Raw genomic sequence first — 144,179 nt, forward strand, 5'->3', positions numbered from 1 at the left:
AAATTACATTAGGGGCTCCTGCACAGCACTTGCCAAAATCTGTAGTCATGGACTGAACTGCATATTTCTTAATTTTTTGTTAATTTCCCCCTCTAGATTGGAAGTTCCTAGGGCAGGGATATTTTCTCCTGTGATCATGCCTCTAGGGCTCATCCCAGAGCATGGCGTAGGAATTGTACTGGAACATTTGTTGGGTGAGTGAATTCATGAATAGAATGCATATGTGAAAGCTAGTAAGCAGTGGGTAAAGGAAGCTTCCAAAAGGAGAATGAAATTACAAAGACCCAAAAATGTAAGGGGCAACCCACAGAGTGAGAGAAAATATTTGCAAATCATATATCTGATAGGGGATTAATATCCAGAGTATATAAAGAACCCCTAAAACTCAACAACAAAAAAACAAACAACCCAATTCAAATATAGACAAAGGATATGAATAGACATTCTCCAAATGAGATATACAAATGGCCAATAAGCACATGAAAAAAAATGCTCAATGTCTCTAATCATTAGGGAAATGCAAATCAAAACCACAGTGAGATACTGCTTCACACTTTTTAGGACAGCTACTGTCAAAAAACAAAAACAAAGCCAGAAAATAGCAAGTGTTGGTGATGATGAGGAAAGACTTGGAAGCCGCGTGAATTGCTGGGAGGAATGTAAAATAGTTAAGGTACATATCTAGGAATGGAATTGCTAAATCATATGGTAATTCTATCTTTAACTTTTTGAAGAACTGCCAAAATGTTTTCCATACAGGCTGAAAGAATGGAAAACAGGAAATCAAACAGATAGTTGCACACCAAAGTTCAAAGCAGCACTATTTACAATAGCTAAAAGGTGGAACCAACCCATTAATGAATTAATGGGTAAGCAAAATGTATTATATACATACAACAGAATGTTATTCAGCTTTAAAAGGAAGGAAACTGAGGACATGGATAGACCTTGAAAACATTATGTTAAATAAACCATACACAAAAGGACAATTATTGTATGAGTCCACTTATATCAGGTACTAGAATAGGCAAATTCCTAGAGACAGATAGTAGAATAGAGGTTACCAGGGTCTGGGGGAGCAGGACTGGGGAGTTAAGTGTTTAAATGGTACAGAGTTTCAGTTGGGGAAGATGAAAAAGTTCTAGAGATGGAGAGTGGAAATATTTGCACAACATTGTAAATGTACTTACCACTGAACTGTACGCTTAAAAATGGTCAAAATGGGGCTTCCCTGGTGGCGCAGTGGTTAAGAATCTGCCTGCCAATGCCGGGGACACGGGTTTGATCCCTCCTCCAGAAAGATCCCACATGCCGCGGAGCAACTAAGCCCGCGTGCCACAACTACTGAACCCACATGTCACAACTACTGAAGCCCGCGCGCCTAGAGCCCATGCTCCTCAACAAGAAAAGCCACTGCAATGAGAAGCCCGCGCACCTCAACAAAGAGTAGCCCCCGCTCGACGCAACTAGAGAAAGCCCACGCGCAGCAACGAAGACCCAACAGATCCAAAAATAAATAAATAAAACATTTTATAAGGTAAGTAATGACATTAGTCATCAGTACATTTTGAACACATGGCCGAAGGATTCAACCACAGTGAGTGTCCAGCTGAAGCTTTGGGAAATCAGGGCCAGTACCTTGAAGGTTCAAAACCAATGGTTCTCACATTCTGCCTAAAGGAGATGGCGCTGAGAGAACAGAAGAGGGCGTGTTAGGATCCCCTTTCCAGGCCACCCCAGCAGCTGAACTCACTCCATCAGGAGCGCCAGCCCCTCCCCTCAGCTGCGACGCTGGGCTGGCTGTGGGGACACCTTTGTTTTTCTATCGCACTTAGGAAAAGTACATATCAGAATTCACACTGAGCGGTTTAAATGGTTTCGGAGCCCTCACCAGGCGTCGGAGGAGCTCTTATTTAAGACAACCATGATTATGTAGCTGAAAGGGCCGAGCCATGCTGCACCGGGTTGGGATGGCTTTGGGACTCTGTACCCAGGTTCTAACCACTGAACCACCGTTGCTATGCTTCCAGTCTCCAGCTTCAAAGTGGGGTTCACCGGTCCTCAGCACGATCCGGAGGCAGCTGATGCAGCGGTGCTAGGATGATGGGAGGAAACTCACATTCAAACGTTCTCAATCCTTACTACTCAGAAAATTCTAAAGTTTTATAGCTACAAGTAATGTGTTCAGCATTAAAACAATTTAAAATACAGAGAAGAGTGAGTTCCCTGGCAGTCCAGGGCTTAAGAAGCCGCGCTTCCACTGCAGGGCACAGGGGCCCAATCCCTGGCTGGGGAACTAAGATCCCGCGAGTGGTGTATGGCCAAAAAAAAAAAAAAAAAAAAAAGAAGAAAGAAAAAGAAGAAAGAGAAAATACAGAGAAGAAAAAAAAATTTTTTTATATATGTATAAGATTATACATATATCTTTTCCATATATGTATTTTTCTTTATGCATGTGTGTAATTATATTTCCAGGAAGCTGAGCCATACTGTATTACTGCTTCATAATAATGCATAATAATTATTGTTTCATTGTTTTGTTTTTACTCAACAAATATTGTAAACATCTTTCCAAAAATATAATTCTAGTCACCATTTTTAAAAACTGCAAAGTATTGCATTATATAGATCAGTTTTTCTCAACTTTTTTTTCCTATGATTGTCACCCAAAGGAACCTTTTCAGACAATTTTTTTCCTAATTCTCCCCCATGTGAAATGTTAATAGCATAGATATACTGTATATCTTTTTAGGTACTGTGGCTAAAAACCATTGTAATAGCCTAGATGTATTCACTCTTCTCCCCACAATCAAGAACCAATTTTGCCTCTTTGGGAGGCTATATTGACCCCGGTGACAATGCATGATAAAGTTGTACTATAATTTATTCAATACACCAGTAGACATTTAAGTTGCTTTTAAAATTTACCTATTTCACGCTGTGATGAACATTCTTACAAATTTAAATCTGTGCAAAAGTAGATGTGGAATGTATGGGTCCAAGGTAATGCATATTTTTAAGACCTTGAATATACATTGCCAGTAGCCCTCTAGTGTACCGATTTACAGTCCAATGGGCATGGCACTTCCCTGCATTCTTTCCAGCTCTATTATGACTCTTTCTAGTGGTCATTACTTTTTTTGTGGCAGAGCCACGTGGCTTGTTGGATCTTTGTTCCCTAGTTGTGGTGTGCAGGCTTAGCTGCCCCGTGGCATGTGGGACCTTAGTTCCCTGACCAGGGATCAAACCCGCGTCCCCTGCATTGGAAGGCGGATTCTTTACCACTGGACCACCAGGGATGTCCCGAGGTCATCAATTTTAAGACACACCATGTTTTATGTACCACTTATAAAAAAATTCCGCCAATTAAACTAGGACGCGCCACTGGTTCTTAAGGCACATCCCTATTTCGAGAGGTTAAACTGAAAAAAATGTGCTTTATAATTGGTGAAAAAGATAATGAATAAATGTGCTTCATCTCTGTATAGGAAAGGGCTTGCTAAGCTTAAAGACAAACTCAAAGTATCCATGGCTTTGACTTCACCAAAATGAAAAACCTCTGTATGTCTAAACATTAAAAACAACAACAATTAAAAGGTAATCAAACAGAAAAATGTTTGGGGCAATTATGGCCAAGGTAATAGTCTTAATAAAGACCAAAAGAGCACTGGAGAAAGAAGCTGAACTGACAATTTATATGAGGGAATCAGCATTAATTGTATATAATTTATTCTATTTTACTAATAATCAAACATGCAAATTAGAGATATGGTTTTTCTCAGTATTAAATTAGCAAAGATTAGAGGAAAGGAAAATTTCAATGCCAGCACAACAAAGGGATACGGAGCCCTCACCTGCTGCTGAGAGTGTTGTCAAGTGCGATAACCTTTTACTATAAGTAGCCCTAAAAATATTCAGATTCTTTCATTTAATAATTTTACTCCTAGAAATCTATCCTGAGGAAATGATCTAATATTTCTATGATGATTATACATTACATCTACTTATTATGGAAGAAAATCCTAGAAAACTTTAGGAAAAATAAACATCTTAGGTACTTCCCTGGCGGTCCAGTGGTTAGGACTCTGCGCTTTCACTGCTGAGGGCACGGGTTCGATCCCTGGTCGGGGAACTAAGATCCCGCGAGCCAGGCTGCCAAAAAACAAACAAATCTTAGAAGTGTAGCCGTGTTGTTAAAAGGCGAAAACATGATATACTGTGTATCTTTTTAGGGTTTTTTTTGGCCGCGCAGCTTGCGGGATCTTAGTTCCAGGACCAGGGATTCAACCCAGGCCACGGCAGCGAAAGCGCCAAGTCCTAACCACTGGACTACAAGGGAATTCCCGAAAACATGATTTTATAATGCACTACCAAGGGGATCAGGGCTTTTCCCTCATCTAATCAGAAACTAGTGTTCTTAGGTCATTTTTTTTTTTTTGCCCTTGCCCTGCGGTTTCCGGAATCCTAGTTCCCTGAACAGGGATGGAACCCAGGCCCTCGGCGTGGCGTCCCAACCACTGGACCGCCAGGGAACTCCCTTCTTAAGTCATTTAATTAGACCAGAGCTCTCAAATGCTGTAACCTATTAAGAAACCTTGAGAGATATCCTAGTGATGTCCTGGAGAGATAGCACCCAAGAGCAAAAACTGTTCTTGGTTTTGAATCACTCAGAGATAGACCTTCAATCTGCAAGACTTGGGAATCCCACATCTTGGTGACTTCAGCCGAAATGCCCTCTATTTCCTCTAGCTCTTTTTGCAATTGAGAGCAAGGAGCATCATTCACCATGCTTGACCCGTCTGAGTCCCCTTCACACCCAGCAACAGAGTTTTCCTTTTCAAACAGGTCCTATTGCGCCCTGCTGAAGACCTGCCAAAGCCTTCTCGTGTGCTTGGAGTTATCACCCTTGCCAAGGCCTAAATGGCCTTTCAGGATCGGGCCTCGCCTACCTCTGGGACCTTATCTTGGATCATCTTCTCCCTGTTCCATTGATGTCCTCTCCAGTTTTCTCAAACCTGTTAAAACCGGATACGACCTCCAGACCATTGTAGGGGCGAAAACGTGCTTTACTTGCATCTTCCCGTGGTGGCACTCAGAGAGGCCTTCGCTGTGGCACCCCTGTGTTTATTGCATGTGGCCGAGGTGGGGAGGACAGCCGGCATCACACAAGGGGAGGACTGGAAGGCTACGGGAATGGTCCCAGTTTCCGCAGTGCTGCCGGAAATCACGAACATCACTAGTCTCGGGCCATATGCGCCCATGGGGTGACCCTGGAGTCTTGCCGAACTGAACGCCTCCACCTGGGGAATGGACATAACGGTATCTACTTAGCTTTGGGAAAATTAAGGGGGAACCTGCTCGGGAGAGCGAAGTCCGTCGTGCACCGGCGGCTCACCCTGCGCTCACGAGGCGCGACGGGACGCGCATCCGGCGCCCCCCTCTCGTGCGAGCACCCAGCCGGCCGACCCCGGGGCGAGGCAGCGGGGGTCGTAGGGTGGGAGTTCGTTAGGGCAAAAGCGGGGTACGGGACTGGGGTCCGGGCCCCAGGCCCAACGGCGGCAGGTAAGGGGCAGTGGCGGCACGAAGGACTTGTACATGCTCCCGGCGCCGCGGGGGTGGCTTCGGGTGCAGGAAGTATGCAGTCCCGCAGCCCCCAGTTTGTCACGGGATGGCTCTAGGGAGAAAAGGAGTATAGGCGGCACGAGGGAGGGGAGCGCTTGTACTTTCAGGTCAGCTAGGACTGCGGATAATAGGCTAGGGACACCTCATCACAACCCAGAGCCCGGTACGGTTCCTGTAGGGAACTAATTGCCGCCATACCCCTCCCCCTTCTGGCGGGTAAGTCGAGCGAACGGTTTGAAGGAAGACGCATGCGCATGGAACTCAAACCGCTAAGGCTCGAATAATCGCGGCAAGGCGCAGGCGCAAAAAAGCCCGGCGGGTTTAAGGAGGTGGGCGGGGCTGACCCAAATACGCATGCGTCTAATAATTTACTGGTGGGAGGTGGGCCGGCTCATAATATTACGCATGCGCCCGAGCTCTGTGTGACGCAAGGGGGCGGTGCGGGCACCTAGCTGCGCGTGCGCAGAGCTTGTTCAAAGGGCCTTATTTAGGTTGCGCAGGCGCCTGCTAGCCATTTCTTCGCAGCCGCGCCGAAGTTGTGTTTGCAGGTGAGTGTTTGGTGTTCCGTATTTACCACCTAGCGGCCCCCGACGATGCCAGTTTTGCGAGGATTGCTTGTCCCAAGGTCTCTGTAGAGGCTGCGGGGGCTTTAGTAAGATGCGGGCTGCCGTTAGACACCAGGAATGGTTCGCCGAGTCGTGGCAGGGCCGCTGAGGCCTGCAGGCCGCGCCGACTCTATTGTGTGAGATGTCTGAGGAGGCGGAGCGGAAGCGGTCGCCGCCATTTCCTTGCCTCCACGCTGGCGCTAGGCCGGGTGCCCCCTCGGCTTGGGGCACTGGTACCTGGTGCGCAGAGCGGCTTCGGGGACCCGGCCGCTGGCCAACTGGGCGTTCGGTGTTGGAGTCGTCTGGGTCGGAACGTCCGCACGGGCTCGATCTATACGGAGGCGCCGCGGGCCGGCAGGGCGTTTCGAGATTGGAGGGCTGACTAATTTTAACATTTCTTAGGTCTGATCCTCATATTCGTCTTGCAGGCTGTTTCGACGCCAGGACCCCGTAAGAGACGATGATGTTGGGCACCGAAGGCGGGGAGGGATTCGTGGTGAAGGTCCGGGGCTTGCCTTGGTCTTGTTCGGCCGACGAAGTGCAGCGGTTTTTTTCTGGTGAGTCTGAAGCGGAGGCGGGAGTTCAGCCCGGGCTTCAGGGCGGGCGGGGAGGCGGCGGCGGCGGCGGGGTGGGGGGTGGGGTGGGGGCCGAGCCCAGGGCGCCCCCTGGTGGGGCGCGGGCGGCAGCGGTTCCCGCTGTCCTGCTCGCGCCTGGCCGGCCGCTGTTACGCAATGGAAATTGCGAAAGCCCCGCCCGCCCGGCCCTCTTGGGGGAATGCGGCCCCTCTGGCGGATTTTTTTTTTTTTTTTAAGTACTAGTCATTCTGTGGATGTCTTTTAGAAAGGATAAATGGGGAAAGATGGGATTTCCCCTTCAATCTTGAGAACTTTGCCCAGCAGCTGAACAAATATAATAACACCTTTCCAGTTTTGGCGTTTATTTGAAAAGGGGCATTCTACTTTGGAAAGATAAAATGTCATTTCTTAATTTCAGACAATTTCCCTCATCAAGATTTTGTAACTGAAGAGTTATTTCTCATAGTTCTTGATCTGGCTCACTTTACAGTTGAGGACACTGAAGCCCAGGAAAGTTTTCTTGCCTATGTAGTTTTTTCCCCAGTATGTAGGTTTCCTGAATAATGTCTGCCAAATGTTCTTGTTCTCATTATTAGTGTAAGATTAGATTGAAAGATACATTTGGGAGAAATTTACAGGTTTTGGAAGGATATTTGTAGTATTGACTTACTATCTGAATTTAGCGTGTGTAACGGAAAACGACCTGTAAAACAAGAACCAAGTACACTGGAAGCCACCTTGCAGTGGGCAAGACTGGGTTTGGCTTCAGCTGTGCAACTTGGAGCATTTTAGCTTGGTAACATTGATCCCCTTTCAGGTGAGTATTGGCCCTGCAATTCGGATTCGAGCAAGAAATTGTAATGTTGCTGCTAGTAAGGTAAAACTGTCAGATACCCCAAATCAAAACTCCAAACTACATTTATTCAGACAATGCCATAAAATCACAAGGTCCAGACTTAAAAGTTTACTGAGGAGTTATAAAAAGGATGATTAATGGACACTTGAATAGTGAGGATTTGGAGATAACTTCATTAAGAAAGTGCTTTGAATACTGGATTTTCTTGATGGATTGGGAATATATCTAGGGAATAAGAAAGTTTGGTCATGAGAGGAAAACTGCTTAATTACTGAAAGAGACACCCTAGGAGTTAGTAATACCTTGCTCATTTTAGGCTTTGCAAATGTCTGCTTTGTAGTGGGGTTGTGTATAGGCATTTCATCACCCAGAGGTGGTTTTTAGTTTTAAATTCTGTATTAACAGTTGTTTTCTTTCCAGACTGCAAAATTCAAAATGGGGCTCAAGGTATTCGTTTCATCTACACCAGAGAAGGCAGACCGAGTGGCGAGGCTTTTGTTGAACTTGAATCAGAAGATGAAGTCAAATTGGCCCTGAAAAAAGACAGAGAAACTATGGGACACAGATATGTTGAAGGTTTGATTTACATTGCCCTAGTAACAGTAAATAAAACATTAAACAAATAGAAATCTATCTTACCCCTTCTGAATTTTAGGTATTTGACCGCATGGAAATGGTCATCTAAGAGTTTATGGCAGCTCTACCTAGATTATCTAAAGACCCAGGAAGTCTGAACTTGGTTTTCTAACTTTCCAAAGTTGACTAATTCTAAGCACCTCTTTCAGTATTCAAGTCAAACAACGTTGAAATGGATTGGGTGTTGAAGCATACTGGTCCAAATAGTCCTGACACGGCCAATGATGGCTTTGTACGGCTTAGAGGACTCCCCTTTGGATGTAGCAAGGAAGAAATTGTTCAGTTCTTCTCAGGTATGTAGTCCTGTTTGTTGCTGAGCAGTTCTGGCTAGCCTCTGGCAACATGTGATTGAATAGACCTTAAGTTGAGTAGCTTAGATATTTAAACAGGTTGTGAGTATATGCAGATGAATTAATGTTTTCTTCCTCCTGGAGACCTTCAAATAATTTAAGCCCATCTTAAAGGTGGATTAATTAAGTACTTCCAAAATGCTAACTGCCTATATTTAGTATTGTAGTTCAGAGTAGATCTTTGAGGATTGTCCTCAACAACTTAACTACTTTCCTCACATTGCTGTACAGCTAAGTACTTCAAGTTAAAGGTAAGATCCCTTAACATTAGATTAATATGTTAGGTTGTTATAATTTATGGCAAGTGTCTATATTGTAAGAGACACTGGGTCATGGGACCAGAAATTCTCTAATCATCTCATTCTGTTTATACAAAAAAAAAACTTACGGAAACAATTGGTTTAGCCAGGGAATTAAACTTACTGAAAGTCAATCTAATATAAGTAAGTGTAGGTTGAATGTAGTCTTAGTATCTGAAGTACAGAAAGTGTTTTGAAATTGTTTTGGGCCTAAAGTATTTGAATGTTTAGCAGAATGTTAGAGTATATATTTTAAATACTGTTGCTTAATATTCATGTTGTGATAAACTGGAATTAACAAGAAATCCTTTCATGGTTTAGTATGTGTTAAAATCTTGACTTAACTAGATACATACCAAGTCCTAATATTTTGCCAGAATTTTTGCAATCAAGTCTGTTTTTATTGTTTTTGTCTAAATTGGTGAGAATTGAATGCTATCTGTCAACATCGTTAAATATGAACATAATTTCATATCTTCTAGGAAAGTGCTTTAAGTCCTTTTTGTAAGCTTGGGAATGTTTCCACGGAAAGGATTTTTCATAGACGGAATTTCCAGAAGTGAATCTTACTACTATTAGAGCATAAGAGTGCATGATTGTGCTGTGTTAGATCAGTTGTTTGTTGAAAGCTTAGATTGTATGTTTGTCAATTATATGACTAAACAATGTTTCAATTTGTATATTAAATGTTTAAATATGTAATTTCTTAAAACTGAAGTTCCACTAACTTTAAAACATTGCAATATGAAATGAGGTAAAAGGTGTATCTTGAATTTAGTAAAACTGTTGTCTTTAATGCTTGAAAATTTGTTAAATTCTTGTATAATTTTCAACATTAAGTTGCATAGATAAATAAGTGTTCTTAATTGTTGAATTCTTAATGCATCCTGTGTTCAGCAAGTTTTTTCTTACATACCATGTCATGGGGTGTGTTAAGAATTGAGTTAATAGTTTCTTATAATGGAACTTCATATTACTGCAATGAATTTTTAAAGAGTACTTGTTGAAAGCATACCGTTCACCTAAAGTTAAAATTCTGGTGTATTTAAAGCTATAAGAAGAATCATTTCTGGGCTTGTGATGTTAATATTGCCCCCCTACTGGGGTTATTTGTCCTTGGGTTGAAGGGTTGGAAATCGTGCCAAATGGGATAACATTGCCGGTGGACTTCCAGGGGAGGAGTACGGGGGAGGCCTTCGTGCAGTTTGCTTCACAGGAAATAGCTGAAAAGGCTCTAAAGAAACACAAGGAAAGAATAGGGCACAGGTGGGGATGGATGGTTGGTTGGATTTGTCACTTTTCTTATGGTAAACAATTAAATCCATATTCTCTCTGCTTAGAATCAAGGAAGAAAATCTGATTCCTAGTCCCAATTATTTGATGTTTTGCCACAGTTTTCAAACTTTTCCTATGTCAAAGTCCCATAGTGCTTTCAGATTAAATTTTAGGTTTTGAAATTGTCCCCAGTTAATTTGGTCTGCTTTACAATTTTGTAGGATTCCTCATTAACCCCAGTCACTGGAGTTGAGAGACTATGGTTTTAAAAATGTTAATGCAAACCTGGCTTTAGCTGTAATAATTCCACCTAGTATATTAATATTACCATAAGAAAATGTGATACTTTCTGATCTTGTTTTTAAAGTTGAAATGCAACAAACTTTCTTGCTGTATAAATGTTTTCTGCATATGTATTAATAAGCATAGCTTTCAAGAAATTGTCACAAAAGGTTTTATTCTCTTTGCTTGTGACTATTTTTCATTGAAGCATGCGCTTACCTATGCTGATTCCTACTAAAAGCATAGGCTGGGGTATTTATTGGCAGAAGGAAATGTGTAGTGTGGGCTAGACTGTTGGTGGAGACTGGCTTTTTAGCTCACTTGCTATACATGATGCCAATGGTTTTATTAAGACATGAAATGTTGAAAGTTGAGTGGAATTCTTTCCCTCCTAAGACATTTATTTACAGTACTCCTCTCTACCCCTAAGGTTGGGCTCTCTGCCTCAGAGGAGTGAATTTTTTTTCTATAAAGTTTACATTAAATCTTAAAATTGAGTGAATTTCTGGTCATTGCCTATACAAATATAAGAAATCTGGCTTTAAATATTAGTCAGTTTCATGGCTATGACTACATTGTTTTCTTGTGTAACTGAATACCTGTATGAAATGAACTAATGTTTTCTCTCCCTTCCCCACTCCCTTTCCTCATGAACAATGCTTTAGGTATATCGAAATCTTTAAGAGCAGTCGAGCTGAAGTTAGAACTCACTATGATCCACCACGAAAACTTATGGCCATGCAGCGGCCAGGTCCCTATGACAGACCTGGGGCTGGCAGAGGGTATAACAGCATTGGAAGAGGAGCTGGCTTTGAAAGGATGAGGCGTGGTGCTTATGGTGGAGGTATGTGTATTGCGCAGGTGTCACGAGGTCTGTTCTTTATGTGACTTTTCATTTAGTGATTGTACTTCTTGCCTTTCAGGTTATGGAGGCTATGATGATTATAATGGCTATAATGATGGCTATGGATTTGGGTCAGATAGATTTGGAAGAGGTAAGGTAAGAATTGAATTTCTCATCTGAGGGATACTTAACTCTTGTTCATCTAGACCTCAATTATTGTTTTTCAGGAATGTCAGATCACAGATACGGGGATGGTGGCTCTACTTTCCAGAGCACAACAGGACACTGTGTACACATGCGGGGATTACCTTACAGAGCTACTGAGAACGACATTTATAATGTAAGTGTAGGATAAATTCATAAGTTGTATATTTCAGTATAACAGTAAAAACATGGTTCTTATTCTACTTAAGTGAAGCAGCATGTTAAAATTTTGTTTTCTGTAACAGTATTTGACTTGATTCTCTGAAATACCTTATATTTAGTTTTTTTCACCACTCAACCCTGTGAGAGTACATATTGAAATTGGTCCCGATGGCAGAGTAACTGGTGAAGCAGATGTCGAGTTTGCAACTCATGAAGATGCTGTGGCAGCTATGTCAAAAGACAAAGCAAATATGCGTAAGTGTGATTTAAGGATCTTCAGGTCTCTTTATAGGTAGTTGTGTGACTAATGATTATGATAAAGGAATAGTAAGGATGAGAAAAATCTGTAATTCAATAATAGGGTTCTATGGGATGTTTAAAAAGTGCGTGGATTTTTAAAGTTAGTATGATTAAAAAGAATTTGTGATAAGAACACTGACTAAGGTATATGCTTAATTGACAAACTTAAAGCAATTTAGATGAATAAGATTGCTTTTTGAAACTTGCATGAAGTAAATCAGCTGAAAGAAGCAGCTAGAATTTTTTTTTTTTTACTAAAAGTATTTATAGTTCACAGATCTACTTGAACTAAAAGTGCTTATCCTTTTATTTCACCAACAAACATTTTCAACTTTTTTTTCTCATTTCAGAACACAGATATGTAGAACTCTTCTTGAATTCTACAGCAGGAGCAAGCGGTGGTGCTTACGGTAGCCAAATGCTAGGAGGCATGGGTTTGTGTAAATATCACTTTAGTGTCTTTTTTTTTAAGCTAACCTTGTATGCCTTTTCTCTCATTTCAGAACACAGATATGTAGAACTCTTCTTGAATTCTACAGCAGGAGCAAGCGGTGGTGCTTATGGTAGCCAAATGATGGGAGGCATGGGCTTGTGTAAATATCGTTAGTTTTTTTAAAAACCAAAACATTTATATCTATATAAGTCAATTATATAAGTTAAGTTAATTTATATGTAAGGAGTTTAGCATAATTTAGGCAAAGAAAAGTTTTGATTTGAATAGTATATGTGCCTTAAATCCTTGTGAGTTAAATAAAACTGTTAGATAACAAATTAGTTTGAAGTACTTTTGGGGGAGGGGACTACAGAAAGAAACTAGTTGAATTGTATATGAAGTATAAATCTATAAAGTAATATTTAGCAAAAAGCACAGGATCAAAATAAATTTTGGGGCATAATCAGGTGTTTAGTGATACCTGTGTATTGACCTACCCTTAATATATCGAATTATGGGGGAAAGTCCCACTAAATCCAGTTAAGCATTTTCATAAGGTCTTGTCAAAATGCCTCTACTTACGGAAACGTGGATTCAGTACTGCTGATGTGTATGCTGTTGGCCTTGTGGTTTATAACTGTTTGACTAGCTCAAATGATGGATAGAAAGGTAGTCTGGTCATAGACAATAGGCAGAAGGAGGCACAGAGGGTTATATATAGTGATGTAAGATCAAGACTGGAAAATAATAGATTTAGAATTACAAGCCCGGTACCACCAGGTACCACATTACATAAGGAACAAGGTTCTAATGTTCTCTTAACTTAACAGCAAACCAGTCCAGTTATGGCGGCCCAGCCAGCCAGCAGCTGAGTGGTGGTTATGGAGGCGGCTATGGTGGCCAGAGCAGCATGAGTGGATATGGTAAGTGTGTTTTTTTATATACTTGAATAAGTTTCAGGCAGGTTTCTTTAGTTGGGAATATTCAGGCTCCTTTATGGTGAAATTGGGTTATTAAATGTATGCTCTTGATCCTAATATAACTGTTCAAATAGCTTAACTTTCAGAATCAATCATTGGGAGGGGGAAGTATTGTATGAATTCAAAATAGTCATTATTGCAACTTTGAATAATGTTGAGCCAGAAAACATCTGCCTCCATTTGTTAAAACATTAAATAAAATTGTTCACTTTTTCTGTCTTTTTGTTAGCAATAAATCCATTTTAGATGGAGGGAGAATTTTAAATAATAGAATGGTGGTTGGGTTTAGGACCGTATTTACTAGTCAGTTAACCTAGGATTGGTTTTATTAATTAATTTTTTCAATTGGTCTAAAGAATGGTGATTTTGGTATTATAGTCTTACCCTACAAAATCCTTTTGCAGACCAAGTTTTACAGGAAAACTCCAGTGATTTTCAATCAAACATTGCATAGGTAAATATTTTCTCAAAAAGTATAATTTAAAATTCCCAATAGCAAATACTGATATGTTGTAGTAACACTTTCTATAGCAGTCAATGGCTCTGATTTAACTCCATGGAGGCTGCCATTTTGGGCACAGTGAGTTGCCTTTAGTCCAACTTCGTCGTCTCACTTCCTGCCCGCCATGAATAGGAAAAGCAAGAGATTGCCCCTGTGCTCCCTATTCATACATGCCATTCGATGGACACATTGTGAATGTTTATGGTAAATTTTTTTTTTAAAATGCTTTGTTTAGCTTTAAAAACAACATGAAGTAATTTTGCAATTTTTGAAAAACACTAGTTTTCCTTTAAACTTAATTTTCCACGTTGATCCTGAAGCATCCAATTAAATGGTAGCACAAGAGTCTGGCAAGTTGGTACTGCAGAGAAAAGGGGTTAATTGAGACTTGTTTGGCGTCGGGAGTCCCTTTTCCCAAACATGCTTCTCGCCACTTGGACAGCAGCCATTTGTACTCGTATACTTTTTAAACTTTTTCTTGGAATGCTATATTTTAGTTGACTGATAATCTGATACTTACCCTGACTTGTCAAATTGATCTCTTTGCAGGCAGCCAAGGAGCAGTGAACAGCAGCTACTACAGTAGTGGAAGCCGAGCATCTATGGGAGTGAACGGAATGGGAGGGATGTCTAGCATGTCCAGTATGAGTGGTGGATGGGGAATGTAATTGATCCTGATCACTGACTCCTGGTCAGCATTTTTTAAAAGAAAAACAAAACTTAAGTTTTAACAGTTTTGCAATACAAGCTTGTGATTTATGCTTACTCTAAGTGGAAATCAGGATTGTTTTAAAGACTTAAGGTTCAGTATTTTTGAACACAAACATTCATTTAGGATGTAACTAGGTTGAGTAATCTATTACTGTTAAATAATTTTCAGCTTTTCTCACATTAGTTATATTGTAGGATGTACTTAAGCAGTAGGTGTATTTAGGTTAAAGCAGTTGAATTATGTTAAATGTTGCTTACACCACATTACATTGAACACTGTTGGATGCATTGTTGAAAGACATGCTTTTTTGTAAAACTCAATATAGCTGTGTCTACAATTAAAAGTGAAACATTTGGCATGTTTGTTAATTCTAGTTTCATTTAATAACCTCTATGGCACGTAAGTTTAAGCTTTCTTTTTAAGTTAATGGGGAAAATTTGAGACGCAATACCAGTACTTTAGGATTTTGGTCTTGGTGTTCGTATGAAATTCTGAGGCCTTGATTTAAATCTTTTCATTGTATTGTGATTTTCCTTTTAGGTGTATTGCGCTAAGTGAAACTTGTTGAATAAATCTTCCTTTTAAAAACCGCACTTTGTCTTGTCTGTGCTTCAGTGTCATGTGGACTGTTTCTTGGTGATCTATTCCTGCCTGGGGCATAGGTGAACAGTGGCCCACGTCTCTGGCTGTGGCAGACAGGCTCGGCAGTTGTGGCCGCTTTGTAGATGTCTTCAGATCTCTCTTCCCTGCAGTGCAACTGAAGGTAAATGTAGCTCTGGGGCCCTGTGGAAGGACTTGTGTGTCTGGCCTGGCTGCACAGGATCTGATCTGAATTGCCTTTTGACTTGCTAAGCACTTGCGCAGAGCCAGGGGGAGGCAGAGGTCTCGCCGCATGCTGCGCATGTCCGTGGAGGTCTTTGAGCATGGCCGAGGAAGCGCCAGAGGCAACGGCTGGCTGACCAGAGCTGCCCTTCCCAGTCTGGTGGCATCTCTCGAATTTTGCTTATATGGGGTATCTTCTAGAAGGAGCTAGCTCATAGAGGACTTTCACATTGAGGTTTCAACCTTTATTTTTGCCTCATTCCTCAAGATCAAGTCTACTTAAGAGTGACATTATTCCATTTATTTACAAAGCTGAAGTAGAATACCAAGTTGTACTTCAGGAGAACAAATGATTCGTTTAAATCAGTAATTGAAACCATTATCGTAGGTGAGAACTCAGACATTTGCTAGGAAAGTAGTAAGCAGTTCTTACAAGTGTAGTTCTAGGTTTCCCTTCAGATACTTAACACTAGTTTGGGAATTGCCACTCATTCATCATCCCTCTAATAGAAAAAGTTCGCTGTATTGAGGTTAGAATTAAGAATCGGAGCTGTGAATATAGGCTTGTGCTGTTTGAAGCCACGTGTACATTTTTACTTGCTGTGACTGCTGAAGGTTTCCTCTTGGGTGAGGTGAGTATGGTGAGTATACTCTGAAAAACTGCTTGGAATGATAGTCGTTAATTTACAGACTGTAGATGGCAGCATTGTGGAAGGTATGCATGAAGGGCCCTGCAGTCTGCCTGCCCTGCCACACGCTCTCTGAAGGCTGGGTGCATACCTTCAGTTGGGTTGGGGATACCGAAGTGTTGTACTTGATAATTTTCTGGGGAGGCACTGTTGAACATTGGTGTTCAGCTGCTGCCCCTGAGATCTTACTGAGTTACTCCATGTCTGGGGAATTGGACACAAGGAGGGTTCCTTCCCCTGGTCCTCTAGTTTTTCAAAAGGAACATCTTTGTTGAAAACCATGCCTTATTGGAGGAAGAAAAGGGACTAGAATTAGAAACTTGAAAGAACTCTAGAAACATTGTGGTTATTTGGAACCTTGTGAAAATCTGCAGTTTGGAATGAATGCAGCTTTGGAGCTGGGCACACAGTTTTGGAGGCTGGCCATACAGATTCGTGTTTTTCTTTAAGGTGTTAGGAAAAACCCGAGTGAACTTTCTGGCCAACCCAAACATATAAGGGAACAACTTTTGGGCTTTGGTGACAGGTGCTTTCTCTGTGCTTGTTGGACTTAACAGCCCAACTTGGCTTTGGCTCAACTGGGCAGAGCAGCCTGCACCCCAGGACACAGCAGGCTCAGGTCTTCACCTTGAATGCAGCCGCCCTCACCGAGGGCCTCTAGTCCTGAAATGGGGGTTGCTCTGGGCATCCTGTGAAGCTGACACAGCTCCTTCATTTTCTGCACCAGAATGAAAAATAAATGATTTTATTGCAGGGCTAATGATGGGTATTCACAAGAGTGTGAAACAGCAAATTTCTTGACTATGAAAAATAAATGATTTTATTGCAGGGCTAATGATGGATATTCACAAGGGTGTGAAATAGCAGATTTCTTGACTGTGAAGCAGGGAAGGCATGCTGGGGTGGCGGGGAGGGAAGGGAATTGACTACTCGCTACACTAGTGGGTCTGCTGCAAAATAGGTTAATTCTTTGGAAACTGAAAAATGACAATAGCAAAATCATGAAGTTATATCTGAACCAAAACCAGTGGTGTCAAGGGAGAAGAATTTCAATCCAGAGGAGCTGAATCCATACAATTTGGAAATGAGAGGAGCGCAGCTTCTGGTCCCGCGTGCTGTGTTCTAGAGTGTCAGCAGCCCAGGCGAGGATCTTGTTCTCCTGGGAAACTAACCTCCCAAGCCCCTGGCCACCTCGAGACCGAAAGAGTTTGGCACTGCTCTGAGGCCGCCCACGCCCATGAAGACAGGCTGGCAACTGGTCCAGAAAGCAGGCCCTGCTGATGCCCCCACCTTAGGAGCCGGTGGAGGAGGAGCAGCGCTGAAGGAGCAGGGTGTGGCAGCTGTCGCACACACGTACTGGCTTGGGGTAGGAGGGCAGGGCCAGCTCATTACTGGAGCACGTGTTGCAGAAGATGTGGCCACAGTTTCGGCAGTGGTGCTAGAGGATGGAAAAGAGCTCACGCTCAGAACACGCTGAGCTGCCTGGGTCTGCACACCCGCTCTAGTTTATCAACCTTTAAAAGTTTAATGCTTTAAAATCCCTCCCTCATGTATCAGTGAGGCATGTACCAATTTGGAAGGGGTTCTTGTAGACCTCTTGTTTCTACATTTATGTTCCTGTAAAATCCATGGAGTTTTGGAGGGGTGAGTTAAGGTTCTTTTTCTTTGTGTTTTATTGGACTTGACAGCTCTTAACTGAGTTGGTAGTCTGTGCTACTTAAAGAGCCCGGGTTCATTCTCTGCAATTGCTACATTCCATGGTGGTGACCCAAGGTTTCTTTAGCCAGCCCCTCCTGAGAAGGGCATCTTGCTTTTGTAAACGGCTGCCATGAACCTTGGGCACATGGCAGACACCAAGACAAGGACCTGTGTGTCCCCTGCTCTTCCAGGTTCTATACATCACTTCTGCCAACTGCCCCCCACTCCCACAGTCAGGCTAGACAATGGACCTTGAACTGGGCCATTCAGTGTGGGGAGCCTTAGTAAAGGCTCTGTATTTTGTGTGAGATCTATATCCTGCCCCACTGGTCAATAAAGGCCCTGTCAACCCTGGACCAAAGGCTGGGCCCAAGACCTTCTGTTCCCGGAACCTGAAGGCAGGCTACACAGGCATTCATCCGGCGCAAGTGCCCTGCCCAGATTGCCAGTTACCTTTTGGTGCCACCTGGATGCCTGTCCTGAGACTTATTGCCCATAGGTTCCCCATAGATTCTGTTTTTGCCTAACTTAGATTTTGGTTCTATTGCTCCCAAAGAATTTTCAGTTGATGTACACACTTAGACCATTTCTGCAAACAAGCAGCCCCAACTCCCAAATCATTGAGAGGACTGTGATGGAGACAAGGCCTGTAACTTACTGGCTGGGGTCCCTGAAAGGGGGCAGGCTGGAAGGTCGTCTGCATGGGCCAGCAGACCAGTGAGCATGAACACAATGCAGTGGGCCTAGTCCCACAGGCCTGTTCCAGAACCAGAGGAAGGAGAGCCCAGGCAGGGCACGAACTCAGCCCCTGGGCGAGCGAGTGGAGGGCAGCCCCACATACCTTTCTCCGGGAAATGGAAAACTCCTTTTCACACTGCTTACAGTGCGTGGCTTCATCGTCTTTCAGCCAAGTATGGCCCTGAGGAGGAAAGAACACCACAGAATCCCACTTTACGGCTTGGCTCCCGATGAACCTTTAGCTGTGTTCATCCTTCAACCCAGCATCCACTGTCCCTTCCTAATAGCACCTGGTTTGCTTTTGCGGGACTGCCTCTTCTCCACTAGAAGTGGCCTCACAGGACTGTCCCCCACCCTGACCACAGTTGGAGCTCATGTGCTGCAGCCTGCCTGCCCTCTGGCTTCCTGTTCTCTACAGGTTGCCCCCAGTCCTCAAGCCAGATTCTCCAGCCTTCCGTTAACCTGAGACTCACCCACCCCGTTTCAATAAATGCCCTGTGGCTGAGGTAACCAGAATCAGGATCTGGTTAACTCCAACCCTGGCTGAGACATCATCCAAAGTGCCTCCTGAACTGGCAGGAGGAAGAAGGGCAAACCCTGTCAGCCAGACCAGAAAATCCGTGACAACAGTCCCCACCGTGAGACAGAAGGCAACGTGCTGTGGAGACAGGAAGCCCTTCTCCACAACACGCTGAGCCCCCAGTCCTCAGGGCATCGTGGGAGGCAGATGTCTCCATTCTGCCCAGGAGCCAACTGAGGCTTAGAGAGATGCCTTTTTGGAGGTCTTTCTAAGGGAAAACTAGGATATGCGATTTATTCAGCCTCAGGGACTGAGGTGGTCAGGGGTCAAGGGCCCTGTGTACTTTCATGGCTCCTTGGCTTTTGTTGGCCATCACTTTCCTGATGACACAGAGAGACCTTATGATTGGGAGCTGCAGCACCGCACCCAGGGCTTTCAACCTTGAGTCCACTAGTTCCACGCAGCTCTAGAGTCCCATTTTATGATTTTTATCCTCCCTCTGGCACTGTCAGCTGACATTTTGTGCAAACACTTCTGTGCAGTGCAGGGGATACAAAGATAAACAGCTCACAGCAATGACATCCAAGGAGCTTTCAGTCTACAAGGGAGGATACAGCAAACTGATGTGAACTACAAGTCCAGGCTGCTGTTAGTTGCTGTGACAATTTGCTGCTTCTGACCTGAGGTGCCCTGGTAGTCAGAGACATTAGGATCTCTGCTCTAGCATACGCTGGAGGGTGCCTTGTGAAGAGGGTGTTTGTGCAGTGCTGCCAAAGCAGAGCTGAGGCTGAAGGCTAGGAGCTCCTGCCCCCTCCTCTCCACTCTCTCAGCCCCAGCAGGCCAGCTCGGTAGTGCACGAGGTCACCTGGACCACATGTTCCTGCTCTCCTTAAGCTGTGTGTGCCACTCTGCCCTCCCCATAATGGTCCAGAAACTTGGCCCAGCTCAGGGCTTAAGTGGTTCCCAGAAATAGCACAGGGCACTTTAGTGGGCCAGTGTGGCCTCTGGCCCCTCACCTGGAGGGAAAGGTCTTACTCTCACTATTAAAAAAAAAAAAAAAAATACCTGGATCTCTTTCTGTCACTTTTCATTTCCTTCATTAGGGCACCTATGATCTAGGCCTAATGTCAAACTACAGCTGACAGCAGAGAAACCAGAACCAGAGGACCTCGGTTCCAGCTTGGGCCCTGCCACTTGCAGCATCGTCATCTCAGCCAAGTTACATAGCTCTGAGCAGCATTTTCTTATCTGTAAATAAGTGACAATAACCACCAATCAACCACACATTCTCACCTGATTTTTGTGAGAAAACCTAAGAGCACGCTAGGATATTAGCACGAGCTGACTAATAGCTACGAGTAGTGATTCTTATGTTAATAACATTAATAATCCAGTACCTTCAGTGCCTTATTTACTTCTTTGATGTCTTCCATCTTCAGCTTTGACCTTAAAAAAAAAAAAGAGCGAGAAAGAGAGAGATTCATAGCCTCACTAGAGGGGCTTTCAAACTCGAAGTAAACCCACAAAAACTTTTTGGCTTTGTGAAGTCAACAAGACTTGTAAGAGGGGAGTGTGATAACATGAGTTCTTGTAAAATTATTTCTTTCCACCTCTTTATAATCCCAGAGTCATCTCACTGTATTGGCTCATGTCTGGCGCAGTCTGAGGCTGAGCCTGCGGACCGAATCTGGCCTAAGAACAAACTGTTGAATTGGCAAGGATTTAAAAAGACTTTGAAATAGTTGCAAGCATTTAAAAATTGAGAATTATCTCATAAAAGCCCATGTTTCTGGCTTCTCTGGGCAACTATTCCTGAGTGTGACATGTGCTTTAAGTCGGGGTGGGGGAGGGGGGAGCTCCCGTATCAGGCGTGGGCTCCCCCATGGCAGGAACCTGAATCTGTAGGCCTCTCACCAGCCCCTTTCCTGCTGCCTGCTCTGTCTAGAATGGCCAGGCTCAGGGGGCACGATTGTTTGTTCTTGTTCCATTCTTTTTTAAAATATTTATTTATTTATTTGGTTGCACCGGATCTTAGTTGCAGCATGTGGGCTCCTTAGTTGCAGCTCGTGGGGTCCTTAGTTGTGGCATGCGAACTCTTAGTTGCAGCATGCATACTGGATCTAGTTCCTTGACCAGGGATCGAACCCCGGGCTCCCGGCATTGAGAGTCCTAACAACTGCGCCACCAGGGAAGTCCCCTTGTTCCATTCTTGTTAGTGCAAGAATAATTCCTTAGTTCTCCACATAAAAGACAGGACTGAACACTCTCTAAACTGGAAGAATTAAACCAGATAAAACGAAACATATGTATTTGTCAAAGCCTTTTTTTAAAAGCTGAGATTAGCCTAAACTGCCACTGGATTAGCCTAATCTAAGTGCCAGAGAGGCAGGCCTCTGAGACACAGGCTAGACTTCTAGGGAAGGATTAGGAAACCAAACATCAAGGCCTTTAAAAGAAAAAACCCTGTGGCCTTCAGGAATGCTTGGAGGTGCTCCTTCCGTCCCCTGACTGGCTGCAGAAATAGGCCAGTGGGCTGACAGGGCCAGAGGCTGCCTGGGATGGACAAGGTCAAGATGGCAGCCTCAACATATAAGAACTTTCCTGGGAAATACAATTTGAAAAGAATCCAGATGTTCCCGAGATAAACTGGGCAGCTGTGCCTGTAGTTGGTGGAGGCATCTGAGAACAGGCTTCTCTGTCATCTGGTGTTGGCTTGCAAAAAGAAGGGAGGAGGGGAGAAAGCACTAGCCTTGCCGTGGTACGTATCCCTGACATGGCAACACCTACACAACCCAGCTGTGAAGGACATTCTGAAGCTGGGTCAGGCAGCAGTGCTGGGAGGCTGCCAAGTGCAGGGGTGCGTTTTCAAGACCAGAGCCTGTCCGCTTTTCTGAGGCCTGGGGCCTACTAGGAAGGAGTGTGTCTCTGACTCTGTTTGCTGTCTGTCCAACATGAAGAGGACAGGCAGGAGAAAAGGTGGGGCTGGCCACCTGAGAAGGGGGGAGGGCACCCCGAGGACACCTCCCTATCCGTCTGTCTAAACACCACTGCAAATCCAAGAAGCCAGCACCACGCCAGCCTCCACATCTGGTTCTCATTAGTCTCAGGGACGCCCTCAGAGCTGGCCTGTGCTCTGAGTGTGGGGTTGACTCCTGGCCTTGCCCGCTCTCCAGGAGCTCTCCCCACGGTGGGGGCAGCAGCACAGGGCACTCGGCCTGAGAGGTGGCAGGCAGCCCTCAGAGCACAAGGGACCAGCAGCCCTGAGCTGATCTAGAAAGATATGGTGAGTGGGAGAGGATGGCGAATGGGCAGCATCTTCACGTCAAACTACTGAAAAGACCACATATCCACCAGAGTCATAACATTTTCCTTTCTTGTTTTTCTTCATACTTTTGTGGGCCAGCCCAGAGCACTGCTTGAAACCTTCCAATTTTCCAGACAGAAGAATCCTAAGGTTGTGCACACGTGTGGACTACTTTAGTGTGTTTCTGGCTTATCCTCACGTTAGTTCCCATCTCTGGACCTTTTCTGGTCACAGTGTCTTCTGCACTGGGCCTGAGCCCGGGGTTGTGCTGCTCACTGTGCCTGCACCAGGACTCAGGTGGGAGCAGTGAGTCAACCTGGGGTCTCTGTGTGAGTGATGGGGAAAGAGGAACTTTCGCTTCTCTGACGGACAGCCCTGCTGGGTGCCACCCTGCCCCCGTGGGGGCCAGACCCACCTGTGAGGTAAGTGACAGACAGAGCTGGAGGTAGAGACTGATTCCTGATGATTTTTTTTTGGTTAAGCAAGCCAGTGTGAGTTGGATGTCTGTCACTGGCAACCAAGAGTCCTGACTCGAAGAGAAAAAGCTACACACTGGGTTTAAAAATGCAATCATCACACAAACGGGCAAGTTCCACAGTCTGCAGTGTGACCTATCAGACTGTCCAGAGCAATCTGGCAGGACTGGCACACCAGGAAGGACGGCTGTCAAGTCGAAGGGGAGACAGAACCAGCAGGGTCTGCACTCCTTCAGCATCACCCACTGGAGACAGACAGCAGACTCTGCTAGATGTGAGTATCCAGTCTCAAGAGAGGTTCAGCGGTCACCATACTTGCACTGTGGCAGGCTTACATTCTCAAGCCATAGTCCTCCCTCTGGAGCCAAACACACAACCCTCTCATCACCCGTCTTGTTCCCTTGGGACACAGATACTAAGTTTGTGAACATGAGGGTTCCAGTCACTAGCAAAGGATATTCTTGATGAATTAATTAACCCAAACCGGTGCTGTGTCCCTGGGGCCTGACTTCCTGGGTTTGGTGGTGGGGGTCACCCTTGAATAGCTGGCAGGCCTCCCCGACTGGCCTTCCCTCCTCTAACAAGAGGACACAGGTTTGGGGCTTGAGTGATGCAGTGGGCAGGCTGGTGTGACTCTCCAGGGGGAGGGAGGCCTAGTGGCCCTAATGGAGGCGGCAGACAAAGGGAGTGGGGTTCTTACTGGCTGAGGTGCAGACCCATTTCCTGGAGGGCTTGTTCCTGCTCGTCACAAACCTTCTGTAACTCTGTCTTCTCATCCTGGAGCTCCCGCAGCTCCTAAAATGAACAAACCAGGTGCTTGACACAGACTTGAAAGTCGTTTTTTTTTTTTTTTTTTTAAGGTTTAGTAATAATAGTGACAAGCAGGTTGCAATGTTTTTCGTTTTTTTTTTTCTGTTGTGTTTTTTTTTTTTTTTGGCCACGCCACAAGGCATGCAGGATCTTCGTTCCCTGATCAGGGATCGAACCTGTGCCCCCTGCAGTGGAAGCGCCAAGTCTTAATCACTGGACCGCCAGGGAAGTCCCTGGAATGTTTTTCAAGAGCAAGAAACAGTTTTGTTGTATTAACCTTCTTCAAGACAGGGTTATTTCATGGGTTCCCTCATGTTTCACCAGAATGGGCAACTGGAAGGTGAGCGCTTCAGGAGTGGCTCTGCGGTGCACACAGTGACATGGGGCGAGAAACGTTCAAAACAGACCCTCACAGCGCAAAAAAGGCTTTGTCTATCTGAGTTTCTATGAAAAGACAGATTTGCATCAGGGCAAGCTAGTTTAGGAATAAACTGTTTTTCGGAAAGGGCTGGTCAAAATTTCCTGAGAATGAATGAGCAAGGCTGATGAAGGCCAAGATCTGGGATCTCTTTCATGGCCCCGAGAGTGGCGAGCCCTTCTGGGGGCCCCGAGCCATGGAGTGAAACTCGCTGGGGATGATGCTGATGACTGTTTGTAATCTGGGGCCAGCACGCCTTGAGGACACAGGCTGGCAAGGGCAGAGACGAAGACCCAGAAGAGTAACTGGGGTTTTCAGGGCTGACCCCAGGGCAGCAGCAGGGCTTAGGCCTGAGTGGTGGCCGTTCCCCCTTAGCCGCTCCTGGGCCCTGGGCTCCAGAGCCTATTAACACAGGCTCACAAGGACATGCTGAGGCTTCCCAGTGATGTTAGACACATTATTTTGTTTCTTTTGCAGGGGTGTGTGTAATTCAAATCTTAGATCAAAGTATTCTGAAGTAAAGGGGGCATGTTCCATCATGCAGCAGAACTTTCTAGAAGTCCTCTCCTCCCACCTCTGAGCCGGAGTGGCCCTTGAGGAAGCTCTCCCCTCCCTAGCAGTCCCCACACTGGGCCTAGCAGGCTCTCCCATGAGGGGCTCTAGGTACTTTCCAATGGAAATCAAAGGGCCTTTCTCTCAGATTGCAGCGGTACCCATTCCCGTGCTCAACAAGACAAAATCTAGGTCTGGGAACTGCCCCCGCTGCAGGGATCCTCCTCCAGGGAAGGTGTGGTGCAGGAAGGCCGCCTGAGGCCTCCGTTCAAGCCCTCCTTCCTCTGCTATCACACCTCAGCCACACAGCCCTTCTTTCTGCTCCTTTGCTGCGACAGACCCTCACACTTCCTGGTGGCTCTGCATGGCTGGCCCTTGTTCAGCATTCAATTGTCTGCTTAACTGTCACTCTCTTCCCAGGCCACCCGCCACGCCAGTGTGGGGACATTTTCCTGTTTTACTCTCTTCACTGTCCTCGTTACCGAGCCTCTCTGGTTTGCTCACTGGATTATGATGCGTCTTTGCCTTTTCCTCCTACAGCAGATGTGGGAACAGTGTCCCAGGCCCGGAGCCGGCTGGCGCACAGCGGGGACTGGCCCTGCAGCTGCGGATTCACGAGTCGTGCGTGTGGCTCACTTGCCCAATGGGAGGCTCCTGAGCAGGAGTTTCTGGAGATGCCAGAGGCTCTTTTTCTCCCCAAGACAGTCTGCCTTACCTTTTTTAATCCTTCTACTTGCTGTAGCTCTGCTCGGAGTAGAGAGGAAGTGTCTTTCTCATGCTGTAATTCTCGCTGAAGAGCCTGTCTTTGCTCTTTTTCTGATTTCAGCTCTTTCTCTAGACTTGAGCTGTTTTCGCAAAATGAACTTGAGTTAGTCTCAATGAGAGGTTTTCATGGAGGTCCACAATCCACAACCCAGGTCACCACTCAAGAAATGGGGGATTCACAGGAATCTGAATTGCCATGTGAGCATCTAGACCTTTCAACGAAGCATGGAAATAAGGCTCCCTCTCCCGCAGGGCCATCTGCACCTCCATAGGAAAGACCAGGAACATGTCATGGAAAGCAGGCACAGGCACACACTTGACAGTTAGGCGAATGGAGAGGGAGGAAAAGAGCTCTAACACTTGGGGTCACACACACAGAACCCTCTACTGAGATGGAGACCTGAGGAAAAGAGACATTTATTCTGCAACATTTATCCTGCTTTTTCCAACCCAGAGCCAGCTGACAATGGAGGATACTGGGGGGTTGGGGGCAAAGAGAAAGCTACAGAGGGGTAGGAAGTGAACTGCAGCTAAATCCTGATGCCCTTCTCACCAGCTGAGTAGCCCTGGGGACTATACTGAACCCCCTGCAATCGTTTTTCTCATTCGTGAAACAGGGCATAGACATCTCTTCTCTCATCTGAATCCTAGCCTTGCAGGGGCCACCTCTGAAGTGGACACTGGGACACTGTCTGCCCCAGTTGGGAGATGGCCTTCCCAGTCCTTCCCGCACCGCTCGGCCACCTGCTGCCGCCAGGGCTCCTACCACTGCTCGTGCAGCTGGGAGAGCTGCTGCTGCAAAGCGCTGCTCCTCCCGCCGAGCTCCTGCTGCAGCTTGTGGCTCCGCTCCTCGGCCCCCTGCCTCGCCCTCTCTGAGTGCTGTAACCTAGACCAAATGAACCAAATCTTTGTAAGGAAAGGATCAATCCTCACATTTACCATATAATTTTTGCATATTCTTGCCGGCTTTCTTTTACATTTAAAAATTAATATGTGGTGAAATTGACTCCTTTTTGTGAATAGCTCCTGGAGTTTTAGCACAGGCATAAATTCATGTAACCATTACCACAATCCATTCTACCAGGTGATAGAGAAGAGTTCCATCACCCCACAAAACACCTTGGCACTGCTCCTCTGATTCACACCTTCTCTCCACCCCTAATGTCATACACATGAAATTATACTTCATATAACCTTTTGAGACTGGCTTCTTTCAGCATATCTTTGCGATCAATCAAGTTTTTGTGTGTATCAGTGGTCATTCCTTTTTATGGCTGAGTAGAATTTCATTGCATAGATGTACCAGTTTATCCATTCATTTGATGAAAGATATCTGAGCTGCTTTTAGTTTTTGGCAATTATGAACAGAGCTGCTATAAGCATTTGTGTACAGGTTTTTGTGTGAACATGAGTTTTTATTTCTTTTGGGCAAACAGCCAGGAGTGGGATTATTGGATCATATGGTAAGAGTATGTTTGGCTTTTTAAGAAACTGTTCTCCAAAGTGGTTGTACCATTCTGCATTCCCACTGGTAATGTATGAGTGTTCCAGTTGTTTTGTAGCCTCTCCAGCACCTGGTACTGTCATTAAAAAAATATGTAGCTGTTCTCGGGCTTCCCTGGTGGCGCAGTGGTTGAGAATCTGCCTGCCAATGCAGGGGACACGGGTTCGAGCCCTGGTCTGGGAAGATTCCACATGCCGTGGAGCAACTAGGCCCGTGAGCCACAATTACTGAGCCTGCGCGTCTGGAGCCTGTGCTCCGCAACAAAAGAGGCCGCGATAATGAGAGGCCTGCGCACCGCGATTAAGAGTGGCCCCCACTTGCCGCAACTAGAGAAAGCCCTCGCACAGAAACGAAGACCCAACACAGCCATAAAAAAAAAAAAAAAAAAAAAATAGCTGTTCTAATAGGTGTGCAGTGGCATCTCATTGTGATTTTAACATGCACTTCCCTAATGGTTAATGATGCTGAACATCTTTTTTTTTTTTTTTAACTCAAGTATTGTTGATTTACAATATTGTGTTAGTTTCAGGTGTACAGTAATTTGGTTATACCATACATATATATGTATACATCTATATTCTTTTTTTTCCAATTCTTTTCCATTATAGGTTATTACAAGATATTGAGTATAGTTCCCTGTGCTACACAGTAAATCTCTGTTGTTTATCTAGTTTATATATAGTGGCGTATCTCTGTTAATTCCGTACTCCCAATTTATCCCTCCTCCCCTTCCCCTTTGGTAACCATAAGTTTGTTTTCTAAATCTGTGAGTCTGTTTCTGTGCTGTAAATAAGTTCATTTGTATCATTTTTAGATTCCACATGTAAGTGATATCATGTATTTGTCTTTCTTTGCCTGACTCACGCACACTTAGTATGATAATCTCTAGGTTCATCCATGTTGCTGCAAATGGCATTATTTCATTCTTTTTTATTGCTGAGTAATATTCCAGTGTGTGTGTGTGTGTGTGTGTGTGTGTGTGTGTGTGTGTGTATATGTATCTCACATCTTCTTTATCCATTCATCTACTGATGGACATTTAGGTTGCTTCCATGTCTCGGCTATTGTAAATAGTAGTATTGCTATCAACATTGGGGTGCACATATCTTTTGAAATTAGAGCTTTCATCTTTTCTGGATATATGCCCAGAAGTGGGACTGCTGGATCATATGGCAACTCTATTTCTAGTTTTTTAAGGAACCACCATATTGTTTTCCATAGTGGCTGCACCAATTTATATTCCCACCAACAGTGTACAAGGGTTCCCTTTTCTTCACACTCGCTCCTGCATTTATTTGTAGACTTTTGATGATGGCCATTCTGACCAGTGTGAGGTAATACTTCATTGTAGTTTCGATTTGCATTTCTCTAATAATTAGCCATGTTGAGCATCTTTTCATGTGCCTATTGGCCAACTGTATGTCTTCTTTGGAGACATGCTTACTTAGGTCTTCTGCCCATTTTTTTTTTGGTATTGTATTGTATTGTATTTATTTATTTATGGCTGTGTTGGGTCTTTGTAGCTGCGCACGGGCTTTCTCTAGTTGCGGTGAGTGGGGGCTACTCTTCGTTGTGGTGTGTGGGCTTCTCATCGTGGTAGCTTCTCTTGTTGTGGAGCATGGGCTCTAGGTGTGTGGGCTTCAGTAGTTGTGGCACACGGGCTCAGCAGTTGTGGCTCCCAGGCTCTAGAGCGCAGGCTCAGCAGTTGTGGTGCACGGGCTTAGCTGCTCTGCAGCATGTGGGATCTTCCCGGACCAGGGATCGAACCCGTGTCCCTTGTATTGGCAGGCAGATTCTTAACCACTGAGCCACCAGGGAAGTCCCTTCTGCCAATTTTTTGATTGTGTTGCTTCTCTGTTATTGAGTCATTTGAGGTGTTTGTATGTTTTGGAAATTAAGCCCTTGTCAGTTGCATCATTTTGCAAATATTTTCTCCCAGTCTGTAGGTTGTCTTTTCATTTTGTTTATGGTTTCCTTTGCTGTGCAAAAGTTTGTAAGTTTGATTAGGTCCCATTTGTTTACTTTTGCTTTTATTTCTTTTGCCTTAGGAGACTGACCTAAGAAACCATTGCTACAATTTATGTCAGAGAATGTTTTGCCTATGTTCTCTTCTAAGAGTTTTATGGTGTCATGTCTTATATTTAAGTCTTTAAGCCATTTCGAGTTTATTTCTGTGTATGATGTAAGGGAGTGTTGTAACTTCAATGATTTACATGAGGCTGTCCAGCTTTCCCAACACCACTTGCTGAAGAGACTGTGTTTTCTCCATTGTATATCCTTGCCTCCTCTGTCAAAGATTAATTGATGTAGGTGTGTGGATTTATTTCTGGGCTCTCTATTCCAATGATCCATATGGCTGTTTTTGTGCCAATATCATGCTGTTTTGACTACTATAGCTTTGTAGTATCGTTTGAAGTCTGGAAGGGTTATGCCTCCAGCTTTGTTCTTTTTCCTCAGGATTGCTTTGGCAATTCAGGGTCTTTTGTGGTTCCACATAAATTTTAGGATTATATGTTGTAGTTTTGTGAAAAATGTCATGGGTAATTTGATAGTGATCACATTAAATCTGTAGATTGCTTTGGGTAGTACGGTCATTTTAACTATATTAATTCTTCCAGTCCAAGAGCACAGGATATCTTTACATTTCTTTGAATCATCTTCGATTTTCGATTTCTTTTATCAATGTTTTGTAGTTCTCTGCATATAAGTCTTTCACCTCCTTGGTTAGGTTTATTCCTAGGTATTTTGTCTTTTTTTTTTGATGCAATTTTCAACAGCATTTTTTTTTTTTTTTTTTTTACTTTCTCTTTCTGACATTTCATTGTTAGGGTAAAGAAATACAACATATTTCTGTATATTAATCTTGTATCCTGCTACCTTGACAATCCTTTCATGTGCTTATTTGCCATCCATATGTCCTGTTTGGTGAAGGGTCTGTTTAAGTCTTTTGTCCATTTAAAAAATGTATTTATTTATTTATTTAAGGCTGCACTGAATCTTAGTTGTGGAATGTGGGATCTTTTAGCTGCGGCATGCAGGCTCATAGTTGTGGCATGCAGGCTTCTTAGTTGCGGCATGCATGTGGGATCTAGTTGACCAATCGATCCCTGGATCCCCAGTCCGATCCCTGGATTGAAACCAGGCCCCCTGCATTGGGAGCATGGAGTCTTACCCACTGGACCACCAGGGAAGTCCTTTGTCCATTTTAGATTGGATTGTTTGTTGAGTTCTGAGAGTTCTTTATATATTCTGGATATAAGTCCTTTGTCAGATATGTGATTTGCAAATTTTCTCCAAATCTATAACTTGTCTTTTTATTCTCTCAAGTGTGTCTTCCACAGAACAAAGTTTTAAATTTTGATAAAGTCCAATTTATCAAGTTTTCTCTTATGGATCGTGCTTTTATGTCATGTCTAAGAGCTCTCTGTCTAACCCAAGGCCACAAAGATTTTCTCCTATTTTTTCTTCTAAAAGTTTATAGTTTTAAGTTTTACATGTAGATTTATGATCCATTTTGAGTTAACTTTTGTATAAAGGTGTGAGGTCTAAATTGAGGTTCATTTTTTGGTGTATGGATATCCAATTGTTCCAATATCATTCATTGAAAAGATTATCCTTTCTCCATTGAACTACCTTTGCACTTTTGTAAAAAAAATCAGCCACCTGTATTTGTGCGAGTCTATTTTTTGACCCTATTCTGATCCCCTACTGACCTGACATTTACTTATTTATTTTTAAAATTTTTATTTTTTGGTGCAGCATGCCGGATCTTACTTCCTCAACCAGGGATTGAACCCATGCCCACTGCAGTGGAAGCACAGAGTCTTAACCACTGGACCACCAGGGAAGTCTCTGACCTGATATTTGTTTATTTATTTAAATGTATTTATTTATTTAAATGTATTTATTTATTTTTAAAAATTTATTTATTTACTTATTCTTTTGGCTGCGTTTGGTCTTTGTTGCTGTGCACAGGCTTTCTCTAGTTGTGGCGAGCAGGGGCTACTCTCTGTTGCGGTGTGCGGGCTTCTCATTGTTGTGGCTACTCTTGTTGCGGAGCACAGGCTCCAGGGGCGCAGGCTCAGCAGTTGTGGCTCGCGGGCTCTAGAGTGCAGGCTCAGTAGTTGTGGCGCATGGGCTTAGTTGCTCCACGGCATGTGGGATCTTCCTGGGCCAGGGCTTGAACCTGTGTCCCCTGCATTGGCAGGTGGATTCTTAACCACTGCACCACCAGGGAAGTCCTGACCTGATATTTAAATTTGAGCTCACTGGATAGTTCTGACCCCCTGAGAGGACAATGTGATGTAGCCCTAAGGTTGATTAAATGAATACATGCTTAGGCAAGGCTTGAGAATCCAGTCCCCTTGCTGGGCAAGACTACAGACCTGAAGGACAGTCATCCTAACTTGTCTGTACTTTTGAGAGACTCTGAGTAAGTCCCCAGGCCCAGATAATGCACAGCACCTTCTAGGGAATATCTGCCAGGGGGAAGTGTTTACCTTTCTTGCATTTGTTTCATGCTGGACATAACTTGATTGGTTTTTTCTTCAAAAGATGTGATGGCTTCATTCTTCTGTTGTAAACTGCTCTCCGCATTCTATAAAAGCAAGGAAAGAGGGTCATTTTCTGCTTCTCCCTCACCCCCCTGCCTGCTCTGGATTACAAGTGGGTTCAACTATTCTTGTACTGTTTTTATAACACGTTCAAGAGCGTTTCATTAATTGCTGCTCTTCCCCAGAGCCCTGGAAGACAAACTGAGCCAAGGCTCCCACGTCATCAACATAAAGAAAGGCAGACGGGGAATTTCCTGGAGTTCCAGTGGTTAGGACTCGGTGTTTTCACTGCTGTGGTGCAGGTTCAACCCCTGGTTGGGGAATTAAGATTCTGCAAGCCACCCGGCCAAAAAAAGAAAAAAAGAAAAAAAAAAGGCAGAGAGGGAGATACTGAAGCCCTCTGTTTGAACAGTCCATGCTCCTTTTTGAAAAGGAACTTCAGAGTCAGTTCTGACTCAATGTTACTGAGTCTTCTCATGAGTTCACCTGACTCTTGCAGAGTTCTCATGGTGGGCGTTGTTAGCCTCCACTTCTCTGAGCAAGAGAGGGAGGCTCAGAAATAGAAAGCACCTGGGAAAAGGTTAGAGCACAAATATGGTGCAGCTGGGTTCTTACTCACAACCATGTGACTTTCTGAGTCCAGGCTTTTAACCATGGCAGATGCTGAGTGACTAGGAGGCAGCAAAAGAGCAACATGTTTCTGTGTGCCTACAAGAGACACTCTTAAAATACAAGGATACAGAAAGGCTGAAGACAGAAAGAAGTCCTGATAAATTCTTAAGAATATATAGACTGTAGTGTCTGGCTTTAAAGTAAAAAAACTACACATAAGCAACAAAAGAATAGCTAAACACCTCATATCTGGAAATGGAATAGCATATTACTAAAAACTATTGAGGTAAAAAAAAAAAGAAAAAAAAAAAACCAGAAGAGAGATTATGAAATACTTAGAGGTGAAAGACAATGAAAACGCTCTGCAATATTTTACTATATTGAAGATGCACCCTAATTTTATATACCACTATGAAGGAAAAAACTGCTACTTGAAACATGTCATGCCATTGACTATAAGATGCATCTTGATTTCAGAGATGACAAATGTGAAAAACATGCTTTTTAGGTGAAATACTTCTGTCGAAATTTGAGGGCCATAGCTAAAGCAGTAATTGCAGGTAATTTTAAACTTTAAATAAAATGTTTAATGAAATTAAAAAAGATAAAACAGATGAGCTAAGCATGCATTTCAGAAGTTGAAAATGAGCCACAGAGCAAACCCAAAGAAATAAGAAAAAATAATAAAAGTGAGAGTAGAAATCAATGAAAAAGAAATAATAACAATACACAATAAAGAATATTAGAAAAAAAGCTGGTTCTCTGAAAAGATTATGAGAACAGACACACCTCTGGCAAGACCAGATAAGGAAGACAGAAAATGCAAAAAGAAAATGCTGAATAAAAGAGATTTAAAAATTCTGCAAAAGAATGTTATAAACAACTATGAACTAAAACATTTGAAAACCTAAACAAATAAGATATATTTTGGAAAAAAATATAAAAATATACTAAAATTGGTCTGAGAAGAAATGGAAAATATGAATAAGCCAGTAAACATTCAATAAATAGAAATGGTAGTCATGGTCTCCCTGCGCAAAAGGCCCAGCCCAGATGAATCCTACAACATGGGTGGGTTCTCAAAACTTTTGGAGAATAGACACTTTCTATCTTATAAGCGTTATTTCAGAGAAAGAGAACAGGAAACCTTATTTTATAGTACCAGTCCAACCATGATTCTGAAGCCAAATAAGGCTAGTTAAAGGAAAGAAAGAGGTCTGTCTCATATATAAACACACAGATTATATATAACATATTAGCTAACTGAGTTAAGAGTATATTTAAATATATCACAATCAAGCAGGAATCCAGGAATGTAAATGTATAAATTGCCACATAAATAAGGGAGAAAAAGAACAGGACTATCACAACAGATAAAATGCAAAAAAGCCCAAAACATTTAATAAGGTTCAATATTTATTTATGGGAAAACATCTGAGCAAACAAGAAATAGAAAAGAACTTCCTTAACTAAGTAAAGATTATACATCAACCATCTAGTAAGCATTATTCTTGATGGAGAAATTTTTACATGCATTACTTTTAAGATCAGGACCACAAGTCTGCTTACTATTCCTATTACTGTTTAATGTAGTCATGGAGGTCCTGGCCAATGCTAAAAGAAACAAAAAAGAATGAGGAGTACAAAACCTGAGAGTGAAGAAATTAAACTGTCTTTATTTGCCTATGATATGATCAATCAATTACATCTAAAACCAACAGTATTAATAGATAAACGATTAGAACTAGGTGGTGAGCAAGGCTGTCAAACACAAGATCAACCTATAAAGCACAAAAGCACTTCTCTACATCAGTAAGACCTCACTAGGGGATGCAGCCAAAATAAGGCACCCATCACACTAGCAACAAGAACTAGACAGAATTGAGGAGTTCACCTAGAGAAAATGCAACTCTTATGGAATAAAAAGGACAAAAAAAGAGTAATCTATAAATTCAATGCAATTCCCATTTAAGAAATTCAGCTGGATTTTTTAAAAAGGAAATTTATACCTTATCTAAAATTTTTGTCAAGAATCAGACTGTACTACAAAGCTACAGTAACCAAAACAGCATGATACTGGCACAAAAACAGCACATAGATCAAAGGAACAGGATAGAAAGCCCAGAAATAAACCCACACACTTATGGTCAATTAATCTACAGCAAAGGAGGCAAGAATATACAATGGAGAAAAGACAGTCTCTTCAGTAAGTGGTGCTGGGAAAAGTGCACAGCTACATGTAAAAGAATGAAATTAGAACATTTTCTAACACCATATACAAAAATAAACTTGAAATGGATTAAAGACCTAAATGTAATACTGGATACTATAAGACTCCTAGAGGAAAACATAGGCAGAGCACTCTTTGACATAAATCAGAGCAATATTTTTTTTGATCTGTCTCCTAGAGTAATGGAAACAAAAGCAAAAATAAACAAATGGGACCTAATTAAACTTATAAGCTTTTGCACAGCAAAGGAAACCATAAACAAAATGAAAAGACAACCTATGGAATGGGAGAAAACATTTGCAAATGATGTGACTGACAAGGGATTAATTTTGAAAATATACAAACAGCTTATACAGCTCAATATCAAAAAACCCAAACAACCCAATCAAAAAATAGGCAGAAGACCTAAATAGACATTTCTCCAAAGAAAACATACAGATGGCCAATAGGCACATGAAAAGATGCTCAACTTGGCTAATTATTAGAGAAATGCAAATAAAAACTACAATGAAGTATCACCTCACACCAGTCAGAATGGTGATCATCAAAAAGTCTGCAAATAATAAATCCTACACTGTTGGTGGGAATGTAAATTGGTGCAGCCACTGTGGAAGAGAGTATGGAGGCTCCTTAAAAAACTAAAAATGGAGTTACCATATGATCCAGCAGTCCCACTCCTGGGCATATATCTGGAAAAGATGAAAGCTCTAATTCAAAAAGATACATGCACCTCAATGTTCACAGCAATACTATTTACAATAACCGAGACATGGAAGCAACCTAAATGTCCATCAACAGATGAATGGATAGGGGCTTCCCTGGTGGCGCAGTGGTTAAGAATCCGCCTGTCAATGCAGGGGACACGGGTTCGAGCCCTGGTCCGGGAAGATCCCACATGCCGCGGAGCAACTAAGTCCATTCACCACAACTACTGAGCCTGCACCCTAGAGCTCGTGCGCCACAACTACTGAAGCCCGCGTGCCTACAGCGCGTGCTCCGCAACAAGAGAAGCCACTGCAATGGGAAGCCTGTGCACTGCAACGAAGAGTAGCCCCCACTCGCTGCAACCAGAGAAAGCCCATGCATGGCAACAAAGACCCAATGCGGCCAAAAATAAAAATAAAAAAAAACAGATGAATGGATAAAGAAGATATGGTATATATATACATTGGAATATTATTCAGCCATAAGAAAGAAGGAAATAATGCCATTTGCAGCAATATGGATGGACCTAGAGATTATCATACTAAAGTGAAGTCAGACAGACAAAGACAAATATCATATATCACAAATAGAATCTAAAAAAATGATACAAATGAACTTATTTACAACACAGAAACAGACTCACAGACTTAGAAAAGAAACTTATGGTTACCAAAGGGGAAAGGGGTGAGGAGGGATAAATTAGAAATTTGGGATTAACAGATACACACCACTATATGTAAAATAGATAAATAAGGACCTACTGTATAGCACAGGGAACTATATTCAGTATTTTGTAATAACCTATAATAGAAAAGAATCTGAAAAAGAATCACCTTGCTGTACACCTGAAACTAACACAACACTGTAAATTAATTATACTTCAATTAAAAAAGAAAAGAAAAAAAAGGATAAATGTTTACAAATAGATAAGTCAAACAAAAAAAGAAGAGGGAAAAAAGGGGGAAAAGTGGGCCGTCTTGACCTATGTTATGGGTCGAGTGTGTCCCTCCCAAATCCATTATGTTGAAGTCCTAACCCCTAGTACCACCCAGGATCTTATTTGGAAAAAGGGTCACTCACCGCAGACATAATTAGTTAAGATGAGGTCACACTGGAGTACGGTGGGCTCCTAATCCAATATGACTGGTGTCCTTATACAAAGGGGAAATGTGGGCACAGGCATGCACACACAGGGAGAAAGCTGTGTGAAGATGAGGGCAGAGATGGAGGTGATAAATTCTCCAAGTGAAGGAACCCCAAATATTGCCAGCAACCACCAGAAGCTAGGAGAGACGGATGGGACTGACTTCCTCACAGCCCTCAGAGGAAACCTTTCCTGCCAACACCTTACTCTGAAACTTCTGGCCTCCAGTACTGTGAGACGGCAAATTTTTGTAAAGCCACTCAGTTTGTGGTACTTTGTTGCAGTAGCCCTAGCAAACTAACAGAACCAACCAGACAGTAAAACATACTACAAAGCTATGGCAATTAAAACAGACAAATAAACCATCAAGCAGAATAGAGACCTAAGAGATAGTTACATTTACATAGGAACTTGATATATGATAAAGGTGGCACAACATACCAACGAGAAAAGTATGATTAGCTTTTAAGCAGCTTACTATATGGAGAAAAAGAAAACTGGATCCCTAGGTAAGGCCATATACAAAGGTTAACTCTAGATACATTAAAAACCTAAATGTGAAAGGTTTAGACAACTAGTGTGGAATATCTTTGACATCTAGGCATGAGAAAGAGTTCTAAAACAAAACCCCCAAACTGCAAACCATATGTGAAAAATCAACACATTAGACTACATCAAAAATAGGGACTGGGCTTCCCTGGTGGCGCAGTGGTTGAGAATCTGCCTGCCAATGCAGGGGACATGGGTTCGAGCCCTGGTCTGGGAAGATCCCACATGCCGCGGAGCGACTAGGCCCGTGAGCCACAACTACTGAGCCTGCGCGTCTGGAGCCTGTGCTCCGCAACAAGAGAGGCCGCGACAGTGACAGGCCTGCGCACCGCGATGAAGAGTGGCCCCTGCTTGCCACAACTAGAGAAAGCCCTCGCACAGAAACGAAGACCCAACACAGCCAAAATATATATAAATAAATAAATTAATTAAAAAAAAAAAAAAGGGACTTAAGGACAGTAGATGACAGACTAGGAGAAGATATTCACAATCTGTAAACCAGTAAAGGACTAATATTTAGACCATACATGGAATTACTACTAATCAACAAGGAAAACATAGGAAACCCGAAAGAAAAAAGGACAAAAAATATGAATAGGCAAGCCACAAAGAAGAAACATAAATGGCTAACCAACATTAAGCGATGCTCAAGCTCACTAGACTGAGAAATGAATACTAAATCAACTGTACCCTCGCAATACAGGCACCACAGGACACAGCTGGAGGGAGCGTGTGTTGGTGCAGCCCTTCTGGAAAGCAGTGTGGCTGGGCTTATGCAAACCGAGGACACAAAGGAAGAAAGGAAGTGTCTGGCTGGGAGGACACTACAATTATGTCTGCCAGAGAGATTTCAAAGGGAGATGGGTACACTAGCTGCCAAGGTGTTGCTTGTGCTAGCGCAGTGGAGGAAAACTGTTTGTCTGTCACCGGGGGAATGGGCAAGAAAACACAGTGGGTACAAACGCTGGGAAGCTAAACTGCACTAAGAAGCCAACAGCAGATATACATGCGGATGAATGTAGCACTGAGGGAGAAAAAGTAAGGAATAGAATGAGATCCACAGCACAATACCACTTAGGTAAATTAAAATTCATGTCCTCAAAATGATACAACATGTTTTAGAATGACAAATATAAATAAAAAGATAAACACTTTAGAATGTTGGCCTAGAGGAAAGAGGATGGGAGTAGGGGTGGGGGATAAAAGGAAATAAGAAAACAGGAGGGGTGTCTTATTATAGTGCCCCAAACGGAGGGATATGACTGACTCAACCTTCTGCATCTGAAGCTCAGAGGGAGAAAAGGGTATGAAGCCAGAATTCCAGCAGCACCAGAGACGGACTTGGGGGTGCTGCTTCCCCAGGTAACCCAACGTATGCTGTGCTGACTCAGCAGCCAGGGGTTTGGCACTGTCAAAGCAGATGTTGTGACCCTCGTTAGTTATGGCAAACATTTAGTCAAACTGTCGCTTGCCCAAACTTGGAAGATGGAATCCATGCAACTGTGCCAGGGCTCCAGAATGCTAGGATGTGCAGTGGGGCTTGCCATGTGAACAGGTGCTATAAGCAAGGGGTTTGCAGGGAGAGATGGACAGGGATACAGAGGCCAAAGGTAGGGGCCTCACAGGTTAGAAAAGTCCACTGCTTCTGGACTCAGAAGGAAGAGAGAGGACTGAAGAGTGAGCCATATGGCCCTGTGACATCCTGCAGCGAAGATCAGAGTAGGCTGCTTTCCTCATGCCTCAAGCTGTTGTTCCAGATGACTGGCCACTAACATGAGAAAGACTGACAGAGCAAAGAAACGGAGCAGGTGTGGGAACTGTGTTTACTCATAACTACGGTCACTGACACATGGATCAAGTGGATGCAAGCAGACCAGAGGCTGTGACAGAGGGAACTGGACTGTCCAAGAAACCACCAGTCTGGTCTGAAAAATATCTGACTGTTGGATCCTTTATACAACCTCCAGGCCAGTAGACCGACACTGGCAAGAAGCTGGCCGTCAAAGCTGTGTAGCCCACTCCACGAGAACCCACTTCCCATGAGCCATCGAAGATGGTGGCCTCAGGGGCCACGGAGGTCAGCGGACATGCTCTCTAGAAGGCAGAAGCGGTAGCCAGACATGCTAAGAAATGGAGTCCTTGGTACCCCGGACAGCCTTCACGGTTCCTGCCCAGAGGATGCAATGACCACCAAGGGCCAGGGACTGCCAGGTGTGTCCCTTGTTTCCTCTTTCCCAATAGGCATTTCATCGTGGTTATCCTGTTTCTGCTCTACCAGTTCACCCTGGGCAGGACAGGCTGACGTGACTGACAGATAGTCTTCTAGTTGGAACACAGGCCCTGTGGGCTTGAGGGAGACTGCTGCTCATCGCCCAGGGTTGTGGACTCTGAGGAAGCAGGGCTTGCCGGTAGCTCAGTGGGGTCGACTGGTAGTGACAACTACATCTACCCACACCTACTTTCCCCTTCACCTGGCCTGCAGCCCAGAAACAACAGCCCCAGGCTCCCCTTGCAGCCAAGCCTGGCCATGCTGACTAGCCCTTTCCTATGTGATCGGAAGAAATGGTGGGTGCAACTGCTGTCTCACTGTTTGAGAACAAATCCCCGGCTCTGGACTTTTGCTCTTCTCCCCACTTCTGCTGCCAAGGATGGTGACAACTCAAGTGGCCTTGAGAGCTGGAGCTGCCATTAGTCTGAATCCCTGAATGACTGTGGGGAGAAAAACCGCTGGTCTGAAATGCTTTAAGCTATTACAGTAGTTTAGTTTCCCCTAACGTGTATTAACAGTATGTCTATATGCCAACCAAAACCAGAAGAAAACATGAAAAAATTAAAACAGATAATTTGTTGGGAGGGTAAAACTATTTTCTTCCTTTTCTCTTTTTGCTTCAATTTTCATTGTTGCAATTACAAAAACATTAATTTTGTAATAATTTAAAAAAAGATGGACAAAATAGCACAGTTTATTTGTACCGTCTGCTCTCACATTATCTTTGACATAGATGTTACTACTAGTAAGACTGAAACCACTCTATGCAAAAGGAAGTGGGACTGTTTCGGCAATAAAATAGGAAAGAGAACTTCAAAAAAGGAAAAGTTTTGAGGACACAGAATGGAATCCTTCTGGGTAGCTTCTGGGCAAGAAAGTGTTGCAGTGTTTAGATGCTGTCTTTCAAACTCTGGCGTGACCGGTTCTTTCTGGGCTAGCTCCCCTTGACCACTCTGAAATGACGAGGGAGGTGATCTTGGAGACTCAGCAAGATTAATTTATTGGCAAAGCTTGAAAAGGCAATACTAACTAATATCCTTAATCCACTTCTCCATTTCTTGGGGCAAACAATTAGTACCTGAAGTAGACAGAAACAGACAGCAAGGGGACAGTGAACGTATGACAGGCAAAGTTCAGGTTTAGATTCAAGAGACACAGTTCAGTTTTCAGCTCTATTTATTAGCTGTGCCACCAGGGACATGTGACTTAGCCATTTGATTTTGCCTTGTCACTTATATTTTCCCCCATTTTATAAACTTTTGTCAGGGATTGCCGGGAGACTCAAATAAAATAAATGCGGGGCTTCCCTGGTGGCGCAGTGGTTGGGAGTCTGCCTGCCGGTGCAGGGGACGCGGGTTCCGGCCCTGGTCTGGGAGGATCCCACATGCCGTGGAGCAGCTGGGACCGTGAGCCACAATTACTGAGCCTGTGCGTCTGGAGCCTGTGCTCGGCAACAAGAGAGGCCGCGATAGTGAGAGGCTCACGCACCGCGATGAAGAGTGGCCCCCGCTTGCCGCAACTAGAGAAAGCCCTCGCACAGAAATGGAGACCCAACACAGCCAAAAAAAAAAAAATTAAAAATAAATAAATAAACAAATAAAATAAATGCAATAACATGTAAGATGGCCTAGGACCAGGTCTGCAAATACTAGGCCCTCACAGATGTGTCTATTCTCTCCTTCTGCAGGAAGAATGACCCAAGACTGGAAAGGCAGCACGTGACAAGCTCTACCATTGTAGACAAGCAGCAGGAAACCGGGTTGTGATGTGGACATAAAGCCAAGTCCCACCTGAACTTTGTGAAACATCTGTAAGTTAATTGCTTTGACTTCCTCCAGCTGCTGGCGAAGGGCAACTAGAGTGTCCTGCTTCTCGTGCGTGTCCTTTTCTAGTAACTTCATTGCGATTTCCATTTCGGTTTTCATTCCAATTTGTAGCTCCAGTTCTTTTTCTAGTTCCTTAAAAGGATATTAATAAGGAAAATATTATTAAAGTAGATCACAGAAATGAACTTAACTGATGTTGTATCTTGGGCAGTGCTGAAAATACAAATGGAAGGTCAGAATAGGTTAGGGAGATGTAGACAAGTTTGTCTGGAGCGTTAACTAGATTTAAGTTTTTCCCCTTTCCTCATTTTACAGTGAACACTGGCTCTGCATCAAGTCAACAGAAAGCGGGTAGGTGGCAATGAGGGATACTCCATGAGTATTTTTTTTCACACGTTAAAAACTTTATTTGCATAAAAACTCACTTGTTTTTAAAAGCAGGTTGAAGCATGTGTGTGCAAAGTGCTGACAGAAGTGACATAGAAGGAACAAACTGAGGAATCTTTCTGATAACTCTCAGGCTCGCAAACTCACCAAACGGGCTTTCTTCTCCTCCTTCAGCTGCTTCCACACGTCATTGTACATTTCATCCAGACCTTGCCGAGTCTGCTTGTAAGTCTCCAGCTCAACTTTTGTATCCTGTTTTGTTATCTGTGATCAAACAAGAGCACCAGAGGAATGGTTTGCTTACAGAAGCAAGCTAACTACAAAGTATTTAAAAATATAACATATATATATATTTTAAACAGTAGCATAATTTCTATTTTTTTAAGCATAATAGAGAAAGGTTAAAATTTTAAAGGTATTTTGAAATATCTGTGAACATGAAGGATGAGAGCAAGCCAATAGATTTTTGAAAAGGTAGGTGCAGAAAACAATTTAATCTTCTTTAAAACAGAATAGTCTGTTTTAGTTCTGAGTGGGAAAGGTCCCCATTCAGTATTTATCTAGCACATTTTTAGCACTGGGTGAATTTCGAGGTGAATCAGATATGGTCTCTACTCTCAAGTCATCAGGTGAGACAGCTGCAAGCCAGCAATTCTACACAACAGCAAGTGGATTCTATAATGGAGGGAGGTGCAAAGAGCTATGGAAACATGGGAGAAGAAGGGTCCAGACCTACTGATGGGTGCCAGAGGCAGCATCACAGGGGACCGGGCTCATGAGAGAAGCTGAAGAGAGAACAGGAACTTTCACTCGCAAAGGCCCAGAGGCAAGGGAGCAGTGCACTTGGGAAACCCCAAGTGGTCCAGGTGGCCTGAGAGTGACACGGAAGGGCACTGCGGCAGGATTTTCTGGTGTCAAACAAGGCATCTTTGCACGTTTTGAGCTTGAGATCTCTGATGGACATGTCTGAGTGAGGAACATGCCGCCCAGTTGCAAGGCCTACTTCTCACCTCTACGCTTTTTTCGCTTTTCTCACGAATTAATTCATTTTGTTCTCTTAATTGTTGCTGTTCTTCTTGAAGTGAACAAATTCGGTCTGTTGCAGCTGAAAGCTGATTAAGAAAGAGTTTTAGATTTCTTAACATCAAAATGAATCTTACTGTTCAAATTAAAAGCTAACATTTGGCATCTTCACAATTGACAATGTATTTTCACATATGTGATATTTTATTTTTTATCCTTGTTTTGAATAGGTAATACATTCACATGGTTCAAAATTCCAAAGATATAAAAACATAAACAGTAAAATCTCTCTCTTACCCCTGCCCCTAGCCATCTCTGCCCTCCCCAGATGTTCTTCTTTTACAAAAATGATAGCATACTACTTCACGTGGGCAAAGATTTATGGACACAAAATATTAGAAACAGCTTAAATGTCCAATACTAGAAATGGTTTAACAAATCACAGTAAAAGCATAAAACAGAAATATGTAGTTATTAAAATACTTACAAAAGCTTTTAATGCCTTGAGAACATACTTATGATATAATAAAAATAAAAAAGCAGGTTATACAGTATGTTCTCACGTCTAGTTTAAAGAAAAAAACTTAACTAGGTTAAAAATCCTTAAGAAGAAAAACGAAAACAAACAAAAAAAGCTTAAGAAGAGATGGGGACTCTATATACAGCTGTCACTTAGCCAAGGGATAATGGGCTTTTTTCCCCCTGATTCTTCATTCTTTTTAGTTTTTCTAGCCAATGAGCAAAAGGATATCTTATCACTAGAGAGAGAATCAAAGAATCTGGGAGAGGAATCACAACCAAACCATTAAAGATGTGCCCCAGGAAAACATCTTCCTTGCCCTGAACGAGTTAACGTAGTTTAGGGAAAAGTGTATAGGAGCAGGTGCCTTCATGTAGCTGCTGAGGAGAGGCTAGCAGGAGAGGCGAGTAAATACCCCAACCAAACTGTCCTTTCCCAGCCTCTGAGCCAGCCTGGAGAGAGAAGGTGAGGCCGGAGAAGGAGAAAGAGGCCAGACATTTGCCCTCGATACTTGGCTGTGCTCTTAGCATCATTCACTAACGGGGGGCCCTGAAGCACTGAACTCCTCACCTCCTCTTGGTCAACAGCATCTAGGTCCACTCAGACTCAGAACCCAGGACTGGGGTTTCTAAACATAACTGCTGTGCCCAAGTAAGAAACTTTAAAGCTTGAAACGAGGTGCTAGTTGCTGCAAGGGAAGAAGCAGGCAAAAACCATAAGCTAATTCCCATCCTACTCTCTGAAGACGTAGGGAGCACACCCTGAAGTGAGAGATATACTTTTCTCTGAAGTACATTTTCTATTACACCTGTTTGCCTTTGAAGAAAAAAATAAGTCAGTTGTTCAGTTTCAAAAGCTAAATTAGACTTTCATTCAAAGCATGCCACCTCCCCTCAGAATGGGAGAAAATATTTGCAGATGAAGCAACAGACCAGGGATTAATCTCCAAAATATACAAACAGCTCATGCAGCTCAATATCAAAAAAACAACCCAATTGAAAAACGGGCAGAAGATCTAAATAGACATTTCTCCAAAGAAGACATACAGATGGCCAAAAAGCACATGAAAAGATGGTTAACATCACTAATTATTAGAGAAATGCAAATCAAAACTACAATGAGGTATCACCTTACACCGGTCAGAATGGCCATCATCAAAAAATCTACAAACAATAATTGCTGGAGAGGGTGTGGAGAAAAGGCAACCCTCCTATACTGTTGGTGAGAATGCAAATTGATACAGCCACTATGGAGAACAGTATGGAGGTTCCTTAAAAAGCTAAAAATAGAGCTACCATATGATCCAGCAATCCCAGGCCTGGGCATATATCCAGAGAAAACCATAATTCTAAAAGATATATGTACCCCAATGTTCATTGCAGCATTACTTACAGTAGCCAGGACATGGAAGCAACCTAAATGTCCATCAACAGAGGAATGGATAAAGAAGAGGTAGTACATATACACAGTGGAATATTACTCAGCCACAAAAAAGAATGAAATAATGCCATCTGCAGAAACATGGATTGACCTAGAGATTGTCAGACTGAGTGAAGTAAGTCAGACAGAGAAAGACAAATATCATACGGTATCGCTTATATGTGGAATCTAAAAAAGGGTATAAATGAACTTATCTACAAAAGAGAAATAGAGTTACAGATGTAGAAAACAAACTTACGGTTACCAGGGGGTAAAGGGCGGGGAGAGATAAACTGGAAGACTGGGATTGACATATACAAACTACTATATATAAAACAGATAACTAGTAAGGACCTACTGTATAGCACAGGGAACTCTACTTATTACTATGTAATGGCCTATATGGGAAAAGAATCTAAAAAAGAGTGGATGTATGTATATGTATAGTTGATTCGCTTTGCTGTACACCTGAAACTAACACAACATTGTAAATCAACTATACTCCAATAAAAATTATTAAAAAAAAACAAAGTATGCCACCTCATCTGGGAGAACAAAGAGTGAATCCGCTCGTTCTAAAATCAACTAAGGGGACTTCCCTGGTGGCGCAGTGGTTAAGAATCCGCCTGTCAACGCAGGGGACATGGGTTTGAGCCCTGGTCCAGGAAGATCCCACATGCCGTGGAGCAACTAAGCCTGTGCGCCACAACTACTGAGCCTGCACTCTAGAGCCTGCGAGCCACACCTACTGAGCCCGTGCACCACAACGACTGAAGCCCGCACGCCTAGAGCCCGTGCTCCACAACAAGAGAAGCCACCGCAATGAGAAGCCCCTGCATCACAACGAAGAGTAGCCCCCACTCACCGCAACTAGAGAAAGCCTGTGTGCAGCAACGAAGACCCAACGCAGCCAAAAATAAATAAAATAAAATAAAAAAATTTAAAAAATAAATAAATAAAATAAAATCAACTAAGGTCTCCTTGCGTGCCTCCACATGCTAAGTGTTGGGCAAGGCACATTTAAATGGTATTAACCTAATTTAATCTTTACAATACTATTGTAAGTGTGTTGAATTATCACCCAATTTAGAGATGAGGAAAGTGAGGCCCAAAGGCCCACTCCACCCCCCAGGTGAATTCGGGTCCTTCAGCTCTAAGGGCGATGAAGTCTCTCCCATGATGCCCATCTTTGAATTTCTTTCTTCTGTTACAAATCTGAGCTCCTCTCCTGAAAGCTGTTCAGGCCTGGCCCCTCAGGAGGGCGCAGGAAGTTTAAAGTGAGCCTTAAACTGGGTCCTCCATTACAAAGGTGTGCTCTGCGACTCTCCTTTCAGCTGTAACCTGCCTCCACACCGTGGGGGGGGGTCACTCTCTGGCCCCCCTCACAGCCCTCTTCCTTCCCGGTGAGACTTGGTGGGGAGGGCCGAGCAGCCAGGGACCGCTACCTGTGGAAAGCCTCAGAAAGGCTGAGCAACCCCCCTCCTGCTAACAGGAGACAAGATGTGTCCACCAAGGAGACTGCCGGGCAGCTGGCAGCAAGCTTTCTTCCTCGGCCTCAGCCCTCCTTCTTCCTGTCCTTTCATTCTCTCTCTTCCTAGTGAGAAAGCAGAGAAAGACCACACTGGAGAGGCCGAAACAAGGAAGGGGTGGGCGAGGATACTTTTACCCCATAAAAGAGCCTGTGCCTTCTGGGCAGCAGGGAGACACACTACATCACAGGAAAGGTGGGAAAAGAGGAAGAGAATAGCACGTTCACAAAAGGAGTAGGGCTTTTCCAACTAGGACTTGTCTTCTACTGGACCACTGTGAGGTGATAAAACCTAAGTCACTTAGAACTGGCTCATGATCAGTTGCACTGGCTCATGGGAGCCCCGGCCAGGGCAGAACATGGACATTCTGAGGATATGAAATTCTGAGAATGTCTGTCCTGTGCAGCTCAACCCAAGGTTAGCAATTCCCATTCCTACCAGTGAGAAGCTCTGGTCAGATATACCAACCATACCATTTCTCTTCTTGGATCATTCTGTTTTAAGAATTTCAGTAAGTTACAAACCTCTTCTTGAAGCTTTGAATTAGTCTTTTCCAACCCTTCTATCTTGGTTTGAAGATCCCCAACTGTGCAGCTGTAAAAAAGAAAATATTAAGTAAATGTGAACTTATAAAAGCTGACTGTTTTCCCAATCTGTAAACAATGAGGATAGAGATTCCTAGATTTCCTGTATGAAATGGAGAGTCAAAGGGCCTCCAATTAACTCATAGATGAGAATTCTAAATATATATGTATTCAGAGTGTGTGTGTGTGTGTGTGTGTGTGTGTGTGTGTGTGTATATATATATATATATTTTTTTTTTTTTTTTTTTTTTTTACTGAAAAGTTTTCAATGTTTTCTCCAAATATGCTACCCATTTCTTGTTTAGCCAACTGGAAAGAAAACAGCGTTTCCCCCAACACAATATATGGGAACCAAAACACGCTGGCAGTCATATATCTAAAGTAATATTCATAACAAGATATTGGTACTTTTGGGTAGTAGGAGCAAAGGTGATTTTTAAATCTTTTTTATACTTTGTCCCATTTTTCACATATTCTTTAAGTAATATGCACTACTTTCATACCGAAAAATACATAAAAAGCTAATGTAGACTTGACAAACAACAATAATAACCACAACAATAATAGTAGTAGTTTTCTTTTTGGACAATGTGTCAGGCCCTCTTTGTTCTAAGCACTTTAAATGCATCAACTCCCCACAATTCTGTGAGGCAAATCTTATTGTTAATCTGTTTTACAGATGAGGAAACCATAACTTTATACTGAAAAACTCACTTAACTTCATACCCCTATGAACCCAGGTGGTCTGGCTCCAGAGCCTGCACTTTTAGGCAACAGACCCTACTGCCAAAAACTGGGGCTTTTTGCCGGTGAGGGGGGGGTACCAAGAAACAAACCTGACAAGGCTAATGAACCAAGGTTCAAGAATTGGGCGGGAGAAAAATAAAAATACAAATTGACACAAAATGAAAAAGTCAACAAAACAAAACATATAGAAGGAATTACAAGTTTTAAGAGTATGCCATTTTCAATTCTGTACCAGCTACATAACTCAGAAAATAGCAATAAAATTTCTATTTTTCCTTAGAAAACGTAAATTATCAAAAAAGATATATCCTCACGAGGAGAAAAGCTAGATGAATTAACAGCTAAGGAAAAACTGAAAAGCTGGCAAAGTACTGCCTCCAAACAGGCTTTGAGCTTCAAATTTTTAAGGAGCAAATAACGCTCATGAACTAGAAGGTGTTCCCAGGCACAGAAACAAGGCAAAGCTTCCTGATTCATTTTGTGAAGCTGCATAACCCTGATACCATGCCAGAGGGGAAACTATGGAACAACTATGTTAGGTTACATGTTAAGAGAATGATTAAATTATTAAAGCTATGATCAAGTAGAGTTTATCCCTACGAAGAAATCCATTAATAAACTATATTACATCAATAGATTAAGGGATAAAAGTCATGATTAACTTAATGGATGCTAAAAGGCATTTGATAAAGTTCAACATCTATTCCTTATAAAAGTTCTCAATAAACTAAGAATGGATTAAGAATCTCACTCTCAAAATAAAAGCCAGCGTCACACCTCAGGAAAGCTCAGAGCAGCACTACCCTAGGTGTGTTCTGAAGAACACACTAGCTCCTTTGCCTGTTTCATTGGCTTTGGGGGCCAGACAGGCTGCTCCCGCAGAGAACTGCTAATGTGCACAGTGTACTCTCTAAAGAGGGTTCAGAGAGAGAATTATATTTCCCAAACACGTTAGGCTGAGAATCTCCATCCATTCCCCATCAACACCCGCAACAACCAGTGTTTCATGAAACACAGGAGCAGCTTTCCAATTAAAATGAAAATTCAAGATAAAGATACCTGCTATCACTACTGAATTGGTCTCAAAGGTCTAGCCCAGTGGTTTTCAACCCCTTTTTCCTGCCCAGAACGTTGGAGGGATGTGTGTTGATTCCCAGCAGCAATAATGCTTCCCATGCAGTGATTTCCAACTAAGTTGCGGTGGGCTAAGGGGTGGAGAGGTTTCATTTATTACTCTCTAATTTGCATAACTACACAGAACAAAAGATCAAAGGATTCCCCAAAGCTCTCTATCAAGAAATCATACTTCTACAGTCTGTACACATGAGCACTGAACGACAACCTTTTTTCTTGGTTTGGAAAAAAGTTAGTTATAAATATATGGCAACTCAAAAAGGTTCCATGAGGCAATTATCGGGCACTGAGAATGAACCGCAACACTGGAAAAAGGAGGAAGTCCTACCTTAAGTGCCGGTTAAGTTCTTCCACATAATTTTTTTGATCAAGGACATCAGTAATTCTTTCATGTCTTTTAAAAAGAACATAAAAAGAGAGAAATTCTTTTTACTCAGGGTTAATACTTTGTAACCTTCCAGTCACCTTGTAGGAGTACCAATGTCATCAGGAAACCAAGAGATGGTTAGAGCTTTCCTCCCACCTCTCCCCCAGCATTTGAGAAAGCTACTGGCATGCAAGGTAGAAACACCAAAAGCCACATGTAAATGGCTCTCGAGTTAGGAGATGAAGCAGCCCTTGTTATACTGAAGGAAAAGAAGCTGCCTCAGAAAAGAAGACCACAAGACTCTTCAAAACACAAAGCTGATTAGTCTGGGTTAAAAAAAAAGACTCTGGGAACCCTGGCGGTCCAGTGGTTAGGACTCCGCGCTTTCACTGCCAAGGGCGTAGGTTCAATCCCTGGTCAAAGAACTAAGATCCTGCAAGCTGTGCAGCATGGCCAAAAAAAAAAAAAAAAAAAAGCAAAAAGCAAAAACAAAACACAACAAGACAAAACTTCATACATCTTTATAAAAAAAGCAAAAAAGACTTCATCATTTTAAAGTTCGGCTCCCCCCACCCATTTCTTTACATACATATGTACATAAATGGGATCATCTGACCCAGGTTCATGCCACAGGTGCTGGATCTGCTGGTCAGTGCAGTCATTTTTTTTCTTTTACCTTTCTGCCCTTCACGTAGCTCTCCCAGGTAACACATACTGACAGCTTGTTGAGTATCCTATGTGTATATAATCATAATATCTACGTATGTTTTTACATATAGTATATGCAATTAAAATATAAAATATATGTTAGAGAATTTGGGGGTTTTACAAAATGGGATATATATACTTCTCAGTATTATACTTTTCTCACTCAATAATACCTGTGGAAATCCCTCTAAATCTACTACACAGTAGGTCAAATTTCTTTTCTTTCATGTCTGTATAATACACAGTGTGGAATACTTCAGATGTTCTACAATTCATTCAATTGCAGATGTCCCTAGATATCCACGGGGGACTAGTTCCAGAACCTCTGTGGATACCAAAATCTGCAGATCTCAAGTCCCTTATACAAATGGCATAGCACAGCTGACCCTCTATATCTGTGGGTTCCACATCTGCAGGTTGAAGGGCTGACTGTATTCCTTTAATAGTGGATAATCAGTTTATTTCCAGTTCTTTTTGACATTAAGAATATATTTTAAATTTCAAGTGAGTGAATCCTTGTACTGTGGGTGCATGAAGCATTAATGGGATTCCCGCTGGTCCCTTCCTTGGTAAGGTGCACTGCCAGGGCACTGAGAAGGAAGAGTTCTCATTACAAAGACGTGTGAAAGACAGGTAACAGATGTATGTGGTAAAATATTCAAACACAGTGCAAGGGTTTACAGTGAAACTCCCTCCCATGCCTGCCTCCTGACCTCTTCCCCATAGGCGGTCGTGTTTTCAGGTCGATGTGCCTCTCTAGAAATGATCCATGTATATGGAAGTACAACATATAAATATGGTTGTATGTCTTTTTTGTTATAACATAAATGGTAGCATGTTATATACATTGTTTGCTTTTTTTTTTCCAGGATAACTTCTTTTAATGCTCTTGTTAACAAGGATGAGGTAGAGCTACAATGTGGCATGAAAAGACATCCAAGACACAGTAGGATCAAAGAATAAGTCTAGTGGCAACTTAAATATATAATAGTACCTTTCCATTTACATCCAAACCATAAAGCAAATTACACTACCAACAAATATATACCTGCAAGGCAGTAAAGAAAGGCTTGGAAGGAGTCATGCATGAGTAGCTTCCTCTGAAGAAGCAGGGGGAGTGGGATTGAGATGGAGACGAGGGGATAGTGTTAATGGGGAAATTTGCCTTGTACTCTCTATTCTTCCACAGAGCCTAATTCCTTAAACAATGGGAATAGGAATGTATTACCACTGTAATTAAAAATAGCTAAATAAAAAATAAAAATTCAAACAACGCAAAAACAAAAGTAGCATTCTTTGTCAATAGTTACATGAAAAGATGCAACATCACTAATCATCAGGGGAATGCAAATCAAAAACCACAATATACTATCATGTCATACCCATTAGAATGGCTATCACCGAAAAGACAAGAAGTAATAAGTGTAGGCCAGGATGCAGAGAAAAGGGAACACTTGTGCACTGTTGGTGGGAATGTAAATTGGTGCAGCCACTATGGAAAACAGTATGGCAATTCCTCAAAAAATTAAAAAATAGAGTTACTAAATGATCCAGCAATTCCACTTCTGGGTATTTAGCCAAAGAAAATGAAAACTAACTTGAAAATGTATATGCACCCCCATGTTCATTGCAGCATTATTTATAACAGTCGAGATATGGAAACAACCTAACTGTCCATCAATGGATGTGGTATATTCATATAATAAAATACTATATTCATCCATAAAAAAGAAGGAAATCCTACCATTTCTGACAACATGAATGGACTTTGAGGGCATTATGCTAAGTGAAATATGTAAAACAGTGAAAGACAAATACCTTATGATCTTACTTATATGTGGAATCTAAAATAAACACAAAACCAAACTCACAGATACAGGGACTGGTGGTTGCCAGAGGTGGGGGGGTGGGGGAGTGGGTGAATGGGGCCATAAGGCACAAACTTCCAGTTATAAAATAAGTAAGTCCTGGGGATGTAATGTACAGCATGGTGACTGTAGTTAATAATACTGTATTGCATATTTGAAAGTTGCTAAGAGAGTGGATCCTAAAAATTCTTATCACAAGAAAAGAAATTTTTTGTAACTATGTATGGTGATGGATGTTAACTAGACTTATTGTGGTGATCATTTTGCAATATATACAAATATCAGATCATTATGTTGTACACTTGAAACTAATATAATGTTATATGTTAATTATACCTCAATTTTAAAAAGTAGCATTCTTTGCCAGAATTTCATTAAAAACGTGAAGAACAGCATACAATACAGAACTTACTCTTTGCCACCATCAAGATCCTGCACATCCTTAATGTAGAGAGAAAAATCGATCACTCCAACCTGATAGAAATAAAATGTACCAGTTTAAATGAAAAATAACTTTTCGCACTTTCCACAAACCTTACAGTCTAAAATTCAGGGTATTTACCTTCCTATCTCAGGATAAAACAATAGGATTGTTAGGATAACCTGACAATCAGTTAGGTTAACCAGCTTAAAGCAGCAATCAGTCAAACAAACCAAAAGAAAAATAACCCCATCACCTTCTAGAAGAAAAACTTACTAAAAATCAGAATTTAAGGGAATATTCTGAAGTTTTACCACCTAGTTATGATTTGTTTCTTTTTTTTTTTTTTTAAGATAGTGTTTTTTGTTTGTTTGTTTGTTTTATATTTTATTTATTTATTTATTTATTTATGGCTGTGTTGGGTCTTCGTTTCTGTGTGAGGGCTTTCTCCAGTTGCGGCAAGTGGGGGCCACTCTTCATCGTGGTGCGCGGGCCTCTCACTATCGCGGCCTCTCTTGTTGCGGAGCACAGGCTCCAGACGCGCAGGCTCAGCAATTGTGGCTCACGGGCCCAGTGGCTCCGCGGCATGTGGGATCCTCCCAGACCAGGGCGCGAACCCGTGTCCCCTGCATTGGCAGGCAGATTCTCAACCACTGCGCCACCAGGGAAGCCCTATGATTTGTTTCTTGCATTTATTCAACAATCAAATTGTTGACAAAGATCAACAAAGTTCTTTGGGTACAAAGTAATAAAAAAAAAAGAGACCTGGATCTCTAAAGTGGTGACCTTAACTGATGACTCTGACTCCTTCTTCCCCCAAACTGGGGTGAAAAGGTCCAGTCAGTATTTCAGGGAAAATTCTCTGCTGTTGTGGGGAACTAGGGGCTCCAAGACCCCTCAACATCTCAAAGTCAGGGGCTTTGTCCAGAAATAAAGCACTTCAGAGAGAGTGAATGAGAGCCCTAGTCTGCCACCATCCACTCTAATGTGAGTAAGTGCAGCCATTCCTTTGAAATATAGGAAAATTGGGTCCATCAATAGAGAAATATTTCCATCAGTCACGTTATAGCCATATTGCAGAACCCTATGCAACCATAACAAAGAATGCAGGGAATGAATATGTAATGAAATGAAGAAAGCTCCAGGGTAAAATTTTAACTCAAAGAATACTATGTACAGCATTAACTCCTTATAGTAACCTCACTTATGTTAAAACCAAAGCTATACATGATGTTTTCTACAACTCCTCTGTTGCGCCTCCCACCAATCTATATTCCTGACCCTTGAACCTGGGTGGCCAGTAAGGCCTGTCTTTATGAGCAGAAAGCAGCAGAAAGGATGCTGTGACTTCTGCAGCTAGGTTAACAAAGGCAGTACGAGCTTCCTCCTGGCTCTTTCCCTTGGGCATATACCTTTGAAGTTCTGAGCTTCCATGGGAAAAGTCTGGCTAACCTTGAGGCACCACGCTGGAGGCCACGTGGAGAGACCACGTGTAGACAGAGATGCCCAAGAAGCCCCTGCTGCTCCAGCCTCAGCTCCCTGAGCCTTCTCAGCCCAGAGGACAGAGGGAGAGTGCATATGCCTTCAGCCACTCCAGCCCCAGCCACCAACTGCCCGTGATCACAGGCGTGCTTAAGAGTCGCCGTGCTGAGCTCAGCCATCCCTCAAATATGAGGGACTGTAATCATTTATGTGACTGTTAATTTGTTACACTGCAACAGAAAACCAGAAAAGATTTAATTAAAAACAAAACCTATGTATACGTAAATGCATAGGAAAAGTAGAAAAAGTCCCTCAAATTTTTACCATTATCTGTGGGGACAAGAGTGGGACTGAAGGGGGAGAGGAGAAGGGGAGCTTGAATTTCACTTTTCACTTTACATGCTTCTGTAATTGCTTAACTTTTTTTCAACAAGCATGCATTTCTTTTGTAATACAAAAATAATTAAAAAAGAAATATACATTTGACTGGAAAAAAAAAGCAACAATAGAGGGAATGAGAAAGAATATCCAAAGTAGAAATTAATGGACTAGAAAACAGATAAAGCTCTCCTCTCAAAGCAGAAGTGACGGGTAAAAGCAAGACCTGGTTCTTCGAGCTCAACACAGTAGACAAATCTCTACCAAGTGCACAATATTACAATTTAGAAAAGTGAGATTTTAAAAAGCTGTAAGAAAATACTCTCATGCAACTAATAGATCTGAATGAAACAAATGATTTCTGGAAAAATATAAATGACTAAAAATTTTTCTAAGACTTAGGAAACCAATAAATTGACCAAAGCTATGCAAAAATTAAAGTGGTCAAAGCATGAGGACCATAAAGCTTTTGCATAAAGCTGAAACTGTCATACCAGCAAGTTTTAACAAACCTTTAAAGAAAAATAATTCCTGCTCTAATAAACTGTTGTGGAAAACAAGAAAGAAAAGAATATCATCCAGTTTATTTTATGAGGTCATACAATCCTGACACTGAAAAGTGACAAAGACAGTATAGAAAAGGAAAATTCAGACCAGTGTCACTTTTAAGTAGAAATACAAAATTTCCAAATAAACCACAGACATATTAAATCTAGGAGTATACTAAAAGAATAATGCACGATGACCAAGTAAGGTTTATTTTATGATATCACAATAGGAAACCTAAGAATTAATTCAATTAAAACTATGGGTTAAAAATGGATATGACATCTCAATAGATGCCAAAAAAGGTATTTGATAGCATTCAATGTTCATTTTTAAATAAAAATATATAGTAAGTTAGAATAGAACAGTACTTCCTAAACATGAGAAAGAGGATCCCTCAGGGTGCAATAGCAAATACTCATACTTTATGGTGACATACGAGAGGTATTAAAGATAAGAATAGGCCGGGGGCTCAATCACATCTATCGCTTAACAAAAATCCCAATTAAATTTTTATTTTGGAATCTGACAAAATGATGTTCAAGGTCATCTGGCAGAATGGACAGCCTCAACTATATCTGAAAAAGAAGTACAACAAAGTAGGCAGGAGGTGAACTGCCAGAGCATAAAACACACTATGTGGTTTTGGTAATTAAAAGACTACGTTACTGGCAGAAATAAAAAGATCCAGAGACTAAACAGAGAGAGTCCAGAAATAAGCCTCAGAGCATAATGGATATTTCAACACATGATAAAGGCGGAATTTTAAATTAGTAGGAAAATAATATTTGATACATGATATTGAGAAAACTGGTTTACTACTGTACTTATATAAGAAATCTAGACTTCTACTTCACACTATGTCAAAACGAATAACAGGCAGATTATTTAAGTGTAAAAAATATACATGTGATTTAAAAAATTAGGTTAATTTTTAGACGTGGAAGGACCTTCTAAGCACAATACCTTAGAAGGTATAAAGGAAAAGTACATTAAATATGACCGCCAAAAAAAAAAAAAAAAAAAAAAAAGTCTACAGGGAAAACAAGCCCCGAGACGGCAGAAAAAAAAAATTTATAACAAATATTCTGACAAATGGTAAATATCCTTAATCTATAATAAAGGAGTGGAAAAAGGTGGAAAACTTAAAAAAATGGGCAAAGGATATGAACAGATGAACCACCAACGGCAAATAAAACATGAAAAAAATACTTCATCTTCCTAGTTCTCAAAAATATAAATTTGAGATGAAGAGTTGTTTTTCTCTCAGATTAAAAAAGACCAAGAATGCTCACATATCATCACAACACTCATGCAGAATGTGTACACTCTGACACAGCAACCTCAAAACTTATCCTAAAAAAATAAACAGACATGAGTAAAAAGAAGTATGAGGATGTTTATAACATCATTGTTATAACATGGAAACAACTTACATTAATAAGTATTGGTTAAATAAATTATGGTACATTCATAAAATGGATTACTATGCAGTTGTTTAAAATCGTTTATATCTCTTGACATCAAGAGCTATGTGGACCATATTATTAAATAAAAAAATTGCAAAATGGTGTGCTTGGAATAATCATATTTTGGTTTAATGAAAAAAGAAAACTCCAAACATCTGTCTCTGAAACATAAATACACACATACACCTTTCTTCATGTGCTGCAAGGATGTATCCAGAAATGTAACACTGAATTAGCTCTTTCTGTGTAATGGGATTATATGTGATATTTTGTTTCTTTTCAAAAAAACTTCTTTGTATTTTTTGAGAAATATTTAACAGGCAAAAACAAGAAAACTACTGGGAAAAAAAAAAAAAAAAGAGAGGAGAGGTTACAAAAAAAAAAGCTGACCTGGTCATGCAGGGATTGGGGAAACTTTAGAGTCATGCCCAAACATGTAGTGGGAAGAAGCCTGGGCCACTGCCCAGTTACAGATGCCCTGAAGAGGTGGAGGTGAGGGTGGGGCAGGGTGTCCTGATTTACAGTCCCTGCCACCACGAGTTTAGGCCTCAGCCCTGGTCACCAGCTCCCGTGCAAGAGGAAAGCCCATGGCAAGAGGGCTGTCCCACCCCATGGGGCACTCTGCATCTTACTGCCTACTTTCATTTGTGCTCCGTTTTACCATCTGACTTCCCAAATCTCTCCTGAGTCTGCTTTCCCACTCCCCATGCAACCTGGGGCTTCCAGACTTGTCTGCTCAATGTTTGTGCTTTCCCTATTCTTGGCTGCTTCTAACTCAGGAACTGGATGGTTGCTAGCTTGATCTTTCTCAATCCCAGGCCTGATCATTTCAGTGTACTGCTTAAATACCTCCAAAGGTTTTTAAGTTCCAAAGTTCCAGGGACAAAAACTAAAGCCTCTAACATGGCACTGATGGCCTAACAACTGGGCCAGCCTCCACCTTCACTTCACTCATCGAGCATCCTGTGTTCTAGCCATGGAGAACTGTTTCCCGTTCCCAGACATGCCATGCTCTCTGTGTGTGCCTCTGTGCCTTTGCCCAAGCTATTTTTCACCCTTCCCCAAGACCTTTGCCAGCTGCTCCCCGCTCTGGTCCAGCACAGCACCTTGCACGGCCCTGTGCCAGATGCCCCCTGCCATCTGCCCCTTCCTTAGGTTCAGCATATGCCTCCAGATCCTACGTAAAATCCCTGGCCCAAACAAGGCATTCGATCTGGCGTCAAAATTCCCATTTTACCTGAGAATCCAAGTCTTCTCCTTTTAAACAGAGGTTGGCATCAAGCACATTGAGTCCCACCAGCAGACCAACAATCACCATCCCTTCTTCCTCCATCATTAATGCCTCAGGCTCATAGAACTCACTGAAAGAGATTGATACAACAGCAACACCTTCACCACCCTTCTCTTGGACCTACTCTGCCTTTTCACCTCTTAGCTCATGGCCTGGCTGCCAACTTCATCAGGAGCCAGAGGCTCCCTTGTGTGAATTCCCTTCTTCCTTCTATTTCCTCTCCCACTTTAAGTGCTGCTATCTCTTCTCTGGCCTCTCCTCTCTTCCCGTGGCTTAAAATGGACTCCTCCTACCTCTGGTCTAGGGTTAACTCCTCTGTTTGGACCCTGGACCCCAGTCCTTCTCATCGCTTGGCTCCTGTGTTCCTGAACATCACTCTGCCCCTCCTGTCCACCCTGGCTCCTTCTTTTGTGTTGCTATGAACTACTTCTACACTTACATTCATGTCAACATAAAGTGGGATCCCACAGCCTCCTCCACCACCCATCCAAGGATAAAACTCTTCCCTCTTCCTTGTGTCCCATGGAACAACACTGGCTGCTTTTACTTCCTTACCTCCAAGTCACCTCAGCCATTACAGTGAGGCTCCACCCATGACTGCTCTGGTCACCAGCGATTAGCTAATGTACCATCGTGTGTGTGAGTACATGAGAACTTATTATCCTAAGAATTAGTTGTTTAGAACAAAATCTGTACCTCAGTGTTACTCAGTATAGCGGTACTCAAAGAAGAGTACAAAGTACGTGAACTATTTGAAATCAGTATTTATCATGAAAAGATATGTTCAATAATAAGCCATGACTTGAAAACAATGGAAAATTTTGGGTGACAGGCCATACTGTAAAAGACATTTTTATTTCAGTTAGATAAGAGAATTATCTCTGGAGAGATCTGTTCCTTGTAAATGCTCATATCCTGGAGAAAATTCCTCTTATAATGGTTACTTTTGTTTATAGAGTTATAAATATAAAAAATGAACCCAGTCATAAATTTCAGAGATAGACAGTTCGTCTTTACTGATGCCAAGAGATATAAAAGTTTACAAACTGAATGTGGAATCCTAAAACAGGTAATCTAGATATGTTCTTTTACAAAAAGCAGGGTTTTTATACTTTAAAATTGCCCACTGAATCTAGTTCAAGTCATTTTTCCCCTATTATCATCCAATCAAATACCATTTTGTTGAAACTTAATGTAGTATGCTGTCAGGGTACCTAATCTTAGGTATTTTTGAAGAACTATCTTCAAAATGACTTTTCAAAATGAAAATATACATCTTCATTCATAAAGACTTCCAGACATCAGTGCTCAAAAAATAAAATACTGCTATTTTAAAACTATCAAAAAATAAAATACTGCTATTTTAAAACTAAGCCACAGAATAGTTACACTTAATAATAATTTGAATAAAAACTGTACATTATACATTCTTGTTTTAATGCTGAATGATCTACAGAACTGTGTTCTAATTACGAAGCAAAAGCTAAGCCAAGATAGGTGATGAAATACCTTAAGAGATGTTTATTGTCTATAAGCACTTTCAGATAATCTGCCAGTTTCTTCTGCATGAGTGCAAGATAAAGCCAAGCTCTGCCCCTTCCCACAGCTGTCCTGGAATTCAAACAGAGAATCAAACTATTATGGCATAACAATAATAACAACAAAAAACAAAGGGAAAAAAAACAACTTAGCCAAGGAGAAACACATGTTCACGCATACACATGCTTGTGAATGCAGAGAACGCTGTAATAGAGCTGCCCTGGGGGCTGGGGGAGCACACTGCCTGGGAAGGCTGAGGAAATGGCTCACTGCATTCTTTTGGGTACTGTTTGAAGTCTGTATCATGGGCATGTATTCTGCACCACCGCCCCCCCCCCAAAAAAAAATAGGAAAAAAAATTTAAGCCACAAACATCTGATTTCTGGAACAAATACAATTAGATAAAACTTTGCATGTATTCATAAAATTTCACAGGTAGCCAGGAAATACCAGGTTAGATTGTATAATGGATAACTTCTCTTTCAAAAGACGAATATAGAACGTAGTTGTTAAAGGGTTGAAGTCTCACAAGATTTCTAGGGCATTAGCTCAAAGGTACAATTTTATTTCTGATGTGGTAAAATACACATAACATAAAGTTTACCACCTTACCCATTTTTAACTGTTAGGTAGTGTTAGGTACATTCACGTTGTTGTGCAACCAATCTCAAAGGTGTGATTTTGAAAAGATCTGTTTTAAACATTAAAAGAAAAAAAAAGACCGCCCAATTGTAGACCTAACATTATTCAAGGAAAAAAAGATCCTGTTCTAAGCAGAGTAACTGCATTTGTAACACCCAAGAGAGTATTAGAGGTACTGCTGTAATCAATATCAGCCTCAAAGGGTCAGAGGGCACCCAACTTAATCAATACAAAAGACTGGATTCCCCCCTTCTCCCTTCAATAAATGATGTAAAGCCAGAGTAAAAAAGAAAGGAAATAAAGTAGGAAAAAAAAAAGATATCTGATGTTGGCATGATAGGAAAAATGGACACTGACATGTGCTACCTGGTGGGAGTGCAAACTGGTACAATTCTTCTAGAAGGCAATTTAATGACAGCAGGTTATCAAAATTCTACATCTAGTAATATAAGGAAATAATTTAGGAGGTACACAAGGACGTATGTTTGGGGATGGTCACCACTGCACTGTTTGCATAATGAGAATTTGAAGACAACCACAAAGGGCAAAGTGGGAGGAGCTATACAAAAATGATGTGGATGACTATCATGGCAAAAGGTTTAAAATCTGATATTAAATGGGAAAAAAAGCTACAAAACAGTACGTACAATTTAATACTTGATTTTTTTTCCCCCAGTTCCCCACCTCTGTACAATATACTGCTCTTAGCTTAGGTTCACTTCCAAAACATTTTTATGCATGTGAAAATAAATGTAAATTCTATTTTTCTCTCCTTTTCACAAAAGAATTAGTATGCTATATATGCCGTTCTGCAACTTGCTTATTTCACTGAATATCTGTCATTTTGAAATTCTTTCCAGACACGGAATTTTTCGTTCATTTTTTCATAGCTTTAGAGTGTTTCAGTATTGGACTGCACTATAATTTATTTAGCTGGTTTTTATCTAGGCTGTTTCTAATCTTCCGCTGTTACAAATACTGCTGCAACAGGTATTTCTGTACATGTGTCATTTTCATGTGTTAGATCTACGAGATAAAACTCCTAGAAGTGGAATTGCTGGGTCAAAGGGTAGATGTATTGGTGGTTTTCGTGGATAGTGCCAAACTGTCTTCCATGAGAAGCAGTGCAATAATGAGGTCACTGGGGGAGGTGGAGGGGCATAAAAATAGAATCTTATCTATTTGTCTGTCCGACTATGCACTGAAAGGGTCTAGAAGGATACTGACCAAGATATTAATTGTAGTTTTTTTTTCTGAGTAGTAAGCTAACAGAAGCACCTTTTTTGTTTCTTAATTAAAAGTTATGTAATAAGAAAAAAAGGTTTTTTTTTTGTTATCTTGTTTTTTTAGAATTTATTTATTTTTGGCTGTGTTGGGTCCTTGTTGCTGCGCGCGGGCTTTCTCTAGTTGCGGTGAACGGGGGTTACTCTTCGTTGCAGTGCGTGTGCTTCTCATTGTGGTGGCTTCTCTTGTTGCAGAGCCCGGGCTCTAGGCATGTGTGCTTCAGTAGTTGTGGCACACGGGCTCTAGAGCACAGGCTTCGTTGCTCCGCGGCATGTGGGATCTTCCCAGACCAGGGATCGAACCCATGTTTCCTGCATCGGCAGGCGGATTCTTAACCACTGCGCCACCAGGGAAGTCCCCAAAGAGGTTGTTTTTAATTTTCAAAAAAGAGAGAGACAAGCTTTGTTGTCTGGGTTTAAGTGCCAATCTTAAGTGTAATCTTATTCAGTGTGTAACAGTATGTTTAATAATAAACCATGACATGAAAACAATGAAATATTTTGGGTGATAGGCCATACTGTAAAAGATATTTTTATCTCAATTAGACAAGGACATTAAACTCTAGAGGGATGTCTCTCAGGATGCAAAGTTCGTCCTGCAAGTTTCAAACCACCTTAGAGCAAATAGTCTCTACCCTCAAAAAAAATTCTGGTCATAACTTCCAAAATAACTGCAGAAATTTTAGAACTTTTGTTACTATTTAATGAAATAGTAAAAACACTGCAGCTCTTTATAGAGCAAAGCAGTAGCCTTTTCTCACGTGGCTCCCAACAAGGCTAGTCTTCCAGAGGCATCAAGAGGAGGGAGCTACTGTGTATCTCCTTTTTGGCAGACAGAGGGAGGATTCTGGTACTTAAGCTACTTACTTGTTTAGCATCCACAGGGAACAGAAGCAGTGAGTTTAGCTGACAATAAGCTCTTTGTTAGCACAACAAGACTTCAAAAATGCCTCCCGTGCCTAAGTGGAAACAGCCTGAGTGCAGGAGGAGGGAGAGCCCTGCTCCATCCAACCAGGCCGCCCAGGGACACGGTCTAGTGCTGCACTCCTGAGGGAGTGAGCTCACTGGAAGGGGATGGACAATAGGACCACATAAAGAACAAGTGGAGGGACTTCCCTGGTGGCACAGCGGTTAAGAATCCGCCTGCCAATGCAGGGGACACAGGTTCGAGCCCTGGTCCGGGAAGATCCCACATGTCACGGAGCAACAAAGCCTGTGCGCCACAACTACTGAGCCCGCGCTCTAGAACTCGCGGGCCACAATTACTGAAGCCTGCGTGCCTAGAGCCCGTGCTCTGAAACAAGAGAAGCCACTGCAGTGAGAAGCCCGCACACTGCAATGAAGACCCAAAGCCGCCAAAAATAAATAAATAAATAAATTAAAAAAAAAAAAAAGAACTGAAGAAACAAGGCAGAAGACGTAGGAGGCTCATGAGGGGGTCACCAAATAAATATATGAAAGGTTGTCGCCTGCTAAAGGTTTTCACCTTAGGTGGTATAGGCCCAGAGGGATGAACCAGGGACAGAGACAGAAGGCTTAAGTCCTATGAATGCACAGGGCTCAGCAACGATGGAGTTTAGTGGGATTTAGAGGGTTTCAGAGGCCATCAGACCTGTGTTTTCTTCCTGGTTCCACCACTCCCTTGCTGAGGGACCTTGAGGAAGTTACTTAACTACTCTGAGTCTCAGTTTCTGCACTTGTAGATGGGGACACCAACAGCTTAGTTCCTAGGGATTTGTGGAGGATAAAATGAGATAATGAAATGTCCTTAGCACAATGCCTGGCACATGGCAGGCCCTTAGTTAATGGTGGTGGCTATTATTATTATCTGAAAATGGAATAAGCTGGCTCTGCAGGAGAAGGTCAAACAGAGGCTGGACAGTTGAGTCCCCTGTGAAAGACTCTGCCGGGAGAACTTTTGCATTGGCCTAAGGATCTCCAGGGCCCTTTCTAAATGCAGATTCCATGATACGCCTTTTTGTGTTCCATTCAGTTTTTTTTTTTTTTTTTTTAATCTCTGCAATTATTAGTTTATTAGTATCATCCAGGACTCAGATGTTCAGTATTCTTCCTGAAATTACATAAAACAAATGCAAATGGAAAGAATCCAAGTCAAAATTATATAACAAAACAGCACTCCATCACAAAAGCGTGTAAAATTACAAGAACGCTATTTTAAAACACTGGCACTTTAAGAGAACGATAATCTCAAAATCCACAAAATTGCCAAATTGTTCCCTAAACTGTTAGGCAGATAAACATATGACCCCTATACGTAGGGATCCCAAGGGCAAACACAGATAAGGCAAACGATTCATTAGTGCCAGCCTTTCCACAAATGTCTCTTGTCCTGGAATCTAAAATCTGTTCCAAACTGTATTATTCAGAAAACTGCCCAGGTGCATCTGTGAGTCTTTTTTTTTTTTTTGTTAACATCTTTATTGGAGTATAATTGCTTTATAATGGTGTGTTAGTCTCTGCTTTATAACAAAGTGAATCAGCTCTACATATACATATATCCCCATATCTCCTCCCTCTTGCGTCTCCCTCCCACCCTCCCTATCCCACCCCTCTAGGTGGTCACAGAGCACCCACATGCATCTGAAGCAGCAATTCCAGGAGTGTAACAACTCCTTTTCCTCCTGTAACTGCTCTTTGGGTGACAACACCTTTTCACTATTTGACCTTGTATGACAAGCAGAAATCATTGTCCCCATTTTAAAGAAAAGGAAACTGAGGCTCAGAGAGGGGCAAATTTTCTCAAGCTTATGTGGAGAATGAGCAGCAGAGCTGGGACTAAAGTCTAAGTAGAGTGTAGCTTTTGCTACAATTTGTTCTAAATTAGAAAACGCTTTATCAGCAAGAAATAGAGAAATTGATAAATACAAGGAAGTTTTCTTAAAACATCAAATCGATGTAACTACTTCTCACTCACTTTAATTCTGGCAGATTTCTGACACTAGTGGCTATATCTGACGCTTCTGGACAAAGTTTCTCCACCAGCTCCAAAGGACCAAAGAAAGATTTATTTTGGCCAATAAAACTCTTCTTAACTAAAAGGGAAAACAGAAGTGTTATTCATAAGAACAGGTTGCAAAATGTCTTCAGGGTCCCACAGTCTCTCTCCCAAAAGCCGAATGAATGCTGTAGAGCTGCACTGCTTACTCATTCTGATTCAGTCTCGGGGACTGGGAGAGGCCAGGTACCAAATGAGCTCTCCCTTCCTCTAATGAAAGGGTTTCTCTGATATACCCACTAGGCTCTTTCTTTCAAGTATTTATTGACCATGAAATAAAACAAGTGCTCAAATGATCACCTGTGAAATACTTGCCCTTTCTCCCTCCTATGCCAAAGTCAATTCTTGACTTCAAATCATCACCACCATGATGCCAAAGTCAATTCTTGATTTCAAATCACCACCACCATCTCTCATCTGAACTGCTGCAATAATCTCCTAATGGGTTTCCCTGCTCCTAATACCATCACCTCCCCACCTTTCTAATCTGTCCTCCACAGAGCTGGAACTTCTTTTAAAAATGTAAGTTAGATCTTGTTTTTCCCTTGCTGAAAATCCTCTAAATACTCTTAGAATAAAATCCAGCTCCTCACCTGACCTATAAAGGCCTACGTGATCCAGCCCATCCCAACTGCCCTGACCTCACCTCCTCCTTCTCAGCATGCCTCAGTTACCTGGTGTCTTCCTGAAACCAAGGTTGGTCCCACTCAGGACTTTGCACCTGTTTTGTTCTGTCTTTCTAGGAGGGCTCTTGCCCCAAACATTTGCAAGGTTGACTCCTTCTTCTCTTTTAGGTCTCAGCTCACATTTCACCTCCCCAGAAAGACCTTTACCTCTCACCCTAGTTGAAAGGTTTTTCCCTTGATTCTCTATCATTTAACCTATTTTGCATCCCTGAATTTGTAGCATTTTGTAATTATGTTTGCTTCTGAGTTTGTTGTCTGTCTCCTCTTCTAGAACTGTGCTGTCCAAGGTAGTCACTAGCCACAAGTGCTACTGAAATGTAGCCAGTGCAATTGAGATGTGCTGTAAGTGTAAAACACACAGTGGATCTTTAAGCCTCAGTGTAAAAAAGAATGCAAAATATCTCATTAGTAAGGTTTATGCTGATTATATGTGTCAAAATGATAATATTTTGGCTATATTGGGATAAATTACTAAAAGTAATTTCATCTGTTTCTTTTCGGTTTTTTTAAAACGTGTCTACTAGAACATTAGAAATTACACATGTGGCTTGCATGGCATTTCTATTGGACAGCGCTGCTCTAGAATGTCGCGTCTTGTGGGCAGGGACCTTGTTTGTCTTGTGCACTGTTTGTCTTGTGTGCACAAGAACAACACCAGCACCCAGAACAACGTTTTTGGCATTGATGATGCTGGGAAACAGCTAGCCCGAATTTTTCAAGCCCCCGCCCCCGCCCTCAGGCTCACCTTTCAGCCCATGTTTGAGGCAGTGCTCCATCACTACAAAGAACTGCTGCAAGGGGGCATGGTCTGCATCCAGGCTGCGGCCCAGGCTCAGGGCAGACTGGAGCAAGACCTTGATGCTGAGTTTCATCATGTGCATCAGGTTGACACGCTCCTCCATCATCTGGCACTTGGAAGCTGGAGGACAGAAGCGGGGACAGCTTCGTTAGTGGACTGAGTGTAGCCCGGGGTGAGGAGGCTGGACGCGGAACAATGGAGGGAAGACCGGCCAGGCGGTCTGCTCGGAGCGCGGACGTGCGGGTTAAGTGGCGATCGCAGCCAACTGGGCCCTGACCCCGGGAGGTCACAGCCGCATGTGGGCGGCGGGGGCCGAGGGTCAGACTCTAGAGGCCTCTCCCTGGTAGCTCAGCGCGTTGCTACGGCGACGACCCTTCCAAGACTCACCGCGAACAGCTTCTCCCACACCCCCATTCCATTTTTGACTAATGGAAGGGCGCAAACTCCAGGAAGCCCTGCCCCAAGCTAGAAGGCTTGCTGGGAAAGTGCTCCACCCCCTCTCGTTCCTATTGGAGGAGTCCAGCTCGCGGCCACGCCCATGGAGCTCACGGGCGCCATTTTGACTTTTCCGCCAGGACGGAGGTAGCGGCTTCCGGGCTTGGTTGGGTTGGTCCGCCCACCGGCCACGGGGCTTTCTGAGCCGGTTGTTTTGCCTGAGAGTGCCAGCCGGAGCCCTCGGGGAAGCATCAGTTCCTCAGTAATGGACTCAAATTTTCGTTGTTACCCATCTTTCGTCCACAATTAGTGGACAATTACGAGTTTTACACTTCTTTTGTAAATAAAACCGTTAGAATAAAATGAACTCAGCTGCTTTTCAACTCCATTAACCTTGTCACTTTGAGAGTAAAAGTTTGTAGTCAATATCAGCTATCCATGACAAATTCTTACCAAGTGTCATCTCAAGCCCAGGAAACTGTCACTCGAGAAATTAAAAACATAGACCCCAAACTATAACCTACTCCCGGCAGGAAAAATACCCCGGGCCAGCGCGCCCCTCTCTCCGCACCTGCGCCATCGTTCGGTCTTTTAAATGGATTGGGGTGGGGTGGGGTGGGGTGGGGATCTTATTGTTTTAGTTTGCAGTTGTTCGTTACAGATGTTAAGCAGCTTTTCATGTTTGTCTCCTAGTATTCCTTCTATGAATTGCCTGTTAAATCTTTTAACTTTCTTGATTTGTTTGCCTTTGTTTTATTGGTCCGTATATTCTGGATATTAATCCTTTGTCTACCTGCTTTATTTCATGGGCAGTAAATAATATGGACATATAAATAGTTAAAAGAGCATATGTATGTGTAGCTAAATCGAAAAGAATGATATTATGACTGTGAATTCTAATACAGGTATTAAGTAAATATGGTTGCGACTAGAGACAGCCTGGGACTGAAAATTCTAAATTCTCATCAAAACCCAAGAGGACAGCTGCTGGGAAAGAAAAATCGGTCTAAACCTTTCATCTTGGTGTGGAAAAAGAAAAATGGACTTTAAGTAAAGCATTTGGGTGGGAGTGGTATAATTATTTTTAAATTTTGAGAGAATCCTATGTATTACATTTATAAATTTGAAAAGTTTAATGAAATGGATGATAGGCAAAGGGAATAGAAAATGTAAAACCCCATCAAGAAGAGGGGGAAATCCTGAATAGACCAATAACCACAGAAGCAATTTGTAAAGATTTATTCTTAGAGAAGATACCAATCCCCGGTCTAAAAACGAAGTCTAGTGTTGTTCGAATGGGAATACGTACGCAGCAAGTCCTACAGAGGGCTAGGCAGGCCCAGATATTTTAAGGAAGTCGATTTCTAGATCCTCAAGTTTCACAGGCACTCTTTCTCCTTCCACTCTACAGAAGAACCGCAATTCACTCCTTGTCCCATATCTTCCTCTTTTTTTAAAAAATAAACTTATTTATTTATTCATTTATTTAATTTTTGGCTGCATTGTGTCTTCGCTGCTGCACGCGGGTTTTCTCTAGTTGCTGAGAGTGGGGGCTACTCTTTGTTGCGGTGTGCGGGCTTCTCATTGCAGTGGCTTCTCTTGTTGCAGAGCATGGGCTCTAGGCACGTGGGCTTCAGTAGTTATGGCTCATGGGCTCTAGAGCGCAGGCTCAGTAGTTGTGGCACACGGGCTTAGTTGCTCCGTAGCATGTGGGATCTTCCCGGACCAGGGCACGAACCCGTGTCCCCTGCATTGGCAGGCGGATTCTTAACCACTGCGCCACCAGGGAAGCCCCCATATCTTCCTCTTGATGCACTAACCTGGGGTGCAGAAAGTCTCACACACCAAATGGAGGTGAAACCTCCTTTGATGATTAATCAAGTCACCCAAAACATGAAGAGCTTCCAGTCTCTCATTGTTTTGTTGAACTTAGTTAAACTTGGTCTTGGGAGAGAGGGTTGGTCTCCAGCCCTCTGCTGGGTATCCTGAATTTAGAGAGTTAAAAAAAATTTTCCCCCACAAATATGAATATACTTAATTGTTTTCAGTCAGTCTCAATACTCATCCCCTGGATATGCCATTAACTTGATGGACACGTTCAATAAATTAAATGAGCCAAACTGCAGCTACAAGTTTTTGATGAAAATGGATTTCAAGTACATGTAAACTAACTTTTTAAAAATTAATTAATTAATTAATTTTGGCCATATGGGACTTAGTTCCCTGACTAGGGATCAAACCTGTGTCCCCTCCAGTGGAAGTGTGCAGTCCCAACCACTGGACAGCCAGGGAATTCCCTAAACTAACTCTTTTTGTCAAAAAATATTGTATTGGCAAGGTGTAATGAAATAAGCAATGTTTAGATATCCCCAACCATTTTGAGTGTTCTGAGTTAAAGTGAAAGAATTATAAGGCATAATTATCATCTGATAAGTCTTGATAAAGCCTTTTTTGGGGAACTTCCCAGAGGTAGAGAAATTTCTTTAATGTGACTAGGTTGCATCCTTTTGCAAGTAAGGTGATTTTCATTTGAACAAAATGAATATTTGAACAAAAATGAACAAAAATTTTTTTTGACATTAGATCAATGTGATTTGGGGCATATAACTTAGAAGGAGTTCAAAGACTTGAACAACATTACTATAACAAAACTGTCCATTTCATACCTGAGTCACTTTGCTGTACAGCAGAAATGAACACAACATTGTAAATCAACTATACTTCAATAAAACTTAAAAAAAAGTTTGGTAGAATTTACCAATGGGAAAAAAAACCCTGTCCATTTCTATTTCTTATTTATATGAGCCAGATTTCTCAAGGATCACATCTATAGAAAATCAAAAAAGAGGAATAAAATTGATTGAGTCTTATCACATTTTATCAGTAAATATATATATTCATCTACAAGTACATGCTAATTAAAAAACCAACACCAGCTCATGAAGAGAATTCCAAGAAAAATTTATGTATAATTACTTATAAAATTATATTTATATTCCTTTAATCAACTTAGCATTACTAATAATTCTAATGGTAATTCGTTCCAGAAGAAAAAAAAATTTTTTTTTAATTTATTTATTTTATTTATTTATTTTTGGCTGCATTGGGTCCTTGTTGCTGAGCACAGGCTTTCTCTAGTTGTGGCGAGAGGGGGCTACTCTTCGTTGCGGTGCATGAGCTTCTCATTGTGGTGGCTTCTCTTGTTGCAGAGCATGGGGTCTAGGCCCGCGGGCTTCAGTAGTTGTGGCTCGCAGGCTCTAGAGCACAGCCTCAGTAGTTGTGGTGCACGGGCTTAGTTGCTCGTGGCATGTAGGATCTTCCCGGACCAGGGCTCGAACCTGTGTCCCCTGCCTTGGCAGGCGGAGTCTTAACCACTGCGCCACCAGGGAAGCCCAAGAAAAAATATTTTATACACTCAGCTTTAGTCACAAGAAAAGTTTATTACATTTTAATTAATTTACATATTTTTTCTGAGATGTATGATAGGATGACCAATAAAAAATATTTAAAACGTACATAAGTGGATTGGAAATTCAAGTCCAAGGAATAAAAGGGAAAAATGTAAAATTTTCAAATATTAATTAACTTGTTATTTATTTGTAAGATGGATGGTAGTGTTATCAAATCATTAAGGTAATTATATACCACTTGATACACTTAAAAGAATGATATCATGGTTTTATTTTAAAAAGTCAATTTTACAATAAACCAGAAAATGTATTCTAAACTTTAAAGTTATGATGAAGAATTTTATGTATCAACTTTAAAAGCTGAAGATTTTTTTTTAGGGGGTCATGTGAACAAAAAATGTGAAGACTAGTGCTTAAGGCAGTGGCTCCTACCATCGTTCCTGGGAACACAGCAGTGTCCATCCCCTGGTTGGGTTAGTCACCTATTCCCATTTGAGCTCAATTTAGGGTCATGGAAAATTGGAGCTGGAAGGATCTTTAAGCTGTTTCATCTCTCAATTTTATTAGCTTTGTGACCTTGGCTAAGCTATTCACCTCTCTAAGCTTTGTTAATAATAGTTCAACACAACACACAGAATGTCACAAAATTCTATACTTATTGAATTGCTAAGTAAATGGTCTGATCAGGGATCTCGACCTTGACTGTTGTAGAGGGGCTGGGCCTGTAACATAAAAGAGTGACGCAGTGAGAGGACAAGCTGGAGAGAACGTGCAGCCACCTTCTTGCTGGAGGAATGCTGACTGATCATATGTGCCAGATGGGAGTTTTCAGGAGAAGCTGGTGATCTGGATTTTTATGGAAAACCTGGTAATTGGCTAAAAAAAATTTTAAATGCTTATAAAAGCATTTAAGTATAAACTATGCAGGATGGAAAAAAATGCAACTACCAGCCACAAACATCTCAAAGGGCTGCTCTATACCTTTGGTGTAGAGAATAAGTATTCACTTCAGGGAGTGGATTCTACATATATTTTTTTTTTTGATCGGGTTCTGAATTATAGAGAATTAACTAGATTCTTTATAAATTTGAGTTTTAGTTTTGATTAGCCCTTTGGTGTCTTGAAAGATCTTATAATACAGTATGGTGTTACCCTGTACTGACAATGAAGAAAACCATTTTACACTTTCCTAATTTTCCGGAATTTTCACTTATCTCAATGGCTAGCTTAAGGAGTTCAGCAATGTGAAATGAAAAAGTCATCGTACTTCATTTTGGAAGGAGCAATATCACTTGTGCAGAGGTGCTCTGACACATGGAAAAAAAATTTGCCATGGAAGACAACAGAGAAAGGCATAATACATATCACCTACCTAATGCCAAATATATATCTAAATACTTTTAAAATTAAAGAATGACTTTTTCAGTGAATTTTGTTATTCATCCTTTAGGACAGGGGTCCCTATCCCCCGGGCCACGGACCGGTACTGGTCTGTGGCCTGTTAGGAAGTGGGCCACACAGCAGGAGGTGAGTGGCGGGTGAGCGAGCGAAGTTTCATCTGTATTTACAGCTGCTCCCCATCGCTCGCATTACCACCTGAGCCCTGCCTCCTGTCAGATCAGCGGCGGCATTGGATTCTCTCATAGGGGCACGAACCCTACTGTGAACTGTGTATGCGTGGGATCTAGGTTGCGCGCTCCTTATGAGAATCTAATGCCTGATGATCTGAGGCAGTGCGCTAGTGCTGGGGAGTGGCTGCAAATACAGATTATCATTAGCAGAGAGGTTTCACTGCACAGAGACCATAATCAATTGCTTGCAGACTCATATCAAAACCCTATCAGTGAGTGGCAAGTGAAGACAAGCTCAGGGCTCCCACTGATTCTGCATTATGGTGAGTTGTATAATTATTTCATTGTATATTACAACGTAATAATAATAGAAATAAAGTGCCCAATAAATGTAATGTGCTTGAATCATCCCGAAACCATTCCCCCCACCTTGCCCCCTGACCAAGTCTGTGGAAAAATTGTCTTCCATGAAACCGGTCCCTGGTGCCAAAAAGGTTGGGGACCACTGCTTTAGGGGGAGGCATTACTTTAAAAAGCACGATGTAGAACCCTGTGTGTGTATACTGTGGTTTGTGTGAAAACTGTGTGTATAGAGATGAAAGCACATGTTACATGCACAGACACTCTGAAATACAATAGGATTGGGGACAGTTTCTGGGAAGGAGGACTTATTCTACACTGAGTGTCCTTTAGTACAGTTTGCTTTTTGTTTTTGTTTTACCATGTGTATTACCTTTAGAAAAAATACCAAAAAACCAATCAAGATAACTACAGAGAAGGCAATCATTGTGGCAAGTTGTGCTGCCAGACCCCACGTGGGATAACATTTTAAAACAAGTATTCAAAGCGTTCCACATTCCACGACATTCCACAGCATTTTCCTTAAACTTGTATCACCAAAAAAAAATTTTATCTGGCAATAGTGCTGCTCACATTCAGTCACCGCTCCTTCACCACTCCCTCTGAATAATCTCTGTTCTCACTGCTTTTGTAAGCTGATACGCAGATCAATGGAAAAGAGATGAAATGAGCCAGCCCTGACTGGAGTGGTGGCCGCCATCTTCTCCTGACCTGCTTTTCTGAGGCCTCTGCAGAGTATGCTACCCAGGGCTCAGGTCCTTTTCCCCATCCCCACTCCTGTCCTACCTGATGGCTTCAAATCTGGGTTACTCTCGGAGACCAGCCACACAGCTCACCCCAGCTGCTCCCCACACTTCTGCCCTCAGTAAGCCACGTTCACAATTTTCGCCAGATTTGAGTGGCAGTTATTTACTTAATATTTTCTTTAAATTGACTAATTAAAAATCCATATGTATATATTACAGCATTTTACTTATAAAATTATTTAAAGGCATCAAGGCATTGAGGTGATGTGACTAAGAGCACAGGCTTGAGAGGCAGCCTGTCTTGGTTCAAGTCCTGGCTCTGCCATTTCTAAGTAACTTTGTCAAATTACTTCTCTTTAATGCAGTTTCCCTCTTTATAAATAGGGGATAATAACGGTACCTACCACGTGGGGCAGGCTACGTGGGCGGAGGCATGAAGTCAACCTCTCCCTCCCATGGCCGTAAGTGACAGCAATTTCCTGCAGGGATGCAGTCCCTATCTGGTTGGGTGGGTGAGAGGCTGCTGCCCAGTGGCTGCCTAATGTGCTGTGCCGCTGCCAGCCTGGGGCAGGCCAGTGCATACCTGGCCCCGCCCTGAGAGTCAGACAGCATAACCCCAACCCTCCCTGGGGCAGCACTGGTCATGCAGTGTGGTCAGGGAGGGGTAGGGAGAAGCCCCAGGGCAGTTCAAGTGGACCAGAGAGGCAGAGAACCTGTCCCAGGGAGACAGTGGAAGATGGGACCACACAAAAGCCCGGCTCCAAGGCCCCCACACATGCTCCTTTGTCCCATCAGACTTCACTTAATACAAATTCAAAGATAAAATTAGTAAGAATTTCTATCATGGGGCACTTCTGAGTACCTGGCCCTGCACAATCACACTGATTAAAGCCTGCATTGATTGCACATCATGAAGCCAGTTCAGCGATCACCTAGGATTATTGTGAAGATTAAATGAACTAATGTATGTACAGACCTAAGACTAATATCTGGCACCTAGGAAGCACAATATAAGTGCTGGGTATTATTTATAGCATTACCATAAATAGAAAACAAGTATTTTTCAAATATGCATTTGTTCAACAAATATTTATTATTCTGTGCTAGGCACAGTTCTAGGCACTGGCACATTTTATTTATCACCAAACAGCTAACATGTATTATTTGCTTACTAAGAAGCCTCCAGAAGACCCCATGCCTTGACTCTCAGGACTGACCACCAATGGTGGGCATACAGTCAAACACCCATTGATGTGTGTAAAGGTAGCGAGCTAGTGGGAACTAGATTCCTGAGTTAAACAGGCTCCTTCATTACCTTCTAGTCCTAGTTTCCATCGCCAAAGAAATACTGTTTTCTATCTCAAGTCAGATTTTAAACTTTACTCATTAATCTTTCTTAACCAGTGAAACTCTCACAATTCACTATCCTGGTGCCAGTGTTGACTTCTACATCAAATATACATTGGACAGGATGGAATCAAGAAACCTCAAAGGCAGGGACTTCCCTGGTGGTCCAGCGGTAAAGGATCCGCCTTCCAACGCAGGGGACGCTGGTTGGATCCCTGGCTGGGGAACTAAGATCCCACATGCTGCGGGGCAACTAAGCCCGTATGCCTCAATGAGAGCCCCCATGCTGCAAACCACTAAGCCCAGGCGCCCTGGAGTCTGCGCGCCACAACTAGAGAGAATCGTGTGCGCCTCAATGAAGATCTCAAGTGCTGCAACTAAGACCTGACGCAGCCAAAAAAATAAATTAAATAAATATTAAAAAAGAGTACTTGTTAAAAAAAAAAAAAGGAACCTCAAAGGCACACTATAATGTAATGCTTCTTAGAGAGCACTCCACAGTCTTTAGTGAACTCTGCCCCACAGCACTTTGTGTGATGAAAATGTTCTCACTGCACAATCCAATACAGTAGCCACTAGCCACGTGTAGACTACTGAGCACTTCAAATGTGGCTGTTGTGACTGAGGAACTGAATTTTTAACATTTAAACATCACATGTGGGTAGTGGCTACTGTATTGGTTGGCACAGCTCTAAATATTTGGCTTTACAGGGCTAAGTCACACTCTAAATATCATAATCATTTAATGTTTCCATTCTCACTCATTTGCTGAAACTCTATTATAGATGACAAAGGCTTAAAAGGACTATAAGAGATCATTGGGTGAACCACAAAGTTCCTATTTAACAGGCTGGGAAATGTGGTGACTTTTCTGCATGACACAGCTAGTTGGTTGTAGAGCTCACCTGGAACCCTCACCCCCTTAATTCCGCATTGGTGCTTTGACTCCCCGGTGAGTCGAGATGCGCCGTCAACAACTGGAGGTGTGAGCCAGGATGGCATTTTGAGATTTAAAGCAGAGAACAGTACGGTTTCATTTCTTAAGTAAGTCCTTTAAAAATTAATAAGGACTACCTAAGCTTAAACTCGTACATTTTAAAGTATAAAGTTCACCAGTGAGAATAAGAATGCTGCCTGGGTAACACAACTAGAAGTGAAGTCGCCCCAATCTCAGGCCACCCACGCCCACGTATTTATCTTGGCATGGACACACGGTATAAAGAAAACAGACGAGTAGTTACGCGAGTTAACAGGCTGTTTTTTTAACAACCTGTCTAACAGGCTGAGTCGGTTAAGCACCCTTGCCAGCCTGGCTCCCACCGTAAAACGGCCACCCGTCCCACGGAAACATCGTGGGTCGCGCCCGGCCAGAGCCTACCTGCGCGCGCCGCGCCCTCCGCGCCGCCGTCCGCACCGCCCAGCCCAGCGGCTGCGCGCAGCGCGCTCCCGCAGCTCGCCGACAGGTTGCCAGTGGCCTTCCGCGCCAGGGTCAGGATGGGCGCCGACCAGCCTTCCGCCGCCGCACGCGGCTTCGCCGCCCTCCGCAGTTCGCCTGGGCCCGGCAGCTGGCTCCGGTCCACGATCTCAAACTCTTCTCCCGGCTCCGGCCCCGGCTCCTGCCCCGCCCGGCAGCGGTCTTCCCCGTCGGCCATCTTGGTCTTGTCACGTGGCCCCAGCAGGCAGCGGACTCGGCGCGGGCGGGCGCTTTTGCGCCCTTGCTACTAGTTTTTCGTGTTCGCGACGGGACTTCCTTCTTACCGCCCTCCTTTCTTTTCTTTCATTTTAAAAAAGCTCGGGAAAGTGCAAATCATAAGAAGCACCCACGTTCTCATCACCTGGGAGGACTTGTTTTCGTGGAAGTTATTCTTGGGCTTTCTCCTTTTGTTGTGGTGCATCCAACCTGGCTTGGGCACAGCCCACATGGCCGTAGTTTTTTTTGTGACACTATTTCCTCTTTTTCATTTTCATTTCATGCTTTACTTCTACGTAGTGATTTTTCTGCAGCAGTTTTCAGAATAAGCCCTAAAAGAGCGGGTAAGGAAACTGTGGGACAGGTGAGGCAGGAAAGCAGGACTTTTTAAAAAAAATAACAAATCTACAGCTTGGCAGGAAAGAGCACACTGTGGTGGACTGGGAATCAGAAGATCCGGACTCTGCTATTAATTAGTTAAATGGTGATAATAATAAAAATAATAAAACCAATTAAAAAAGGAGCACATGGCAGACGTGAATAATTGTGATGATTATCTGTTACTCAACTATGTGGCTTGGGCCAGACGCTCCCAGCAACTAGAGAAAGCCCGCGCGCAGCAGTGAGGACCCAACACAGCCAAAAATAAAAATAAATAAATAAAATTAAAAAAAAAAGAATTTAAGTTGCAGATATTTAGAAATCAAAAAATTTTTACATTAAAATTTGGATATTGGCCTTCTCTTGAGACATAAGAAGTCTTTTGCAACTCAGTATACTCTCTGATGGCAACAAACTGGTGGATTGGATGTTGGCTGCCCTTTTTTTTTTTTTTTTTTTAATTAAAAAATTGTTTTTTATCAGAGTGTAGTTGATTTGCAATGTTGTGTTAGTTTCAAGTGTACAACAAAGTGATTTAGTTATACATATATGTATTCTTCAGATTCTTTTCCAATTTAGGTTATTACAGAGTATTGAGTAGACTTCCCTGTGCTATGCAGTAGGTCCTTATTGATTATCTATTTTATATATAGTATTGTGTATATATGTTAATTTATTTTGGCTGCATTGGGTCTTTGTTGCTGCATGTGGGCTTTCTCTAGTTGCACGAGTGGAGGATACTCTTTGTTGTGGTGTGTGGGCTTTGCATTGCGGTGGCTTCTCTTGTTGCAGAGCACCTCTCGGCACGTGGGGCTTCAGTAGTCGCAGCACACCGGCTCAGTAGTTGTGGCTCATGGGCTTAGTTGCTCCGTGGCATATGGGATCTTCCTGGCCTAGGGGTCGAACCCGTGTTCCCTGCATTGGCAGGCAGAGTCTTAACCATTGCGCCACCAGAGAAGTCCCCGTAAGTTTGTTTTCTGAGTCTGTGAGTCTGTTTCTATTTCGTAAATAAGTTCATTTGTATCATTTTTTTAGATTTCACATATAAGTGATATCATGTGATATTTGTCTTTGTTTTACTTCATTTAGTATGATAATCTCTAGGTCCATCCATCTTGCTGCAAATGGCATTATTTTATTTTTATGGCTGAGTAATATTCCATTGTATATATGTACCACATCTTCTTTATCCATTCATCTGTTGATGGACATTTAGGTTGCTTCTATGTCTTGGCTGTTGTAAATAGGGCTGCAATGAACATTGGGGTACATGTATCTTTTTGAAGTATGGTTTTCTCCAGGTATATGCCCAGGAGTGGGATTGCTGGATAATATGGTATTGGGTTGGCCAAAAAGTGCCTTCGGTTTTTAAGTAAAAATAAAAGACACTTTTTTCATTTTCACCAAGAACTTTATTGAACAATATTCACCCGTTTGTTCCACTACCCTCTGCCATTTTTCAGGCAACTTCGTAATTCCATCTTCCCAAAACTTTTATCTTTTTGAGCAAAGAACTGTTCCAGGTACCGTTTACAGTCTTCCAGGGAATTGAAATTTTTTCCATTAAGAGAATTTTGTAAAGACCGAAATAAATGTAAATCCAAAGGTGCAATGTCTGGTGAATACAGCGGATGGATCAGAACTGTGACAGTTTTTGCCTGGTCATCAAAGATGACATTGTGATTAACATAACCAAGCTGGTGCAAATGATTTTCAATGCTTGATTTGGATATTTTGAGTAGGTAGGCTATCTCCCGCGTGGTATAATGTTGATCTCAATTAATGTCTCGATTTGATCGCTATCAACTTCAACTGGTCTACCTGACCGTGGCGCATCATCCAGTGAGAAATCTCCATCATGATACTTCGCAAACCACTTTTGACATGTTCGATTGTTTCGAATGAAGTTAAAGACAACTAAGTGCTACTAGAGCCATCTTACAGAAAAAACTGAAAGAACATTTTGGCCAACCCAATAGCTCTATTTTTAGTTTTTTAAGGAACCTCCATACTGTTCTCCGTAGTGGCTGTACCAATTTACATTCCCACCAACAGTGTAGGAGGGGGTTCCCTTTTCTCCACACTCTCTCCAGCATTTATTGTTTGTAGATGGCTGCCCTTTTAGAAGCCAGGTTCTTCTGGCATCTTGGTCTAGCTCCTTTAACTAGTTTTTATTATCTGTCTGGTCCCTGGAGGCCAGTTGTTTTCTGTGGGGAGAGTGGGGTGGGGAGTGACTGAGGAATTTGTGGGCTTGCTGTTTGAATTTTCACAATGTTTGAGGGGATGCTACTGGTCTTTACTGGAATAGGGTAGACGGGGTATTGGGTAGTCTGGAAGAACTGTCTGCATCCTTCATTACTTTCCAGTGTCGCCGGACAATCATGTAGGTGAAAAGCTTGTTTATAATGATCAGAGGCTGGAACCTAATTCCATTTTGCATAAAAACGTAAACTTTTTTTGGGGAGTAGTTTTAATATTCTGTCAGGCTAGGTTATGCTGCTGTAACAAATAACCCCCAAATCTTCATGGTTTAACATAACAGAAGTCCTTTTCTTATCGAGATATTGAATATAGTTTGCTGTGCTATACAGTAAATCATTGTTATTTATCTGTTTTATATATGGTAGTGTGTATCTGTTAATCCCATACTCCTAATTTATCCCTCCCCCTCTGCTTCTCCTTTGGTAACCGTAAGTTTTGTTTTCTGTGTCTGTGAGTCTGTATTTGTTTGTACATAAGTTCATTTGTACTATTTTTTAGATTCCACATATAAGTGGTATCATATAGTATTTGTCTTTGTCTGACTTACTTCACTTAGTATGATAATCTCTAGGTCCATCCATGTTGCTGCAAATGGCAATATTTCACTCATTTTTATGGCTGAGTAATATTCTATTTCATCTATATCTATATCTATATCTATATCTATATATATATATCTATATATCACATCTTCTTTATCCATTCATCTGTTGATGGACACTTAGGTTGCTTCCATGACTTGGCTATTGTAAACAGTCCTGCTATGAATATGGGGTGCACGTATCTTTTCAGATTAGAGTTTTTGTCTGTTCTGGATATATGCCCAGAAGAGCATTTTAACAAATGCCTTCTGTGTGGTTGGACCTAGTCCTTTTCTCCTCCCTTCTCAGACTTGTTTCTCGTGTCTTGGATTTCATTGGTCTGCTGCCTCCTGCTGAGTGTGATTCCTTCCTCTGCCCATTGCCATCACTCTCACTTAAAAAAAAATCTTCTGAAAAAAAAAAAAAAATCTTTTGGAGGATTCTCAGACTCCATCTCTCAAATCAGGCCCTGCCCGTCTATGCCCAGTACCACTGCCTGAGTGGATTCTTGCCTGGTTTGTAGTCACTCTCCAGGACACCTCCTTGTGCCTTGCAGCTTTACCTCCTCCATCTGTTCTAGACACCTCAGCCAAGGACTTCCAAGACCCAGGGCTGATCCTTTCACCTTCCTGCTTTCAAGTCTCCCTTTGCTTCCCTGTGGCAGGAGGCTTTGTCTTGTCTTTGTGCTGCAGTTGCAGATTGCTCATTTTCTCCTTGGTGTGGACTAGAGGTTGAGTTATGCAGCATCCCAGGATGTTTGGGTGACTTGCTTGAGACCGAAGTGGTAGCCAAAGAGATGGATCCTCGTGGCTTCATTGGGATTGTGAGTTGACCTATCAGTAGGGAGTACTTTACTAATTTTGTCTCACATGTATATATTTTGTACACTTTGACTTGCATTTCATAATCTAGGAGAGTTTCACTATCTGGACATAGTTGGTACCCTGGAGCCAAGAATGGCCAATTAAGGTCAAATCATTTTTCTGAACAATGCAATATGAAGCACACACAATTGGCTATGGTCTTCTGCCATAAGTGTTTACCTATAAACAAAACAAGCTTTTAGAACAGCACTGTCTGATAGAATCCTTGGATGTAAATGTTCTAGATCTGTGCTGTTCTGTACGGTGGCCAGGAGCCACAGGTGGCCACTGAGCACTTGCAATGAAGCGCGTGTGACTGGGTTTTAGGAAACCTAGGGGAGAAAGGAAGAAGGGAGACAGCACCTGTAGTAAACAGTGAGACACTCCCGGAAGGGGCAGCACCCCCTGGACCTGGTGGAACAGGCAACCCTGATGAGACTGGAACTACCTGCTGGAAAGACTTCTTTTTGTCAGTTGGGAACATTTGAATACAGATTGCATATTAGATATTATGGAATTATTGTTAATTTTGTTCAATGTGATAATGGGTTTTGGGTATGCCCGAAAACGCCTTTATTTTTTAGAGCTGATTTAGAGTATCAAGTGGTAACACCTCATGATGTCTGTAATTTACTTTAAAATACTTCAGCACAAGAAAATATTTGTTGCAAACATGGCAAGATCTTGACAGTTTTGAAATCTAGGTAATGAGTGTAGGAGGGTTATTATGTATTCTCTCTACTTTTCTGAATGTCTGACTTTTCATAATAAAAAGGAAAAAGATATATAAAAAAGTGACTCCATATGAAATAGAAGCCAATGTTTCATAAAGACTGAAAAATCTTAGGGAGTTCCCTGGTGGTCCAGTGGTTAGGACTCAGTGCTTTCACTGCCGAGGAGCCGGCTTCAATCCCTGGTCGGGGTAATAAGATCCCACAAGCCGCACAGTGTGGCCACAAAACAAAAGGACTGAAAAATCCTCACAAAAGACTTGATTGAGATTTAATTTTGAATAATGAAAACAAAAATAAGTTACCTTTATCATATATTTATCAAAATTTAGAATGTGTTTGCAACCATGTGCTATTTTTATAATGAGTAAAGAATGAATAAGTGCTAATTTTTTTTGCACAATTTTTCTGAAGAAAATCACATTATATAGCTTTATTCATTTCACATCTGACTCACAGTGGAGTCAGAAAGAGGGTCCAAAAATATTTAGGCTTCATATTTTTTCTCAAGGCCGCTTTAATCCTGCGATAGATAAACCATACCTTATTTTGGCTACCTTTTCATTTTATTTGTATCTCTTTTCATGTAGCTAGTACTCAAGCTAGTTGGCCCAAAGTGGAAAAGTAATTATCCCATTCACCATGCTATCGTCCTTCTAGATATTTTTGTGGGATGTCTCATAGGAACAAACAAGCTATTTTGCAATATTATTACTCTATGTTTGAGCCCATCTAAGCTCACTCTTCACTTTTAATATGTTCTAAATTTACTATTGTTTTCAACCATTCTGTGTTGAAGCTCCTGTTGGATCAGCAGCATTGGTTTTCTTTTCTGCCGATCTTACGTGTCAGTGGCTTTGTGTGGGATTGGGTGGGACTTGAGCATCACTTTTGTTTACTCTGTGAATTCTTGCATCGTGTGCAGATTTACGGCTTCACTGTACAATTGATTTGCATTGTAGACATCTGACATTCAGCTAGAGACTGGCTAGCCATTGGCCCAGTACATGAGGTATGATGCTTTGGGGTTCAGCAGGAAATGAGCTTTGAGTAGGGATGGATTTTATAAGTGGTAGTATATTTTATAAGTGATAATATTAATATACTCATTAGTGAATATTTTAACATTACCGAGACTTCTGCTTCTCTGAATGGCCTTGTAACTGCAGGGACTTGGGTAAAATATCCTCAGATGATGAGTTTAGAACTGTAGAACTTGTTGTGGTGGTTGGTTATAACTGAATGGGATGTAGGTGCTGTTGCTGAGATGGCGTCAAAGTATGGCAGTTGAAAGGGTAACCAACTGAAAGGAAAACTCAGTTTTCCTACTCACAATACTTCTGACGCTAACTGCCCAGAGTTAGTGCAGATCCCACAGGGTAAGGGCTCAGTCCTACAAGACTGTTCCCTCAATTCAGATGCCAATCTAGGCCTCCAGTGAACTGAGTCCCCCTAAGACTGATATCATCATTAATGTACAAACTCAGGTTGTTTCTCCAGGGCAAGATGAGCTAACAGACCCCCAAGCCATGGACCACCTGGCTAGAGAATTTCAAACTGGAGACATCCTGACCCCTGAAATTACGATTAAGAAATGTCACAAGACGATGATTAATCCCAGCTTCTTTGTTCTTCCCCTTCAAAAACACCCCCAACTCAAAGGTAAGGTTGGAGTGGATCTGAGGCTTGTCTCCCACTCCCTTGCTTGATGCCCTGCAAATAAACCCTTACTTTGCTGCAAACACCTGCTGTCGGAGTTTGGCTTTCTGTGCTGAGGGCATAAGAGCCCTTGCTTAGTGACACAGGTGCTTCTGACTGACTGGCTATAAATAGGCAGTTCCCACAACCCCCTCCTCAGGTTTCATAACTTGCTAGAATGACGGAACTGAGGAAAATGCCTAACTTAATTACTGTTTATGGTAAAGATATAACTCAGAAACAGCCAAATGGAAGAGATGCATAGGGCAAGGTATGTGGGAAGGGGTTTGGAGCTTCCACACCCTCTCTGGGTGCATTACCCTGTCAGCACCTTGATGTGAACCCTATTGTTTAGGGTTTTAATGAAGGTTCAATTACATGATTGATTATTGACCATAGGTGACTGAACTCAATCTCCAGCTCCTTCCCCCTCCCAGGAGGCGGGGGTGGGGTGGGCATGAAAGTTCCAACTCTCTAATCACAGGGTTGGTTCTTCTGGCAACCAGCCCTTATCCTCTAAGGGTCACCTCATTAACATAAACTCAGGTATGTTTGAAAGGGGCTTATTAGGAATAACAAAAGATGCTCCCATCTCTCTTTCATTCAGGAAATTACACGAGTTTTAAGTGCTCTGTGCTGGGAACCAGGAGCAGAGATCAAATATAACTTTCTTATTATGTATCACAGTTATTTTATGAAAATAATCTTGTATTAATTAAAAATAGATAGCTCACTTATAAAAAAGTTAACCTGAGCATTTGCATAATGAATTTGCATAATGAATTTGTATAATGTGTCCCTAAGGGAGAGAGCCCTCATTATGTCAATGAGTGACCTGTCCTTTCCCTGCTTAGCACCTTGCGGTCACCATGGAACAGTGGAGAGAATCTTGAGTGCAGCCCAGCTCATGCTTTCGGAGGAAATACCAAGGGCCAGAAAGGTAGGCTTTAAAGCGCCTGCCAGGGACTTCAAAAACAATGGACTTTCTGTTTTGGTAACATTTTTCCATAACAGATCATATAAATTTACCTAGTACTCTCCCCTGCCCCACATTTTATTATGAAAAAATTTAAACATAGAGTACGTATAACACTTACCATGTCTATGTATTTATCCCTGTGTCCATCCATTAATCCATCTTATTTTTTGATGTACTTTAAAGGAGATTCCAGATCCTAATACTTAAAAAACCTTTTTATCTAGAAATAATTTCAATCTTAAGAAAAGTTGCAAAGAATAAAGATGGCACAGAGTACAACTGTATACCCTTTACCCAGATTCACCTGTGGTTAACATTTCACTCTATATGTGTTATCATTTGCATGTGCTGTCTCTCTATCTGTATTTATATATGTACATTTTTACCCTGAACTTTTTTGGGGGTATATTACATACAATTATGACCTGTTACACTTAAATCCTTTAGGATATATTTCTTAAAAACTGGGATATTCTCTTACATAACCATGGTAAAGTTATCATATTTAACACTGAACATTTATATCAATTCCTAACTTAAAAAAATGATTGTACAGGGACTTCCCTGGTGGTCCAGTGGTTAAGAGTCTGCCTTCCAATGCAGGGGGCGCGGGTTCGATCCCTGGTTGGGGAACTAAGATCCCATATGCTGCGTGAAAACTAAGCATCCGCACTGCAATGAAGAGTCCGTGTGCAGCAACAAAAAAACGATCCCACATGCAGGCAACCCGATGTAGCCAGATTAATTAATTAATTAATTAATTAAAAAAATTGATCACACAACATGGTATGGATGTTATTGAATGAAAGTTTGTGTGCCCGACGCACAGTGAGGCCAAACAAACTGAAATGTTGGAGTTTGGAGCAGAGAAAGGTTTATTGCAGGCCTGAGCAAGGAGAATGGGTTACTCCTAAACTCCTCAAAGTGTTTCAGCAAAGCATTTTTTTTTAATTAATTAATTTTATTTTATTTATTTATTTTTGGCTGTGCTGGGTCTTTGTTGCTGAGGGCAGGCTTCTTCTAGTTGCGGTGAGCGGGGGGCTACTCTTCGTTGCGGTGCACGGGCTTTTCGTTGCGGTGGCTTCTCTTGTTGCAGAGCATGGGCCCTAGGCGCGCGGGCTTCAGTAGTTGTGGCTGTGGGCTCTAGAGCGCAGGCTCAGTAGTGGTGGCGCATGGTCTTAGTTGCTCCGCGGCATGTGGGATCTTCCCTGACCAGGGCTCGAGCCCGTGCACCCTGCATTGGCAGGCGGATTCTTAGCCACTGCACCACCAGGGAAGCCCTCAGCAAAGCATTTTTAAAGACAAGGTGAGGGAGGGGCATCCCAGGGTACGTGATCAGATCGTGTACAATCCTCTGATTGGTTGATGTAACAAGGTGGTTAATGTTATCAGTCCTTAGGCTCCTGAAGTTCTGGGGGCTGCTCTGTGCTCATGATCATCAAGTAATTAATTGCTTCCATTCCCTGGTGGCTTTAGCATCTGAAAAACTCAGGAAATATTCATCATGTGCATCAGATACTATTATCTGGGTACTTCAGAGAGGAGCTAAAGCAGAGGATATGGGGGAGTTACATGGAGGTATCTTCATTTATTTTATTTATTTTATTTATCAATTCCCTATTGTTGGATATGTGGATAGTTTCCTAATTTTCAATATTTAAATACCACTCTATCTTTGTGTACTGATCTCCTAGATAACTTTCTGGGAATGGAATTTTGGGTCAAAATATTAACATTAAAAAAAATCTTGATTTGCAGTAGATTGTCAAATGAAGATTGTACACTGCTACCAAGGAGTTATGAAAATGTTCACTTTCCTCCATCTTTCCAACACTAGATATTTATCAACCTTTAGAAAAGTGGGCCAATTTGATAAATGAGAAAGATGTCTCATCTTTCTTTGATTATTAAGTATAGACGCACTGTTAATTGCACGCCCAGTATCAATTCCCTCTTCTTTTTTGCTAATTGAATGCTGATTTTGTTATTAGACTAAGCCCTACACGGGATACTCATGTTTATTACCTCCCTGGTAGCCAGGGGTGCCATGCGGCATAGTTCTGACCAATGAACTGTAACTAATGTATTGGGGCTTTTGGGAAGTCTTTTTTTTTTTTTTTTTAAAGTATTTTTTTTTTTTTTTAAAGAAATTCACTTTCTTCTATTTATTTATTTATGACTGTGTTGAGTCTTCGTTTCTGTGCGAGGGCCCCCCCCCCCCCCCCCCCCCCCAGCCGCGGCAAGTGGGGACCACTCTTCATCGCAGTGCGCGGGCCTCCCACCATCGCGGCCCCTCCTGCCGCGGAGCACAGGCTCCAGACGCGCAGGCTCAGTAATTGTGGCTCACGGGCCCAGCCGCTCCGCGGCATGCGGGATCCTCCCAGACCAGGGCTCGAACCCGTGCCCCCTGCATTGGCAGGCAGACTCTCAACCACTGCGCCACCAGGGAAGCCCCCTGGGAAGTCTTTTGCTTTTCCTGATAAGTGGGAAAAACCTATAACATTTACCATGTCTGTCTATGTATTCATCAGCTGATGATCCACTTCCTTTCTCTTTTTTTCCTGCCTTGAATGTAGACATGATGCCTGGAGCTATGGCAGCTATTTTGGCATCATAATGTGACAAGCATGAGGGAATAGTCAAGTAAATAACTCCATTTGTTTAAGCCACAGTAAATCTCTTACTTGCAGCTGCAAGTATTTCTAAATGATGTATACCTAGTGAACCTGAACTTCATTTTGTGTGCTAGTTGCACAGTTTGTTTACTGCTGTATGATAATCCTTGGTTTGCCTGTCTGGCTCCTCTCTATAGTGGGAGCTCCTTGAGAAAAGCGACCACCTGACAATAACACTCACTTCTGTATGACAGAGCAGACACAGATTGAGTGCTTATTAAGTGTGTCTTGAAGGAATGAATGATATCATTTAATTCCATATGCAAATTATTTTTATTTTTAAAAATGATTATTTTTTAATTTATTTGGCTGCATTGGGTCTTAGTTGCAGCATGCAGGATCTTCATTGTGGCATGTGGGATCTTTCGTTGTGGTGTGCAGGCTCTCTAGTTGTGACGCATGGGCTCTAGAGCACGTGGGCTCAGTAGTTGCCGTGCATGGGCTTAGTTGCCCTGCAGCATGTGGGATCTTAGTTCCCTGACCAGGGATCAAACCCCCGTCCCCTGCATTGGAAGGCAGATTCTTAACCACTGGACCACCAGGGAAGTCCCCCATATGCAAATTATTTTTAAAATGGAGAGTCCATGATGGATATTTACTTGTTAGGGTAGATGGCTCCTCCAGGTCATTTCCTGAACCAGTATTCTCAAAGTCTTTGGTCTTTTTACTCCTTTATCAGTATGAGAGATTCTCATTCTCTAAGGCTGTGCCTCCTAATCTTTTTCATATCATGACTCACTTAGAACATGATAATGTTTGTTGTACAACACAGCATTGTAAATGGATGGAGGGCTTTTTGCTACAGAAGTAGCACTTGGGGAGTCGGGCTTCCCCAGACTTCACTGGGTCACCCCTGGGCCAAAAGCATCAGCATCTCTGAACAGCTACTTGCCCAATAGCTTCACTAGTCTGGAAGCTCTGCTCTGCTCTAAGGAGAGGTGAAGGCTTTTCTACTTCCCAGTGAGAAATAATCATGAATACTTTAAAATTTATGCCAAAAGAAAGACACACACGACTATGTAACAAATATCAATGTTTGGCTCCATCTAGAGGTCTAAAATGGATCTGGGTTTCTAACAATCCAGGATTTGACAGTTTGCATCCATCCATCCGTTCTTACCCACCCATTTATCTTTATCCATCCTCCATTCATCCATATCCATCTTCCCACCCATCCATCCATTCATCCTCCCATCCAACCTTCAATCCATTCATATCCATTTTTCCATCCATGTAGCCATCACAGTGTACAAGGCCCTATGTGATCTGATACTTGCGAATCTTTCTGATCCCATTTTGTATCATTATATGTGGATTTGTTAAGTTATACATGATTTTTTTGTTCCTTAAACACATCAAGCTTATTCTTTGCATATGCTTTTCTCCCTCTGCTTGGAATGATTTTTCTCCCAGGCTTAGCCTTACTGACTTTTGATCATCATCCTTCATATCCAAGCTCAATTCAACTTTTCAGAGAGACCTTCCCTAATCACTCTAAAATATATACCCCCTTCCAGCCTCCAGGCCTTCTTTGTCACTTCACACAGTTTTACTTCCTTCATAACATTAATACTTATGACATTTTCAGACATCTTCCTGTTTTTTCGGTATTGTTTTTTTTGGTATTTCCTCCCCTCACTGGAATGTAGCTCCGAGGGAAGCTTATTTCTCGTGTTCACTGCTGTATCACCAGTGCTCAGAACAAACTACCCCCATATGTTAGTGATTTTAAACAACAAAAGTTATTATTATTTCATGCTTACATCACACAGCCACCTTGATTGGCAGAGTTGTCCTCTGTTCTTCTCACTTAGAGTTCTCCCAGTTGGCTGAGCGCCCCTGACTCTGGAACTTCCTTTATTACCTCCGCAGGAGGAAGGGAACAGAGAGAAAAGTGACCAAGTGACCTGCTCCTAAAGGCTTCCTCACAGAAGTGACCCATATGCTCTTCTGCTCATATTTCATCTGTGAGAGTGGATGCATGGCCATGCCTAAATTCAGGGGGGTGGGAAATGCAATCCCATCATGCATCTAGAAGAACCAGAACTGGAGGTGACCAAGACTGATGATTTCCTTAGTGAGACAGACACAAACAAAAAGTGCCATGAGGGGCTCTGCTAGAAGGGGTAGCAGAGCACAATACCTCCTGATCCACAGAGGAGCCAGTGGTCACCCTCTTGGGCGGTGGTGAGGAAGTGCCAAAAAGGATGCACAGGGTGCTAATATGGCCTGAGTCTTGAAAGACGAGCAGTTGCTCACCTCCATCAGAGCTGGGGGTAGGCAGAGGAAGCAGTCAGAGTAAAGTACAGAGGCCTGAAATAGCTCTAAGACCTGCAACTTGTGCAGAATGGGATGTGGGCTTTGACTGATGGAATGGGTAATGGTGGGTCTGGAAAAACGCCTGAGTGCAGACCTTGGAGGATGCTGATGTTATCCTGTGAGTAACAGGGACAGTGATGCTTGTAAAGCAGGGGAGTGACTTGTTCAGGATTGTGCTCTAGAAATTAAAGTATGATGGCAGGCAGCGTGGTTTGAGGGCATATGAGATCAAAGACAGGTAGACCAGTTGGAAGACCATTCATGGTCATCCAGGTGAGAGATGAGGAGATCTGAAATGAGACAGAAACAGTGGGGATTACAAAAAGCAGTCTAACGTCAGAGATGTTTGAGAAGGAGGGTCTAGAGGACTTGGATATTGGTGAGACATGGGGGTGAGGGGGAGGGAGAATTGAAGGATATGCTCAGCTTTCTGACCCAGGTGAGTGGATGTGTGGTGGAGTGGGAGAGAAGAAATGTTCAGGTGGAGCAGTCCAGAATGGGGTAGGACGTGTGGACCCAGAGCTCAGGAGAGCCTGGCCGAGTGTGTCTCCTGCCATGTGAATAGTAGCGAAGGAATGCTGGTGTTAAATGTTAACTCCAGCTATTTGTGAAGGAGTGGGGCTGTGGGAGATGTGATGAACCCACTTGAGGCCTTTCCATCAAGGTCTCTTTATCTGCGGGATCACAGGACCGGGTTCTCGTTCCTGATCTCCAGTCTCTCTGGGAACCTTGCATGGACCACTACATCCATCTAGCCCTAGATTTGCTCTTCTGTGCCAGAATGATACCTGCAATGTGAGTTTATGGGAAGCTCACATGGTGATTTTCTTCTTAAAAAAATTACACATGGTTACATGTCTATATGTTCACTGTAAAAAATCAAAACACAAAAAAGAAAAAGTTCCACTTTTTGTCTCCCCCATCCTTCCCTTCTCCAGCAATAACCACTCTTAAAAGCTTTCTGGGTGTCCATATAGACTGTTTCCTTTGCATTTACTTATATGTGTATAGACTGAGATACACAAATAGTTTTGTTTTTGGTGTTTCCTCCCAACATTTTATTATGAAAAATTTCAAATGTACAGAAAAGTTGAGAGAATTATAGAATCAACACCCTCAAACCACCCAGATTCTAGAATTTACATTTTGCTGTATCGCTTTATCACATGTTGATCCATTTATCCTTATTTCCCCTTATTCATCCATCAATTCATCTTTTTTTAAAAAGTATATTTTAAAGTAAGTTTTTGATATCAGGACACTTCATTTGTAAGCACTTTAGCATACAGTGAATTGCACCAATCTAGAGTTTCCATTCTGTAAGTTTTGACAAATGAATATACTCATGTAACCTAAACCTGTATCAAGAACATTATCATCACCTTCATGCCCCTTTCTGGTCAATTTCTGTCCCCACACTCCAGGGGCAGGCAACCATTCTCTCCTCCTCCTTCTTATTAGTATAGATCAGTTTTTGTTTTTTGGCTGTGTTGGGTCTTTGTTGCTCTGTGCAGCCTTTCTCTAGTTGCAGTGAATGGGGGCTACTCTTAGTTGCAGTGTGCAGACTTCTCATTGCAGTGGCGATCTTCTTGAACCAGGGATCGAACCTGTGTCCCCTGCATTGGCAGGCAGATTCTTAACCACCTCACCACCAGGGAGGTCCTATAGATCAGTTTTTCCTGTTCTAGAATGTTGTGTAAATGGAATCATACAGCATGTATTCTTTTTTTTTTTTTTTTTTTTTTTTTTTTTTTAGTTGTTTTGTTTGTTTTTTTATACTGCAGGTTCTTATTAGGCATCAGTTTTATACACATCAGTGTATACATGTCAATCCCAACCCAGCATGTATTCTTTTATATGTGGCTTCTTTCACTCAGCATGATATTTTTGAGATTCATCCATATGAATGAATTAGTAATTACTTTAAATTTTGACATAATGCAAATACCTTTGAAACTATCACCATGATCAAGATAATGAACATCACCCCCCCATATTTTCCCCATGCCTCATTATAATCCCTTTCTCCAGTCATTCCTGCATAATCCTCCCAGCCCTGGCTTTCTGTCACTATAGGTAGTTTGCATTTTCTAGAGTTTTATATAAATGGAATCATACACTATGTACACTTTTTTTTTTTTTTTTTTAAACTTTGGAAGTAGGCAGTCACCTTTCTCTGCCTCACAGATTTTTTTTCAAAAATATTTATTTATTTATTTATTTTATTTATGGCTGTGTTGGGTCTTCGTTTCTGTGCGAGGGCTTTCTCTGGTTGCGGCAAGCGGGGGCCACTCCTCATCGCGGTGCGCGGGCCTCTCACTATCGCGGCCTCTCCTGTTGTGGAGCACAGGCTCCAGACGTGCAGGCTCAGTAGTTGTGACTCACGGGCCTAGTTGCTCCGCGGCATGTGGGATCTTCCCAGACCAGGGCTCGAACCCGTGTCCCCTGCATTGGCAGGCAGATTCTCAACCACTGCGCCACCAGGGAAGCCCCACTATGTACACTTTTATGTCTGGCTTTTTTCACTCGGCATAATTATTCTGAGATTTATCTTTGTTGTTGTGTGCATCAACAGTTCCTTCCTTATTATTGCTGAGCAGTTTTCCATTGTATGAATACACCAAAATTTACCTATTCACCCTCTTGATGGACACTTGGATTATTTCCAGTTTTTGCAAATAAATCTGCTATGAGAAATTCCAGTCATTTGGATAATTGTTTCCCTTTACATTGTGTGTCTTTTTTATGGCTGCTTTAAAATTTTTTGTCTTTGATTTTTAGCAGTTTGATTTTTATATTTCTGAGCACGGATTTCTTTGGGTTTATTCAGCTTGGGTCTTCACTGAGGTTCCTGAATCTGTAGATTTAGGTCTTTCACCAAATTTGGGAAATTTTCAATCATTATTTATTCAAATATTTTTTCAGTAGTGCATCCTTTTGCCTCTCCTGTAATTCCAATGACATGGATTTTAGACCACTAGGTATTGTCTTATTGTCTCACAGGTCCCTGAGGCTCTGTTCATTTATATCAATCTTTTTTAGTTTCTGCTCTTCAGATTGGGTAACATCTATTGGTCTGTCGTTAAGTTCACTGATTCTTTCCACTTTCTTCTACAGTCTGCTCTTGAGCTCATCCAGTAAATTTTCATTTCAGTGATTATATTTTTTCGTTATAAAAATTTTACTTGGCTTCTTTTCTTTAAGCTTCTGTTTATCTGCTGAGATAGTGTGTGTTCTACTTGTTTCAAGAATGCTTGCCCTTACATCTTGGAACCTGGTTATAATAACTGTTTTAAGATCTGATAATTCCAGCACCTGGGTCATCATGAATTGGTGTGTTAATTGCCCTTTTTTTGGAAAATTGATCACAACTTGCTGGTTCTTTGTGTGTTAAACAATTTTGGATTGTATCCTGGGCATTTTGAGTATAATATCCTATGAGACTCTGAGTATTATTTAAATCTTGTGGAGATTTGTTTTTTCTTAGCAGGCAATTCACTTGGTTAGGTTTAGACTACAAGTTCCAACCTGCCCTCTGTGGGTTCTGATATCTGTTCAGTTTTCATAGCTGACTTGAGCCCTGGTCACTGATCTAACTTGTAATTCAGTTCTCAAAGCCTTTGGTATCCTGTTTGGGGTCAGATCCACGCATGTGCGACTTGGGGGGTGAGCCTAGGAGTTCATATACCACTTTAGGGGACCCCTATTCACAATCTCCTCTACACTCTCTCACTCCTAGGAGCCCCCTTCCTTGTCCTCTGGCTAGAATATCAGGACTGCAGTCTCCCTTCTCTGCACACTTTCTGTGAAGAAGTCTGTCTTCATGGTTAAGTGGTGGAAGGAGAGAGAGGAATAAAAAAGCACAGGACTGCAGCTTCAAGACTGAAATCACTTGGGGCCAGGGCCATGACAGAAAACCAACCAACCAACCTGGGCGTACTCTCCATTCTCTCTTTCCATTAGGGATTCTCTTCCTGCTCCTCGGACAAGAAAGGGAGGGCTTCTCTTGGAGCAATTTCTGTTGGTGCCCAGTATCCAGTTCCAGGATTTGTGCTGCCTTTGAATCCAGACCAGGAGCTATGGAGGCCAAGAACCCCAGGCAATCCACCTCCAGATCATTTGTACTTGAGTTCTGGATTCTTCAATCTGTCCATCACCACTTATTTTTCAGACCCTCAGAGAGCCGCCCCACAGATTGTATCCAGAGTTTTTAGCTTCATTCAGTGGGAAAGACAGAGAGGGCTGTGCTGACTCTATCTTACTTGGAATCAGAATCTCTTAATTGTTTTAAAGAAGATTTAAGAAACATTTGAAGTTGCATTATAATTTTTCCTGGTGGGAAGCTTTGTTTGAATAAACTGCCATTACTAGTATCAAAATATTTCAGAGTAAGTTTAAGTTCTGTAATAAATTCACCTGAAATTATAATGGAATTGCATTAAATTTATAGATTAATATGAAGGAGACGTTGGTGTGTTTCTTCACTTCTTCAGATGATCTTTTATGTCTTTTAAAAGAGTGTTTAAATTTCCTTCATAGTGGTCTTGTACATACTTGTACCACTTGGTTAATTTATAAATAATTTTTTTTTTTTTTAATTATTTCCGATTTTATAAATAATTTTTATATCCACATATATCTTTGCCATTGTGTGTGATATCTTATTTACATTAATTTTGTGTTGGTTTAAGCTAGTGTGAACAAATGTAATTAATTTGTATATTTTTATAAGAAATATATGATCTGTATTTAGATTTCATAAATTTATAATTGAAAAAGTAGATCCACATACCTGAGTTATTTCAGACGTCCGTAAAAGCTTTCTAATAGGGTACATCCATAGGTTACATGCTTATTATTCCACTTACAGGACATTCTGGAAAAGGCAAAACTATGAGAACAGAGAACAGATTAGTGGTTGCTGGAGGTGAGGGGTGGAGGAAGGGTTTAACTAAAAAGGAGATGTATGAGGGACAGTTTTGGGGCAAGAGAACTGTTTTGTATTGGAATTGTGGTGTTGGTTTTACTGCTCTGTGCATGTATCAAAACTCACAGAACTGTACACCAAAGGCAGTAAATTTTAATTAACTTCATGTAAATTAAAAAAAAATAAAAAAGACTCCACAACTGAATAAGTTTAATAAATGCTGAAGTTAACAACATTAAAAAAAGTTTTCCTATAATGGAATTGAGTATCAGTTGTTCAGTTTGAACTTAAAATTAATTAAAGTGAAATAAAACTAAAAAATTCAGTTCCCCAGTCATACTAGCCACATTTCAAGGGCCCATAACCGCAGGTGGCTAGTGGCTACTGTATTAGAAATGCAGTTCTAGAACAACTAGTATAAGGAGAAGAACCAGTTCTGCCTTGCAAATTTGGAAGGACTCACCTATAAAATAGGTTTTGTTTTTTTTTGGTCTAGTCTTGAGTTGGAGGAGGTCTTTGATGACCATTTCAATTAAAAAATAATTACCAATTTATTCAAATTATCTTTCCTCTTGTGCAGTTTTTGTATCTTAAATTTTGTCTCTGGATTTATCCATTTTGTTTAGGTTTAAAAATTATTAGCATTTTATAAGCTATAAATATCTGTTCCTTTACTAATCTTTCCTATTATCTTTTAATCTACAATTATCTCTATTGTATTCCCCCTCTCATTTCTTTGGATTTGGTCTATTGTTCTTTTTCCAACTTTTTGAGTTGAATGCTCATCTCATTTATTTTTAACATTACTTGTTTCCCAATAAATGTATCTAGAGATATATATTTTCCTTCAAGTACTGTGTTAGTTGAGTCCCACAAATTTTAACATCTCTATGGTTCAGTTTTAAATATTTCTTAGTTTGCTTTCTGCTAAGAGTTATTTAGTAATACATTATTTACTTTCTTTCTTTCTTTGTTTTTCCTTTTCTTTTTTCCCTCTCAGCTCCCTTCCTCCTCCTTCTCTCTCTCCCTTCCTTCTTCTCTCTCTTTCTTTCTTTCCATTTCCATTAGAGTTGGAGAACACAGTTGGTATGATATTGAATTTTTGGAATTATTAAAGTGTCCTTTACGGTGCAATCATATGTTTAATTCTTATAAATGTTCTGAATGTGCTTGAAAATTATAAGATTCGGTTTATTGTGGCTCTAGACACATACACACATATACATTTAAAAAGCATTGTGCAGGTCTTTCATATCTCTGCTTATTTTTTTTATCTGCTGGGTTTATTGGTTTCTGAGAGAGGTGTGTTAAAATTATTGATTCTATTACTTCCTACCGTTCTCTCAGTTTCTGAGAATGTATGCTAGCATTATTGACTTATTATTTCTCTCAAAAATTCTTCCAGTTGTGGCTTTCCATAACTCAAGATTCTAAGTTTTGGGCCAAATATGTCTGTGTGGATATATTTTTTTCTATTAGGGTAAATGTATATGTAATTTTGCTAGATATTGTCAATTTCTGCTCCACAGGGTTATAAAATGTGGGCTTCCTACCCAAAGTATATGAGAGTGACAGTTTCCTCAAAACCTTGCCAATAGGGTGTATGGTTAAGTTTTTAGATTTTTGTTACCGTGATGGATGAGAAATTATATCTCAATGTAGTTTTAAGTTGCACTCCTCTTATTATAAGGTAAGTTGAGTTTTTTTCATAGATTTGAGTGGCATTTCCATTTCTTTTTCTGTGACCTGTCTCTTCAGTCCATTTCTCTATTGGGTTGTTGATATTTTTTCTTTTCAACATTTAGAAGATCCTCATATATTAACCATAATAATCCCTTGTATTATAAGTTTCAATTTTTTTTCTCATTTATCTTTTCACTTTGTGGTGGTTTTTGCCATGCAATTCATACTTTAATGTAATCAAATATATACGTCTTTGTCCTTATTGGTTTTGGATTTTGAGTCATATTTAGGAAATCAGAATTTTGTTTCAGATGGGAATCATTGTGTGAGAAAACCTCTGAGGACCTTTGCCTGAAATGATTTCTTTTTTTTGTTACTCTCTCATACTGGAGTGAAAATTTGCCTGGATATTTGGCTAGGTTCAAGTTTCTTTTACTTTGAAAAATTTGACTTGCTCGTTTTGTGTCACTCAGTGTTCTATTGAAAAGTCTGATGTCAATCAGATTCTTATTCAGTAGTAGGTGAACTGTTCTTTTGTTTAGAAGTTTTCAAATATTCTCATTGTCTTTGATCTGCTTAAATGTCATTATACTGTATCTAGCGTGGTGTTTTTCCTTACATCTCCTCTGTGTCACCCTGTGACTTTTTCAATTCAAGAACTTCCATCTTGCTTTGATTCTGGGAAATTTATATCCATTTTTGTTTTCAGGAATTTCTTCTGATTCCTTCTTATCTTTCTTTTGTGGGTCTGTTATCATCTAAATATTGACATTTCTACCTCTATCCTCTAAATCTCTTTCTGTTCCTTTTAATATTTTCTAACCCATTACCCTTTCCAGCTTCCTTCTGGGAGAACTCCTTTATCTGATATTCCAAATGACCAATTCTCTTTTCAGTACTACCTCTTGTATTATTTACACCATCTATTGTGATCTTTATTTCTACTATTACATTTTTGATACCTAATATTTCCACTTATGTTTTATAGTACTTTTTGTTCTCATTTCCTGTTGCTAATATAGTCCCCTGAAGTTTCCTTAAGCTTATTTAAAGTCTCTGTTTGTCCTCTCTAACACTTTTGCTTCAGACGATATATGTTATCCGTCTCTCTCTCTCTCTCTCTGGTACATGTTGGTGCCTTTTGAGCTGGTTGTACTCCTTGCATGTCTAGCTATTTTGAGGGTATCGGACACTTAAGCTGGCCATGAGATTGAAGAAGGGCTGGATGAAGGTGAGGTTCTAGATTGGTGATTAAGGAGTGAAAGGGGATGGGCCCCAAGATGGACTCTGAGATACCACAGAACCACCACTGATCACTCCTTGTTTGCTGCCACCACCGGGCATCTCCTCAGCTCTGAATTTTACCTTCGAATCCCCGTGTTTAAAGGCAGCACCAAGAAGAGGCAGTTTCTATAGGTTGTAATCCTCTAGCCATGAGGACTGGAGCGGAAAAGTGGAGGAGTGATGCCCTGTGAGCCTACACCTCTCTTCATCAACTTTTTTTCCTAGCAATATGTTTCTTATTGTGATAAAATATACACAATATTTTATAATGTGATAACAGTTATCATTTTAACCCTTTGTAAGCATAGAATTCAGTGGCCTTAAATAATTAAATACATTCACAATGTTGTATATCCAGCACCAGTATCTATACCACAAATTTTTTCATCATCGCCAACATAAACTCTGTACCCATTAAACACTAGTTTCCCTTTCCCCCTCCCCACAGCCGCTGATAACCTCTATTCCACTTTCTGTCTCTATGAATTTGCCTATTCTAGGTACCTGATGTAAGTGGAATCAGATAATATTTGTCCTTCTGTGTCTGGCGTATTTCACTAAGCATATTTTCAAGATCCATCCATGTCAAAATTTAACTAAATTGATTGTGGCAATCATTTTGCAATATATATGTATTTCAAGCCATTATGTTATACACCTTAAACTAATACAATGTTATATATCAGTAATGTTTCAATACTGCTGGAAAATTTTCATTCCTTTTTATGGTGGAATAGTATTTCTCCATCAGCTTTTATCTCAGCAGAGTTTTACACTGCCCTGACACCACCTCACGATCTGTAGCACCCATGGTCCAGGCAGTTACCACGGGTTTCTAGGGAGGACGTGGTGTCCCAAGAAAATGGGTGGGTTGGGGGCTGGGGGATGAAGTAAAAAGCTCTCTCCAACCTGCCTTCTCATTGCAACTTCTGGCTTTACTTAAGTTTTTGTCTTTTCAGAGCTTTCTCAGAGATTTTTTTGGGAGAGGGGGATGGTTAGTTCCTGGTATTCATGCTTCCTTCTCCATTCTTGGGAGCAAGTCTGCAGCTTTGGCTTGCCAAGTTGGCAGGAAGCAGGGCCATTGTGGCCTCTGGATTTTTTCTTTATCTTTAAAATTCCAATTTTATTGTATTTTTTTAATTTCAGTTTTATTGAGATATAATTGACATACTGCATTGTATAAGTTTAAGGTATACAATGTGATAACTTGACTTACATATATTGCAAAATAATAAGTTTACTTAACATCCATCATCTCATATAGATAGAAGAAAAAAAGAGAAAAACATTTTTTTTTCTTGTGATGAAAACTTTAGGATCTACTCTCTTATCTTCGCTTTCAAATAGACTATACAGCAGTGTAAACTATAGTCATCATGTTGTATATTTCATCCCCAGTGGATTTTGAATTATGGTTTGAAAGGCCTTTCTTCCATCTAGTGGACACTTTTAATCTGGAAACTCGTATCCTGCTTTTCTGGGAATGGTTTCAGATTATATCTTTGATAATCCTGCCTGCTTAGTTTTCTTGGATTTCTGTTTCTGGAATTTATATTATTCTTTTATTTTATGTCTTTGGGGTTTTCTTAAAATCCATCCCCCTGCCCCACCATCTCAAGATTCTAAACACTCCTATATTTTGCTTTAGTACTATTATAGTTTTATTCTTTATATTGATATATTGATCTGTCTGAAATTTATTTTTGTGTCTGATATGATACAAGATATAAACTTCTCCCCCAAATGTTAGCCATTTATTCAAAACACTTGTTCAATAGTCCATCTTTCTTCCACTTACTTGAAATGCAAAATATTGATATTTTGTATGTTGAGATTATAGCTCTCTATTTTATTCTTTTATTAATTCTTCACTTACCAATTGATTCTCTTGAACTTTCTAGGCAGGCAATCACATCTTTTGCAAAATATTGTCAGTTTTTTTTTCTTTTCCAACATTTATATCTTTGTCTTTTGCTGATTGAATACTTCAGGCTATGGCATTTGTTTCTTGCTATAGGTTTGTGGGGAGACATTTTTTAATTTTATGAAGTTAAACAAGCTTCTTTCTATTCTTCAACTTTAAAATAAAATCAGGAATGGGATCAACCGGTATAAAATGCCTTATAGACACAGGTATCCCCCGCTTTACACCACTTCACTTTTACAAAGACTTGCATTACAATGATCTGTTTTTGCTTTGAACTGAAAGAAATCTGAAGAGGATTTTTGCTTTTACAAAACAGGCAAGAATCGAAAATAGCATTCAGCATTTGTTTTGCAGCCAGATGAGCTGGTATAGAGGCAGCCACTTCCCTGAGCATAGAACGGCCCCACCAAGCTCCCTCCCTGGGAAAGATACTCAGCACCTCAGCATGGAGCTGCTGAAGCTGTGAACCATGTCTGTGAGCATCTGTGTTTTTTTAAAAAAAATTATTTATTTATTTATTTTTGGCTGTGTTGGGTCTTCGTTTCTGTGCGAGGGCTTTCTCTAGTTGCAGCAAGCCGGGGCCACTCTTCATCACGGTGCACGGGCCTCTCACTGTCGCGGCCTCTCTTGTTGTGGAGCACAAGCTCCAGACGCGCAGGCTCAGCAGTTGTGGCTCACAGGCCCAGTTGCACCGCGGCATGTGGGATCTTCCCAGACCAGGGCCCGACCCGTGTCCCCTGCATTGGCAGGCAGATTCCCAACCACTGCGCCACCAGGGAAGCCCAGCATTTGTGCTTTATCTCGATTTATTCTGTGCGTCCTTTAGCAAGATGTATCCTAAGGTAATCGCTTCCTAGCTTTATTGCCCCCTTTTTTTGTTTTACGAAAGGTTTCATAGGAACGTTCTACTTTTGGATAGTAGGAGAAACCTGTGTTTATCAAGATAGTAATGAAATTTTTCTCACTGATCTGTTAATGTGGTAAGAAGAGAGTTTTTACTCTTGAACCATTCTTATATTCCTCTTTTTTAAAAATTTATTTATTTTTGGCTGCGTTGGGTCTTTGTTGCTGTGCACGGGCTTTTTCTAGTTGAGGCGAGTGGGGGCTACTCTTCGTTGCGGTGCGCGGGCTTCTCATTGTGGTGGCTTCTCTTGTTGCGGAGCACAGGCTCTAGGCGCGCGAGCTTCAGTGGTTGTGGCATGCGGACTAAGTAGTTGTGGCGCACGGGCTTAGTTGCTCCACGGCATGTGGGATCTTCCCGGACCAGGGCTTGAACCCATGTCCCCTGCATTGGCAGGTGGATTCTTAACCACTGCGCCACCAGGGAAGCCCCATTCTTATATTCTTGAAATAAGTTCCACTTGGTTATTACTATTATTCTTTTAATAGAATGCTGGATTCTATTTACTAATATTTTATTTAGAAATTTTGCATTTGGTTTGTAAGGAGATTTGTTTTTCCTCCTTTCCCTTTCTTCCTCCCTTCTTCCTGTCTTCCCTTTCTTCCTTCCTTCCCTCCTTCCTTCTTCTCTTTCTTTTCTTCCCTCTGTCCATCTTACTTCCTTTTAAAAAACATCTTTGTTTGTCTAGTTTTGGTGTCATGATTATGGCAGCCTCCAAGAATCTTGTGGTCAGGGAAGGCAAATTTGTACCCCAAATATGTGTCTGTCTCTGTTAGGACAAATCTCTGTCCCCTCCATGATAGAAGTGCCCAGTGTAATCACCTGGCGTGGGCTGAGTGGTCTCCCTGGGAAGTGGTGCCATCATTGCATCTGCCTTTGGCAGGGTAGGCACTCAGCAGTGGCTGTGGCCAGAGCAGTCTCTATGAAGGAAAGTCTACACAAGAGCCTTCACCTTGCTTCCGTGGCCACTTTGTACCTAGACCTAATGAACAAGCACTGGGTGGCTGGGAAAGAGGCTGACTGACATCCATAGAAGGGTTATGAGAACATTCTCTTCAGGGGATGGGTGCCGTCTTCTACGTAGTCTGCTTCGTTCCAAGTCCCTGACCAGCTGACCAGTCTGTTAGCCACTGCCCATGAACCACTGTAGACCCATATCATAGGCCATCTTTCCTTCCATACAACATGGACCACCAGATGCCTTGTCTGAAATTCTGCCTTTGGGAAGATCTCCCCTCCCTACTGTCTTTCAGAGTTTTCCCTGAGTGGCTGTCCACTTCAGGCTGGTGCTGGCATATTGTGCTTTTTTCCTCTTCATTTTATGGTCACAGGGAGTCCCCATGAGATCCTGGAATAGCTGCAGGCATGGCAGCAAAGCAGTAGGGGCAGGTCCTGTGGGATGTGACCCATAGGTAGTTTATTTGGGACTTCTGGAGCCACTCAGACCTGTCTAGTATGTACCACTTCCATGTTATAATGGAATGCTTCTGGGAACACCCAATTTTATGATTTGGTGGGTCAAATAGCACCCAGTTCCTAATGGGCAGTTTGGTAAAATTATTTCATAAAGAGGTTATATTTTTAATTAGATTTATCATTCACTGATATTTCTTGTATAGTTTGGCTTCTCCTATCTTGAGGTCATTGTTCTGATTTAATTTTCATGTTCATTGGACTATTCTTGAGTTATTTCCTCAGAAAGGGCATATTTATGGTGGACTTTATGAGAAATATGTTGGAAGTGTGTGATTATCTTTGGCAAGTATCCTGTTCTTTCTTTCTGGAAACTCCTAAGACTTTCTTTTGACAATCATAGTTCAAAAATTTTACAGGAAATGTCTATACATATGACTTTAAAAATTAACTCTGCTTGATACTTAGCTTGGCATTTTCAATCAAAAAATTCAAGCCTTTTTTTCAGATAAGGGAAGTTTTCATGTATTATATCTTATTATTTTCTCTACTGTTCCTTTCTTTCATTTTGGAACTACTATTATTCATTGTTTGTTCTCCGTGTTTCTTTTCTTTTCATGAATGATTTCTTTACCTTTTATTGTGTTTGTGGAGTTATTTATTTATGTATTTACTTAACAAACATTTTTGAGCACCTCCTCTTTGCCCAAATTCAGGCACTTGGGTTATATCATGAACAATACAGAGAACCCTGCCTTCACGGAACTTACATTTTAGTGGGAAGAGACAGATGATAAGTAAAGAAGTAGATTCAATAATATATTCAATATTTGAAGATGATGAGTACTAAGGAAGAAAGAGACAAGTAGGGGAGGGTAAGGATGGTTGGGATTGGTGATATAGGGATGATCTGCAATTTAAAACGGGGTGTTCAGGGTAGGCCTCTTGAGAAGGTGAGAGTTAATAAAACAAGGTGAGGGAGTGAGCCTTGCAGGACCTGGGGGAAGAACATTCTATGAGGCAGCTAGTGCAAAGGCCCTAAGAAGGGAGTGTACCTTGTGTGTTGGATGAAGAGCAAGGATGCTGGTGTGACTGATACAGAGTGGGTATGGGGGTTCTGATGGGTAACAGAACCTGTAGGGTCTTGTAGGCCACAGTAAAGACTTTGCATTTACTCCTGCTAAAATGGGAAGCCATTGTAGTGTTTTGAGACAGAAGAATAACTTGATCTGACTTATTATAAAAGGGGGAGGAGATTAGGGGAGGGATGGAGTGGGAGGTAGGGGTTAGCAGATGTAAGCTATTATATATAGAATGGATAAACAACAAGGTCCTACTGTATAGCACAGAAAACTATATTCAGTATCCTATGATAAACCATAATGGAAAAGAATATAAAAAAAGAATGCATATATGTGTATAACTGAGTCACTTTGCTGTACAGCAGAAATTAACACAACATTGTAAATCAACTACACTTCAGTAAAAAAAACTTTGTAGTATAGATTCATAAAAAAATCAGAGGATCTCTCTGGCTAACATATTAGGCATAGACTGTACAAATATAGATTGTATAGGAATAGATTGTAAAGGTAGAAGCAGGAGACCTAATAGGAAGTGCTTCTTTAACAATAGGTGATAGGGGCTGGGATCAGGGTGGTAGCTGTGGAGGTTGGTAGCAGTGGACTCTAATGGTTAGTAGAGTTGCCACCAGCTGAAATGCGGAATGCTATGAGAGTAAATCAATAATTAAAAAATAAATAAATTTATTTATTTAATTTTTGGCTGCGTTGGGTCTTTGTTGCTGTGCGCGGGCTTTCTCTAGTTGCAGCGAGCGGGGGTTACTCTTCGCTGTGGTGCACGTGCTTCTCATTGCGGTGGCTTCTCTTGTTGCGGAGCATGGGCTCTAGGCGTGCGGGCTTCAGTAGTTGTGGCACGTGGGCTCAGTAGTTGTGGCATGTGGGCTTCAGAGTGCAGGCTCAGTAGTTGTGGCACATGGGCTTAGTTGTTCAAAGGCATGTGGGATCATCCCGGACCAAGGCTTGAACCTATGTTCCCTGTTTTGGCAGGCAGATTCTTAACCACTGCGCCACCAGGGAAGCCCAAGAATTTGGTTTTGAATATGTTAAGTTTGAGAAGTCTAACATCCCAAGTGGAGATGTTGAGTAGGTAGTTGGATATTTGAGTCTAGAATCCAGGAGACAAATTTGGCTGAATCTACAAATTTGGGAGTTATTGGCATAGAGATAGTATTTAAAGCTATAAAACTGGATGAGGTAACTTTATTGCTCAGGATAGGCTAGGCTTCTGCCTTGGTAACAAATAGCTCCCAAATCCCAGTGGCTGACACACAGATGTTTATTGCTCAATGATATGAAGCTTGATGCAGGTCTGGGCTCACTTCCAGGACACCTGTCTTATAGAGTGACTCAGTGATCAGGCTGCTTTGGTTATTTGGTCCCACACGTCAACATGAGGATTTCTCTATATAGCTGCAGCAGGAGAAAAGACAGCTGGAGAGTTGTATGCCAGGCTTTGCTGGGAAGTGACCCATCTCTTCTGCTCAGTCTATTGGCCAGAACCAGTCCCATATGGTTTTCTATTTGCTGGGAAGATGTGGGAGGAGATGTGGATATCCCCAGGGAAGGCAAGTAGATAGAGGGAAAAGAAGGTCATGGAGAGGAAGAGGAACCAGCAAAGGAGACAGAGAAGAAATGTTCAGGGGGTGGAAGGAGTTCCAGGAGATGGTATCCTGGAACCCAAGGATGAAAATGTTACAAGGAGGAGGGGGTGACCAAGATGGGACAGTAAGATGAGGACAGGCCATTGGATCTAGGTGGAAATGATCTGTAACCTTGAGGAGAGAAATTTATTACTGCCGTGTGCAAAAGCCTGGTTGAAGTGAGTTAAAGAGAGATGGTGGGTGGGGAGGAGTTTGAGACAAGTATAGACAAGAAATGGGACAGATGTTGGCAGCAGAAGTAAGTTCAAGACTAGGGTGTTTTGGGGACTTCCCTGGTGGTCCAGTGGTTAAGACTCCTCGCTTCCACTGCAGTGGGTGTGGGTTCGATCCCTGGTCGGGGAACTAAGATCCCTCATGCTGTGCTGCGTGGCCAAAATAAAAACCCTGAAAAACAAAACAAAACAAACAAAAAAGACTAGGGTGTTTTTGCTGGTTCTTTTCAGCTGGGAGAGGTAACAGCATTTTTATATACTGTTGAAGAAGATCTAGTAGAATGAAAGAATGAGAACTGATGATGTAGCAGAGAGAGAGCAATGTTGTTGGAACAGGGCACTTGAATAGGTAAGGAGGGACTGTCTGTGGGTGGCAGCCTGGACAGTCCATCTCAGGGAGTGGGTGGAAGGTAGAAAAGTTGGACAGACTCTGGTGGAAGGGGGCTGGCAAAGGCAGAATATTGGGGGTTTGGGAAGAGAGGGGAAAGTGTGAAACAGCCTCTGGAGACTGGGGATTGGACAGACCAGGGAAATGCAACGTGACCTGGGCAGGACAAATTGCCTCTTGAGGTTCACGGTCTGGAATTGGAGTGAAGCCCGTCAGGTCCATGTGGCTTGTGATTTTCCCAGCCATCTTCTGCTGGAGAGTTGGATTTAACATGGTTAAGGTTTCATCAAGAGAGTTCAAGGAAGTGAGGAGGGGCAGGAGTTTGGGGTGTATGCAAGGGAGTGATAATCATGATAATGTTAGCTCTTCTTTTTGACCTTTGGATCATGAATTATGTTGCCAGCCGCATCCATTTTATTTTACATTACCTCTACTGAATTTTATAATTTGAATGTATGTATATATGTTATGTATGTATGTATATAGAATAAAAACTGTATTAAAAAATAAAATATAGGGCTTCCCTGGTGGTGCAGTGGTTGAGAATCTGCCTGCCAATGCAGGGGACATGGGTTCAAGCCCTGGTCTGGGAAGATCCCACATGCCGCGGAGCAACTAGGCCCGTGAGTCACAACTACTGAGCCTGCGCGTCTGGAGCCTGTGCGTCTGGAGCCTGTGCTCCGCAACAAGAGAGGCCGCGATAGTGAGAGGCCCGCACACCATGATGAAGAGTGGCCCCTGCTTGCCGCAGCTAGAGAAAGCCCTCGCACATAAACGAAGACCCAACGCAGCCAAAAATAAAAATAAATAAAATAAAATAAAATAAAATAAAATATAAAGTATACAAATATATAAAAATGTATAAATAAAGTTAAAATTGTAACAAAAATCTAAAAAATAATTGTAATGAGAACTCTTAAGGAGAGTCAAGAAGATATCACAAAGAAACAATAAGAAAAAACAAAGATTTTGGAATATATCTATTCCAAATCTATATCTAATTTCTGTCTCTATCTCTATCTACCTACATAGACATAACTATCTTCTTAAGGGTTCTCATTACAGTATTTCTCGTGTTTCTCTCAAAGCTATTTTTGTTTCCTCTCTGAAGTCTGCCTCTCCTGGAGCCACCTGCTCTGATGGTGGGCCTCTGTCCCCTTCCCTCAAGCCACTGGGTCCTTTGTATCAGTGCTCTCGCTGTGGTCCTGGACCGGGACATTAGCATCACTTGGGAGCTTGTTGGGAATGCGGATGCTCAGGCTCCGCTGGAGACCCCCTGAATCAAATCTCTGGGGGCGGGGCCCAGGAATGTGCATATTTACTAGCTCCCCAGGGATTCTGTTGAGAACTGCTGCTTATATCCCTGTGGCCTTTACTCTCCTACTCATGTGAGGAATGTGGGCCCCTCCAGACCTGCACTAGTGAGGACCGGGGGCTCTTGGCCAGCTGCACTGGGGAGCTGGCATGAGGCATGGAAGCAAGTCCTTCCTTCTCTTAGGGGTGTGGGGACAAGAGAATGGTGAGTGAGCTGGCCAACAAAGGTCTGGCTCCCCATTTCTCCACTTCTCCATGTGTATGTTTTGGGTTGAGTTGGCACCCAGCCAGCCCTGTGCATGTTAATTACTGTTCTTACCTCACTGTTCTCACTGTGATCCTTGAGGGCTTTCTCAGGCCTCTTCCAGGCCCAACAAAGGTAGGACACTGAGGTCTCAGATCCAGATATAACACAAAGTCAGCTGAGTTTCAAAATGGATTTAAAGAACTTACGGGCTTCCCTGGTGGCGCAGTGGTTAAGAATCCGCCTGCCAATGTAGGGGACATGGGTTCGAGCCCTGGTCCGGAAAGATCCCACATGCCTCGGAGCAACTAAGCCCATGCGCCACAACTACTGAGCCTGTACTCTAGAGCCCACGAGCCACAACTACTGAGCCACGTGCCACAACTACTGAAGCCCAGGTGCCTAGAGCCCATGCTCCACAACAAGAGAAGCCACCGCAATGAGAAGCCCCCGCACCGCAACGAAGAGTAGCCCCCACTCGCTGCAACTAGAGAAAGCCCGCGCGCAGCAATGAAGACCCAACGCAGCCAAAATAAATAGATAAAATAAATTAAAAAAAAAAAAAAGAACTTACAACCGAGGAAAGACTAATTTGAAAATCAAGTTGTTTTTTTTTTTTTTTGATTTGCTTAGGCTAATCCTGAAGGACTCTTGTCTAAACATTTTTCTGTGTGAAGAACTGAGTGGGGAAGATTGCAGGCTGATGTAGGAGCTGAGAGATAAGTCCACTGACTGGGAGCCTGGCGGGACTGTGTGTGGGCTGTGAGTGTGTGCAAGAAGTGCCATGAGCCTGGAAAGCCTGCTGGCTGCAGGGTCCCAGCAATCCAGCACCCCAGCACCCCAAGGGCTGGGGACAGGGAGAGCAGCTGAACAGCCTGGGTCTCTTGAGAGAGAACCTCAGGGACGTTCTCAGTGGTGAAAAAACACGAAGAGTGCTTCCCCAGCAGGTGGCCATGGCTGGGGGTGAGCTTCAGGGGATGCAGTGGGCACAGATACCAGCAGATACCAGTCCATCTTGTGCTGCCTTGGAGGATGCTGGTGGAGCTGGGATCAGGCATCCATCTCCTTGCAGCCGGGGCTCCACCTGAGGAAAGGGGGACAGGGTGGGATGGATCTGCCTGAAATGTCTGAGTAACCTTAGATGGGACTGAGTTTTCCTTCAGGGGACTAGATGAGGTGTACAGAAACTGGAATCAGAAATTCAGATTGCATTATGAAAAATAGAGCGTTAGGTTTTGAACATGTAACTTTGAGACTGAGAATTTGTACTTGTTACATTTATACTTGAATGTGAAAATATCGTGCATACAATTGGTGCCCAGTAGGTGCTCGTTAATGTCTTTTCATTTATGCACAGAGCCTAGATATGTGCCCACACATCAGTGGAAAGGGTAATGGAGCAGAGAAAATGCCCAGGTGATGCTGTCATACTATTTTTTTAAAAATAAATATATTTATTTTATTATTTATTTATTTATTTATTTTGGCTGCGTTGGGTCTTTTGTTGCTGTGCACAGGCTTTCTCTAGTTGCGGTGAGCGGGGGCCACTCTTCGTTGTGGTGCGCGGGCTTCCCATTGTGATGGCTTCTCTTGTTGTGGAGCACGGGCTCTAGGCATGCGGGCTTCAGTAGTTGTGGCACGCGGGCTCAGTAGTTGTGGCTCACGGGCTCTGGAGCACAGGCTCAGTAGTTGTGGCGCACGGGCTTAGTTGTTCCGCGGCATGTGGGATCTTCCTGGACCAGGGCTCAAACCCGTGACCCCTGCATTGGCAGGCGGATTCTTAACCACTGCACCACCAGGGAAGCCCCTGTCATACTATTTTCATTCAGAAATTTGTTTGCCTTTTAGCACATTTTGGATCATACCGTGTAGATGATTTTTATAACTTAGAGGTAATCATTAGTACAGATGATTAAATTCCTAGTTGATCAGAAGACCTAGGTCTGAATCCTGGGCTCACCACTCACTAGGTGTGGAACCTTGAGCAAGTACTTTATCTCCAAAAGGCTTCCTTGTCAATGGAGATAATGCCTGATTCACGAAGCTGGTGGACAGCAATGAATGTCTCTTGATTGCTTATACCTACCTACCTGGAGCTGTGCTTGGCAATTTAATAGGAGTTTTTTAAACAGTAGAGCAACTAGCAAAGGACCAGGCACACATGCAGAAGACAGTGAAAGAGTAATTCTGTTCTCCCATGTACACACACAACACACACACCACATGCACACACACCACATACACACAACACGTGCACCCCAGCAGTACACACTGCAGGCACACATACCACAAACATGCAGACTATAGACATGGTGCATGTGCATACACAGACACCACATACATGCATGCACACACAGACACCTAGATATACAATACATGCACACACACCACACACATGCAACACATGCACACATGCCACAACCTCACATATGTCACATACCACCCACCCACACACTTGTATCACATGCACACACAATACACATCACACATATGACCTATGTGAACACACACACACGCACATACTCCACCACACACACGCACATACACTCCATACACTCCATGCGTACACACAAGTGTGGTAACCAGGAAGTGCAATAATTAGAGATACCACCAAGTGGCATCATGACACTTTTAATCAGGCATTTTTACTTGTCTGTTTTTATATAGTTGTGATTATACTCTCTATTAGTTCTCAAATGTGGCCAAAACTATTTTCCTAATAACACTAAGATGCCATTTGCCTTTTTTCACTGTTTCTCCCAGGAGTATACAGTGGAATTTTCCAGAGACTCCATGTTGTGTGACATTGCAACAGATTGAAGGCTGAGGCAGATCTGAGAATCCAGCTGTCTTCTACTAAGCCAGACATTAAAGAGGTTTGTAAATGTAAAACAATGCCACCCTTCTCACTAAATTTTTAGAAGACATAGTTATTTTTCATAAAAGTGTTATTTATATTAACATGTACTGGGTTTATTATTGATATTTTAAAATAAATAAATAAATACTTCAAAATCTCCTCAGTTTTACTAATACAGTTAAAATTGATAGATATAACTCACATAAACAAAAGTTATTTAGGGCGTCTGCAATGTATTTTTTTAAGAGTATAAATGTATCCTGAGGCAAAAACATTTGACAGTCACTGTTCTATATGTAATCACACATCCATAGATACATTTCAAGGTTTTTCTTTTATTATAAATTTATAAAGTACCAACACATTACAGAGAAAGGGAAAATCACTTTTAAAAAATACATATTTCATTATTACCAATCAAAAATAAATTCCATATATTGTCTAGCAAATATTATCATTGTTTTGTGACAAAAGACACAAGGGTTGTAACAACAAAACTCCCTGAGAATCAAACTCATAACAATGCCAAAATAAATCACAAAAATATACAAATTAAGATCGTATGCAAAATTAATATGAGTTATTTGCTATAATGGCTGTGACTTGCCTACCCATTTGGAGGCCACTTGGGAAAGTCTCCTGTTCATGGGAAGACACACAGGGGTGGACTGGTTCCAGGGTATGGCCAAGAGACGAGAGACAATTGCTATTGATGTTTTGCCATGTTTTGACCCAGTGTTTCTGCACATATTCCTGCACAGCTGAGGTGTTCTGGATATAAGCTCAGAGTCCCAGGTTGCATCAGCCAAGTCCCGTCTTGTTGATGTTGACATGTGCATGTGGCGGCTTGGAGCCTTCACCTGCTCAAGCTGCAGCCCAGGATCCTAGGCGGGCCATGCCCCTCAGTATTTTAATGGCCTTCAATGGGTCTTACTTGAATAACTCTAGTTGCCTCTAGGTTGTCACCTGTGCGTTTTGGCTAAGGCGTGTCCCCAGGTGTTTTTACCTGCAGGCAGCAGCCCTCAGGCCCCCTGCCTTTGTCCCTCTTGGCCTCTGTGGGGTGTGGAGGGTGTCTGCCATCCTGTGAGGGGGCCATGGCCTTTTGGTGCCCTGTTCCTGCTCCTCTGGCCTCTGCTCACTCTGCCCTCCCGGGTCGGGGCCCCTGCCATGACCTGCTGCTCCACTGATGCTATTTTCAGGCTCTGTGTGGGCCCCATGGTGTCCACTTCTTTAGCACCTGTGGCAGGGCCAGCTCCCAGGACCTTCCCATGCATCTCTCTTCTATGACAGAGCTGAGAAAAGCCTGCCTGGCCCACGTTCACCTCTCAGAAGGTATAGATTGCTGGAACTGCAGAGTTACATAAGACTCTTGGCGAGCCAAGGTGGGAAGGAGGTTCCTTGAACAGAGCAGCCAGTGAAGGGGGACTCCACCCTGCCTCCCCAGGGCCCATGGGACTCCAGGCAGGGCTGCCCAGGAGGGTTCAGGGCCAACCTCCTGCTACTGATACTCTGCTCGCCAGCACATGCCCTGTTGTTCCCTCTGCTCACCTGCCTTCTTCAGCCTCCTTCCCTCCCATGCAGCAGACATGTTTCAATGTGATTGTGAGCCCAGCTGAAGTTCTTTCCTATGATTCGTCTGGGCCCTCAGAAAAATCTAGAGATGGGCCCAGACCCTGAACCCCACGAAAAGTGTTCCAGACTCTTCACGAGAGCACCGAGCTCTGTCTGCTGAGAGCCCGCTGTGTGTTGGGGGCTGTCCAGCTCCACAGATGGGCCTGTCTGTCCCTCAGCTTCAGCCGGATACCATATCCAACTCCACACATATACATTTTAAAATTGAGGTATAGTTCAGTCAAATGCACAGATCTTAAGTGTATAGATAGATGATTTTTGACAAATTTTTATATATCTGTGTAGCCAACTCCCCAATCAAGATACAGAACATTGTCATCACTCTAGAAAAATTTCCATCAGCCCCTTTCCAGTGTATCCATCTCCCCCCTGCCCCCATCCTGCTCCCCAAGCAACCACTATTCTGATTTCTATTCCAAAAGATTAGTTTTTTTTTTTCCTGGTTTGAACTTCATATTAATGTATCATAAAGTATGTACTCTTTTGGATCTGATTCCTTTAGCTCAAAACACTGTTTTTAAGGTTCTTCCTTGTTTTTGCTTGTATCAGTAAACCATTCCTTTTTAAAATTGTCAAGTAGTGTTCCATCGTATGAATATACCACAATTTGTTTATCCATTTTCTTGTTGAGGAGCATTTGAGTTGTTTCAATTTTTTCTATTATGAATAAAGTTGCAATCAACATTCTTGTACAGGATTTGTGTGGACACATGTTTTCATTTCTCTTGGGTCAATACCTAGGGGTGGAATTGCTGGGTCATAAGGTAAGAGAACGTTTAACAGTATAAGAAGCTGTCAAACTTTTCCACAATACTTGTATCAATTTATACATCTTTTTTAAAAAATATTTTTCATGAGATTCTTGTCTGCTTACATTCTTTTATTTATGTATGTATGTATGTATGGCTGTGTTGGGTCTTCGTTTCTGTGCGAGGGCTTTCTCTAGTTGTGGCAAGCGGGGGCCACTCTTCATCGCGGTGCGCGGGGCTCTCACTATCACGGCCTCTCGTTGCGGAGCACAGGCTCCAGACGCGCAGGCTCAGTAATTGTGGCTCACGGGCCGAGTTGCTCCGCGGCATGTGGGATCTTCCCAGACCAGGGCTCGAACCCGCATCCCCTTCATTGGCAGGCAGATTCTCAACCACTGCGCCACCAGGGAAGCCCCTATACATCTTTTTAATGTGAACATCTTAGTGTGTGTGTAGTAATATCTTATAGTTTTAATTTGCACATATGTTCAATTTTATATATATATTTTTTACTTATTAGTGTATTTAAACTCTGCCCTATTCTAAGAAGGATTTCAGGCAGTTAATTTGCTTTCTATATTTTTTTCTATAATATACTGCCTTATATCATAATGTATTTTCAAAGTATTTAAAAAATGATTGTGTACTTTTTAGAACAGTTTGTACCTCTTAATCCCCTGTAATGCTCCTTCCCCCTTCCCTCTTCCCAATGGTAACCACTAGTTTGTTCTCTATATCTGTGAGTCTACTTCTTTTTTGTTATATTCACTAGCTTATTGTATTTTTTAGATTCCACATATAAATGATATCATACAGTATTTGTCTTTCTCTGTCAGACTTATTTCACCTAGCATAAGAACGTCCAAGTCCATCCATTTTGCTGCAAATGGTAATATTTCATTCCTTTTTAACGGCTGAGTAGTATTCCATTGTATATATACGCCACATCTTCTTGATCCATTCATCTGTTGATGGACACTTAGGTTGCTTCCATATCTTTGCGATTGTAAATAATGCTGCTATGAACATTGTGGTGCATGTATCTTTTTGAATTAGTGTTTTTTTTCATATATATACCCAGGAGTAGAATTGCTGGGTCATATTGTATTTCTATTTTTAGTTTCTTGAGAAACCTCCATACTGTTTTTCACAGTGGCTGCACCACTTTACACTCCCACCAACAGTGTACAAGGGTTCCCTTTTCTCCACATCCTCGTCGACATTTGTTATCTTTGGTCTTTTTGATGATAGCCATTCTGACAGGTGTGAGGTGATATATATAATTGTGGTTTTGATTTACATTTCTCTGATGATTAGTGATGTTGAGGATCTTTTCATGTGCCCGTTGGCCATCTGCATTTCCTTTTTGGAAAAATGTCTATTCAGTTCTGTCCATTTTAAAATCAGTTTTTTTTTTTTGATGTTGAGTTTTATGAGCTGTTGTATTAGGGGTTAATATGTTGGATATTAACCCCTTATAGGTCATATCATTTGCAAATATTTTCTCCCATTCATTAGGTTATCTTTTCATTTTGTTGGTGGTTTCCTTTGCTGTGCAAAAGCTTTTAAGTTTAATTGGGTCCCATTTGTTTATTTTTGCTTTTATTTCCTTTGCTTTAGGAGACAGATCCAAAAAAATATTCCTACAATTTATGTCAAAAAGTGTTCTGCCTATGTTTTCTTCTAGGAGTTTTATAGTATTTGGCCTTATATTTAGGTCTTTAATCCATTGTGAGTTCATTTTTTATATGGTGTTAGAGAATGTTCTAATTTTATTCTTTTACATGTGGCTGTCCAGTTTTTCCAGCACCACTTATCTTTTTTTTAAGATTTATTTATTTATTTTATATTTTATTTTTTTTGGTCTGCGTTGGGTCTTTGTTGCTGAGCGCAGGCTTTCTCTAGTTGTGGTGAGCAGGGGCTACTCTTCTTTGCAGTGTGTGGACTTCTCATTGTGGTGGCTTCTCTTGTTGCAGAGCACGGGCTCTAGGCATGTGGGCTTCAGTAGTTGTGGCACGTGGGCTCAGTAGTTGAGGCTCGCAGGCTCTAGAGCGCAGGCTCAGTAGTTGTGACGCACAGGCTTAGTTGCTCTGCAGCATGTGGGATCTTCCCAGACCAGGGCTCAAACCTGTGTCCCCTGCATTGGCAGGTGGATTGTTAACCACTGTGCCACCAGGGAAGTCCCAATTTTTTTTTTTGATAAATTTATTTATTTATTTTTGGCTGTGTTGGGTCTTCGTTGCTGCATGCGGGCTTTTTCTAGTTGTGGCGAGCGGGAGCTACTCTTCATTGTGGTGCGTGGGCTTCTCATTGCGGTGGCTTCTCTTGTTGCGGAGCACAGGCTCTAGGTGCTCAGGCTTCAGTAGTTGTGGCTCACGGGCTCTAGAGCACAGGCTCAGTAGTTGTGGCGCACGGGCTTAGTTGCTCCACAGCATGTGGGATCTTCCTGGACCAGGGCTCGAACCCGTGTCCCCTGCATTGGCAGGCAGATTCTTTTTTTTTAAATTATTATTATTATTATTTTAAATTAATTAATTAATTAATTAATTTTTGACTGTGTTGGGTCTTCATTTCTGTGCGAGGGCTTTCTCTAGTTGTGGCAAGCGGGGGCCGCTCTTCATCACGGTGCGCGGGCCTCTCACTATCCTGGCCTCTCTTGTTGCGGAGCACAGGCTCCAGATGCGCAGGCTCAGTAGTTGTGGCTCATGGGCCTAGTTGCTCCGCGGCATGTGGGATCTTCCCAGACCAGGGCTCGAACCCGTGTCCCCTGCATTAGCAGGCAGATTCTCAACCACTGCGCCACCAGGGAAGTCCCGAGCACCACTTATTGAAGAGACTGTCTTTTCTCCATTGTATATTTTTGCCTTCTTTGTTGTAGATTAATTGACCATAAGTGCGTGGATTTATTTCTGGGGTCTCTATTCTGTTCCATTGATCTATGGGTCTGTTTCTGTGCCAGTACCATTCTGTTTTGCTTACTGTAGTGTTGTAGTATAGTCTGAAGTCAGGGAGTGTGATTCCTCTAGCTCTGTTCTTCTTTCTCAAGATATTTTGGCTATTCGGGGTTTTTTGTGCTTCCATACAAATTTTAAAATTATTTGTTCTAGTTTTGTGAAAAATGCCATTGGTATTTTGATAGGAATTGCATTGAATCTGTAGATTGCCTTGGTTAGTATGGTCATTTTAACAATATTAATTCTTCTAATCCAAGAACATGGTTTATCCTTCCATCTGTTTGTGTCAATTTATTTCATCAGTTTCTTATACTTTTCCGAGTACAGGTCCTTTACCTCCTTAGGTAGGTCTATTCTTAGGTATTCCCAGGGATGCAAGGAATTTTTAATATCCACAAGTCAATTAATGTGATACACCACATTAACAAATTGAAGAATAAAAACCATATGATCATCACAATAGATGCAGAAAAAGCTTTTGATTTTGACAAAATTCAAAGTCCATTTATGATAAAAACTCTCCAGAAAGTGAGCATAGAGGAAACATACCTCAACATAATAAAGGCCACAGATAACAAACCCACAGCTAACATCATACTCAGTGGTGAAAAGCTGAAAGCATTTCCTCTAAGATCAGGAATAGGACAACGATGCCTATTCTCACCACTTTTATTCAACATAGTTCTGGAAGTCCTAGCCACAGCAATCAGAGAAGAAAAAGAAATAAAAGGAATCTAAGTGGGAAAGGAAGAAGCAAAACTGTCACTCTTTGCAGATGACATGATACTGTACATAGAAAATCCTAAAGATGCCACCAGAAAACTACTAGAGCTCATCAATAAATTTGGTAAAGTTGCAGGTTACAAAATTAACATACTGAAATTTGTTGCGTTTCTATACACTAACAATGAACTATCAGAAAGAGAAATTAAGGAAACAATCCCATTTACCATTGCATCAAAAAGAACAAAATTATTGTGCATTTTTAAATGGTTGCATAATAATCCAGAATATGAGTGAATAGTATACTTTCTTTTGGCTGTTTTAGGCAGTATGCGTGGAGGTTAGAACAATGGGCCCTGGAAACAGCAGTCTGGGTTGGAAGGGAAAGTGACTCAATCTCTCTGAGCCTCTACAGAGAGCATGTTGTGAGCATAGAATAAGAAAATGCATGTGAAAACCTTAGTGGAGTAATGTGCAGTAAATTCTTTCTGTTATAACCCACATTACCCTTGTGCACAAAGCTTTTCCCCTTATTTAAGATTACTCCTTTAGGATCAATATTCAAAAGTGAAATTACTGGGTCAGTAGATGTGAGCATTTTTAAGAATCTTGATATCTATGCCCAAATTGCTCTCTAAAAGGAACCCATTTACCCTCCCACCAGCAGCATATGAGAGTGTCTTTGTCACCACAACATTCCTAGAAGTGTTGACTTTTTACCATAGTGGAATGTTCTATCTACAGTGGGAGAAGTCATGTTAATAGGCAGTGACTCAGGAATTACTCCCTACATCTGCTGCAGTGACACCTGACACCTGTTCAGTATCAGTTAGCTATTGCCACAGTTAAGCTGCTTAACAAAACATCCCTACATGTCAATGACATACAGTAATAAGTATTTCCTACTGATTAGTTTGCAAATTGGCTTGTGTGGCTCCGTTTCATTCTTCCTGGGACTCTCACCCTCCTCCTGGGACTAACAGGGACATACTCATCACAGGCACCTGAGAGAGGGCACACCTGACCACTCAAACGCATTTGAAATTTTTGCTTGTGTCATAGCTGCTAATATCTCGTTGGCTGAGCCCAAAGTCAAGTGGTGGGAAAGTGGATCTCACTCACAAGGAGACTGTGGCAAGGGTGTGGATGCAGGGAGGGTGAAGAACTGGGGCCATTAGTTCAATTTACCACTCCCTGCTTCCTGTTGTTGTAAGTTAAAAGAAACTTCTTTATTGGATTTAAAAGGATAAAGGATAGATTTCTTTTAAGCTTAATATGTTGATATATTAGTAATATATATAATATATATTAGTTATTTTAGAAGTTTTTCATACGTCAGCAATTCAACACTCTCTTTAGGAGAACCTGTCAGGATACAACTTTTCCTATACAGTTCCTGATCATATATGATCTCTCTTCCATCCCAGGCAGCTCTCCACCTAGCATGATCTGATTTACTGAAAAGGATATGTGATAATTTAAATGAATTCTTAGATGTACTCCCCACCTTACTTCTGGCCTTGAGTGAGTTCAAAGACAAAATTTATAAACACGTTCATTAGCTTAAAAGAGCAAACCTGGTTTACTAGTCCAATTATTTAGTAAATCAGAACAATTTATTGAAAATCAAAAATTGAGTTATTTTTACAGAGCATGGCAGTTATAATTGGATGCTTTGTAAAAGATTTGTTCTTGCAGTCGGTCAGTATCATATGAACTCTGAGAATGATTTCACTTCTTTCCCTCTTAGCTGCTCCCATTAACCCTGCAACCAGTTCCCTACCACAGTGAGCTCATTTGAGATTTTAATTCCAGATTGAAATTTAACTTTTTGTTAAACCTAGTGCACCAACTCTAAGTTTTTACTTTACTTCCCCCTCCACTATTTATTGGATTCTATATCTTCCACTTTCTTTGATTCTTTGGGGCAAGCTTTAAATAGTATGAACTGACACATGCTTGAAGATGTCTTTATTTAGCATCCCCACTTGAATGCTAGTTTGGCTGGGTATTAGATTCTAGGTTAAAAATGATTTTTCCTTCAGATTATTAGAGAAATTGCCCTACCCTCTTCTAGCATTCAGGGTTGATAATGGAGATGTCTGATGTCAAGCAGATTTTCATTCTATTGGGATAACCTATTTTCTCTCTTTGGAAGCTAGTAGGATTTTCCTTCCACCCTTGGTGTTCCAAAATTTTACCACAATATGTCTAGATTTTTGAAATTCTATTTTACTTTTCATTCACTCTGCTTAGCACTCAATGAACCCTATTAGTCTGAAGATGGATGTCTTTCTTCAGCTGTTGAATTGTCACCCATCATCCCATTATTTCTTTGAGTATTTCTTCACTTCCATTTTACCTGTTCTTTCCTTTTGGTACTCCTGTTACACACATACTGGAATTTCTGGGTCTACTGTTCATATCTCATGACTTTTAACTCATATTTTCTATTTTTTTGTCCTTCAAACTTAGCTTTAGGAGAATTCCTTTGTTTGATCTTCATGTCACTAGTTTCTTCTGAGCTGTGGTATTCTGGTAACACCTTATTTTTTTTTTTAAAGGTATAATTCAGTTTGCCTATTTTTCAAAATTTATTTATTTAATTTATTTATTTTTGGCTGCATTGGGTCTTCGTTGCTGTGTGTGGACTTTCTCTAGTTGCGGAGAGCAGGGGCTACTCTTCGTTGCAGTGCATGGGTTTCTTATTGTGGTGGCTTCTCTTGTTGCAGAGCATGGGCTCTAGGCAAGCAGGCTTCTGTAGTTGTAGCATGAGGGCTCAGTAGTTGTGGCTTGCGGGCTTTAGAGTGCAGGCTCAGTAGTTGTGGCTTGTGGGCTTTAGAGTGCAGGCTCAGTAGTTGTGGCGCACGGGGCTTAGTTGCTCTGCAACATGTGGGATCTTCCCGGACCAGGGCTCAAACCCATGTCCCCTGCATTGGCAGGCGGATTCTTTTTTTTTTTAACATCTTAATTGGAGTATAATTGCTCTACAATGGTGTGTTAGTTTCTGTTTTATAACAAAGTGAATCAGCCATACATATACATATATCCCCATATCTCCTCCCTCTTGCGTCTCCCTCCCACCCTCCCTATCCCACCCCTCTAGGTGGTCACAAAGCACCAAGCTGATCTCCCTGTGCTATGTGGCTGCTTCCCACTAGCTATCGATTTTACATTTGATAGTGTATATATGTCCATGCCACACTCTCACTTCGTCCTAGCTTACGCTTCCCCCTCCCTGTGTCCTCAAGTCCATTCTCTATGTCTGCGTCTTTATTCCTGTCCTGCCCCTGCGTTCCTCAGAATCATTTTTTTTTTTTTTTAGAGTCCATATATATGTGTTAGCATACAGTATTTATGTTTCTCTTTCTGACTTCACTCTGTATGACAGACTCTAGGTCCATCCACCTCACTACAAATAACTCAATTTCGTTTCTTTTTATGGCTGAGTAATATTCCATTGTATATATGTGCCACATCTTCTTTATCCATTCATCTGTTGATGGACACTTAGATTGCTTCCATGTCCTGGCTATTGTAAATAGAGCTGCAATGAACATTGTGGTACATGACTCTTTTTGAATTATGGTTTTCTCAAGGTATATGCCCAGTAGTGGGATTGCTGGGTCGTATGGTAGTTCTATTTTTAGTTTTCTAAGGAACCTCCATACTGTTCTCCATAGTGGCTGCATCAATTTACTTTCTCACCAACAGTGCAAGAGGGATCCCTTTTCTCCACACCCTCTCCAGCATTTATTGTTTGTAGATTTTTTGATGAGGGCCATTCTGACTGGTGTGAGGTGATACCTCATTGTAGTTTTGATTTGCATTTCTCTAATGATTAGTGACGTTGAGCATCCTTTTACGTGTTTGTTGGCTATCTGTATATCTTGTTTGGAGAAATGTCTATTTAGGTCTTCTGCCCATTTTTAAAATTATTTATTTATTTATTTATTTATTTATTTATTTATTTATTTATGGCTGTGTTGGGTCTTCGTTTCTGTGTGAGGGCTCTCTCTAGTTGCGGCGAGCAGGGGCCACTCTTCATCGCGGTGCGCAGGCCTCTCACCATCGCGGCCTCTCTTGTTGCGGAGCGCAGGCTCCAGACGCGCAGGCTCAGTAATTGTGGCTCACGGGCCTAGTTGCTCCGCGGCATGTGGGATCTTCCCAGACCAGGGCTCGAACCCGTGTCCCCTGCATTAGCAGGCAGACTCTCAACCACTGCGCCACCAGGGAAGCCCTTCTGCCCATTTTTGGATTGGGTTGTTTGTTTTTTTGATATTGAGCTGCATGAGCTGCTTGTAAAATTTGGAGATTAATCCTTTGTCAGTTGCTTCACTTGCAAATATTTTCTCCCATTCTGTGGGTTGTCTTTTCGTCTTGTTTATGGTTTCCTTTGCTGTGCAAAAGCTTTTAAGTTTCATTAGGTCCCATTTGTTTATTTTTGTTTTTATTTCCATTTCTCTATGAGGTGGGTCAAAAAGGATCGGCAGGCGGATTCTTAACCACTTCACCACCAGGGAAGTCCCAACACCCTATTTTTGAACTTAATCTTCAGTTTTTACTATTTGCAATTAATTTTTATGGGTAAAATATCCTCTCTTATCTCTCTGAAGATAGAAATTATAGTTATTATAATGTCTTTACTTTCCCTATTGACTGGTTGTAGTTCTTCTATGTTATATTTGATATCTTTTTATCATGGTGTTGATTTTTCTCAAATGTTTGGAGATTCTTGGTTACCATTATGTATTTCTTTTTCCTTTCCTTTTCTTCCTCCCCCCCCTTTTTTTTGCTTCTTTTAATTAAACAAGTCTTTTCTGTCATTTATGGGATTTTGATTAGGAAGGAGGTCAAATGGGGGTGCTTGGTCCTCCATCTGGGTCTGATCTGCATTTTTAGCAAAACAACTAAGTTTGGAAGGTTGAAACTAACGACACTAGGGCTGAGAGATTTCTTAATGTAAATATATTTCAGCAGAGTTAATGAAAACTTGGAGTGCTTACAAAGTTGGATATATTACATGTGTGACAAATTATATATAAACCAGATTTCATTTCCTGTTTTTTTTTTTTTAATCAGCAAAGGAAAAATGGCAAGAAAACCAAAGCTCCTATATTTTAGCTACACATTTTAAGGGATAATACATATTTAAACATTTTCAGCATTTGCTGTTAAAATGAATAAAACTTTACAATAAAATCCCCCCAAAGCATAAGTTCTAGCCAGCGATTAGCCCCTCATTCGAATGCTGTCCAGCTTTTGCCTCACAGGGCCTGCCGGCCTCAGGCTGCTGCTGTTAGCAACCACAGAGCCATTTCTCTCACTTGTCTCTCATCACTATGGAGATTCTCATTAAATAAAGTGAACAGTCCTAATCATGTGAATGGCCCTTATTTGGCATTTTATCTGTGGCTGTCAGTTTCCACAAAACAACTGCCATCTAACCAATAAATACTTGTTGAATGCCTACTATGTGCTTGGACCGAGAGACACAAAGATCAATAGGACAAAATGCTTTCCCTCAAGGGAAGAAAATGCAAAATGCGTAGATTCCATGGATCACCAGCAAGTGCAGCCCAAATTGACACATTTTTGTGGTTCCTGAATTTAAAAATGTTTTGTTTGTGTAGGTATAATCCTTTAAAAATAATGTTTAATTTTCAAATGGGAGGTACCTTACAGGGTTCAAAAATCAAAATGACATGAAAAGTTATCCCCATCCACTCTTTCCTCATCTTCCACTCCCTCTAGCTAACCATTTTTATTAGATTCTTATTTCTACTTCTAATATTTCCTTATGCATAATATATGGAAACGTATTTTAATTTTCCCTTCCTAACAAGGGTGACATGCAATATACTTACCAAAATACCCTGCAGATCTTTTCATATCGGTCCACAGAGATCTCCCTTGTTGTCTTTCACAGCTCTTAGTAGTCCCCTCGGTGGATGTATCATAGTACATTAACCAGCCCCCTATTGAGGGCCACTTGGGATGTTTCCAATCTTTTGCAATTACAGTGAACACCCCAATGAATAATCTTGTGTCTGTCATTTGTATGTGTGCAGGGGTAATTGCAGAATTGATTTCCGGAAGTGGGATTGGTGCATTAAAATGTACTTGCGTCTATACTCTGGCAGGTTTTGTCAGCTGTCCCTTCAGAGCTGTCCCTTTACATCTTCCCCTCTCCCAGCAATGTCTGACAGCACCTCTTTCTCCTGGGTGAGAATATTTCTAATCCTTTCTTGTCATCTAGTACCAAATAATACCTTTTCCCCTTTTCTTCGCAGTGTTGTCTTTGTTCTCCAGTATTGTCCAGGTTTCTTTTAGTACAAGTTTCTTATAGCTGCTCATAAGTAGACAATGTGTTATATTTGCTTTGTGGTACGCCAGATGAGGAATTGTTGAACTCAGAATGTTTAAGGGATGATGTGGAGTTCAGGGTGGCTGGGGTCCATGTTCAAGCTGCTGAGTAGTGAGAAGGAAGCTCAGGGACAGATTGTGGAGAACCTGGGCTGCCAGACACCAAAAGCTTTGGATTTTTCCTGCAGGCAACAGGCAGTCATGGAAGGTTTCACAGTAGAGGGAGGAGATGGTTAGAGCCATGTCAAGGCAGATTTTAATTCCAGTGGCCTCAGGATGGGGGAAGAGACTAAAGACTGCAATTCTTAATTCTTACATGTACCTGCTGTGGCTTGCTATGGTAAGAAATGTGTAATATTGCTATTTAGCAGTTGTCTGTTACATCACATGCAGGGGGTTCGGGGAGAATTCATTAGTCAGGAGGGGTAATTTCTCTATTATGCTTTCTGACTGGAAGGGGCAAGGGGCCACTTTCCCACTTGGCCACTCAAGGGTTGGCCTCATCATTGTCATTCAATGCATAATAATCGAAACACTGAGTCCCTTTAAGCTCACAGAGCAGCTGGTGCCTTTGAATCAGGATTTCTTATCCGCTCTTCTTTTGATATTATTTCCCATCCTCCAGGGAGAGGCGGTCCTCCTGATGGGGCAATCCCTCGTTCCAGACATAAGAAGAGAGGGTGTCAGACCGGAGAAAAGAAGGCCAGCTTCCCAAGGTTTCGCTCAGCTCTTTTCTATCCACCGAGTGGCCTTGCCAAACACTGTCGCCTGCTCCATGAGGGTGCGAGAAGCCGCGATGCTGTGTGCGGTTTCCATGGCAGTGGGCTGCGGAGGCCCGCGGGGACAGGCCAGGTGGCTGGCTCGTTCCGCTCGGAGCTGGCTCACCTGCTTTGCTGTTGGTAGCCGCCCTCTTCGCTCCTCTTAGTTCCTGGAGCTTTAGAATTTCTTTTGTTACTCCTTTTATAAGTCTGGTCTCTGTATGAGAGAACCTTAAAGTTCTGAGCTTATAAAAAGTGCGACTTTAAGCGATTGAATGGCAGGAATTCAGAATGCGAGGGTGGAAAAGTACCGGGAGATAGCACGTCTCTCTGAATGGAGGCTGGAACTCCGAGGTGAGGCCGATTCTGAGGGCTGAGCTTCCAGCAAAGGGTGGCAGGAAAGACAGGGTCGCCCCCAAAGGGCCACGGGATTCTCTTCACAGATGTCATTGGCACGTGGGCTGTTAGAATTAAGAGTCTGGCCATCTTTGTTTCATAGGATTTCTTCATTTAATTAACTTCAGGGAATTCCCTGGCGGTCCAGTGGTTAGGACCCCGTGCTTCCACTGCAGGGGGCCTGAGTTAGATCTCTGGTCAGGGAACTGGGATCCCTCAGGCCCCGCGGCTAGGCAAGGCAAGGCAAGGCAAGGCAAGGCAAAAAAAAAAAATTTAACTTCAGAAGATTGTATGTGTTGCAGTTACTTGCTGACAGAAATGTCAGTTCAATCATTGTCCATAATTTTCCAGTGAGGAAACATTATCACAGGATTACTAGGAACTCAGGATCATGCAAGGGAAATGAAGGATCGCAAATGGAGAAGGATGTCAAAGTCAGGTCCCAGTTCCCCAACGCTTTTTCAGCAAGTGCTTCTGGTTTCTACGTCGGCAGGCTGCAGTTGCTATGTTTTCAGCCCTGTGGTGTCTGGGACCAGCCAGCTCTGCAGGCATGGGAACCTGTGGGCTCTGCCCAGCAAGGACACCAGGCTCAGGGCTCTGCCCTTGGGGTAAGTTCTGGTGCACCAGGCTTTATATGATGAGTTAATGCTTAAAAGAATTCCATGATGGGGATGGAGACAAAGGCTTGAGGTAAGGGACAAGACTTTGGCTTGGGAAATGAAGATGGAGTGGGTTCCATCCAAAACAGTCATGGTGGCACAAACAGCAGGGGCCTTCAGGACATGGAGCAGAACAAAGCTCTTCTCAACTGCTTAAGACCCTAAAGAAGTGGCCCTGAAGCCACATATTCTCCTTGGACATACTGAAGAATCACTGAACAGAGTGGAACATATTTTAGTATCAAGTGCCACTGGGAAACAAAAAATTAAACTCATTTTAAGCCCATATATGAGTCAAAGCAATTTATTTAGTTTTCTTCAGAGACAAAATATTCTTCATCCTAAATCATCTGCAGTTAGGTCATGAACAGAGACAATGAAATTCCCTTTGGTAACGCCCTAAACTAATTAAACACATTTCTTTGGTTCTGTATCATGACCAGTAAAAGGAAAATGAGAGAAGGGAAGAGCGAGTAAATTAGTCCATTTGATGACTCCTTGGGTAGACATTTTTTGAGCCCTTACTGTGGGTCTTGGCTCTGAAGTAGGAACTGAGTGAAGCCAGCCCAAGCCCTGGCCACCAGGGGCTGAGTTTGCTGGGGATTCAGGGAAGTAAGCAACCAGCCAGGTGATAGCCCAAGGCCTGACAACTTGGGCTTAGACCCGTGGAGCAGTTGGGGGAGGCGGGAAAGTTGAAGAAAAGGTGCAGAGGTGAGAGAGGGAGGCCCATTCCAGGCACGGAACTGAAGCGGGCAGCGGCTGAAGCAGGAGGTGTGGTGAGAGATGGGCAGAGCTCACTGGCTTAGGGGTGTGGACCCCATGCTGTGCAAGGGAGGTGTCTTTGAACAGGGAAAGCGGGTTTCTCAGAGGCCACTGTGGCTGGTGGGTGGATGGGGAGGGTGACGCTGTCATGGGGGCAGGGAGCCCAGTGAGACGGCTACTGCCAGAGCCAGAGGGAAAAGAGGTTGGGGTAGGGGGGGAGGGGTGGGCACAGATTCGAGAGAACCGCGCTCCCTCACCCCCTCCCTCTGCCCGGCTGACTGGGTATATGAGGGGCGGGAGGGAGGAGTCAGGTCTCACCCCAGGGCTTCTGACGTGCGGAGCCACCAAGCAGGCCGTGCAGTCCATCAGGATAGGACCGTGGGAGCGCACCTGGGTGGGAGCAGTGGTGGGGCAGAGGGAGCGAGAATAATGAGTCTGAGTTTAATTAATGGTATTAAACAGTGTACCAGTCAGGGTTCGGCCAGAGAAACAGAATCAGCAAGATATTAAAGAGAGAGAGAGAGAGGTCGATTTATTGCAAGGCTTTCATGTAGAGCTGCCTAGGCAAGTCTGAAATCTGTAGGGCAGGCTGTGAGGAACGGCAGGCTGCAAGCATCAGGGAGGAGCTGACACCGCATCCACAGGCAGAATTTCTTCCTCAGGGAAACTTCGGTTTTACTCTAAAGACTTCCACCCGATTGGATGAGGCCCATCCAGGTTATCAAGGATAATCCCCTTTACTTAAAGTCACTTGATGGTAGAAGTCTGCAAAATATTTTCACAGCAATATCTCAATTAGTGTTGGGTTGATAACTGGATACTACAGCTTAGCCAAGTTGATACATAACACTAACCTTCATAGATGGCAAACCACAGAATCGTGAAATATTCAAGTAGTAGGGAATGAGTAAAGTAAAAAGGGTGTTCCTCCCATCCCAAACTCCTGGAACTTCTCCCCAGAGGAAACCACAGTTAAAAGTCCCTGTATATCCATCTACAGGTGGGAGAGGGACCTGGGCAGAAAATAGAGGTCTTTAGCATTTGGGTAGGATGCGAAGCCATAGGACTGGGTAGGAGCACCTAAGGGGAGTGTGAAAGTCATAGACACAGGAAGAGAAGGGCAGACTCTGAGGATACCACAGGTGGGGACCTGACAGGCAGGGGACCAAGAGAGGGGGCATCATGGAGCAGAATTCCAATCAGCTTGTGCATGGCGAGCAAGTCCAGAGCAAGTACCCAAGAAACCAGGCCGGGTGAGCAGCAGAAGGACAGACAGAAGAGCCCCTGGGAGGATGGTGTTATTTGTCTCTGGTCTGGCTGGTAAAGTGGGAGGAAACACCTCACCCTAGCCCACCCTTGCAGTGGGGGCCCTGCTAAGAACAGACCCAGGTGTGTTGAAAGAGGAGGGGTCAAATCTTCCTTTCTGTGCTGCTGAGGGCAGAGACCAAGGGTCCTTGGTGTTTTGCTTACGGTTCACTTTAGTGAGTTCATAGTTGAGTAGAGGTTGTCCTGGAGCCTCATTTGGGGTTGTGTACAGGAATTTGAGGATAAGAGGCTGATACTGTGGGAGAAGAAGAGAGTAGACCCAGACCATGGCAAGAGGAGGTGTGAGGAGGAAAGATGGCCGGTGAGCTCTGCTCAGAGGGGCTTTTGCAGATAATGCAATCTTGATGCTGCATCCTGTGGCTCCCCCATTACTCCACCCTCCCCCATTACTCCAAAAGCTGGAGGGGCAGGTTAGCACAGACTAACAAAACGTTTACTGAGTGTGCATTGAGGTCTGGGTACTGTGCGGGACCCCTGTGAGTTTCAGTGATCCTTAGAGGTCACCTGGTTCCTTTCCTAAAGAAGGGTCTTTTCTAGCCTCCCATCACATGGGAGCCCAGAGATGGCAGCCACTGGCTTACATGCTAGCCCATTGTTGTCTCAGAGGGGTTCAAGTAGGAGGGACATTTTCTCCTAGTGACCAGCCTGTTTCCTGGGCCTGGAATTGCCTGTTCTTCTGAGCCCAGAGGAATAAGTCCCTTGTAGCTTCTTATGGGCACAGCTCTCTGGTCTGCCATCCTCTCTTTCCCAGGCCTTCTTTCTTGGTCCCCTTGACTGCTCTGAAGACAGTTTTCAGCTTCTCACTGTCTTGGGCACACTTATCTGGTAGCCCTTATGTTCTATGATAAAGAATTTGTCTGGTTTTTGTCTTGGATTTCTGGGATGAAACTTCTAAACTCTTGAAATTTTCCAAATGACAGGAGAGTCTTTGTTATTAATGGTGGCCCTTGAACCACACCTGAGTTTATGCTAATAAGATGACTCAGGGGACTTCCCTGGTGGCGCAGTGGTTAAGAATCCGCCTGCCAATGCAGGGGACATGGGTTTGAGCCTTGGTCCGGGAAGATCCCACATGCCGTGGAGCAACTAAGCTCGTGCGCCACAACTACTGAGCCCACACTCTGCAACTACTGAAGCCTGTGCACCTAGAGCCTGTGCTCTGCAACAAGAGAAGCCACCACAATGAGAAGCCTGGGCACTGCAATGAAGAGTAGCCCTTGCTTGCCGCAACTAGAGAAAGCCCGCGTGCAGCAACAAAGACCCAATGCAGCCAAAATAAAAAACAAACAAACAAACAAAAACTTAAAAAATAAAAAGATGACTCAGGATGGGCTGGTCATGGCAGGAAGACCATGGAATTGGGGCTTTGAGCCATGGGATATTAGCCCAAACTCCCAACCTCCGGGGATGGAAGAGGGCCTGGAGACTGAGTTTAATCACATGGCCAGTGATTCAGTCAACCATCCCTATGTAATGAAACCCCAGTAAAAACTCTGGACACTGAAGTTCAGGTGAACTTCCTGGTTGACGAACACCTTGATGTGACAGGAGGGTGATGTGTCCTGATTCCAGGGGAAAGGCTATGGAAGCTCTGCATTTGAGTCTCTCCCAGACCTTGTTTTATGTGTCTCTTCATTTGGCTGATCCTGATTTGTATCCTTTATAATAAAACTATAAGTCTAGTGCTTTCCTGAGATCTGAGTCATTCTAGTAAATTACTGAAACTGAGGGGGTCATGAGAACCCCCAAATTTGTAGCCAGCTTGTGTCTGAAGTAAGGAAAGGCTTGTGGAATCTGATGCTAGCTCTTGGTGGTTGGCATCAGGACTTAACTGAAGTATTGCACTCTGGCTCAATATTCCCAGTAAAAATGTGGCATTGAGCATGCAAGGGGACAGTAGCCTCTGTTCCTTGGTGTGGGAGCCATGTTAGTGTAACCTAGGGTACCCCCAACACCATGGGCTGGGACAGCCCCCTGTTCCCTCTCACATGAGCTGTGGTCAAGACTGAGTTATGTGGGGATAAAGCTCCTTGGAACACCTGCAGGGGCTCAGGCAGGAGTTTGGCAGCAGCTTAGTTCCAGACCTTCACACTTTTTTTTTGGGGGGGCGGAGCTCACTTTAGCTTTATTTATTTATTTTGAGCTGTTCAGAACATTTATTACTCCAGAAATGATTTCTTTTATGAGTATACACTTAGTGGACTTTTAAAATTAAAAAAAAAGAAAAAAAAGAAAAAACCTTGATTTGCCATAAACAAATGAGAGGTTATAGGGAATTCTCTGGTGGTCCAGAGATTAGGACTTGGCGCTTTCACTGCAGGGCCCAGGTTTTTTTTTTTGTTTGTTTTGTTTTTTTATGCTGCAGGTTCTAATTAGTCATCAATTTTATACACATCAGTGTATACATGTCAATCCCAATCGCCCAATTCAGCACACCACCATCCCCACCCCACCATGGTTTCCCCCCCTTGGTGTCCATACGTTTGTTCTCTACACCTGTGTCTCAACTTCTGCCCTGCAAACCGGTTCATCTGTACCATTTTTTTAGGTTCCACATACATGCGTTAATATACGATATTTGTTTTTCTCTTTCTGACTTACTTCACTCTGTATGACAGTCTCTAGATCCATCCACGTCTCAACAAATGACTCAATTTTATTCTTTTTTTATGGCTGAGTAATATTCCACTGTATATATGTACCACATCTTCTTTATCCATTCGTCTGTCGATGGGCATTTAGGTTGCTTCCATGACCTGGCTATTGTAAATAGTGCTGCAATGAACATTGGGGTGCATGTGTCTTTTTGATTATGGTTTTCTCTGGGTATATGCCCAGTAGTGGGATTGCTGGATCATATGGTAATTCTATTTTTAGTTTTTTAAGGAACCTCTATACTGTTCTCCATAGTGGCTGTATCAATTTACATTCCCACCAACAGTGCAAGAGGGTTCCCTTTTCTCCACACCCTCTCCAGCATTTGTTGTTTGTAGATTTTCTGATGATGCCCATTCTAACTGGTGTGAGGTGATACCTCATTGTAGTTTTGATTTGCATTTCTCTCATGATTAGTGATGTTGAGCATTCTTTCATGTGTTTGTTGGTAATCTGTATAACTTCTTTGGAGAAATGTCTATTTAGGTCTTCTGCCCATTTTTGGATTGGGTTGTTTGTTTCTTTAATATTGAGCTGCATGAGCTGTTTATATATTTTGGAGACTAATCCTTTGTCCGTTCATTCGTTTGCGAATATTTTCTCCCATTCTGAGGGTTCAGACCTTCACACTTTTTGTCCTAAAAACCATGCAGAACAGTGTAGACCCTGAACTTTCCCCCATCCCCCAATAACAAAACAAAGCTCCACCTTCGGTGAATCTAGGAGACTGAGTGAGGTAGGAGATAGATGGGCCCCTGGGCCAGACAGCTGGTGTTTGTCAGGTGGAGTAAAATTGAAGCTTTGTTCTCACCCAGACTCTCCAAGGACAAAGCTAGTGGCAGAAGCTGAGCTCTGCTAAAGTAAAGAGATAAGGTACCCACCCCTGGGGTCAAGGAAAACTTCCCTGTCTGCACATGTGCAGGAAGGCTCCTTGGGGATCAGAAAGGGAGGTGGTGCCACCCCGTAATATGTATGGACATACACCCATAGGCCTCTGCAGTGGGATCCATCTTAGAAAAGAGTTGTGCAGGCATCTTGGAGAGGGTCCTAAGACTAGTCAGGTGTGAAAAAAAGAAACAAGATAATTGGCCAAATGTAAAAAAAGACCCAGAAGAACTGTCCTATATAAGTGATTTAAATCACCTCTTCATATGCACTCTTCATTCAGGACGCTCGCACTCCTCTCCGGGTGTGTATTTCTGCTTTAAATAAATAAACTGTTTCTCTGTGTGCTCTCCCATATGTTGTGCTCTGTCTCTAAATAATAAACTTTGTACCTGTTTTTCAGTTTTTGCCTCCTTGAAACATTTTTGCTTTCAAATGGGGTAAGAATCAGGGAACTTTGCTTCTAGCCTCTAGCCCCTGGTAGACTGGCAGCTAGGTTCAATCCCTGAACAGGGAAGTAAGATCCTTCTTCAAGACCACTGTCCCTCCAAGAACAAGAAGAAAGCTCCAAGCCTCAAACTGCATTTAACTGTGACCAAAAGCTCTCACAGTGGAGCACTAGGACTGGCAGAGAAGCAGGGGGAGTGGGGAAGAGTCTAATGAGCAGGTCCTAGAAAGAGAGGCCTCACCCTGAGGAGAAGCTGCTGTGAAAAAGATTGAAAATCAGCTGGAGGAGGTTGAGAGAAGATGTGGATGGGCCTGGAGGAGGCCCAGATGTGGCCAACCTAGGGATAACTGCTTTGGAGAAAGAGTAGCTCTCTGGAAGGCAGGCTCAGTGTCCCTTGGAAACAGCAGCTGCTGGTGAAGGAACTGAAGGAGCTCAGAGGCTGGGAAGACACCCTTCCTTAGGATGGTTTGCTCTCCTTTTTCCAGTGTCTTAATGTAAACCATTAGGTTATTGATTTTAGAGCTTTCTTCTTTCTTAATATAGGCAGTAATAGGTATACATTTCCCTCTAAGCACGCTTTAGCTGCATACCATAAGTTGTGGTATGTTGTGTCTTCATTTTTATTCATCTCGAAGTACTTTCTGATTTTACTTTCAATTCCTTCTTTGACCCATTGGTTATCTGGGAGTGTGTTGTTTAGTTGTATTTGTGAGCTTGGGGGAGCCCTTCTAGTCTGGTGGCCTGGCTCTGCAGAGATATAGGTGAAAGAAACTGTCCTTTGTAGTCACAGAGGAGGGAGCCCTGGAGCCATGTCCCCCAATCCCACTAACACCCAGGACTCCCCTGCTAATAGCTAGTCCAAGAAAATAGAACTCACCTAAATATCAGCAACATAATAGGTATTGCAGCACATTCATAAGAATACCATAAGGAAAATCCTGAAAAGGGACAACAGAATTATTCTGCAGATGAAGAAAATACATCAGAAAAAATGCTGCTAAAGGAGGGGGAAAATTGTACCCTAACCTTACAACATATATTAATAATAATAACAATACCTCAATGAAGTATTTGCAGCTTTGAAGAAAGACAGCAAAGCAGAAATTTAAGACCTTAGGAAAGAAAAAGCCAGACAAGAGGAAGAGATGGGCCGATAGCCAGTGGACATTAGGGCCTGGTAGAAGTTAGGAGAGAAGCAGAAGAAAATACAAAATCAGAAATGAACACAAAATTAAAAGGAGCTCAAAGGAGAATAGAGCAGAAAGCATGATAAGGCATAGAGAGGTTATCAATGAGGAAAGAACTTGAAACAGAAATAAAGTGATAAAACAGATTAGAGAATCAGTACAAACTGTGAAAGACTTTGAAATGGGCCAAAAGAATTATTGGGTATCTTCAATGGAAAACTATGCTTTGGAGTGGGATAGAAAACTAAGCATTACCTTCTGGATTATTACCTCCTGTGTCTGCGCCTTTCATTGTCTTTGTGCTATTTTATAATTTTGTAAATTAAAGATAACCAATAGCAATGCAAATGATTTTAATCTGTACATATGCAAATTAATTCTTTATGATGGAAGGAACAATTGACTCCCCATTTTGGTAGGCAGAATAATGCCTCCCCCCAATGCTCATGTCCTAATCCTTGTAACCTGTGAATGTGTTACTTTCCATAGCCGAAGCGGTTTTGCAGATGTGATAAGTTAATGATCTTGAGATGAGGAGAGTCTCCTGAATTATCCAGGAGGGCCCAATGTAATCATAAGGGTCCTTTTGACTGGTAGGGTCAGTGTTAGAGAAGGAGACATGACAATGGAAGCTGAGGTTGGAGTGATGCACAGGCATGAGCCAAAGAATGAAGGCAACCTGCCTAAGCTGGAAAAGGCAGGAAATAGATTCTCCCCTAGAGCCTCCAGAGGGAAAAAGACCTGCCCACCCATTTTAGACTTCTTGACCTCTGGAATTGTAAGATAATAAATTTGTTGTTTTAAGCCAGTAAATTTGTGACAGCAGCAGTAAGAAACTAATACATACGCCCCTAAAAAGGTCAATTTTATATCTATTTGTAGATTCATTTCATGCTCTATGTATGTCTCTGTCCTTTGAATTCTCCTTTAAACTGGTTGTAACATCTTATCTATTTTATCATTAGTCAATGAGTTAAATTAAATATTTTAAATGTATTTATTTTATATTTTTATGAATTCATGATTTCAGTCTTTTAAAAAAGTTATTTTTGACAATGTTGCCAAGACCATTCAATTGGGGAAAGGGCAGTCTTTTCAGTAGTGCTGTGAAATGGTGCTGGGAAAATTGGATATCAATATGAAAAAGAATGAACTCTACCCTTACCTAACATAGGCAAAAATTAAGTCAAAATGGATAAAAGACTTAAATGTAAGAACTAAAACTGTAAAACTCTTATTTATTTTTTTGGCTGCATGGCTTGTGGGATCTCAGTTCCCTGACCAGGAATTGAACCTGGGTCACAGCAGTGGAAGCAAAGATTCCTAACCACTAGACCACCAGGGAACTCCCAACTATAAAACTCTTAGATGAAAACATAGGGAGAATTTTCATGACATGGGATTTGGTAATGATTTCTTGGATATGAGACCAAAGGAACAGGCAACAAAAGAAAAAAATGGACAAATTAGATTTCATCAGAATTAAAAACTTTTATGCATCAAAGGATACCACCAACAAAGTAAAAAAGTAATGGGATGGGAGAAAATATTTGCAAGCACTGGTTTGATAAAAGATTGATATCCAGAACGTATGGAGAACTCCTAAAATTCAATAACAAAACCCCCAAACAACCCAATTCAAAAATAAGCAAAAGACTTGAATAGACATTTATCCAAAGAAGATATATAAATGACCAGTAAGCACATGGAAAGATGCTTAATATCAGTAATCATAAGGGAAATGCAAATAAAAATCACAATGAGATATCACTTTACACCTATTAGAATGGCTATGATCAAAAAAACAGAAAACAAGTGTTAGTATGGACATGGAGAAAATGCAACCCTTGTACATTGCTGGTAGGAATGTAAAATACATTTGACAATATTAAAACAGTCTTCCAGTCTGCTTCTGGAAAGATGGAGTAGATATAATTTTCCCTACTCCTCCTGCTAAGTACAACTAAAACTCCTGGAAGTTATTTATAAAACAGATGTAAGAAGACTCTGAAAGGTGGAGAGATAAAAGCAGACCGACTAAAAGACTAAACAAAGCCTGCTCTCTGTGGCCAAAGGACCAGAAAGAGACAGCCTAGCAAGACAGAAAACTTTTAGACAATAACCCCTTACTTCAGCCAAACTCCACAGAAAAAAAATGATGGCCTCACCCCCACCTCCATCATTAAAGGCTGTGAAGAAAGCCTAGACTTCATTCTTGCCAGGCTGTAATGAGATAGCTCGATCTATGCCCCCATCAGAAGCTTCGTGGCAGAGAAGGCCAAGTGAGGAGCCAGGACTTCTATCCTTGTTGGGTGAAAACAAAGCATTGCCACCCCAACACCCTGCTTGTCAGTGGAGACCACATGGGGAGCCTGGACTTCCACCTCCATTTCAGCAGTAACAGGGCACACCTTTGCCTCCTTGTTGGGGTGTTGTCAGAGGAGGCCTGAGGGAGGGTCAGGAATTTAACAACTGCTCAGCAGTAATGAGGCCGCCTCCTCAAGGGATCAGATGTGGGTTGCAGTAATGAGGTAATCCTTGCCCTCCTGGCAGGGTGGTTCATTGGAGGCTTAGTAAGGAGCTTGAACTCCCATCCCTGCCCAGCAGTAACAAGGAGCCCCTTCTCCAAGCTGGGTGTCAGTGGAGGCTGAGTGGAGAACCTGAACTTTTACCCCACTTGGTATTAATGAGGCAGCATTCCCTTCCCCACTGGAGTAGTGTCAGAGGCAATCTGCTAAAATACAATATTTAAATAAGATCCAGAGCCCTATAGCATAATCACCAAAACATCCAAGTTTCAACAGAAAATCATTCATCACACCAAGAAACAATAAAATCTCAACACGAGTGAGAAAAGCCAATCAACAGACACCAACACCAAGATGACATGGATGTTAGAATTATCTGACAAGAAATTTAAAGCAGCCTTCATAAAAATGCTGCAGTGTGCAAATTATGAATATGCTTGAAACAAATGAGAAAATAGGAAGCCTCAGCAAAGAAATAGAAGATATAAAGGAGAACTAAGTGCAAAATTTTATAACTGAAATATACAATAACAACAGCAACAAAAACCTCAATGGATGGGCTTAATAGCAGATTGGAGAGGATAGGGGAAAGAATCAATTAAATCAGTTAACTTAAAGATAGAATGATATAGTGCTCACCTCAGCAACACATATACTAAAATTGGAATGATACAGGGAAGATTAGCATGGCCCCTGTGCAAGGATGACGTGCAAATTCCTGAAGTGCTCCATATTAAAAAAAAAAGATAGAATGACATATATTACCCAATTGAAATAACAGAGAGAAAATACAGAAGGAAAAAAAAGAACAGAGCTTCAGGGACATGTGGGACTATAACATCAGAGTCCCAGGAGAGGAGAAGGCATGGGACTGAAAAGTATTTGAAGAAATAATGGCTGAAAAATCCCCATACTTGGCAAAAAACATACATCTAGATGTAAGAAACAACTCTAAATAAGATAAACCTGAAGAAAGCCATGTCAATACACATTAGAGTCAAACATCTGAAAAATAAAGACAAATAAAAAATCTTGAAAGCAGCTAGAGAGAAACAATGTATTACCTGTGGAGAAAAACAATTCAAATTACAGCAGATTTCTCACCAGAAACCATGGAGACTAGAAGAAAGTGGTACAATATTTTTCAAGAGCTGAAAAAAAATGACTGTCAACCCAGAATTCTGTCAACCCAATGAAAATATGCTTCAGGAATAGAGGGATAATCAAGATATTCTCAGATGAAGGAAAACTAAGAGAATTTGTTGCCAGCAGACCTAACATAAAAGAATGGCTAAGGAAGTTCCCCAAACAGAAAGGAAATTAAAAATGATGGAATCTTGGAACATCGAAAAACAAGAACAATGGAAAGAACAAAAATATAGATAAATACAATAGACTTTCCTTCTTGAGTTTTCCAAATTAGTTTTGATGGTTGAAGTAAAAATTATAACACTGTCTAATGTGGGTCTCAATATATATAGAGGTAACATTTAAGACAACTATAAATGGTGGAGGGTAAAGGAACTTTAAAGGAGGTAAGTTTTCTTTCACTCAAACTGGTAAAATGGCAATACCATTAGACTGTGATAAATTATGTATATATAATGTAATACTTACAGCAACCACCAAAGGGCTCTATAAAAATATACATTCAAAAACATCAGAGATATATCAAAATGGAATTCTAAAAAACAAAAAACAAAAAAAGTCCTGGTAACCCAAAGGAAAATGGGAACAGGAAAACAGAAATGAAAAAGAGAGAATAAACAGAAAAAATAAAATGACAGACCTAAGCCCTAACATGTAAATAGTTACATTAAATATAAATGGTCTAAATATACCAACTACAAGGCAGAGATTGGCAAAGTGGATTAAAAAACATGACCCAACTATATCTATTTACAAGAAACTCACTTCAGCTATAATGATATAGTTGAAAGTAAAAGTGTAGAAAAATATATACCATGCAAACATTAATTAAAAAAAAAGCAAGAGTGGCTATATTTACATTAAATAAAGTAGAGTTCAGAGCAAATAAAATTACCAGGGACAGAGAGAGAAATCACATAATGATAATAAAGCCAATCCACCAAACAAAAGGACCAATCTGTCAAGAAGACATATCAGTCCTAAATGTGTATGCATCAAATAACAGAACTGTAAAACATGCATAGCAAAAACTGAAAAAATGGAAAGAATAGACAACACCACAATTACAGTTAGAGACATCAACACCCTTCTGAACAATTAATAGAACAGTTAGACAGAAAAGCATTAAAGGTATAGAAGAATTCAGTAATACCATTAACAAATAAGATCTAATTGACATTTATACAACCTTCCACACAACAACAGCAGAATACACGTTCTTCTCAAGCACCCACAGATTATATACCAAGATAGACCATATCTTGTGTCATAAAATAAACCTCAACAAATGTAAAATAACTGAAATCATACAGAGTATGTTCTCCAACTATGCTGGAATCAAACTAGAGATCAGTAACAGAAAAATAACAGGAAAATCTCCAAACACTTAGAAACTAAACAACACACTTGTAAATAATCCATGGATTAAAGAGGGACTCTTAAAGCAAATTAAAAAAATACATTGAAAATGAAAATATAGCATCAACATTCATGGGATGCTGCTAAAGCAGTGCTGAAAAGGAAATTTGTAGCACCAAATGCTTACATTAGAAAAGAGGGAAAGTCTCAGAGCAATAGTCTAAGTTTTCACTCAAGAACTTAGAAAACAAAGACAATGCCAAAAAAAAAAAAAAAATGGAAAAGAAAATGAAAAAGAAAAAGAAAAACCTACAGACTAGTGTATATATCCTTCATGCGTATAGACATAAAGTATATATCCCTCATGCATATAGATGCAAAAATTCTTTTTTCTCTGCTAATTTAGTTTTATTTTACAATTTCAGTTTAATTGAGGTATAACTGACATATAGAATTGTAAGATATTTCAAAAATTCTTAACAAAATATTAGCAAACAGATTTCAACAATATATAAAAACAATTATACACCATGATCATATAAAGTTTGTTCTAAGGATGCAAGGTTGGTTCAACATTCAAAAATCAATTAATGTAATCTGCTATATCAATAAAATCACAAGATTGTATCAATTGATATAGAAAAGCATTTGACACATTTCAACATCTATTCATGATAAAAACTCCTAGGTAACTAGGAATAGAGGAGAACTTCTTCAACTTGAAAGAGAACATTTACAAAAAACCTGTAGCTAACATTGTACTTAATGGTGAAAGATTAGATCCTTTCCCCTTAAGATCAGGAACAAGGCAAAGATGTCTGCTCTCACCACTGCTATTCAACATAGTACCAGCAGTTCTAGCTACTAAGTGAAAAAACAAGGTGCAAGATAGTGTGTAAATTATGTTATCTTTCTGTAAGGAAAGTATGGAAAACAGGAATAAATGTATTTGCATTTCCTTATGTTTGCATAAAGAAATACAGAAAAAATAAATAGAAAACTAATGAAATGATTACCTATAAAGAGGGGGTGGGAGTTAGAATTCTCTGTGTATATTTTTATACTTATTTTATACCACTTAATGTTTTTTGACTTTTGAACCAATGTAAACATTCAACATATTAAAAGCCAACTCAGGTGGTAAGGAGGGAGTGGGAATGGGGAATGACTGTTGATGTGAATGGGGTTTCTCTTAATGATATTGAAAATGTTCTAAAATTAGATGGTGGAGATGGTTGCACAACTCTGTGAATATGCTAAAACCACAGAACTCTACACTTTAAATGGTGAATTTTATGCTATAGGAAATATATCCTGATAAAGTTGGAAAAAAAAGGCACACATGCACACCAAAAATTTCAGGAATGAAGAGAAGATAAAGCAAAGACAATAGGAAAATAACATGGAAGATTTGATGCCCTTAAATCCAGAACTTTCTAAAAACATCTAGAAAATACAATTAAACAACACTGGCTCAAGGAGGAAGAAAAAAACCTAATAATACTTAAAGAAACTAAATTATTAGTAAACAATACTTTGTAAATGAAACAACAGACTGAGGTAAGTTTAAGAAAACTTTGAAGGAGAAGATCATTTCAGGGTTATATAAAATCTGGAAAAAAATACTCTCCAATTCAAATTTTAATACTAAAATAACGGAGATACTAAAACTAGACAAAATTAGAAGAAAAGTAAATCATAGGCCAATCTACTCCTGAACATGGGTGCAAAACCCTTCTAAGTAAAATATCAGCAAACTGAATCAAAGCAATATATATAAAAATATAAGCATGTCTAGGTTGTAATATTCCAGAAACTCAATGTTGAATTAGAAAGTCTACTAGTGAATTCAACACATTAATAGGCTGAGGGAGAAAATAGCAAATGATATTCTCAATAGATGCAGACAAAGAATTTGATAAAATTCAAAAGCTGCTCATGATTAAAAAAAAAACCTGGGCTTTCCTGGTGGCGTGGTGGTTAAGAATCCACCTGCCAATGCAGGGGACACGGGTTTGAGCCCTGCTCCAGGGAGATCCCACATGCCACAGAGCAACTAAGCCCGTGAGCCACAACTACTGAAGCCCATACGCCTAGAGCCCGTGCTCCGCAACAGGAGAGGCCGCGGTGGTGAGGGGCCCGTGCACCACAACGAGGGGTAGCCCCCGCTCGGCAACTAGAGAAAGCCCACGCACAGCAACGAAGACCCAACACAGCCAAAAATTAATAAATAAATAAATAGATTAAAAAAAAAAACCCTAATGAACTTCCGGCAAATTAGAAATAGAAGAAGCTATATACTATATGGCAAACATTACACTCCAGGGTGAAATGCTAGACGTAGTTCTTAGCCAATCAGGAATAAGATTGGATACCCAGTGTGCTCTTTCCATCCAGTATTGTCCTATAGGTCCCAGACAGTGCAGACAAAGAAGAAAAAGAAATTCAACATAAAGGATTAGAAAAAGGAAACCAAATAGTAATTATTGTCTGACGATATGCTTGTATAAATAGACCCCCTCCCTCCATTGACAGACAGAAGACTGGAATTAATAAGGTAGTTTAGCAAGCTGCTGGATATATAATCAATAAACAAAAATCAATTGCCTTTGTATATGCTCCAAAAAACAATGAAAATGAATAAATCTACTAAGGCAACAAAAATCTGGGGTGGTTAACAATAAAGTCAACAAATATTTTGCAAGGAGCTTTTAAATGTCACAGTTCCAACAGCCTTGGGTCCAACCCAAGCATGGCAATGGAGGAGAGAAAAGGTGGAGCCTGGGGCTGTCACCTCAGACACAGTCTTCTGCTGTGGGATTTTCTGGTACCAGCCTCCAAGATAGAGTCAGAATGTCTTGAGTTAAAGAGAATATTAAGTAGAGCAGCAGTCCCCAACCTTTTTGGCACCAGGGACCGGTTTCGTGGAAGACAATTTTTCCACGGACCTGGTGGCGGGGGGATATGATGGTTCAGGCGGTAATGCGAGTGATGGAGAGCGGCAGATGAAGCTTCGCTCACTCGCCCACCGCTCACCTCCTGCTGCGCGGCCAGTTTCTAACAGGCTGCGGGCCGGTATGGGGGTTGGGGATCCCTGAAGTAGAGGGTGTAGGAAGCTGCCCTGCAGCGACTATCCTAAAAGCTGGACCACTTCATCCTGCTTTCCCCTAGTTGCAGCTGGTGGCGTTGACCCAGCAGGGGCATCTCCAGTCATACCTAGACCACTCACCCTCACCAGACATGCCTGCCGGGCCCAAGGGCAACAAAGGGCTTTGGCGGCCGGCCTGGTATGTTCCAGCCTCAAGCTTCCACACATATTTTTAAGATAAATTTAATTTTGTGAATAGGTAATACATTTGTATTGTTAACCAAACCAAACCAAAAACCTTGGTGCTGGGTTACAGATGGGACACAGAGCTTGGAGCAGGAAGCAGCTTATTTGGAATGAGCATCACTGGCTGTCTCAGGGCTGCTGTCCCAGTGTCCCTTTCCTTTGCAGTTATCTTCTGCCTCATTCTCTCACTCTTCCCTTTATCCTTTGACTCTGTCTCCTGTAAAAACTGCATTCTCTGGCAGTCTCCTAGAGGAAGGAAGAACAAAGACAGCGTTTCCTTAAACTGCTCTTCCACCTGAGAAGACAGCCCAGCTCCTCCTGTTCCCTGGGCCTGATGTGACCAAGAGGCAGGTGATGGGTCTAGCTAACCTCCGGGGCAGATTTCTCCTTGTGTTCCTGACCCCAGCCCCACCCCGTGAGCCATTATTGCCTTCCCTACATGAGGGGACAGGCAACGGCTGACCATGGGAGCACGACTAGCCCATCAGGGCTGTCTACACCAGAGATGTGGGGGACCCCAGGATGGAGGTAGTTGATCTTCTTTGGTTGCTGGGGTGCAGGTGAGGGAAGCCACCGTGAGGGGTGCAGTCCTGGTCTAGGGGCAGATGCGGAGGGGCATTTTGGTCCAACAGCAGCACTGCAAAGGCATGAAGGCAAAGTGTGCTTGGGGCCCACACTTCAGACAGGGTTCAAAGCCTTCCTGGTCAGGAATGCACTGCCTGGCCTGCACAGACAGAAGAGGACTACTGCACTCACAGTGTTTCCTTTCCGCGTGGGCTCCCTCCGGGGGGCCTGGGAGGGACTGGGGAGGAGGCCTGTGTGGGTGGCCGAAAGGCCAGGGTCCCAGGATAGGAGAGCCTGAGAGCAGAGATCCGGCAGAAAGCGAGGAGCCTCCCCCCCCGCCCCCAGTCACTTGGATCCTGTTTGGGACCCTGGGATCCTGGGCAGAGGTGGCAGCTAGTTGTCACCATGGTCTTGGGACTGAGCCTGGAGCAGGGCTGGGGGCTCTACTCACCCAGTCTCCTGACCTTGTGTGGCCCAGTGAGTTTCTGAACTATATTCCAACTGCCCATTAAAAGCACCCCAAATTGTCCAGAGCAAGAAGGTGGTATGTTGTGATAATAGCCTCAAATTTCTGGAGTGGGCAGTGGCCTTGGGTTGTTGGCCTTGTCATTCCAAGGACAGGGAGAGGGGTTGTTCCTCTGGGTAGTGATGGATTAATGACAAACCTTAGGAGTCTGGGTGTCCTTGCCCTTTAAATCAAGCCCCAACATAGAATTTAGCATTTTCATTCTGATTGGAATTTAGGGCTTATTACTGCCACTAGAACCATCCCAGAGAGTGTGGCTTAAATGTCAAGATATATTTTTCAGGTGCATAAGACACCAAAGATCACAGCTGTCTGGAAGAGTGAATTTTAATTAGCAAAGGGATCCCATAAAATCTCACCAGCCCTGATGAAACAGCCATGCCAGGCTTTGTTCAGCCCCGGTATTTATTACATGCTCAGATGGCTGGTGATAGTATCCAAAGGACCTCGGGACTGTGTTAGTGGGAACTGGTTTTAACTTTCAAACCTTATCTGTCAAGTCCCTTATGCCAAATACCTCTGGAGAAAGAAAGAGGGCTGCATAAAGGCACTTTATGAATACCTAATAGTGTAGTGTTGCCCCTAGGGCCCTCCATGCACTGTGCTTCCTTAGCAGTTAATTTATATGATCTACAAAGAATTTGTTCTTTGAGGGCTTGGGGAACCACTCACATTTGGAAAGGAGCCCCCTTACTAGTTCTTACTTCATTTTCCCCCACACCTGATTTCTCTACTCCCACTCTTTGAGTCCTCAGCACTGCCAGAGAAAGCCAAGGATATCCCCTTCTTTGATGCCAGCAAAGACTCATCCAGTTCCGTGACGGTCCAGCCAGCCCTGCCCTGGTAGCTGGGTACTCAGAGATGAGTGGGGTTGTCTTATCCTTTGAAGAACTCACAGTCTCCTGATGTGTAAGCAAGCCGACTGTGACACTGAGTGACAAGGTGCCCTGGCTACAGTGTGACTGAGGTAGGCAGTGAACACAGAAGAACACTCAGGAAGGTGTGTGAGTGTGTGTGTGGGGAAGGTGGTGAACTCACTAAGTAAGAGCTGGATTTTACAAGATGAATAAGACTTTACTAAGCAAAAGAGGGGATATTACTATCGACGTTACAGAAATAAAAAAGATTATAAAGGAATACTACGAACAGCTATTTGTCAATAAATTAGATAACAGATGAGATGAACAAATTCTAGGAGACAAACTGCAAAAACTGACTCAGGAGGAACTCGAAAATCTGAATAGACCTATAGCACATAGACAGATTGACAACAAAAGCACAGGCAGTAAAAGAGATAAGTTGTACTTTGTCAAGAACTTTTGTGTTGTGAAGGACACCATCAAACATGTAAAAATATTTGTATATATGATAGGGCCCTGTATTTAAAATATTGAAGAACTCTTACATTTTACTAAGAAAAGACAAATAACCCAATTAAAATGGGCAAATGGGGAATTCCCTGATGGTCCAGTGGTTAGGACTCCACGCTTCCACTGCAAGGGGCACAGGTTTGATCCCTGGTCGGGGAACTAAGATCCCGCATGCTGCACTGCGTGGCCAAAAAAAAAAAAAAAAAAAGGACAAATGATCAGAATATACATTTCTTCAAAGAAGATATACAAGTGACTAATAAACACATAAAAAGATGTTCAACATCATTAGCTATCATGGAAATGAGAGTAGCATCGACATATATACTCTACCAATGTAAAATAGATAGCTAGTGGGAAACAGCAACATAGCACAGTGAGATCAGCTCGGTGCTTTGTGACAACCTAGAGGGGTGGGATAGGGAGGGTGGGAGGGAGGATCAAGAGGGAGGGGATATGGGGATACATGTATACATATAGCTGATTCACTTTGTCATACAGCAGAAACTAACACAACATTGTAAAGCAATTATACTCCAATAAAGATCTATCAAAAAAAAAAAAAAAAAAAACCACAATGAGAACCACTTCATACTTGGCTTGGCTAGAATAAAAAAGTCATATAACAACAAGTGTTGGTGAGAATGTGGAGAAATTGGAACCCTCGTATACTGATGGTGGGAACATAAAACAGTACAGTCATTTGGGAAGACAATATGGCAATTCCTTGAAAGGTGAAACATGGAGTTACAATATGACCCAACAATTCCACTCCTAGGTATATACCCAACAAAAATAAGACATGTTCACACAAAAGCTTGTACAGGCATACCTTGGAGATATTGTGGGTTCGGTTCCCAAATATCATAACATAGTGAGTCACATGAATGTTTTGGTTTCCCAGTGCATATAAAAGTTATGTTAACACTATACTCTAGTCTATTAAGTGTGTAATAGCCTTACATTAAAAAAACAATGTCTATACCTTAATTGAAAAATACTTTAACACTAAGAAATGCTAACCATAATCTGAGTCTTCAGTGAATCGTAATCTTTTTGCAATAGTAACGTCAAAGATCACTGATCACAGGTCACCATAACAAACATAATAATGAAAAATTTTGAAATACTGGGAGAATTACTAAAATGTGACACAGAGACACGAAGTGAGCAAATGCTGTTGGAAAAATGGCACCAATAGACTTGCTCAACACAGGTTGCCATAAACCTTCAATTTGTAAAAATTTCAATATCCATGAAGGCAATAAAGTGAAGTACAATAAAATGAGGTATGCCTGTACAGGAATATTCATAGTAGTTTTATTCATAATAGCCCCAAAGTGGAAACAACTCCAAAATCCATCAACTGATGAATGGAACAAAATATGGTATACTCATACAGTAGAATATTATTTGGCAATAAAAAGGAATAAAGTTCTGATATATGTGACAGCATGGATAAACCTTGAAAACATTATGTTATGTGAAAGAAATCAGTCATAAAAGACCAATTATATGATTCCATTTATATGAAACGTTCAGAAGAGGCAAATGTACAGAGACAGAAAGTAGATTACTGGTTGTTTAGGACTGGAGGGGAAAAGGGGCTGAAGGCTAATGGGTATGGAGGTTTTGGGGAGAGTAATGAAAATGTTCTAAAATTGATTTTGGTGATGGTTCATAACTCTGTGACACACTAAAAACCATTGAATTGTATACTTTAAAAAGGTGAACTTCATGGTATGTTAATTGTATCTCAATAAAATTGTTAATAAAAAAAGAATTCACTCAGCAGTAAGAAGAGCATGCTGGGCTGGGGAACGGCATTATAAATGGGTGTGTTTGGGAACTTGGAACATTTGATGTGATGATGGCAGCTGGCAGTGAGTGGAGGGGCACTGGTGTGGCGGAAGACGAGAGCAGTGGGCATGGGCTGGAGCACACAGGCTGTGGTGCCTGGATTTTCTTTGAAGGCCATGATGGGCCAGTGAAAAACATGAACAGGAGGGTGGCAAGCAGAAGAAAGACTACTCCAGAATGAAGAGCGTGTGGCTGAGGCCAGGACTGAACCGGGGCAGTGGGTGCCAGGCACGGGGAAAAGGAGGTGGATTTGAGAGCCAGGTGGAAGGTGCTAATCTTTTCACAGCTTTCTTGATTTTATTTTAATTGGAAAAGATGACAGAAAAACTCAAAATGGAATTTGAAAACAAACCAACAAATGAAAAGCCTCTGAACAGTCCTCCCTACCTTCAATGAATGCTCCTTTTCCTTTGAGAGCTGTGGCTGGGGATCACCGTCAAGCTACTTAACTCTTTTCTTTACATTGATTTTTAAAATGGAAGTATGGTTGATTTACAATGTTGTGTTAATTTCTGCTGTATGCCAAGTGACTCAGTTATACACATATATACATTATTTTTTAAAAACTTTTTTAATTTTTAAAATAAATTTATTTATTTATTTTTGGCTGTGTTGGGTCTTCGTTTCTGTGCGAGGGCTTTCTCTAGTTGCGGCGAGCGGGGGCCACTCTTCATCGTGGTGCACGCGTCTCTCGCTGTTGCGGCCCCTCTTGTTGCGGAGCACAGGCTCCAGACGCGCAGGCTCAATAGTTCTGGCTCACGGGCCTAGTTGCTCCGCGACATGTGGGATCTTCCCAGACCAGGGCTCGAACCCGTGTCCCCTGCATTGGCAGGCAGATTCTCAACCACTGTGCCACCAGGGAAGCCCAACATTATTTTTTATATTCTTTTCCATTATGGTTTATCCCAGAATATTGAATATAGTTCTCTGTGCTATACAGTAGGACCTTGCTACTTATCCATTCTATATGTAATAGTTTGCAACTACTAACCCCAAACTCCCAGTCCATCCCACCCTCAACTCCCACCTTTTGTAACCACAAGTTTGTTCTCTATGTCTGTGAGTCTGGTTCTGTTTTGTAGAGAGGTTCATTTGTGCCATATTTTAGATTCCACATATAAGTGTGGTATCATATGGTATTTGATACCATGTCATATGGTATTTGTCTTTCTCTTCCAGACTTACTTCACTTAGTATGATAATCTCTGGTTGCATCCATGTTGCTGCAAATGGCATTATTTTATTCTTTTTTATGGCTGAGTAATATTCCATTGTATATATGTATCACATCTTCTTTATCCATTCATCTGTTGGTAGACATTTACATTGTTTCCATGTCTTGGCTATTGTGAATAGTGCTGCTATGAATATAGGGGTGCATGTACCTTTTTGAATTATAGTTTTGTCCAGATATATGCCCAGGAGTGGAATTGCTGGATGATATGGCAATTCTATTTTTAGTTTTCTGAGGAACCTCCAAACTGTTTTCCACAGTGGCTGCACCAACTGACATCCCCGCCAACAGTGTAGGAGGGTTCCCTTTTCTCCACACCCTCTCCAGCATTTGTTATTTGTAGACTTTTTAATGATGGCCATTCTAACCAGTGTGAGGTGGTACTTCATTATAGTTTTGATTTTCATTTCTCTAATAATTAACCATGTTGAGCATATTTTCATGTGCCTATTGACCATCTGTATGTCTTCTTTGGAGAAATGTCTATTTAGGTCTTCTGCCCATTTTTCGATTGGGTTGTTTGTTTTTCTGTTGTTGAGTTGTATGAGCTGTTTGTATATTTTGGAAATAAAGCCCTTGTTGGTCGCATCATTTGCAAATATTTTTTCCCATTCCATCGGTTGTCTTTTCATTTTGTTGATGGTTTCCTTTGTTGTGCAAAAGCTTGTAAGTTTGATTAGGTCCCATTTGTTTATTTTTGTTTTTATTTTTACTGCCTTGGGAAACTGACCTAAGAAAATATTGATACGATTTATGTCAGAGAATATTTTGCTTATGATCTCTTCTAGGAGTTTTACGGTGTCTTGTCTTTAAGTCTTTAAGCCATTTTGAGTTTATTTTTGTGCATGGTGTGAGGATGTGTTCTAACTTCATTGATTTACATGCAGCTGTCCAACTTTCTCAGCACCACTTGCTGAAGAGACTATCTTTTCCCATTTTATATTCTTGTCTCCTTTGTCAAAGATTAATTGACCATAGGTGTGTGGGTTTATTTCTGGGCTTTCTATTCTGTTCCATTGATGTATGCCTGTTTTTGTGCCAATATCATACTGTTTTGATTACTGTAGCTTTGTAGTATTGTCTGAAGTCTTGGGTTATGCCTCCTGCTTTGTTCTTTTCCCTCAGGATTGCTTTGGCAATTCTGGGTCTTTTACGGTTCCATGTAAATTTTAGGATTATTTGTTGTAGTTTTGTGAAAAATGTCATGGGTAATTTGATAGGGAACACTTTAATTCTGTAGATTGCTTTGGGTAGTATGGCCATTTTAATGATATTGTCTTCCAATCAAGAGCATGGGATATCTTTCCGTTTCTTTAAATCATCTTTAATTTCCATTATTAAAATTTTATAGTTCTCAGCATATAAGTCTTTCACCTCCTTGGTGAGGGTTATCCCTAAGGCTACTTCTTGAAGTCTCGGTGTCCTTGTTTGCAAAACCTACCTGCCTGAGAGCCGTAGTGAATGTTAAATGTGATAGTATATGTATGTCACTTAGCACTGGTCCTGGCATAAAATGCGGGCCAAGTAAAGACCCATTCTTGCCCACACATGTGGTAACTTCTTGTATATTTGGAAGGATGAGATGGATCTCATTCTGAGTTCTTCTTTCCCTTAATTGGGCATCATGTGTGTTTTTTTCATACTGTGTGTTTGTGTGTGTCTGTGTCTGTTTCTGTTTGTTGATATTGAGGAGGAGGTTTTCTTTTTTTTAAGTGGGAAGATGCACAAAAGAGACTATTTACTTTAAGCTTTTATTTATTTATTTTAAATTAATTAATTAATCCTTATTTTGGTCTCCTGCACTGTCATGGAGAAGAGATGTGAACTTAAGGTTTTAATATTCATGTGTCTATTATTCTTTATATCTTCTGTAATTTTTGCTTTATGAATATTGATGCTATGTTATTTGTTATTTAGGTATCATTATCTATGTTGAGAATTGCACCTTTGACCATAAAAAAGGGCCAGTCTTCATATTAATTAATGTTTTTCATCATGAACCCAACCTCCTTTATACTCTTTCTGCTGCATTTCTGATATAAGTTGTTCATACTTTTATGTTTATCTTTCCCAATTATTCTGTTTTAGTTATATCTCTTGTACCTAGAGTGGAGTGGGATGTTGCTTTTTGGGACATTTTTGTGTAGTTTTT

At 41.8% G+C, this 144,179-nt stretch overlaps 2 protein-coding genes and 1 non-coding gene across 17 annotated transcripts; 2 read left to right on the plus strand and 1 right to left on the minus strand.

The window, feature by feature from the left end:
• The first annotated feature begins 6,071 nt into the window (after positions 1-6,071).
• HNRNPH1 (heterogeneous nuclear ribonucleoprotein H1) lies at positions 6,072-15,230 on the plus strand. 11 transcript variants are annotated; one of them, XM_059917918.1, is made up of 14 exons: positions 6,073-6,170; positions 6,656-6,784; positions 8,079-8,234; positions 8,444-8,587; positions 10,071-10,209; positions 11,166-11,344; positions 11,424-11,495; positions 11,551-11,684; positions 11,830-11,965; positions 12,361-12,420; positions 12,514-12,603; positions 13,274-13,366; positions 13,828-13,877; positions 14,475-14,562. In XM_059917918.1, exons 2-13 carry the CDS (start codon positions 6,688-6,690, stop codon positions 13,875-13,877), a joined length of 1,350 nt encoding a protein of 449 aa, XP_059773901.1. In that variant the 5' UTR covers positions 6,073-6,170; positions 6,656-6,687; the 3' UTR covers positions 14,475-14,562. The 11 variants fall into 11 exon arrangements, with proteins under 11 accessions (XP_059773906.1, XP_059773902.1, XP_059773901.1 ...); XM_059917920.1 differs by having other exon boundaries at positions 11,572-11,684; XM_059917923.1 differs by lacking the exon at positions 12,514-12,603 and having other exon boundaries at positions 6,072-6,170; positions 11,572-11,684; positions 12,361-12,450.
• On the minus strand, positions 15,050-74,193 carry RUFY1 (RUN and FYVE domain containing 1). Of its 5 annotated transcripts, none has more exons than XM_059917910.1 (19): positions 73,907-74,193; positions 64,606-64,779; positions 63,094-63,211; positions 58,204-58,305; positions 56,641-56,764; positions 51,520-51,581; positions 48,493-48,558; positions 46,224-46,293; positions 42,219-42,320; positions 41,356-41,472; positions 40,786-40,953; positions 31,433-31,530; positions 26,196-26,315; positions 25,380-25,509; positions 23,585-23,679; positions 20,502-20,550; positions 18,688-18,765; positions 16,776-16,866; positions 15,055-16,432 (listed from the first exon to the last, which is right to left on the minus strand). In XM_059917910.1, exons 1-19 carry the CDS (start codon positions 74,178-74,180, stop codon positions 16,242-16,244), a joined length of 2,229 nt encoding a protein of 742 aa, XP_059773893.1. In that variant the 5' UTR covers positions 74,181-74,193; the 3' UTR covers positions 15,055-16,241. The 5 variants fall into 5 exon arrangements, with proteins under 5 accessions (XP_059773896.1, XP_059773893.1, XP_059773895.1 ...); XM_059917912.1 differs by lacking the exon at positions 73,907-74,193 and adding an exon at positions 65,047-65,099; XM_059917913.1 differs by lacking the exons at positions 63,094-63,211; positions 73,907-74,193 and adding an exon at positions 65,047-65,105 and having other exon boundaries at positions 15,050-16,432.
• Positions 74,194-131,262: 57,069 nt separating this feature from the next.
• On the plus strand, positions 131,263-131,369 carry LOC132364162 (U6 spliceosomal RNA). Its single transcript, XR_009502719.1, has one exon. It is a non-coding gene; the product is annotated as a U6 spliceosomal RNA (small nuclear RNA).
• Positions 131,370-144,179: the final 12,810 nt, after the last annotated feature.

The sequence above is a fragment of the Balaenoptera ricei genome, chromosome 3, assembly GCF_028023285.1.
Source record: "Balaenoptera ricei isolate mBalRic1 chromosome 3, mBalRic1.hap2, whole genome shotgun sequence".
Lineage (NCBI taxonomy): Eukaryota > Metazoa > Chordata > Mammalia > Artiodactyla > Balaenopteridae > Balaenoptera > Balaenoptera ricei.

Coding starts and splice junctions, on each gene's coding strand:
- HNRNPH1 (XM_059917915.1), top strand. CDS start 6,688: ATGATGTTGGGCACCGAAGGCGGGGAGGGATTCGTGGTGAAGGTCCGG. Junction 11,966..12,360: donor AAAAGACAAAGCAAATATGC/GTAAGTGTGATT, acceptor TTCTCATTTCAG/AACACAGATATGTAGAACTC. Junction 12,604..13,273: donor GATGGGAGGCATGGGCTTGT/GTAAATATCGTT, acceptor TTAACTTAACAG/CAAACCAGTCCAGTTATGGC.
- RUFY1 (XM_059917909.1), bottom strand. CDS start 74,180: ATGGCCGACGGGGAAGACCGCTGCCGGGCGGGGCAGGAGCCGGGGCCG. Junction 48,559..51,519: donor GATCTTGATGGTGGCAAAGA/GTAAGTTCTGTA, acceptor TCTTTTTAAAAG/ACATGAAAGAATTACTGATG. Junction 20,551..23,584: donor ATGGGTCTGCACCTCAGCCA/GTAAGAACCCCA, acceptor TTTTTTTTTAAG/GTCAAAGCTGAAGATGGAAG.